Here is a 123,221-nt window from a genome sequence, read left to right as displayed (position 1 = left end):
ACCAAGCCCAACCCTAATGTCCTGGCTTCTTGGTCTGCCCCCTACTACCAGACAGTGGTCATTCCCTACTTCTGGATACAGCATCTTCTTGTGGTGTAGCCTGGCACCGCACTCCCTGGAGTAGCTCCTTTCAGTGTCTTCACACCTCCTAGAGTGACTCTGGTGCAGGGGCCACAACAGGTCCATCTGGGTTCCCAGTGCTCAGCACGAGGTTGAGCACTACCTGAGTGACAGTGACTGTGAGTGAGCGGTGGGAAAGGGAGGTCAGGATCTGGAGGACTTTAAACTGTTTGGAGAGTTTGGGGACCATCAAGAGTCCCCATGGATGTCCTGGCTCCAATGGTATATTTGAAGGACTGAGTGGGCACTTAGTCTGCAGACCCAAGAAGGAAAAGTCTTCGCAGCAGCCAGAACTTTCTGGGACTCAGGGTAGTGAGAGAGCTTCAGCCCCATTGTCACTCCCTTCCATCTCCAGGGCCACTTTTCCTGCAGGCAGGGGTGAGGTGGGTAGGGATGGGGGTTGGTGGAGTCGAGTGCAGGCCCAAGTCTTCAGCCTGCCCTGCTCTCACCTGCCCTCCATGGAAAACATCAGAGAGGGGCAGTGAAGGGTGTCCGAGGTCCAGGACCACTATCCTGCCTGTGCAGCCCCAGTGCCCACCTGCCAAAAGGGCAGGAGCCAAATGCCACAAAGCTTGTGGGAGGGACACTGGGCATGGAGTTCTCCCTCCTGCCCCCGTGGGTATCTTGTCTGAAGCATCAGCTCCTGCACTTCTAGTAACAAGGAACCACTCCTGGGGGTGTGATGTCCACAATGGGCCTCAAGCCTTGGGGAAGAGGCCCTGCAATGGGGGATCCAGCCCCTGATTCCCCCCTACCACCAGCAAGGCCTTGTCCTGCTCCACTGGTCCCCTGACCTCCAGTCCTGCCTCTGTCAGAGGTTTGGGAGGAATGGTGGATGTAATAGCTAGTCTCCAAGATGGTCCCCAATGACCTTGAACTCTTGGTTTCATACTCTTGTGTGGTCTTCTCCCCTGTCAAATCAGACCTGGGCTGTATGATGATGGAGTATGGTGGAGGCGATACTGCATGAATTCTGAGTCTAGGGGAAGTAAAACCATTTTGGTTTCTACCTTGGCCCTTGAATCCCTTGTTCTGTGGGGAGCCAGGCACCATACTGTGAGGACACTCAAGCAGCCCCATGGGGAGACCCATGTGGAGAGGAAGAGGCTTCCTGTCAAGAGCCAGCCCCAACTTGCCAGCCCTGTGAATAAACCACCTTGGAAGTAGATCCTCAGGTCCCAGCCAAGACTTCAGATGCCCGCAGCCTTGTGAGGGCGTCTGAGCCAGATCTGCTCCCACTGCTCACAGATTCCTAACCCACAGCAACCGCGACACGTGAATAATCATTTTAAGCCATTAAGTTTGGGGCAACTTGTTAGGCAGCATCATGTAACCAACACAGCCCCTGTCGCTCTGGGAGACGTGTCCTTTCTCAGATGCTGGGTATTGGACTGGAAGGATTGTTCTGCTTTCCTCCCAGCACCTGGCCCATGTTCTGCCAACCACAGACTGGAGAAGGAAAGAAATGAGATGTGACCCTGGATCAGCACAAAATCAGACACCCATCAGGCAGTATCATTTTTCCCCTCCATTTTAATTAGCACTTTACAAAGTAAAAAATATACTGTCTTTTCTGGGGAACAATAGGTACTTTTTTCTGTGTCATACAGTATATGAATCTCAAGGGTTTTGTGTTTCTTCAAGAAAGAAAGAAAGTGTGAGGGCACCCCCCAACTCCAGTTCTCGCCTCACCAGACCTTGGGACAGATGTAAGTGCTGCTGCTATTGCCGGTGACCTGGGGCATGCCAAGTGAGGGCCAGACCCCCCAAGACAAGGCCCTGGGCAGGGCAGAGGCCCCTCAGAGCCCCACTATGCATCCAGCATCCACTCACCCCCATAGAACAAGAGGGGGGCTTGGGATTTTGTGTGTTGTTCCCCCCCCACCAACCCCAGTTTTGGAGCAAAGCCTGCTCAGTTCTTTCTGGATTGTTTTCCAAATAGGTAAAGTGAGGCAGTGGACAGGGAAACACACTGGGCTTGACATGTGACTTGGGACCTGAATTTGGCCTTTTATTCATCCCCCTTCCCAAGTCCATCTCCAACTTTGCTGGATGTTCTTCACAGACAAGCCCCAGTAGGCAAAGGGGCACCAGCACCAAAAACTTCTCCCTGTGAACAATGTCCTCAGGACTAGGTGCTTCTGAAGAGCTTGCTCAGAGGTCTAGCCTTTTCAGGCCAGTTGCATGGACGGCTAGGCCTCTGCGGAGCACAGCAGAGCCCCTGCTGGGGACACCTCTTCCCTCTCCACAGAACAGTGTTACAAAGTCAAGTGGGGTGGGCAGTCCAGCCTTGGAGGCCTGCCACCCCCACCATCAACTCCACATGTGGCCCACAGGTAAGAATGCTACTGAGGCCTCAATATGCTGGATAAGCCAGTCCCTTAGCTCGGATTTGGGCTCTGCAAGCGTGTGCTCATGTTCACACTAATGTGTATGACACAGCACATGCTCACACTTACATGTGTATATATAAATACACGTGACTTTCCACAGAATACTGTCCTGACTCCCAGGGCAGGGGCCACCCTGCACTTCTGATTCTCACAGCCTCCCCCCTCCTTGAGCCAAGAGCCACAAACTCCCTCACCACTAGGCTTCCCACAGATGCCAGGGGCCAGGCCACAGGCTTCCACCTCTACTCCAGGCCACTCCTGGTGCTGTCAGCCTCAAGGACAGAGGCTACCTCAGCCACCAGCTCCCACTTTTACCTTCCCAAGAAAGCAGACTTCATAGGAGGGTGTGGATATTAAAGCTGAAGTTATGGAAAGGGGATGAGAGACAATTAAGCTTGTCCTTTTGCTGCCTCTGATTTGAAAATGAAAGAAAGAGAAAACTGGCTGAGCTCTGAGAGGTAGGAAAATGTATCCAGCTACACCAGGGCTCCACTGCCCTCAGGACAGCCCCGGCCACACTTCCCCAGTCTGCCCTTTGCGGGGCAGACACCGGCGACCAGCCTGGTTGGTTCCCCTCCCAGGTGGCCACTTTAGATGGAGGGCTCCTTCCCCTCCCTCAGCACAGCCTCTAGGAAACCTGGAAAACATGAGCCAAATCTCATGTCTTTCCACTGCTGGGAGACCCCATTACCCAACCACAACCTGCGCTCACTAAGCGAACCACCATCTGCATTTCTCCTTGGATGTGACAGCAGTGATTGGCTGCTCCCTGTCCTGGCTTACAGTGGGCACCAATATATTGGGGGTGTTTTCTTCCAACCCCCGCCCAGTGGTGGCATTAAAAATTCCTCAGTCACAGGGCTGGAGTGCTCTGCAATCATCTGGGAGATCTCCAAGTTCCCCCAACTTAGCTGGGGCTGGGAAGGACCCCAGGTGTTGCCATATCCAGATCCAGAGGCTCAGAAAGTGGCCCAGGTTGGTGGCCATGGGACTCCTAAAGGTTGGCCTGGGAAATGCTGCCATGAGGGACTGGTGGTAGGTGGGCAGGTTCCTCTTTGATGATATGGCAAATGGTGCCCTTGGCTTGGGGTGGGGGCCTGGCCCCTCCTATCTCCCCAGAGCCTTCTCTCCTGACATCTATGGCCTCCTTTGTCACCTCAGAGGGGGTAAGCCCCATCAGACCATGCATCTTCTGGACACCACTGGTCCCAGAGGTCATGCTGCCTGGTGGAGGAGGCCACAATGGGCAGCTCTGGGTTACCTGGCTCCCTCTCTTCCACCAGGGACCTGTGGCCTGGCGTTGGTGGGAGGGGGAGCATGCTGGTGTTTGGGGGGTTCTGGACCCCCTGAATCTTGGGGAGGAGAGGTCTGCAGGCCTCCCCAACTTGGATGTGCACCCTGGGCTGAGACAGTGGCATGGGCAGTACCTCTTGGGGGACTTGGGAGACCCCGTGGAGGAAGGAGGTACAGAGCTGGCCCTGCCCATTTCTCTGTGGGTGAGGACTGGGGCTGAGGGAGAAGGGGGTTCATAGGAACCAGGAGAGCCCATGCAAGGATGGAGCCAGAGCAGATTTTTCTAATTGCAGGTGAGGGAGAAGGGGAGGTCAGGGCTCCCCCTGTCCCTCACTCTCCCCTCCCTGAGCTCTCACCACTCTGGAGGATACAGGGATGGGGCAGGCGAGGGGCGAGGGGTGAGGGTAGTGTAGACGGTTTGACCTTTTCTCACCAGGGAGAGGCACAGAGGCAAAGACACACACTCGGAGCCCAGCTGGCACCCTGCGCTGCCTGCTCACCCTGCCTCTTGGCAGTCAGGCCCAGGAACCCCATTTCCCTTCTGTGCCCCCTGCCTCCCCAGCCAGAGCCCAGAGATCCTCAACACCGACAGGGTATATCCTCGGGCTGCCCCAAGCCACTGGCTGCCCTCAGCTCCTTTGCCTTCAGCCCGTAGTAAATGTGGTCACGGGCTCTTCCTCCAGGGCAAGAGGTCAAAGGTCATGCAAGATGGCAGCACCCGGGAGTAGCTGAGGCAGGAAGGGGAGAATGGCACTGGCTGCGCTGGCATGGGATTTCCAACCCTGTGCAGATGGCTGAGCTCGCCAGATTCAGGTCCCCATGTCAGCACTTGGGGCGAAGGAGCACAGCCTCAGAATCAGAGATGGTCCAGCTCAGGGCTGCCTGTCCTGGATCAAGCAGAGAGCAGGAGGCAGCAGGGACCTCCCTCCCACGACTGGGATGTGAAAGCTCCAGAAATAGCTCTGCCCTGAGCCCAGAACTCCCTAGTCCATGAATGGGGAGAATAGAGTTCACAGGGCTGTGGGGAGGACATGATAGTGGCTCAGAGTGAGGGCTTGTATTTGAGATAAGTGGGAAGGCCTGAATTTTATCACATTTTATCCTCAAGAGAGTCAGAGGAGCAGGGTGCAGTCGTGTCTCCGTGTTTGCCTTCTGTGTGTTGGTTCTTTGCTAGGCTGGGCTGCCTGCTCCATGTGCGTCGATTTCATTTAACTTCACAGAATCCCCGCCCTGGAAGTAGCATTGTCCCCATGTCATGTCTGGGTATTGGAGGTGCAGGAAGTGTCACCAATGGCTCCCCAGCTAGTAGGTACAGCTGGCGTGGAACTAAGGGTCAGGAAAAGTGTTCTGGGAGTTTCTACCTGCTGAGCTTGGCCAGGTTCTCACCCCTGCCTCACGGTGGTGCTGTCTCTCCAGGGCTTTGGGAAATGTGTGGAGGCACTTTGGGCTGTTCCAGTGCCTGGGGGAATTGGAGAGACCACTGTCATTTAAGGGGGGCAGTACATACCGCAGACTGAAGAATTGTCTCCACCCCCACCCCACACCCAGGGTGCCCAGGTGAGAATGACTGGGAGGCCTGAGGAAGGACATTCTAGCTCTGGCCTCACTTGGTCGCTGGGGGTAAAGAAGGTGCTCCTACCAGCACACGTGGCTGGCACCTGAGGGCATGAGTACTCTGCACTTGGAGCAAATTAATAAAAACATTGAAACAGTTAGAGCCCTGGAATGCTCTGGTCCTTTCACCTTCTCTAAGGATCCCAGTGGCCTTGGAACTGGGTTGAAGGTCACAGGGTCAGGGTCCCTGGCTAAGCTTGGAGGGAGACCCTCATCACAGTTAGCACCCAGCAGCTTCCCTGAGCCCCACTGACCCCTGTGGGCTTCTCAGCATCTCTCATACCCTGCCCACCCCTTGACACAATTTCTGCTGCAACCCCATCCCAGGCCCCCGTTCTGCTTAGCTCTAGGCCCTGGGCTGCACCTCTTGCAACGCTTGTCCAGACTCTCACCATCCCTCTCCAGCTGAGCCCCTGCCCCACCTAGGTCCTGCCCACCTGTGACTAAGATCACAAGCCAGGTCCTGCTAGTCAATCAGAGGCCACTGACCAGCTGTCCTTCACCCTGAGGGGGGCCACCTGCAGCAGGAGCTCTGTAGCCACACTGGCAGGGCTGGTGGGCACCTGGAGGGCTCTGGGGAAGGAGACCCTGGGCTAAGTAGGGTCAGTGCTGCCTGCACTGCCCAGTGTTCTCCGTCCAGCCCCCCTGGGGCTGATAAAGCTAGGGGTGCATTCTCTCATCTCTCCACCTTTTGTTGTTACTCACAGTTGCTTCTGGTTTTCTCCTGATGAAGTGAGTGTGCTTAAAAAAAAAGGTCAGAAATTGATAAAAGTATAAGGAGGAAATTAATAATCACTGCTAGTCCCTGCCAATAGGTAATGTTTTGGCAAATTTTCTCCTAGGCTTTTTAGCCCCTGCTGTATATGTGGTTTCACATCTTGTTTCCCTCGTTAACATTATTTCCTAACCATTTTCTGAAGTCACACAATGTTTTTTCCAGCTGTGTTGAGGTATGATTAACAAATAAAAATTGTATATATTGAAGGTGTACAATGGGATGATTTGATGTACATGTTCATTGTGAAATGGTTACCACAATCAAGCTCATGTAGTTACTAGCATTTCTTTTTGGGGGGAGAACACTTAATATCAATTCTCTTAGCAAATTTTAAAAATACAATACATTATTATTAACTATAGTCACCTTGTTGTATATTAAGTATCAAGAACTTATTTATCTTAAAACTGAGAATTTGTACCCTTTGACCAACATTCCCTCACCCTTCCCCTCCCTTGTCCCTGGTAACCACTATTCTACTCTCTGTTTCCATGGGTTTGACTTTTTAGATTCCACATATAAGTGAGATCATGCAGTAATTGTCTTTCTGTGTCTGGCTTATTTCGCTTAGCATAATGTCCTCCACGTTCATCCACATTGTTGGAAAAGGCAGAATTTCTTCATTTTTAGAGATGAATAATATTCAATGTATATATATATATATATATGTATATAGACACCACTTTTTTAATCCATTCATCTTTCAACAGACACTTAGCTTATTTCCACATCTTGGGTATTGGGACTGATGTCGCAGTGAACATGAGAGGGCGTACTACATCACTTCAAGACACTGATTTCACTTTCTTCAGATACTTACCCAGTAGTGGGATTGCTGCATCATACGAGAGTTCCATTTTTAATTTTTTGAGAGAACCCTACACTGTTTTCCATAATAGCTGCACAAACAAAAATCAATTACAGTGGATTTTAAATAGAAATGGGAGTTTTTACAACAGCTTCTCTAGTAGGTATCGTAGGAGAACATTTTTAAGATCTTAGGGCAGGCAAAGATTTCATAGAACAAAAAGTATACTAACCATAAGGAACAAAAACAAAAACTGGAAATTATTAAAAATAAGAACTTCTTTTTGTCAAAAGAAACTTTTAAGAGAGTAAAAATCTCAGGCACAAAGGAGATAAACATTTGCAGCTTATTTATCTGACAAAAGACTCTTATTTAGGATATGTAACTAACTGATAAATTTGTAAAAATATAGACAGACAATCAACCAGAGAAAAAGAGCAGAAGGTTTGACTAGGCACTTCACAAAACAAGATAACCAAATGGGAATAAGTAGATGCGTAGGTGCTGCACAGCATTACTCAAGAGGAAAATTCAAAGGAAAACCACAATGAGACATGACTACACAGATGCCACAATGGATAAAATCAAAGGCCTGACAACATCAAGTGTTGGTGAGGATGTGGAGCAATTGGAACTCTCATACACTGCGTTGGGGGTAAACTTTGAAAACTCTTTGGTAATATCTCCTAGAGATGGACATACACATACTCTATGACCCAAAATAGTTTTATACCTAACCTTAGGTTTATACTTGACATAGATATGTTCATATGTTCACCAAAAGACTTGTACAAGAATGTTGAGAGCAGCATTTTTTGGCATATCATCAAGTTGGAAACAACCCAAAGTGCATGAGTAGTGGAATGGGTAAATAAAATGAGTTGTATGTTTTCTAGTAGAATACTATACAGAAATAAAAATCAACCACAGTCACATTCAAGAATATTTATGTATCTTATAAGCATAATGAAAGAAGCCAGACATAAAAGAAGACACTCTGCGTGGTTTTATTTAAGTACACTTCAAAGACAAGAAAAACAAATTCAGAAGTTAAAATTTTGGTTCCCCTTGGGGGAGAGAGGCAGTGACCTGGGATGGGTGCATCAGTTAGTCACTGGAGGGTTAGTCATGTTCTATTTCTTGTGGGTACTGGTTAGTGGATGTGCTTTCTTTGGATAATTCATGGAGCTATGGAAGTACGATTTCCATACTTTCTGGTATGGATGCTATGCTCCAAATTGCAAGTCTGATCATGTGATTATACCCTTTTTACTGATTAGTCCCAAGGCATAGTGGTTAGTGCAAGACTCCAGAATTATGGGTATAGTTTTGTATCCTGGATCTAGTCTCTTCTTATCTCAGAGGGCCTGGCCAAGTGATTAACTCTCTGGGCTTCAGTTTCTTCATCTGTAAAATGGGTTACTTTTGGTACCTCTTTTGTACTTAGTGAGATAATTAACTCCTTGCTGGCACAGGGCAAGAACTCCATAAATAATGGCTCTTATAGTTGTTCTTGCTGTTCTTATCTCTTTGGGTGAGGGAGCTGGATGGTGTCCTGGGGCAGAGGGAGGAGCAGGATGGGGATCCAGTCAAGACACAGTCTCCAGGTGATGGTGAAGGGACACAGCAGAGCTGATGTTGAGGTGCAGGAGGAGGAGTCTGAGGCCTGGGGTCCCTCCTACCTTCCCTGTGTCAGCTCCTGCTCCTCTGTAAACATAGGAGGTAAACTAACCAGGTGATCTCTAGCTGGTTAGCCCGTCCAGCTATGACACTGGAGGGCGATGGAAATGCCATTGACAATCAAAAACAAATTTCCCAGGGCCCGGGCCAGTGGCGTAGCAGTTAAGTTTGGGTGCTCTGTTTCGGTGGACCGGGGTTCACAGGTTCAGATTCTGGATGCAGACCTATGCACCACTTATCAAGCCATGCTGTGGCAGGCCTCCCATATATAAAGTAGAGGAAGATGGCATGGATGTTAGCTCAGGGCCAATCTTCCTCAGCAAAAAGAGGAGGATTGATGGTGGATGTTAGCAAGGAGCTAATCTTCCTCAAAACAAAAACAGAAAACACAAATTTTCCAGTTTGATCCCCACTCAAACACAAAGGACCAGACCTGGGAGTTATGGGAGGTGGATATCAGTGGTGGGATTATGGGTCCTTTCTATATTCTTTTTGTATGTTTTTCTGTTTGGGACAGGAGCCACCTGAGCCAAGGAGCCCCCTGAGTGGCTGAGGTCCCTGGGGTGCTTCCCTTATCTGAAGACTCCCCTTGAGAGGGGGCCCCCTTTGCCCTGGAGAGTAGAGAGTCACATTCTGTGGATGGGATGGTGTAGAACTCCCTGGGCTCAGGGGTGCTTTGTCCACCCTGCCACAGTCCCTCCATGAGGGACATCCCTGCATTTGATGGCTTGTGGAGGGGACCACACCAAGAGGAGGGGGTTCAGGCTGTCAGTGCCCGGCTTCTAGGTGCCAGTGACCTTCCGCTCTCCTCCCTATCACCCTGAATCAACCACTAGCCCCTCCTGAGTGGAGCCCCATCTTCTCAGCCTGCCACTAGAGCCTGAACCCCCCTTCCCAAGACATCCATCCTGGAGAAGGGACCGTCTCTTTGTGTGGCCTTTGTCCCCTCCAGGGTATCTGCCCCTCTCAGCCTCCTGGGCCTGGCCTCTACCTGAGGGAATCTGGGTCTCTGAAGCTGTACCTCAGGCCCCTTGTAGCTGGCAATGTGCACATCCATCCACATCCTGCCCCACTGAGCCGTGTACACTCACAGCATCCACAATGCCTGCACTGAGCCTTTCTTGGGGTGAAGCTTTGTCCTGCACAGGGAAATGGGGTGGATGGTGAGGAGAGAAGGAACCTGTGAAATGCACCTGGAGTGGGGAGGAATGAGGTGATTGGGGACACTGGGGAGTGGAGTAGGGTGTGGGAAGCACTGAAGGTCCTTGTAGTCTGCGCTCATCATGTGAAGGTGGGACCAGCCCTCACTCTGCACCAGCTTCTGTCCCTTTCATGGCTGGGGCAGGTTCAAAGATGACAGAGAGTTGGGTTCCCAGGGTGGATTTCACCTGGCCAGGACCACGGAAGGAGTCAGGCAGAGCTGCAGGACAGGAGCGTGGGGCTGTCCTGGAGCTCAGTGTGTGCAGAGGAAGAAAGGACATGACGTAGGGCAAGGAAAGTGAACATGGAGCAAAGTTTGCAGATGGGGAGACCCAGTGGGCTGAGGATGAGTGAGGAGAGGCAACCCACAGTGACTGGGCTGCAAAGACACCAGCGGGTGCTGGCCAGAAGGGGATGGCCTGAGGTGGGGGTATCAGTCATAGTGGACAGGTTTAAATGTGTAGAGTGAGGCCAGGACAGTGGGTGGCGGGGGTCAAGTGAAGGAGGGAGCAGGACAGGGCCTTGAGGGTCCAGCATGTCAGAGGGTGGATGCAGAGTGACCAAGAGGGGTTGATTCACAGTGGTGGTGAGTAGATAGACAGTGTAGGCTTATACACACACCCGAACGCACACACACGTGACCATACACACACAGATCCTGGTCAGCGCACAGGGCACAGTTTGGCCTAAAGGCTGAGCACAGCTGCCAGAGGTGCCGGCCAACATGGGCAGCCCCCTCTGTGTGGCCATGCCACTGTCCCTAAGGACCCTTCTGCCCGTGGATACCCCCATTGAAGAGCTTCATCATCTGTATGTTCTGATGATTCATCTTGTCCTTGAAGGAGTTGTTGTCATTGTCTCTCTCCAGGATGAACCAGATGTTGAGGATGGGTCTTCACTCTGGAGGTGACATGGGTTAGAGCCGTGTTGGACTGCTTGTGGTCCCTGAGCTGGGAGGGTCCTAATGCCTGAAGGAGGAAGAGCAGAAGTGGGGGAACCTGTGATGCAGGGTGCTGCGAGGTCAGGAGGGATGCAGGCCCAGATTCCCAGCAGCGCAGAGTGGAGATGGCTGGTGGCCGGCAGGGAGGCTGTCCACCCTGGCTGGCTTCAGGATCGCTGCCATCAGCCAAGGCTCCTGGAGGCTTGTTTGCGTGAGTTCTCCCAAATGCTTCAGGGAACTTAGGAGCAGATGACCTGAGACCCAGACTTCCTGACCAGGTCTCTGAATGAAATAAGAGGAGATGATGGGCACTGTACCAGCAGGGTGTGTTATCCCCTGAGGGTGGGAAACTTGTGAGGTAGAGGAAGCATAATTGTCCTGTCCCGGGCATGAGGCCAGCTGCAGTGAGACAGGCTCACAGGTGGGGCGGTGGCCAGGGAAGGGCTTGCCCAGGCTCTGGAAAACTGGAGAAAGTTGGTTTATGGACACAGTGAGGAAAGAACATGAGCTGCTTGTTGGGACCAACCAGGATGATTGATGCCTCTGAGCAGTAGAGGAAAGACTGGCTCCTCAGGTAGAGCTCTGAGGTTTTCAGGGTACAGTAGGAGCTGAGTCTGTCACATGAAACTTTACCCAGATTCACAGGCTGGGTGGTCACCTGGCACATTCCAGCAGAAATGCTGCCCCCTGGAAGCCCAGGTCCTCCATGCAGCTGAGCCAGTGGCTACTTTCAGTCAGGTGATGAGTCCACAAAGGGCATTGTAAGTGGTTTGCATCCACTTGACTTCCTGGAAAACAGAAGCTGCCTTGGAGATCTGTTCTGGTGACGGAAGCATCCCAAGGTCTCCAGCAAGTGAGTCCCAACTTCTCCATCAAAGGGCATTCTCCTCATTCTCTCAATGCCCATCCTGTCTCCTCCAACCCAGGGATGTGCCACCATGTTATCCATTCAGCCCAGCCCCTGCCCTGTCGGTCCCACCCCAGGACACCAAGGACACTGGCTTGGGGTTCTGCAGCATCTTTGCTAAAATAAATAAATAAATAAATAAAAGGATAGTTTCAATCTCATATCCCTTGCTATCACCTCTCATCACATTATATTGCCATAATCTTCTGAAGCACATGGACCCCCGTGACCTCCTCCACCAATGTCCGCAGGCAGTGCTGACATGGCCACATAGAATGGATGGTCAGGAGATTGTCCAGTGAATGTTGCAAACTCCTCCTCCCCGAATCTCAGCCAGGAGCTCACTCCTGGGTGAAGTCCTCTCATCTCAAGCATGGTGAGGCTGTGGGCTGTAGGCAGCAGGACTGGCATCCCTCTTGGATCAATCTTGCCTGTCTGACACTCAAGGAGACTGTGAATATTTGAGTGGGGACCCCATCTTATTTATCTTTTTCTCCAGAGCCCAGGGTGGTGTAAACCAACACCAGGTACATGTAGTAGGCTGAATGGAATGAGCTAACGGAAGAGTCAATGCTCTGACTAGCTCCTCTTCCCCTTAAGGAATAGGACTTTTGGCCTCTCATTAAGTGACTTTCAGAATTGCCCCATCAGGCCTATTCTAAGGACTCATAATGCTCATCTTGCTGACAGTGCCCAACAGGATCCTGGAGAGGCTGTTGACCTGCTCTGGAGTATATCCCAACCCTCTTCCCCACCCATCCCACTTACAGCGTTGAACTGCGGGTGAGTCCGCCAGGGGGCCCAAATGAGTGCAGGAGGATGACATTGGCTGTGGTCTACCCCTCACCCATTTGCCCACCTGTCCTGTAGATAAGAGGCCTCTGTTCCTTGTCTCAGCAGAAGCCAGTTGAAGCTTGCACTCTGGGCTGAGAGATCTCCAGTGCCTATCAATATATTCAACTTCTAACTCATGTGAGGACTATGAAGCCTCCCCTTCCTCCAGTACCCACAGCACTGGGCTTTTGCAAGATATGAATGAGATAAGGCATGTAAAGCAGTATCCAGGGAACCACACCGTAATTAATTCTCAGTACATAATGTCGACTCACTCTTATTTCATTACCATGACCACCATCTTTATTGTGTGAAGTCTGCTAGAAGCACCAGCACATTAATAATGTAGAAGACACAGGTCCTATCTGGCAGGCTGCTACCAGCTCCAGAGCACAGGTGGGAGTTGAGGCCTGTTTCCAGTACCCCAGGGAGGGAAGGGAGGGACACCCCCATGATTCACATTCTGAATTCCAAATGACATTGAAGTTCATTGTGAAGCTTAAGAGCAGCAGGGGTGGCACCACTTTACCCTGGTGATATCGATGTTCCTGCTCAGAACTTTCTAACCATTTTCCTGAAAGCTGGGGAAAAAGGATGTCTATAATAAGGACTTTATGGAGAAAAATGTAAAAAGATTGAAAAGACTGAGCTCAGATGTCTTTAAAATGACTAATATCAGAGTTGATGTCCATAGCTCAAGGAAAGTGGGCTGTGAAGTTGGGTGAAATAGGGAAAGAGAGATCAGATTGTTGAGGGAGATATGGGAGGCAAACAGCAAGGTGTCCCTCCACTTGAGTCTGCCCTCCCATTGGGTCAGCAGAGGAAGCTGACATTGGTGGAAAATGTTCTGTGAGATTTCTGCAGGGGCTACCATGGCCCGAACATCCTGAAGGGGAGGGGCTCTTAATGGGCTCACTGAGAGGAGTACTGAGAAAGGGACCAGACCCTTGTCAGAATTGGACATGCCCCCAATCCAGAGCAAGAAAGGAATGATCAAGAAAGAGCAGAGAATGGAGCAATGTGCATGCAGATCACAGTGATGGTAAAGTGGATTTATACTCTCTTACCTTAGAGGTGTCCATGTGTGCTTTATCAATCCTTGCCTCATAGCTGTTCATCTATCCACCCATTCATCCATCCATCCTTCCATCCATTCATCCATCTATCCACTATCAATCATGCACACATACACAATCCATCCATCCACCATTCATTCGTCCATTCATCTATCCCTCATACATACATCCACCACCCACCCACCCACCCATCCATCCATCCATTAATCTACCATCCACCCATTATCCATCCATCCATCATCCATCCATCTATCCACTCACCCATTTATCCACCATCCATCCCTCATCTATTGATCCATCCATTCATCTACTCATCTGTCCACTATCCATCCATCCAGCCAGCCAGCCACCATCCATACAAAATCCTTTCATTTATCCCCTATCCATCCAACACGTATCCATCCTTCAATACATTTATCCATCCATCCATCACTCATCTATCCATTATCCATCTATCCATTCATCCATCATCCACCTAACCACCATTCATCCATCCACCCACCATCCTTCCATCCTTTCACCATACATCCACTATCTACCATCCATCCATCCACCCACCCACACACCCACCTACTATCCATTCATCCACCATCCATCCATCCATTTACTAGATAATTGTGGAACATGGGATAAAAATTATTATGATTGTGTGGCCAGACTTTCCTTTGTCCGGACACTATTGAGGGCTCCAGATCCTCTAAACCAATATCATTGCCAAGCTCTTTCCCCTGAAATCAATTGCAGTTTTGTTCTGATGATGAGCACACATATGCATGCTATTCCCCAGGTCTTGGGCATGACCACCTACCAGGATCTGGTTTACCAGCACTAGCTCTTGCCTCATCCCTGTGTCTTCTGGGGTTCAGTTTCCTTGAGAGGCTGAGGATAAATCTCAGGGTTGAATGAGACTAGTCTTTTCAGGCGTGAGGGAGAGGGAGGATCCAGACATGGGCATATAACTGGGAAAAGGCACAGAGAGGGGAACTTGGGTCCTCAGGCCCAGGTCGACAAGAGTGAGGCTGACAAGCTGCCCAGCACCTGCAGAGGAAAAGTGGACATGGGGAAACAAATGGGCAGAGAGGGGCCAGGAAACTTGGACTCTGCAATGGGAGCCCAGGTGTTGAGTATGCCTGGAGTCCAGGCCTGAGTGTCAGGGCTGTCTAGGTCACAAAAGTACCAACAAGAGGCACAGAGGGTTCCCAAGGAGGTGAGGCTGTGATGGTCCCTGTGTAGGGACCAGGAGTTTGGTGGCATCTAGACATTTGCAGACCTCAAATATTGTTTAAACAGCACCATGGATTTTTGAAGTTTATAACACATTTGGTAATAATGTGTTTGATTTTTAATATTGATCCCAGTGCAGTAGTCTTGCAAAATATAAACACATAATAAATGTTATTCACATTTATAGATGGACTTAAAATATGCAAAGTTCCTTCCGAACCATGACTTTGACATCTGAGGAAACTATGTCTTAGAAAGGCTACCTGACTTGCTCATAATTTCACTAGGAGTAAGGGGTTGTTAGGGACCCCTGATGGATGGAGATCTGTCTAAGGCCTCACCGAGCTCCACACCCCTGCAATGGGCAGGAAAATGCTCTGCTCTGCCTGGGAGACATCACCAAAGACATGAGAGGAAACTATGGCTCAAGTCCTCCTGAGGTTCAGAATAACAGGACTGAGACCCCAACACAGTGCAGGTGAGTACCCAGTTCTTGCTCTAAAGGGTGGATGATTTGACCTTTACCAGGTCCCAGTATCTTCTATGAACCCTCCAGCCCTGGCCATGCTGCTTCTCCGCTGCGGGTGCATCAACCTTGTGGTCAGGAAAAAGCTCAGGGCTCCCTTCTTTGGCAGGTCTTCCAGTTGCTCCCGAGGAGGGTCAGCTCTCCTTTTCTGTCCCCCTTTCATGGCTCCTCACAGCCAATGAGTCTGTCCATCACTGTTATGTGGCAGGAAGGAATATTTGCCTTGTGTGTGCACTGCCCCACCCAGGGGCTCTGAGAGTTACTCATCTCAGAGAGGTGGATCCTCGCTGATGCTCTAGCAACACTGCCTGAAATGCCCTTCCTGTCCAGTCAAGGGCCAGAACCTGTGAATATGTTTGCTTTCATGGCAAAGATATATGAAGTTGTAGGTGGATTAAGAGAGCCAGTCAGCTCACCTTGAGATGGGAGCCAATCCTGGATTATCCAGGTGGGCCCAGTGTAATCATAATTCTTATAAGTGGAAGAGGGAGGCAGGATGGTCACAGTAGAGAAGATGTGAGGATGGAGGCAGATTCAGAGTGACGTGACATTAGGAGGACTCCACTAGACAATAAGGGCCTTGAACATGGATGAAGAGTCCATGAGCCAAGAAACATGGTGACTTCTAGAGGCTGGAAAAGGTGAGAAAATGGATTCTCCCCAGAGCCTCCAGAGGGAACCAGCATGCATCAGAAAAACAACAGTGGTCTGTTGTAGCGATGGTTTGAGCAGCCCCATGTCGGCTCATTCAAGAGGACATCTGTTTGTCTACGAGATACGGAGGCAGAGTTGGTCTGCACAGAGAAGACATAGCAGGCGGTTCTACCTGAAGAGATCTGGTGCAATCCTCACAAAACCAAAGGGAGGAGCTATTCTCTGGTCTTCAGGTGGGCTTTTCAAGGGGTTATGATTCAGCCTGAGATGAAGAGCTCTGGCTCTGTGTACGAGAGTGGCCTCTGTGAGTGTGTGTGCGTGTGTGTGTCTATGTGTATGTGTTAGTTTCTTGGGACTGCTGTAACTAACCACCACCATGTTGGTGGTTTAAAATAACAGAAACTTGTTCTCTCACGGTTCTGAAATCAAGGTGTTGCCAGGGAGCTAATACAGTGCATATACCAATCAATGATCCCCATTCCACAGCCTAGTGTCTGAAGGCCCAGGCAGCCTACAGACTGGTCTCTTCCTAGGGTGAGGCTGGGGATGTCCCCAGCTGACCACTGCCCCCTGCTTACTGCACATTGTCCAGATGCCTGTGGATTCTGTGAGCCACAGGATCATCTTGAATTTTATTTCTGCTTAAATTAGCTAGATTTTCTTCTGGTGTTTGTAGTCAATAACCCTCATTGGTCCAGATGCTTATAAAGAAAAAAATAACCCCTGCAACTCTTGCCTCCAGAAGTCTGTGATAGAACCAGCTTCCCAGTGTCCTCAGACTGGGTCTATTAGACAGAAGGACAATGAGACGGTGAAGAGCCGGTGAAGGGGAAAAGAAAATCTGTGGGACGTGTGTTGATCGCATACAAGACTTGTCTGACCCAAAGGAATTGCTAACAGGGACCCAGAGAAGTCCATGAACAAGTGTGTTCATTGCAGCATTATTCACAATAGCCAAAGGATGGGAACAACCCCAATGTCTACCAACTGAAGAACGGATAACCAAATGTGGTCTATCCATGCAGTGGAATATCCTTCAGCCATAAAAAGGAATGAAGTTCTGACACATGCTACAACATGGATGAACCTTGAAAACATCATGCTGGGTGGAAGAAGGCAGACACCAAAGGCCACATGTTGTAGGATTCCATTTATAAGAAATGTCCAGAGTCAGCAAATCCAGGGAGATAGGAAGTAGATTAGTGATTGCCAGGGGTCAGGGAAGGGGGAGGCATGAGAAGTGACTGCTAATAGACACGAGGAACCTTTATAGGGTGATGAAAATATTCTGGAATTAGTTCCTGGAAGGGGTGAGGTTGGGCTGCACCTCTCAGAAGGGGAGGGGAGGAGTTGTGTGGAGTTTCTGAACTTGATGTGGGGCAAAAGTGCGGTGATCAGCGACCCTAGATGGCCAAGTGGCCTGGGCAACCCCCACCTGTGGGCAGGGTTCCCTCTAAGCTGACCCAGAAGGGGTGGGTTGAGGTCAGTGAGCCCCACTGTTGGGGGTCATTTCCTTCTGCTGAGTTAGATGGCAGGGCCTTTTAAGTGCTGGGCTAACCAGAACTGGGTCCCTCTGGAGGAGACAAGCATGACTCCTGCTCAAGATGGTTCTTCCCAACACCTTAACTAGAGGTCAGGGATTGGGCAGCTCATCCCTGCAGATACGGTGCCCCCATGCTTGTTGGCCATGAGTGGACACGCGCTGCCTCCTGATCAGCATGTGAACAGGAACATCTGGGTCATCCTTCTGGGCACCACTGAGATGGAGGGGGTTTCAGGGTGTGTGGCATAGAGAAGGAGCAACTGAGGGGAGGCTGTGAGAGGCAGTCTGGCCCTAGGACCAGCTGTAGTGGGTTGGGGGCTGTGGTTTGACTACTAACCTCCCTCTTCTGAGTGTCCTCTTGGAAGGAGCGTTCCTGGGACCTGGAGGAGCTGCTCCCCAAAGGTGAGCAGAGGTGTTTACATGCACCCAGGACATGACAGGTGGGCTATAGTGTCCACACAGGGTGACGCTCTGAGCCCCTTCAGGAGAGAGACTGCCACTGAGCTGAAAGGATGACAGCTGGCTGAAGGTCCCCAGTAGCAGCGCTCCCAGGACCGAGCACAAGAGGAGATTTGTGGAGGAGAGTGCTAGGCTGGCCTTCTTGCCCTGCAGGTTCCTCCATGGGCAGCCATGGCTCCCAACTCCCCCCTGAGCCAGCTAGGCTCCTTGGAGCATCTCCTGCCTCATTTGGCTTCGTCCCTCCTGATCTTTCTCAAGGATCAGCTCCCAGGACCCTCTCACTCTCTTGCCTGGCTCAGTGGCCACTTCTCAGAGGACCCAACTGAGCAAGAAAACAGGTAAACAAACCAGGAGGAGAAAGGAAGAAATAGAAGTGTCATGTCTCCGGGAAAGATGAACTTGATGTGGTTGAACCCAGTGGGGTCTACTTCATACCCTTCTTTCTGTGTTTCCCCCCATTGCTTTTGGGGACACCACAGCTAGGACCCTCAGACCTGGGACTGTGGGGCTGGTTTTGTTTTAGGGCCACTGCTTGGTCTCCACCCTAAAATGAGGTCCAGGTGGGGAGAAAAGCATGGTGGTTCGACAGTAGGGACTTGAACCCCCAGGACGCCAGCTGCCTCTCTGAGAAAGTCTGTGGTCTTCCTGGGGCCCCTCCAGGATCCTGTCCCATGGGAAGTGTGGTTTGCAGGATTCTTTTAAGATCTCACTTGTTCTGCCCCATTTGCCTGTGAAGGTCCTCCCTGGACACCAGGCCCTCTAGGGCCCAGGTCTTCCCTGAAGACCACTGCCCAGCACGGACCGGGCACCTGGACAGCCTTCAGGCAGGGCCAAGGTTGTTGGGGGACAGACGGCGCTGGGGCAGGTGCTGGGCTTGGATCCCCAGATAGAGGAAAGGACTCCATGTAGGAACTCTGTGGCCCCCCATCTAGGAAGACAGACCCTGAAAATAGGCTCTGTATGAGCCCAGGAGCTGGGCATGGGGATTCTTCAGCTCTGCCCACTTATTCTCCACTTGGAGGGACGTGTCCTGGGGCAGATCTGCTGAGGATTGTCACCTGTCAGATCTTAGCATCCCTACCCCAAGTCTTAACCTCTCGACCCTTGAGGAGCCTGCACTGTGACCCTGGCCAGCCCACAGCCCCTTCTCTGCACAGCCCCCTGGGACAGCCACATCAGAGGGACCCACTGCTTAGGTTCAGGTCAGCACCAGGTAGACAAATGGTACAAATTCCAGGGCCCTGGAATCCCAGGACAGGGGCCTGCAGGCAGCGGGGCTTCCACTGGCTCCCTCCTCCCAGGCTCCTGCCTTGATGGCCTCGTGCCATTGCAGGGACAGTGGTGTAAGGACTGTCATCCTTATGGAAAGCTGAAAATACAAAGACAAAGCCATTGTAACCTCTGATTGACTGGCCCCTGGGCACCCCCTCAACTAGTGGGGGGCTTGCACCATGCAGGAACTCCCTACTTGGTATCATTGTCAAAGAAGGAACAAACAAATGCCAGGGTCCCAGCAGTCAGCATTTGTGTCCAGGAGAGGCCCAGGGATGCTGGCCACCCTACTGGGGACCTTGGGCCTGGGACTTGGGAAGGTGCATTGACCCTACATGAAAGAAGCTCCCGGTGTCCCCCTGCCTCCAGGGAAGCTGGGCTGGGTTCACCTCTCCCACCACAAGCAAGGAGACCCTGACCTCAGTTGGCTGGCTGTCAGACCACTCACTGCAAAGCCCCAGGGTAATTTGGGAAACCATAGTGATGACATTAGAATTGTGAACAAGGTCGCTCTTGAAGTGGCTTCCTCCCCAGGGGCAGTGCCTGTGTCCAGTCAGGCCTAGGGGGAGGGAGCAGGAGCAGAGTCCCACTCAGGCTGGGATGCCGTGGTCCTGTTGTCCCTATCCTGGTGGCCTGGGGAAGCTTGGTCTCCTGCCTGAGCCCTCAAAGGCAGCTTCCCCTGTCATTCCTGCCACCACCTCCAGACATTCGGGAACCAGGTGATCCCCACCTGCACACATGTCCCCTCCTCAGGGCTGGATCAGACTCTGTTATCATCACACCCCCTCTTCCAAACCATGTGACCGCCCAGAACGTGAGCTTCTTGGGTGTCAGATCTGTCCCCCATTAGACCCTTGGTCAGAGCTGTAGCACCCACCCCTCGGCCTGGACCCAAATGCCCATTGGATTGGTCTAACTCTCAAGGAGAATCCAGACATAGATGGGTCCTCCTGTCCTGCCTCCCCTGGCTTGCCCACTTCCTCCCAGTTCCCAGCCCACGCGAGGGACCCCACAGACAGGCAGAGTCACCAGGAACTGCTGAAGCTCTTTATGTGGAACTAGGAAAGAGGATGCAGGGCTGGGGGAGGAAGCGGAGTCAGGGTAGCAGAGGGGCAGAGCAGGTCAGGCTCTAGAGGCAGGGGCTTCTTCCATGTCCTGCAGGACAGAGGGTCCTGGTGATGTCTCCCTGGGGCTGCTGTGGGGTCCTGGTGCCCCCTGCCCTAGAAAGAAGGGAGAGGGTCAATGAGTCCAGGACGGGGGGGGGGCAGGTGTGGGGTTCTCAGGGGTGGCAGTGTGGGAGGCACATGTAATGCTCTCAGGGCTGCGGCATGGAGGGCATGTTCCCACTTCCACCAGGTGCATGGGTGTGGTGGAGGACAGACCCTGGCCCATTGGTCCCAAGTTACAGAGACAGAGAAAAAAAGGAGTCCCTAAATGTCCCAGGAATGATGTTCGGGGACAGACATCCCAAGTAAGGATCGAATCCCAGAGGGGATCTCAGAGCAGACAAGGCTCTGCCTGGCTCACATGGAGTCCCTCTTGTCTCCACCTTGGGGGTGTCTTGGTGACTCTTGACTTCCTTTGAACCCAGGACTCTTGTTTGCTTCAAGGGTCACTTACCCTAGTCACTTTCAGGAATGCAGCTTTCTGTAGAAACCAAGGAGAATTCAGCAATGAGAAGAGACCCTGGGCAAGGGCCCAGACCCCATCAAGCTGCAGCTCTGACACCAATAACAAAGACCCGGCGTGGGGCCCTTGTGCCCCTGTGACACACCACAGCGCTGATGTCTCCCCCATGGAGGGGCAGGGGAAGGGGAGAGGAAGGTCATGGGGGACACAGAGGGACTTGAAGGGCACAGTGGGACATGAGGAACCTGTTGGGGACACAGGGAGGGACATAGGGGACAGAGGGGGATGCAGAGTGGACACAGGGAACCTGGGCAGAGTTGTCCTCTTACCCGTCTGGACGGGCATGATGATGTTGTCCTGTGGCAATCCCTTGCGCTCTGTGAATTTCTTAAATTCTTCCAGGGCTTCCAGGCTCATGTCGGGATTTCTACCTGTAGGCGAGGTGACCAGGTGAGCCCCAGGTTCAGGAAGCAGACCCCAAGAGGAGACAGTGCCTCCTAGCACTTGGGAGGCTTCGCCCTGTAATGGCTGAGGCTGAGATGGAGGGTTGCCCCTGAAAGTGGATACAGAGTAGGCACAGAGGAGGCAGGCCACCACCCAGCTGACAGGTCCCTGTGAAGGAGGATAGCCAGGGAGACACTCCGAGACACCGAGGGCCCCTTGGGTCCCAGGTCCACTCTCAAAACCGATCTGCAGGGTCACACCCCTGACCTGGAAGAAGCTGATGGCCTGGAGGAAGCTGATGGCCTGGAGGAATTGTGATGCTCTCTGGCCAGAGAATTCTTGGACTTCACCCCAATCTGGAGGGTCATTGCTCCAAGAAGACCTCTGTCAGCAGCAGTGCACTCCCCAATGCTGACCTGGCCTCATGCCCCAGACCCCAGGAGATGGGACTTTGCAGCCGCGTCCATATCCCCTTGGTGAGAAGTCGGGTCACTGAGGGAGTTTGGACTGGACACCCCAGGGCAGCAAATTGTGCCAGGCCCCCAAAGACAGAAGCAGGGTGTTCATATTCCCCAGAATCAGGACTGAAGCCAGTCCCACTGGCTTCTAGAAGCAGAGCAGGAGAGGCAGATCTCTGAGGACCTGGGGCAGCAGCCTCTTACCCACGAGTTTTGCCATGCGGATTGCTTTCCCTCCGAGCTGGCCCTCGCAGTAAAAGATGTGGTGGTCCTTCACTGGCAAGTCCAGGATGTACACGTGCCTTTTGCCCCCATCTGCAGACAGACATAGAGAAAACTGGTATTTAGTGTCTTCATTGCTGCAGAAAATATTTGAGACATTAGGGAACATTCTGGAACGTTTCAATTTCTCGGCTGCCTTAGCTCTACTGACTGCCCCGTAATCCAGGTGCCCAAGCTGGTCCTGTACCCAGGACACACTGCTGCTCAGAATCATGACCCCCACACTGAAGATGGAGACTCCTCATGAGGAAGGTTCCAACCCAAGCAGTGGAGTCACTAGAGGCCAGAAGACATCAGAGGCTGGGGCTCTGTCCTTTGTTCTCCCAGCACCTGTCCCGCCCTGCATCCTCATCCTCAACCCTTGGTTTCTCTGCAAGCTGAACTGCTAGGACCATCCAGAGGGAGGGTTTGGTACTGTCACCCCTGCTGTGGAGAAACCTGTCCAATGTCAGGACAAAGAGACTCCTGGGAAGGGAGTGGTTAGCTGCTCCTGGGAGGGGACAGGGCAGGGACTGCCAGGCAGCAGGCGGCCTCAGGGGAAGGGGAGGCCTGGGCTCTGGCGGGGAATGTGGCACAGCCTGGTCTGGGACTCACGGGCGCTGTATCTGCCAGGCTCCTCAGTTTGGTGCATCACAACTCTCTTCTCGTGGCACTGGCCCCCCTTCCTGGAAAACGGGAGGCAGGTGGAGAGGCTGTCGGGAAACACACTCGAGCCAACCTGAGCTCACCTGGCACATGGGCCTCTGCCCTGGTGTCCCCACAAGTTCCATTGTCATCCCCACAGTCTGGACTCTTTCCCTTCAAGGTCAGGGGGACATTCATTTTACCCACATCCCAAAGTGGGATGGAAAGAGGCATGAAGAGGGGCTGCTCTGGGCCACCTCGCAGCCTGGGGAGAGGGAGGAGGAGGGGAGAGCAGGACCCTTGGGAGGCAACACTCACATGAAGGTGACCATGGCCTCCAAGTCTCCACCATCCAGGGCAGTGACTGTCAAGGGGAACACCTTCTTGGGCCTTTTCTCCTTAGGCAGGTCCTTGTCAGCCACCACGGCCTTCACATACCATGTCCCTATGATCTGAGCAGGGTGGGGGCCGTGAGTCCAGCACGGACATGGCCCAGAATCTCCTCCTCACCCCACTACCCCCATCCCCGGTGCATGGGCTGCAGCCATCACCAGACATCCCCAGCACCCCGGCTGCTGTCCTCCAAAGGCTGGCTGGGTCCCACACATCCACACCACGGGCTCTGTTAGAACAAGCCCAGCACTCAGGGCTCCTGACCCTAAACAGAGGCAGGGGGTCTCCCACCCCATGAATCTCTTCTCTGCTGGGACTGGGCCCTGGCCCTGGATGAGTCTATACTCCACAGGGTCCTCAGTGCCTCTGGGTTCCCAAAGTGTCAGACCAACAGTCCCTATGCTGAACCGGCTCCCCTGTTTCAGCCTCTGGGCCCAATGAGGAGCCCTGTCAAGAGCAGAGCCTCCTGCTCCTCTGACCACACTCTGCAGGGAGCACAGGGTCAGAACTTCGACCTTGAATGACACCTCCTAAAACAATGCCACTGGTCACTGCTGGCCAACAGGTAGTCACCACCTTTCCCCCATACCTCTCTTCCTGCCCTTCCCTGGACTCACATTCTCGTTCTCTGAGGGGAAGAACAGAGGGTCCTGGGCCTGCAGGGCTGTGATCAGGCCAAGGGTGATGGTCAGGAACAGAACCTTCATCTCCAGGGGTCTGTGCTCACAGCCGCCGGCAGGTCACTGGGGTCTGGAGGAGGCTGTGCGAGGTCCTCACAGTGCTGCCCTTTATGCCCAGCTCGGCTCCTGCCCATGAACACTTGGCACTGGCCACACCCCTCCCACCTAGCAACCCGGCCAATTCTGCATCAGGGGAGGTGGACTGTCATTATTGTTGGTATCTAATGAGTGACAATTAAGTGCCACCCACAGAATAAAAGACATATAATACCATCCCTTTTTCCTGCCTCCCAGGGTGCTTACTCCAAGTGAGCCATCTGGATGAGGACATTATCAGAAGGGGCAGGGGTGCGTGTCTGCACTCCCAGTCATGGAGGGAAGGCCAAGGGCTTCCTTACCCTCCCGCCCATCCCCCTCCCCCAGGATCCCAGGGCTGGATCTTCAGCCAGTGCTCTGGTAAGTGGCCCCTCACTGCTAAGGGGAGAGGGACTGAGCTTTAGAACTGCAGAGACAGGGTGTGCGATCAGCTGATTCCCACAGGGTCCCCACAGTCTGAGCTCTCACCTGCCCTGGGGCCCCTGCATTTGCTCATCCTGGGCCTGGGACCCTCACGCCACATCTTCCTGGCATTGGGGGCACTATTTTATGTCTCAGGATCAGTTTAAATATCACCTCCTCAGAGGGGCCTCCCCAGGCCACAGGAGGGAGTGATATGGCTGTGCCACCCCTTCCATTCTGGACCCCGAGGCCAGGCTGTGTTTCCTGGAGAGCACTCATTACTCTCTGGATTGTCTGCTCATTTCTCCCCATGAGTGTTCACTGCCCATCTTCTGTGTTAGAATTAAGTTCCCCAAAGGGAAAGCCTTGATTCCTGGGTCTCACGAGTTCGATGTCCTGTAGGGAGGAGCTCCATCCACGTGCTAGGTGGTCTTGGTCGTTAGTTCACTCAAGAATAAACCAGTTACTGAATCTCTCTGAGCCTCAGAGAATTCCTCCCCCACAGGGGCACCCACAACTTCGATCACTTTGGATCTTTGTAAGACTCTGCTGAGTGGGCCTGCGAAGACTCGGCTCCCCTGACATGTACAAGGCTCAGTGAATGAGGGCTCCCCTCTCCTTCTGCCTGGAGTGGGACCAGGGACCAGGATCCATCAGAGCCTGTCCAAAACCACAATACTGAAAGTTGCTTACATTCATTCTTCTAGAACCCCGACTTTCCAAAATGCTTTCACCTTCCTCCTCAGCTTTGACTGCCTCATGTACCATAAGACAGGCCTCACATCTCCTTCCCTTTGGATAAATGGGCCAAGTGAGACACAAACAGGCCACGAGGGGCCTGTGCTCTGAGTTCATGGTTGAGCACACTTGGGCACGTGGCTCTGCTGGCCTCAGCCCTGGCTGCCTTCTGAGCAAGAATTTGGCCTTCTCCCTCCCTGACCCTGTACTTCCTGGGCTTGAATCATCTCCGCTGAGACCCACGGCTGACGTAGGCCCTGTACACAGGTGCTGCGGCCACACAAGGGCAGCTTTGTGCCTCTCTGGCAGAACATTGGACACCACTGTCGACTGCACACCCCCAAGTACTCACTAAATAACAATAATTATCCCTCTCTAATAACCCCTGGGGGATTGTACTGAGGGTGCTGGCACGATCCAGTAATCAACTGCCAGCTTGGAAGGTGCTGCTGAGCAGAAAGCCTTCCCTCCTGGGAGTAGGAAAGGGCGAGGCCAGTGCACTTTAGGACCAGAGATTAGTAAACATGCTGGAGTCTCTATGTCAATGGGAGAGATTTTCCTGTGTCCTGTTCTTGTTGACTTTACCCCAGAGACCTTGATTTCCCTCATTATATGGAGTCACTCATCTAAGCATATTATGACATTGACAAATTTAATTCCATCCTTGAAAAAGATGATGGAACACCATGTAGGGGTCATTGGGAGTACAGGGCTGCCCCCATGAACTCTATGCTTACTGCAATTGGAGGTTTCCAGGGGCTGCCCGTCGTCCACCATCTTGTGCTGTGCCCCAGCAGATGAACTCTACAGAGTTTTCCAATTGTGTGGGGGATTTTTTGGATACTGGATGTGTTCAACTGGTGGTAGACACCACTGGGAGAACAGTGGCAGGAGGGGAGACCTATCTCCGCCCCCCAGTACCCAATGGCCTGAGGCATTTCTTTGGATGGCTGCATCCCTTTATGATGGGAGACCCTCATACCATCCACACCATGATGACTGCCTCTACTCCACAGCTGTAGCTCTCATCACTTCTGTTGACACCTCTCGCAACCTCTCCATTGAATCTCAGAGTGGTCACAGCTCCTCACAGCTGCTACTTCCCAGATGTCTCACCAATGGGGACAATGTCTGGGCCTTCCTTGGCATACGGGAACAAGAAGGTTTTGATGGCACCACCAAAGAATCACCAAGACCAGAGGGCTTGCTGGCTGGGATAGGTGGGCATGGAGAAGGGGTAGGAGAGGAGGCAGGATGGCTGCAAATTAAAGCCCCCAGACCACCCGGAAAGCTGGGACTGCAGCTTGTTTCTACTAACCATCTCCTGTCATTGTTTTAGAGATTGTGGCTGGTTGCCAACCTAAAGCCCCAGTTCCAGAATTTGCCAGAACAGATTTGGTTTGGAGCGTGAGTGCATCAGTGCACTGCAAGGTGTGGACTATGGTTGACAGTGCTGATGGCCCACCCCCTCAGCCCACTGCACCTGTAGTTCCTGCACACTGAGAGGGTCACAGCTTCCCAACCCAATGCCTTCATCCTCTGTTCCCCTGTGCTTCCCATGACACACGTGGTGACACCAGAAGTGCAGGTGAATTCACCTACCAAGTCAGTAGAGATGGTAACTGATGGGCTAATAGTCCTCAGCTCCTTGTTCCCCATGGGACAGTCTTGAGATGGTTCCACCCTATTTCTCAGAGGATCTTCAGGAAGACTGAGTACCAGTTGCCCATAATAGTGACCATCTCATTAGCATACCCTTTATTGGATTGTCTACCTTTCCCATCTCTCTTGATCTCAGACTTCTCCTTCTGGAACTGTGAGAGAATGAATGTCTATGTTTTAGCCACCTGGCTTATAGCACTATTTACAGCAGCCTTAGGAAACGAATACAAGCCTTTACATATTAATGATTATATCAAATGTACATAGACTAACCATGCAAACTAAAAGCCATGGATTGGCAGAGTAGATTAAAAACCATGATACAACCATACGCTGTCTTCAAAAAACTTACTACGAATATAACAATAGAGGTAAGTTGGAAGTAAAAGCATGGAAAACATAAAATAAACAAAATAAATCAGTGAATTATGGTACCAGTTATCAATAGATTGCCTCTGTAATACAACATCAATGTGTTACCCTCCATTGTTTGCTCTGCAATAATGGAGGTGGACCCAGTAGGCATTTCTCTTTTGCACCTGGCAGGGGTTAAGCTTTGTTAGCAGAAGGCTTAGGGCAAAGGGGCTTCCTTCCTGGTTCCAGGGTGCTTCCAGGTTTTTTCATTTTCTTTCTCCTGGTGTACAACCAGCAGTGGCACAATTTGGGGATGTCCACAGGCACTCGCCCACAGTGGGTGATCAACAGTGGAATCAGTGGATCCCCTTGGATAGCTTCCTAGGGGGATTGAGTGGCACCCCCACAAGTGGAATCCCGGTGAGTCCTCTAGGTGTCCTATCTTCAGCCCACCTGGACCTGGGAGGGGACAGAACTTTGCCACTTGCCACTGTCCACCTACATTTCCCTACCCGCTGAATGCTGCTCTGACCATGGACCAGCTCTGGCCCTTGGCAACCGGCAAACTCCTCCACCATCCCTGAACTACAGCCACACCTTCTCCAACAAAGTCTGAACCCAGCCTTGCAGAAGTGGACCCCTCCCACATTTGTTTCTTTCTTAGCTACTCTACTGTAATTCTGGGCTATTCTCTATAGTTCTCTTTACACTTTTATACTTATTTTTTCATTGTATAAACTATTCCTGCTCAATCTTTTGTATAGTTTCTGTGTCCTGCTTGAACAGTTATTCACATAATTACATATTATTTTAAAAGATGATAAGTGCTATGGGGAGAAATCTAAGTGGAACAAGTTGTTTAAGGAGTGTCAGGACAAGGGGATAGTTTTACTTTAAATGGCATGGTTGTGACAAGCCTCACCAAGGTGACATTTGAACACAGAATTAAAGATAATGAAGGAAATGAACCATGAAATCATCAGGTGGAAGAGAATTCCAGGTGGAAGGAACATAGAGTTCAAGTCTTTGGGTAGAAGAGTGCCTGGCACGCACCAGGAACATAATGGAGGGCAGAGGGACTGGAGAGATTAATACAGGGGAAGAGTGGCCAGAGATGATGTCAGAGAGAGGGTGGGACCGATTCAGTTGGGCTTGTAGGCCATGATAAGGACCTTAACTTTTACTCTGAGAGTAATAGGAAGCCTCTGGTGAGATTTTACAACAAATTTGACTTCTGGTTTTAAAACATCACTCCAGTTGCTGCATTGAGGATAAATTTGTGGGGCAAAAACAGAGGCAGAGAAACTACTTTTAAAGATACTTCAATAATCCAGTCCAGAACGATGGTGCAATGAGGCCTACCAGCCATCAGGGAGTAACAGGGTGTGGAATTACATACCCACAGCAAACAAAGAGAAAACTGGTCAGAATAAATGAAATGATTTCTTCACTAATGGCCAGTCTACATATGTGTTGTTGGAAAGTCCACAAGGCCAGAAAAAAAAATCCTTTGTATAAAGAATGATTCCAAGGAACTGTAAGTCAAACCACACCCAACACACACAGATTCTAGAATTAGTTGACGTGCCAAGAAAATCGCACAGGAATAGTCTTTCAACAAGCAGTGTTGGGATAACTGGATATCCACATGTGAAATATTAAGTTGACCCCCTACCTCACACCATATGCAAAACTTAAGTCAAAATGGATCAGGAATGTAAATGTAGGATCTAAAACTACAAAACCCCTAGAAGAAAATGTACAACTAAACTTCATGGCCTTGGATTAGGCAATGGTTTCTTACATATGACACCCAAAGTACAAGCGACTAAAGGGAAAATAGGTCAATTGAACTTCATCAAAAGTAAAACTTTTGTGCACCAAAGGACATGATCAAGGAAGTAGAAAGACAATGCACAGAAGGGGAGAACATATTTGCACATCTTTACATATCTGATAAAGGTCTACTGTTGAGTATACATAATATACTCTGCAACTCATCAATAAAAATACAAATAGCTCAATTATAAATGGGCAATACATTTGGATAAGCATTTCTCCAGATTAATATACAAATGGCCAATAAGTACAGGTAAAGATGCTCCCCATTATCAGTTGTTAGGGAAATGCAAATCAAAACCAGAATGAGATATCACATTACACACACCAGGATGACTATAATAAAAAAGCCAAATAATACCAAGTGTTGGTGAGGATATGTAGAATTTGGAACCCTCACTCATTCACTGCTTGCCAGTGGGAATGTGAAAAGGTAGAGTTGCTCAGGAAAATAGTTTGGCAGTTTACACTGATGCATAGATCAACAAAAGTGATATATAAATACAATGAAATATTATTCAGCTGTAAAAAGGAATGAAGTATTGATACCTGGTACAACATGGATGAACCTTGAAAACATTATGCAAAATGAAAGAAGCCAGACCCAAAATACCACATGTTGTGTGATTGCGTTTACCGGAAATGTCCATAATAGGCAAATCCAGAGAGACAGAAAGTAGATTAATGAATACCGGTGGCTGGGGGGAAGGAAGTATGGGGTATGACTGCTAATGGGCATGAGGAACCTTTTTAAGGTAATGAACATATTCTGGAATTAGCATAGATGATTGCACAACCTTGTGAATATTTTAAAAACCACTGAATTATACGCTTTTTAAAAATTAAGATTATTTTTTAGAGCAGTCTTAGGTTCACAGCAAAATTAAGGGGAAAGCACAGAAATTATTCATATGCCCCCTGCCTCCACACATGCATGGCTTCCCCCATTTTCAAATCTCCCACCAGAGTGATAAATGTGTTATGATTGATAAGCTTACATTAGCACATCATAATCACCCCAAGTCCATAGTTTACCTTAGGGTTCACTCTTGGCCTTGTTCATTCTATAACCCTGGACAAGAGAATAAGATGTGTCCATCTTTAGGGTACCACACAGAGTATTTTCAATGCCTTAAAAATCCTCTGTGCTCTGCAGATTCACCCCTCTTCCTGCCCCCAACAATCTTCAGCAACCACTTAGGCGTTTGTTCACATCTTTCACTCATTGATTAATGAGGTTGTTTGTTTCATTATTATTGAGTTTCAAGTGTTCTCTATGCATTTCCTGTATCACTCCTTTATGAGATGTGTTTTTGCAAATATTTTACCGTAGTCTGTTACTTGTTTTCTCAATCTCTTGTTATCATCTTTCACAGAGCAGAAACTTTTTACTTTTAATGAAGTCCAATTTATCCATTTCTCATGGATTGTGCCTTGAGTTGTATCTAAAAAATCATCAACATACCCAAGGTCATCTTGGTTTTCTCCTACGTTATCTTCTAAGAGTTTTGGAGTATTGCGTTTTACATTTAGATGCATGATCTATATAGAGTTAATTTTTGAGAAGGGTGTAAGATCTGTGTCTAGATTCATATTTTTGCAGCTGGATGTCCATTGTTCCAGCAGCATTGATTGAAGAGCCGATGTTGGCTCCAGTGTATTGCCTTTGCTCCTTTGTCAAATCTCAGTTGACTATATTCCTGTGGGTTTATTTCTAGGCTCTCTATTCTGTTCTATTGATTGATTTGTCGTTTCTTTCACCAATATCACACTGTCTTGATTACTGTAGCTTTCTAGTAAGTCTTGAAGTCAAGTAGTTTCCAACTTTGTTCTCATTCAACATTGTGTTCTCTATTCAGAGTGAATTATACACTTTAAAATGTTGAATTTTTTGGTATGGAAATTAAGATCTAAATAAAAAATATTTAAATCACCTCCTCAGAGAAACCTCTCCAGGCCACACTATGGAAGATGCTACCCCACGGCACTCCCTGCACTTCTGTCTCTGTCACTCCCCTGGCAGTGTCTATTGAGGACACATCTCTCCCTAGGGTTACCCTGCTCCTTAACTGCAACCCTGGTGATGATCAATTTTCCCATGGAGTAGGTTTGGTAATGGCTGTCACCAAAGATGTCCACATCCTAGTCCCCAGAGCCTGTATATGTGTTACCTTCATGGTAAAAGTCGCTATCCCAGTGGGATTAAGGGTAGGATCTTCAAATGGAAAGTTACCAACCTCTGTGGGCATCTAGACCTTCCACGACCCCACACTCCCGAGTGTAGACAGGGGCTAGAGGAGTGAGGCCACAGTGTCTCCTGTATAAATTAGGGCGCTTGAAGTCAGTGATCCACATGACTGCAAAGTGTCTGTAGGCTTTGGCTCTCCATCAATGATCCACTATGCTCCAAGACCCTGGGATAATGCTTCCCAGACCTTGCAGGCCTGTGGATTAGGGAGAGGTTCAGGGGCTTTGGTGGATGATCGTCGGGCTAGAGAAGGACATGCTAGAGCATGATGCAGCAATGCCAAAGTAGAAGGAAAGATGGTTTTTGTTGGGGTGCTCTTTTGGAACTCGAGGGGAGTCGTCCTAGCTGAGGCAAGGATGCCTCGTGAGTGAAGATGACGCCGATGAATGAACACATGGGCGGGGGGAAGGAGGCTTCCAAAGCCCCTCATACTGTCCTTGGTGTTGTAGGTCCCACTGGGAACCTAGGGAGCCACCGTCTTGAGAAGCCCCAATAGAGATGAATGTGTGGTTTTGTGCTGTCCCTGGCGTGGCTGCAGTCAAGTACTGGCCACTGGGGGGAACCTCCAGTGTCAGGGGGGCCCACTGAGCTGTGCTGGAGCAACTGGACAAAGGAGGAGTCATGTGGAAGTCACGCTGGCCATCCCCCCGCCTCAGAACCTGCTTGTACCTCCTATTACTAGCGTTCGTCTCCACCATTGCAGCAGGTCAAAAGCAGGAAGGAGGGACCGAAGATCCCCCTGTTTCCTCATTCAGCAGCTGTATGCCAAGCCCTCACCCTGGGCCAGGAGCCCTGGTCGGCCCTGGGGTGGTGCTAAAAAGTGCCCAGTGGTCCCTGCCCCACAGGAGCTCAGTCTGGAGGGAGACGGGCAAAAGCACCACATCCGAGACATGTGAAAGAGAAGAGCATGAACTGGAACGACAAGAAAGAGTGTCCTGCAGGGAGGGCTGGGGTCTCACAGGGTAGGAGGGTCTGAAAGGCCTCCCCGGGGTGACATTGACTGTGAGCATAGTGACATGAGGAGCCAGCCCTGAGCATACCTGGAGCAGTGTGCCAGGGAGAGGGCACTGCTGGTGCAGAGGCACTCAGGCCAAAGCGAGTTTGACAGAGGAGGTTTGAAAGCCTGGCACTATGGCTGCAGAGAGTCTGGAGGAGAGCGGAGGGAGGAGGGCAGGCCAGACCCGGGGCCTGGGAGGCAGCGCGAGGGATCTGCTTCTCCTAGACTCCATTGCTCCCAACCCTGCACCTCTCAAATACAAATACTGATGATCTCGCCATATCTGTGGGCAGGAACGCTGGCACTGCTGAGCTGGAGCCTCTGCCTCCTGGCGTCTTGCAGGTTGGGGCTGTGGCCTCAACTGAGGCTGTGCTAGAGTGAGATTTGCTATGGAGGTCACTCCTGTGCATGTGGTCATGATCAGCTTGACTGAGAGCTGAGCTCCTTTCTCCCTGTTGTCCAGGGCATGCCCCTGGTTCATCCCTATGTGACCTCTACATAGGGGAGCTCAGGACATCCGTGCATGGTCCCTAGGTCCAGGGGCAAGAGACACTGAGAGAGAGAGAGAGAGAAACAAAGGGAGCGAGAGAAGGAGGGAACAGAAGAGCGGGAGGAAGTGGGAAGGACAGCCTGGGGAATGAGATCTGGAGGGCTGATCTATCGCTTGTGCTGTGCTCTGTCGGTCAGAGGCCAGTCCCTGCCCACTGAGCCGCTCCACAGGGGTGTGTCGGACAGGCAGTGACATGCATGCCTGCCAGGGCCACACTGACCGTGAGTGGAGTGTCCCACGGTGAAAGGCTCGCCTCCTCCCTGGGCTCGTCCTGGGCTGAGCTCCGATCCTCCTCCCTGGGAGTGTTACTCATCGGGACCAGCTCTGCTCTCCAGGTTTTCCTGGACTCCATCTCCTCAGAGGGAGGTGTACACGGAGGGGGACTGAGGGCCGAGAAAGCAGGGTCCCCCTCCCCACTCCCAGCTCCTTCTCTTCCTGTCCCAGGAGGGCTGAGGCCTCAGGAGTCTCTCCTCCCTGCTCCCCACCTTTTCTACCTTGAGAGCCCCTCGGCTCACCCTCTGAAGAAGACCAGGGAGAAGTTTCCAGGTGGGAAGGCCTTTCTGCATGCGAGCCCCAGAGAGGACAGGGAGCCCCCACAGGGCTGGACTTTGCCCCTCAGTCAGCTGGGACCCTCTTGGAGGCAGCAAGGCCTGGGGCCAGGGCCTGGGCTGGTGGCAGGTCTCTAACCCTCCCCACAATGCGCACCTGCCTGGTCTCGCCTGAGTGTGTACAGGCCTGCACGTGCGCACAACCGTCCAGACCACCAGGGATGCGTGGAGCCCGTCAAGTCCTTGCGTCTGTCTCACTGCCAGGTTCTCCCTCTCCCCTTTCTGGCTAGTTTGTGGCTCTGTTCTCGATCCAACCTCAGGCAGCTACAAAGTTGACCTTCCATGGCAGCTTGCCGCTGAGATGGCTACAGTTTCCAGAAATGCTCAGGGGCTGGGGTTTCCCCACCTGTGCAGAAACCAAGTAGGCAACTTCTGACAGGGAAGCAGCCGCCTTCAGGCTTGCCATTGTCACAGGGCCCTGACACTGAGGGTGTGGGGCAGGGAGCTGCCCTGGGTGAAAACACCACAGACTCTCATTGGTCTCCCTCAGCCTCAGATGCTCCTCGGTGGGTTGTGTGCCTTCGGTCTCTTGGCAGAGTGCTGACCTGGTGGTTTTCTGCCGGCTTCTCCAGTGTGGTCATTGCTGTGTGGGAGGTGGATTTGCTGAATTCCTCGCTCCACCATTCCGTGTGTCCTGCCAGCCCACCCTGAGGACGTTTGGAAGGCACATCCTTCCAGCAATCTGAGTACCCGAGATGGAGACTCTGGGGCCTGGAGGGATTTTGAGAAGAGCTGGTGGGAGGGCAGTACTGCAAAGCTTTTTGCTTCCAGAAAGCTCTCTGGGGTCCTCAGCATTTTCCTGTTTTGCATCAAAATCCTGAGATCTTGAAAATGCCAGCAAGGTTACAACGTGGGCCCCAAAAACCACTGTCTCTGGGCATCCAACACCAATCAAATATTCGGAATTGCTTGTCGCTTGAGATGAGTGGAAAGGAATTGGGCAGGTGGGGTGGAGGGGTGGTCTTGGACCCCACTTTGTGTTGGAAGGACAAATGCCATGCAAATGAGTCTTTCTCTGGGCAGAAGGGCGGGACCTGTATGGAGACCCCAGCTGCAGACACTGCTGTGGTCGCACTCCTGTTCCCTCAGCCCACCTGAGTGCCCCTGCAGCTGGGTGCCAGTGCCCAGGAGGCTGACAGCGGCCCCCTGAAGTGCCTGCATCCCTCCTCCCTGCCTGATGGCTCTCCTGCCCCATGGGCCCTTCCTCTCCTGCAAGGCTTTGCGGCCTTTTGCAGGAATGCCCTGGGGTGTTCCCTCCACCTGAGGGGACAGAGCCAGTCCAGGCAGGACCTGGTCTCCTGCTGGGACAGAGTGATGCTCACCACAGTGGTGCTGGTTCTTCAGGCCCCGCTAAGGCTTTAATCCTCCAGGCTCACTCCCCGCGTCCTCCCTCAGGCTTCCTGGGAAGACCTGCAAACAATTTCCCCTCCATCCTCCTCTGCATGGGTACCAAACTCTGCTGAGGTACCACACTGGCTGTGACTCTGGACAGGTTGTACAGCCTTCTGGACTTGAGCTTCCTCGCCTGGAAGATGCTGACAAATGGCCTCCCTCAGGGAGTCACCAGGGGGGACCCAGTGTATGACGATGCAAACCACTGCAAAGAAAGACGCCAAGTGATCCTAAGTGAAAGTGCCAGCCTTGCAAAAGAAGCAGGAGCTCATGAGGCCCAGGGAGGAATGCGGGCAGCCTGTCCCAATGACGCGGACAGTCCCGGATGGATGAGGGTGGCCTCGCAGGGCAGGCCCCCGAGCAGCAGAAGAGCCATTGGATGAGGAGGGGCCAGGACAGAGGCTTCCAAGGAGGAAGATTGAAGTGCTAGGGGATCAAAGAGGCCTTAGGAAAAGTGTGAGCCCTAGAAGATGTTTCCTCAAATGCCATTGTTGGTCAGAAAAATGGTGTCACCAAGCCCCAATCCACTGGATTTCTTCTTTGTTGGTTTTAGGAATCAGTGCACACGTGTAATCAGAGCCCATGTTTTGTTCAACATAGGGCGTATTTCTTTGTCCTAACTTTTCCTTCTTTTCTTGTTCTAGCAGAGGAGCCGTGCACGTGTTCTCTCCATTCTTTCCTGTGCATGACTGGCCTCTCTGTTCAGAAGCGGATTCCTGGTGCTCATCACTCCCCCTCACCCGAGGGATGGCCGTCTTCCATGTCACACAGCAGATGTGAACCGCAGGGACAAGGGTCACGCCCGGTCACACTCCCTGGTGAGGTCACATTGCTGGGTGCACAGCAGGGACCAGAGGATTTGGGCTGAATGAGTGAAAAGTATGAGTGAGAGTAGAAATGAATGAATGACTGAGTGAGTGAGTGAGTGAGTGAGTGAAGGAAGGAAGGAAGGAGGGAATGAAAGCCTCAGTGAATGAGTGCCTAAAGCCACAGCAGCTGGGATCCACCGAGGAGGAGACTTGATTTCTGGTGGGCTCCGAGGCTGTCACAGGGCAGGCCCTAGACAGCAGCATGGAACGTGTCCAGCTGTCCTTCCGGCTCTGAGCCCCTGTCACCTGCAACACAGAGTCGCCTGGATCTTCTTCAACTCCACCTCAAGGAATGCTGGCTATTCCTGGGGACAGGGCAGCAGTAGGGAAGCCGAGGAGGGACTCCCCGGACCCTGTACCCAGGAGGACCACTGTGACAGCCTGGCAGGTGGTTCCCAATGCGCTCCGGACACCAGGCAAGAGATCCGCAAGTCCTTCCTCAGCGGAGTCTCCCAAGAGCCCGTCACGAGGCCCAGTCATTTCCTCATTGCGCAGATGGGGAAGCTGAGGGTCAGGGCCTCCCCTGCAGTCGCCAGCTAGAGAGAGGCTGAGCATTGCCTAGGACCCCTGTCTCTCTGGCCCGGGGTTATTCTGCCCAGTGTCCCACATTGCAACCTCCTGGAGCTCAGGGCTCCTGTCTCTCCTGGAGCCTGCCCCATTCCGGCCTCCAGCCCTCACTAAACTCGAGGCCCAGGGCCATCCTGTTTGCCTGGGGCTGGGGTGGTGACCAGGTTGGCCAGCCACAGACACTGTGGGCTCTCCGAGGACCAGGACCAGCCTATCCCCCCGCAGGATGAGGTCTCTCTGGGCACCAGCACCAAAGATTGTCAGGACTTTAGGGAAAAGAGTTCCTTCCTGGTCAGGGGGGCCCATGGGGCCTAAGAGGCACTGGCTTCCAGTCCTGGCTCTGCTCCTCTGTTGGGCACAGAGGGACCCAGTCTCTTTAAGCCTCGGTTTCCTTATCAGTGAATTGAAGGCCAGAATCCCTCATGCCCCACTGGGCTGCCAGGAGGATTCGGAGAGACAGCTCATGTGGCGAACAGAGGCCTGGTCCGAGCTCGTGCCCAGGAGCCGATCCTGCTGACGTCACCCCCAGGAGAGCCCCTGGGGCCCTTGGCCTCTGCCCACTCTGTTCTCCCACCAGGCATGCCCGACTCGCTCTGACTCCTTTGTTCCTCTGGAATAACTTTCTCCACCCCATCTGGTGCCATGACGGTCTGCCAGCCCGGGTGGGATCCAGGCCCCCGGCCCAGTTCTCCTCCTGGGATTCCTCATCATGGGAGCTAGTAGCTGTGGAACTCTTCGAAGGAGCAGCCACTCCAAGTGCAGCCTCCGTGAACTTGTCTCACACCACCACGGAAGGTCGGCTGCCAGCCCAGTGCTCAGGGGAGGAAAGCGAGGCTCGAATGGCAGTCCCTTGCCAAGGTGCCCAGGGCTCTCTCCCTCATCCCTACTAAGCAGAGCCCCTCCCTCCCAGAAGCAGAGTCTGCTGGCTGTGTGGACCAGGGGCTGGCACAGAGCCTGAGGCAAGGGTCACTGCTAGAGGCCCCTAGCTCTGCTTTGGGCTCAATGACCTTCTCTAAAGCCCCCAGCCCCAGGCTTAGAGCTCTGGCACCTTCCACGAGGCCTCCGCCATACCTTGTCAAAGTCCCTTCTGCTCACACGAGGTCCAGCGGGTCCTGCGCATGCAGCTGAGCACGACCCCTGGACAGAGCATGTTCGAGGTGGTCCCCGTGACTCTGTGCACTGCCCTAGATGTTCTTTCCTGCCTCGAGGATGGGGTTTGGAGGGAGAGAGAGCAGGCAGGATTGTGCGGGCCCTCCTCATCCTCTGTCCTGGTCAGCAGGTCAGGCTGCTCAGCTCAGGAGAGTTAGAGACCGGGAGGGGCATTGGGAGGCCAAAGTGGGCTAGGGAGGTGGAGGGTGGGACCAGGGATGAGGCCAGCAGCAGGACCAGGAGGGCAGGAGGGGAGCCCTCCAGCTGGGCAGGTCACCCCTGGTGCCTTCCTCACCTGCATCCTAGCAGCCAGTCCTTGTCCATCCCTCCCTGAGTTCTCTGCCCCAGGCTCGCTGCATCCCCACGTTCCCAAAACAGGCTCAGAGCAGAGAAGGAGACCTCGAAGGTCAGAGAGTGACCAACCGCGGAACACCGTGTTGACGTCATGCGCCAGAATCTCCCCCTCTGGGGATATGTCCTCCAGGATCAGAGATTGAGGGAGGTTGATGTTCCCATCAGCGTGAGGAGGGGAGAGGAAAGTCAGAAAGGGGGCACGTTCCACATCGGGGCCATTTGGAAATTCGGATGCCGGGATATCCAAGAGGAAGAGTGTTGTCTGACCAGGGTCCGCCCATGAAGAAATCAGATCCAGAGGAGCACACGCCCTGCAGGCCTCCGCACTCAGCACCCACAGGATGCACGCACTCTCATGCACACACCGGCATATCCATGTGCACACACGCAGCACAGGTGTGAACATGCATCACCCCCCACACATGCACCCCCGCGCACGGGCACACGGGCACACGGGCACACACACACATGCCCGCGCGCACACACACGTGGACACCAAGGGAAAGGACTGGAAAGGTGAAGACCACCTGTGAAGGGCACTCCTGAGTTGCCACTTTCTTAATTCTTCAGTCTCTTAAAATTCATTCTTTTACTACAATAAACGTTCATTGTCTTGGAATAGAAATCTTCAAAAATAGAAACTAAAGAATGTACTTTATTCCAAAGATGAATCATCAATGGATTTCATTTGAGCTGTGATATTCACCTTTTTAGAATTAGGAAAGGAATACGCGCACATTCTAAGAACTTTCGACATCCCGCCAGGAGCAGATGAGAGACTGGAAAGTCGCGAGCCCCGTGAACAGTTTGGTGCATATCTCCCTGGCGCGGTTGCTCTCATTCTGTCTCCTTCTGTTTCTCTCTCTCTCACATGCACATTCATTTTCATAGATGTCTATCTCCCTGTTGATGTCACATATCCGTGTTCTGACGGATGGGCCACACGGGTCCCATTGCCTCTCCATGAACCTGAGTTGTGTTCCCAGCTCCCAGCTATTGCAACCAGTGCTGTCATGACTACTCTTGAAAAGAGATCTTGGAAACCTTGGGCAAGACCTCCTGTGGGCCACACTCCTGGCATTCGCACTGCCAGCAAAGGTGGGGTCCTGGGGAACTTGGAAGGGTCCTGCAGGCTATTCTCCCAGAGAGCAGTGTCCTTTCCCCCTGCTCTCCAGGGATCTGCGGGGGCCTCTGCTTCCCCAAATTCTCACCAGGGCTGGTCGCAACCAGACCAGAAACCTGCCAGTCTGCTGGTGACCAATGCCGTCTCCACGGTGTTTATGTTTGCAAGTGTCCTCACGGGGGAGGTCGAGCATCTCTGACATATGCCGTCCCTATGTATCACCTCTCGGGGAAATTGCATGTGTTTACTCTCTGTCCCTTGAAAACAATGACTTTCGGGAGTTCTTTGGTCCAGAGGGAGGTTGCACCTTTCTATCACCTTGATTTAGGAGGAATGCTTTCGAGGTTCTGGTTTGTCTTTCCAGCTGTCTCCCTTTTTCTTGTTTGTGTTTTGGCCACGGGAAGAACCAGGCACTTCCTGTGTGGCTTGTGGCTCTGGTGTACCCCTTCGAAGAGCGGTCTGTAGCCTGACATAATGCACATGTTTACTAAAAGGGCTTCATTTGAAGCATCTAATCCATAATCCATGGGGACTTTCCTGTCAGCTGGGAAAAATGCTATTCAAGTAGAAAGAGAAATGAAAAATCGATCAGTGCTTCTGAAAATATGGAAGCAGACTAGGATGGCCACCGATTGCATGACACCACTTATCGGATACATCCAGAAAAGATTGACCACAACCTGCCAGAACACACATTAGGGGTTGTCAGGCAGCAAGGGAGGAATGGGGGATGAGCGCTTTGGGAACAGGCTTCCCTTGTGGTGAAGGGAATGTTCAGCAACTGGACAGCGGCGATGGAGGCCCAGCGTTGGGACTGGACTTCATGCTCAGGAATCGTACCATTGAAAAGGAGAAAACACAGAGTTCTTCAAACAGAAATCAATTAATTTTAAAATTTATAGAAACACCAAACAAAGAGACAAACACGAAAATAAAAAAAGGCTAGACAGACATACAGGGGAAGCAGGGAGAGGAAGGGAGGTTGTGGTGAGGGAGAAGGTAGAAGAGATGGGTCAGGAGCTGGGGATGACGGGGGTTGGAGAGTGAGCTCTCCCGGGGACAATGCTGGGGCCTGAGTGGGCTCCAGGGCTCCAGGAGGATCTGGAGCAGGGGATGGCTCTCCCTGCTCCCTGGCGACCACTTCAGCCTGCCCCGGGGCACTGGCAGGAGCCAGAGCAGGGGATGGCTCTCCCTGCTCAGTTGGTTCCATGAGAGCCGGCTGCATGGCTCCTGCCCGAGCCTGAGGAGGGGCTGGCTATCCCTGTTCCCATCCTGGGGCGCCACTTGTCTCCTGCCCTTGTGCAGGAGCTGCTGGATGTGATTGTGCTCCCCTTACACGGGCTGGGGCCTGTGCTGGCTCTGATCCTTGTCCAACAGTCCCTGAGGACGACAGCCTTTTCCCCACGCCTGCCGCTACGCTGTTCCTGCCCAACTTCTCCTCCCTCAGGGAGCTGGACTCCGTGTCCTGGGTGGACCTCTGCAAAGACATTGACCAACAGTCAGCCCAGAAGCATCAGAGCCCTGCTCAGCTGCCCCTGCTCTTTCTTCTGCCCTCTGCGCCTAATGCTCCCACATCAGGCACCACCCTGTGTCTGCACAGAATTCTCCCCAGGATGAAACAGATAGACCTCAGGGGCTCGGGAGAAACCTTGGGCAGACGGTGCTGCCCAGCACTCCACGTCCCACCCGATCAGCCATGAGCTGGGGTGGGAATGGGCCCGGCCCACCAGGCTTCTAACCCCTCATCAGCCTGCTCCTCCTCGCGGTGGTCCACTCACACAAACCACCCTTCCAAATACACACACACACACGCACACACACACTAACACACAAACACACCCCCAGGGAGGGGACGTAGGGCTGTCCAAGTGGGACCACAGTGGTGGCCTGGCCTGGATGGGCCCACCCCGGGCGTCCCTGTGTTACCTTTGTGTCCCTCCGCATGAACGTCCAGAGACGTCTTGAGTGGGACAGGAGCCCGCCTTTGCGTCTTGGGCGCTCCTTGCGGGCTCTGCTGAGGCTGCGGCCCCGGCAGATAGGCAGACAGCAGAGAAACATGCTGCTCCTTCTAGACGAGTGCTAGACGAGTGAGCTGTTGGGGGCTGTCTCTAGGAGCTGCGTGCCTAGAGACCAGGGTTCCAAGTTCTCTTGGGCCCAGTGAGGTCACTGCCTGGGGTCCCCTTCCCTAGGCTTCCTGCTCACACGAGACCTCCCTAAGGGCCCCCTGGGCCGCTGACTGCTCACCCTCCATCCCAACACCACGGCCATCCACAGTTGCACCAACACAGCCCGTCCCACTGCCCCCGAGGAGGCCTGGCTCGAGTCAGAAGCCAGCGTTGGGGACGCAGAGCTGGTCAGACCTGGCTCCTCCTTCTTGCCAGTGATGTCCCCCTGGACAGCCATGTGCCTCTCAGGGCCTCCCCATGCCCCCATCTGTGCAGTGTGGGTCGTTCTAGTACCTACTTGCTAAGGGTGTCTTCCGGTGTCTAGACCTATCAATCCCTCTAGCGCCTGTCAACCCATGGGCCGCTACCCCCGTGGAGCTCCTGCCCAGACTTAGCATGGGAAGGGTTCCCCAAAGGGCTGGGCGGGACAGACAAGACAACTCCAACAGACCTGGGGCTGCTCCGGCATCTGGGAAAGGCACTGCCCCTCCTGCCTGTTTCCCAGTGTCCCCAGGGAGCGTTGACATGAAATGCTGTTCAGACATCATCTCCCTCTGGCTCACAACCTTCCGGGGCCTCCTGTTAGGATCAGACTCAGGTCCAATGGCCTCCTGTCCATGTCTGTGCGTGGGAGACCCCAGAATGGCTCCCAGGGTTCCCACCCCCAGCCACACATCTTATGTGATCCGGCCTCCTCGCGGAGAAGGAACTGGGTTCCAGCCAGTAGAATACGGCAAAGGGATGGGATGTCCCTTCCAAGAGGGAGTTCAGGACTTGTCTGTGACTTCTGCCTGCTGCCCTCTCTCCTGTGTTCATTCTCTCTCCATCTCTCTCTCTTCCTCTCTCTCTCTCTGTCTCTCTCTCTGTCTCTCTCTGCGTCTCTCTGGGCCTCTGTGTCTCTCTGTGGGGCTGTGTCATTTTCTGTCTCTCTCAGTCTCTCCCGGTCTCTGTTTCTCTGTCTCTTTCTCTCTCCATTTCCGTCTCTTCTTCTCTGTCTCTCTGTCTCTCCTCTCTGGCTTTCTGTCTGTGTCCCTCTCGGTCTTTCTCTCTGTCTCTCTGATCCGTTGTTCAGGAGAAGCAAGACGAGATAGTAGGAGCTGTGCTTAGTGGCCCTCGTGCAAAGAGCTAGCAGAGGGTCCCGGCTCCCAGACGGAAAAGACTCCCAAATCCATCCAAATTGCGTCCTGCCAATAGTCGGGCAGTGGTGTCTGAGACAGCCCCCGCCCCTCTAGCCTCCGTTGAGCCTGCAGCCTCAGCCTCCCGGGAGACCTGGAGGCAGAGGTTCCTAGCTGAGCTGAGCCTGGATCCTGGGAGAGAAACGAGGAGGTGGTGCCTGTTTGTTCTTACGAGTACTAAGTTAGGGTCATGCTCACACCCAGCTTAGACAGCTAGGAGCTCCTTCCAGGCCTGAGTCTGGCCCTGCCCTCCTCCCCTCCAGCCTCCTCTCCTCCCCAGCTCTCTCCAGCCACTCTAGCTCCTTTCTCACCTCCTCTTGGCCAGATTCCCTTGTGCCTCCGAGTGTCTGGCCCTCGGAGCTTCCCTTGGCACACTGCACCCGGCTGTGTGCAGGGCTGGCTCTTCGTGTCCTTCTGCTCGTGGCACCAATGTCCGCTCAGAGGACTTTCGACCCACCTCAGGGCTGCAGGCCCTCCCTCCAGCACCCTGCTTCCTTGCCCTCTAGCACCTGCGCGTCTTTTCCACATAGATTTGCTTCCCTCACTTGGTCCCTTCCCCTTGCAGGCGGTGAGGTCCTGGAGGACACGGGCCGCGTGAGGGCTTTCAGAACCGCCCCCAGGCTCACACCGCGCCTTCCCAGAGTGAGCGCAGGGCCCACAGCAGCTGAAAGAAGGGGGTGATCTCAGAGCCCCCTTCCGCCTCCGAGCACCTCCCATCGTGGCCATGGGCGCCAATCATGAAAGGTACCTGTTGCTTTGGCCAGGGGAACCCCCAGAAGGACCGCTGAGTGTGCCTTCCCTCTTCCAGTTACTCCTCTGAGCACGAGCACGAGTGGCCACCAAGCCCCTGGTGGTCAGGCCCAGCATTGCAGCAGCAGGCGGGAAAGCAGGCCATGAAAGACACACCTTGGTTCGGGGCCTGGAGGCAGCGGTTCCAGCAGGGCCCAGGGCGCAAAGGAGAAGGCCGTGCAGGCTCCGGGGGTGATGTGAGGGACCTGCGAAGCCTCTCTTGCTCCCTCTCTCCTTGCACTGGCCCCGGCGTGTGCACTTTCCCCACGAGGCCTCCTCACTGCAGCCAGGGCACTGACTCCACTCCACGTCCAAATGAGGGCCCCGAGGCTCCAACAAGGATGGCCTCGGTCGTGCTCTCCAGAGGAGGGGTCCTGTGCTCTGCCACGTTCTGCAGTAGCCAGGTGCCCAGCCCACCTACAGCTCAGGCTGCCCTGTGCCCAGGAAGGCCTCGAGGGTCTAGAAGGCCCTTTCCAAGGCCTCGGAGCACAGTGGGTCATGGACGGACAACTGAGATCGAGCAACTCTTCTACAAGCTTGTGGGGTCCTTGGAGTCACTCCTCTAGGCTCCCCAATTGACGGAGGAGTAACCTCAGGCCTTCTATCCACTAGCCCCTTCCACATTGGGGGCGGGGACATCCTCCAGGTGCCCAGAGTGGTGGACACAGGACCCCAGACCTTGTCAGGCTTCCTCCTCCTCATGCTACAGACCTGGGCATGTTGCTAGGGGACCGGAAACCTCTGGGCCATGGCAGAGCCACCTCCAACCTCTTTCTTCTTTGCGGCTGTCACCTCCCCAGTGTGCACTCTCCTCCTGACCCCCACCCTGGGCAGGCAGAGTTGTGTGAGAGTGAGTGTGCACCCAGGTGCGGATGCCCAAAGGAAAGGGCCCCCAATGGGAGGGCGTGGACAGAGGTCCCCCAGGATCTTAGGGGCTCTCCTTCCCAAGGCCAATCTCCTGGGATGCTAGAGCTGGCCCAGGGGCCTGGAAGCCTCGCTTCTCCTCTGGACTCTGCCCACCTCGCGGGCCCAGGGCCGGTCCCTGTTTCCCCTGGCCTCAGCTTCCCAACTGTCCCGTGAGGGTTGCGCAGGAACTGCATCAGCCCTGCTCGGCATGGACACAGCCCTGGCCTCCTGCCCCCCTGGGTGTGGCGGGGCCGCCCTCAGGGGCTCCCAGGCCTCTCTCCCTCGGGGCAGCCGGGCCTCCTGTCCCTGGCCAGGCACACAGAGCAGCCCTGCCGGCAGCACACGTGGGGGTCCCCGCCCCCAGCACGCATGTGGACCACAAGAGGCTCCTGACATGGCTGCTTTCGATCAGTGCTTCTGAAAATATGGAAGCAGCCTAGGATGGCCACCTATTGCATGACACCGCTTATCGGATACATCCAGAAAAGATTGACCACAACCTGCCAGAACACACATTAGGGGTTGTCAGGCAGCAAGGGAGGAATGGGGGATGAGCGCTTTGGGAACAGGCTTCCCTTGTGGTGAAGGGAATGTTCAGCTACTGGACAGTGGTGATGGAGGCCGAGCGTTGGGACTGTACTTAACGCTCAGGAATCGTACCATTGAAAAGGAGAAAACGCAGAGTTCTTCAAATAGAAAGAAATTTATTTTACAATTTACATAAACACCAAAAAAAGACAATAAAATGAGAAACATAAACGGCTACACAGACATACCGGTCAAGGGGCGAGAGGAAGGGAGGTTGTGGTGAGGGAGAAGGTGGAAGGGATGGGTCAGGACCTGGGGATGACAGGGGGTTGGAGAGTGAGCTCTCCTGGGGACAATCCTGGGGCCTGAGCGGGCTCCATGGCTCCAGGAGGATCTGGAGCATGGGATGGCTCTCCCTGGTGTGCTCCCACAGCTTCAGCTGTCTCTACAGCCCTGGCAGGAGCTGAAGCAGGGAATGGATCCCCCTGGTGTGCTGCCGCAGCTTCAGCCTGCCCCAGGGCCCTGGCAGGAGCTGGAGCAGGGGATTGCTCCCCCTGGGCTGTGGTCCAGGCTTCAGCCACCTCCACAATCCTGGCAGGAGCTGGAGATGGGGATGCCTCTCCCTGGTCCATGGCCCCGGCTTCAGCAGGCTCCTGGGGCCTGGCAGGATCTGGAGCAGGGGATGGCTCTCCCTGGTCCATGGCTGCGGCTTCAGCTGGCTCCTGGGCCCCTGCAGGAGCCAGAGCAGGGCATGGGTCTCCCTGCTCAGCTGTTTCGAGCACAGCAGGCAGCATGGCTCCTGCAGGAGCCTGAGTAGGGGCTGGCTCTCCCTGCTTCCGGCGTGGGGCCCCGCTTGTCTCCTGCTCTTCTGCAGGAGCTGCTCAAAAGGATTGTTCTCCCCACACATGTGCTGGGCCCTGTACTGGCTCTGACGCTGGCCTTTTCCCCACGCATGTCGCTCCAGTGTTCCTGCACAGCTTCTCCTCCCTCGGGGAGATGGACTCCGTGTCCCCTTCCACCAGCTCTGTGCCCACCTCCTGAGATGACCTCTGCAAAGACAGTGACCAACAGCCAGCCCAGAAGCATCAGAGTCTTGCTCAGCTGCCCTTCCTCTTTCTTCTGTCTTCTAGACCTAATGCTTCCAGATCAGGCACGACCCTGTGTCTGCGCAGAATTCTCCCCAGGATGAAACAGATAGACCTCAGGGGCTCGGGAGAAACCTCAGGCAGAGTGTCCTGCCCAGCACCCCATGTCCCACCCAATCAGGCATGAGCTGGGTTGGGAATGGGCCCGGCCCTCCAAGCTTCTAACCCCTCATCAGCCTGCTCCTCCTCGCAGTGGTCCACTCACACAAACCACCCTTCCACACACACACACACACACACACACACAGGGAGGGAACGTAGGGCTGTCCAAGTGGGACTACAGTGGTGGCCTGGCCTGGATTGGCCCACCCTGGGCGTCTCTGTATTACCTTTGTGTCCTTTCTCACAAACGTCCAGAGATGTCTCAAGTGGGACAGGAGCCAGCATCTGCATCTTGGGTGCTCGTGGCGGTCTCTGCTGAGTCTGCGGACCCGGCAGATGGGCAGACAACACGAAAACATGGTGCTCCTTCCAGACATGTGCTAGATGAGTGAGCTGTTGGGGGCTGTCTCTATGAGCTGGGAACTTAATACTCAGGAATTGTACAATTTAAAAGGAGAAAACACAGATTTCTTAAAATATAAATCAACAAATCTATTTCAAAACTGACACAAACACCACAACAAGACAAGAAATCAAAAAACATAAATGGCCACACAGACATACAGGTTAAGGGGGGAGACGAAGGGAGGTCGTGGTGAGGAAGAAGGTGGAAGGGATGGGTCAGGAGCTGGGGATGACGGGGGTTGGAGAGTGAGCTCTCCCGAGGACAGGGCTAGCGCCTGAGCAGGCTCCAGGTGCCCAGGAGGATCTAGACAAGGGGATGGCTGTCCGTGATCTGCAGCTGTGGTTTCAGCTGCCTCGCCAGCCCCAGCAGGAGGCAGAGAAGTGGATGGCTCTCTCTGGACCGTGGCTGAGGCTTCAGCAGTCTTCCAGGCACAGGCAGAATCTGGAGCAGCAGATGGCTTTCCCTCTTCCCTGGCCGTGACTTCAGCTTGCTCCTGGGCCCTGGCAGGAGCCGGAGCAGGGCATGGCTCTCCCTGTTCTGGGGCCACATGTTCAGCTGGCTCCACAGCCATGGTGGGAGCTGGAGCAGGGGATGGCTCTCCCTGCTCCATGGCCGCGTCTTCAGCCAGCTCAAGAGTCCCAGCAGGAGCTGGAGTGGGGGATGGCTATCCCAGCTCCTGGGCCCTGTCTTCAGCTGGCTCCACAGCCCTAGCAGGAGCTGAAAAGTCAAAGCCCGTGTCTTTCCACTACTGGCAGTCCCCATCATCCTCCCCCCAAGCTCCCCTTACTAAGCCAACCTGTGGCTGTGACAGCAGTGCCCGGCTGGCCCCTGCCCTGGCTTACAGTAGGCACAGATATATTGGGGGATTTCCTTCCAACCTCTGCCCAGTGTCCACTCACAGAGTGGCATCAAAACTTCCTCAGTCCCAGGGCTGGCGTGCTCTGCTCTCATCTGTGAGCTCCCCAAAGTCCCCTCTCTTAACCGGGGCTGGGAAGGGCCCTACATGTCCCCACATCCAGACCCAGTGGCTCAGAAATGTGGCCCAAGATGGCCATGGGGTCCTAAAGGTCAGCCTGGGAGATGCTGCCAGGAGGGTCCTGTGGTAGGTGGGCAAGTTTCTCTTTGCTGATCAGCAAATGGTGCCATCAGCTTGGGGTGGGGGCCACGACTTTCCTGTCTCCCCAGAGCCTTCTCTGCTGACCTCCATGGCCTCCTCTGTCACCTCAGAGGGGACGAGCCCCACCAGACCCTGCATTTTCTTCTGGACACCACACTGGTCCCTGAGGCCATGCTGCCCGGTGGGGAGGCCACAGTGGGCATCTCTGAGTTCCCCGGCTCCCTCTCTTCCACCAGGGGCCTGTGGCCTGCAGAGGGTGGGAGGGGAGCCTGCTGGTGCTTGGGGGGCTCTGGACCCCCTGAACCTTGAGAGTTGAGGTGTGCACAGCTCTCCAGCTCGGACGAGTGCCTGGGCTGAGGGCAGTGGCATGGGAAGCACCTCTTGGGGGACTTGGGAGACCCCTGTGGAGGATGGAGGTGCAGAGCCAGTCCCGCTCAACTCTCTGAGGGTGAGGACTGGGGCTCAGGGAGAAGGGGGTTCATGGGAACCAGGGGAACCGATGCTGAGGGTGGAACCAGAGCAGATATTTCTAATTGGAGTGAGGGGAAGTGGTGGCCAGGGCTCCCCCTGTCCCTGCCTCTCCCCTCCTTGGCTCTCACCACTCTGGACTGTACAGGGATGGGGTGGGCGAGGGGCGAGGGGTGGGGTTAGTGTAGACGGTTTGAGCTTTTCTCACCAGGGAGAGGCACAGAGGCAAAAACACAAGGTCAGAGCCCAGGTGGCGGCTCCCGGTGCCCACTTACCCCGCCTCTCGTTTCCCTCCCTGCGCCGCCTGCCTCCCCACCCTGAGCCCAGAGACCCTCAGCCCCTGCGGGGCATCTTCCTCAGGCCTCCCTGAGCCACAGCTGCCCTCAGGGTCCACCTTTGCCTGCAGCCTGCAGGAAACGTGGTAAGGGGCTCTTGTCCTGAACATGGGATCAAGGGTCACCCAAGATGGCAGCCCCCAGCATGGGATTCCTCTGACGTTTTCTTCGTGTCACACAAGGGACCTGAGCTCCACGTGGGCAGGAACCATATTGGGTTTTGCTCCCTGGTGAAGTTACAGTGCTGGGCACACAAGCAGGGAATAGAGGCTACTGGCTGAACGATTAAAAGAATGAATTCCTACCTGAACGAATGAACGGATGATGAATGAGTGAAAGCCTGAATGAATGAATGACTGGCTGAATGAGTGAGTGAGTGAGGCCATGAGTGAACGAGTGGATGAATAAGCCAGTGAATGGAAACACAGACGCCGCGATGCAAACGGGAGGAGCCTCTATTTCTTGTCCTCTGGCCTCTGCCCAGCTCAAGCGCCCAGCCAGTCCCTGCCGCTCCTGGCCTCCGTTTCCCCACTGTCCCCTGAGGGGCAGGTCCTGGGGCTACAGCAGCCCAGCTTGGCGTGGCCATGGCCGGGCTCTCCCCGCGGGCTGTGGCGGGGACGCGCTCGGAGCCGCACTGCCTCCCTCCAGCGGCGGACATGGGCGGACCCCGAGGTCGGCCGGGCTCCCTTCCTGGCCCTGTGCACAACGGCCAGAGAAAGCGCGTGCCCGTGACCGCCCGCCACGCGCACGCGCACGCGCACGCGCATCGCCAATGGCGCCCAAGAGCCGCTCCCGAGGGTCTTGGCCTGCCATCTGCTCCGTGGCCGGGTCGGGTGGGGCGTGCGGAGAGGTCCTGGGTTCCAGGGGTCAGGCTGTGGGCGCGGCGGGGGGAGCCGAGAGAGGGAGCCTGTCCCCCCAGAACCCTCGGCCCCGCGTCCTGGGCCAGCCGGCGCCCAGAGGCCGGCAGAAGAGGCTCCGGGGCCGCAGAGATGGCCTCTGAGCTCGGAGACCCGCCTGTGGTTCGCCCTGTGGGCCGGACGCAGGGGACGGGTGCCCTTTGTTCCGTGTCCCGCTCCTTTATCCCCGAGGGCTGTTCGTCGGCATCTGCAGGGACAGCAGGAGACCTCCGTCACCTCGGTGAAGGACACGGCCCTGGCCTGGTCAGCCTGCAGGTGAGAGAGCTGCTGCCCACCACCAAAGGCGGCGCCATCCCCCCACCCCTGTGCCAGGCCCTGTCTGGACCCCTGTGGGAGGGACGGGGACCTGGTGGCAGGAGCACACCTGTCTCGCAGGTGGATGCTACCTGGGCGAGGAGACCAATGTGTCTCTGCTCATTTATGATGAGTTGATGCGTTTACTGTGGGGGACTATAGGGATGAAGGGGTCAGGACTCTAGTCGTTTGGTTCAAATGTCCGTGGGGATAAACTGAAAATGGCAACTCGCCCTAGAGTTTTCTCCTGTCCAGTAGACTGTTTCGTTTCTGCGTTGGGGAAAGAACGAAAATGATCCTATGTTTTACCCTTTGGAAAAAAGAAAGCACCAACCTTTGTTTCTTTAAAATGATGTCAAAAGTTACTGGTATCCTTCAAGTTTTGTTTGGGGGTCACTTGATGGTAAACAGGCAGCTTTCTTGGAAAATGTCTTGTTCTAATGATCAGGCCACTCCTGGCACAGGGAGCAGAGATTTTTATGTCTCGCCAGGGAGAAAGGCCCTGGATCAGCTGTCAGAGAGACTCCCAGTGTGTCCTTGGTGCCTCCCTGCGTCTCAGTTTCCTCATCTGTAACATCGGGCTAGGCTGGAGGGCCTAAGTGGTTTCCAGAAGTTCCTGCAGTTCTGACAGCTGATGCCTTAAGTTACCAAATGTTCCTGAAGCCATAAAACAGGGGACACAAATAGTTTTTTCCCTTTGAGGGTCTAAACTGGTAAACAGACAAATGAGAGAGGCCGAGCTCTCAGATGAGTGGTTCCAGTGAAACTCGCTCACGGCCTGTGTGTCGTGGAAAGTTCCCCTTTCCGTGCTCACTGCACAGGTCCTGCTCCTTCCGTCTCACCAGAGTTCATCTATGCCCTTGGGCACTTTCATTCATCTTTCAGCAGGATCTGTGTTCACCCTGGTGGGTCCCTGACTGTCACACCAATGAGTCAATAATGTTCACTTGTTCCAAGTCCTGCTGTTTAAAATCCCATCTCCAGCTCTGTTCTGGTCAAGTTTCTAAGGAAACCTCCGTGTCTTGGTCTGATTGAATTAGAGAGAATGTTACAGCATACGCACTCACGTTTTCTCCCTTTGGATGTGTTTCCCACATGGAATAGCTGCTTTGAAAATCAAAAGATAAAATTTCCACTCTGTCCTCTGCCAGCTACCCTCTTACCGAGAGAGACACCTTAAGCTGCACCTGCTTTTCCTTGGGAAGATCGAGGCATAAATTCAAGGCAAAATTTCTTTAGTGTGAAGGGTCGGGTTAGGGCTGCTGCCGCCCATGCTGCTGGCTGGAGCAAGTCTGCACCCCTCTTCCTGTGGTCAGCATCCCCCATCCTTTCCTTCCGAGGATGTCTTGCCCTTTTCCCTGGGGGTGGGCTTTGAGGGGCTGTGACCCACATCCTTTGGATTGGTTGGGACTCGGCTGTAGCCAGTGCCTCGTCCTACTTATCGTGGGACAAAGGCACATCCCAAAGTTAAAAGAAAATTACTCTTCTTTTTTAAAACAGCTTTGTTGACATATAACTGCCATGCCATGTAATCCACCCATTTTCAGTGTACAATTCAGTGGTTTGTGGGATACTCACAGAGCTGCGCAACCATCCCCACAATAGTAGAACATGTTCATCCCCTCAAAATGCAACCCTGTACCCATGAGAAGTCACTCTCATTCCCCCATCCCCATGGCCCTAGGCAACCACTCATCCACTCTTTGTCTCTCTCTGTCTATTTTGGACATTTCATATAAACGGAATAACACAATACGGGTCCTTTGATGGCTCCTTTAATGTAGGATGTTTCAAAGTTCATCCGCATTTATAACACATGTCAGTAATTGATTCTCTTTTATGCCAAATAATATTCTGTTGTCTGGATATACCATGTTTTGTTTACCCACTAACCAGTGGAGGGATATTTGGGTTGTTTCCAACTTTTGGCTCTTGTGAATCCTGATGCTATGAACATTCATGTTCAAATTTTTCATATGTTTCCATTTCTCCTGGGTACATACCTGGGACTGGAATTGTGGCGTCGTATGGAAACTGCGTCTAGATTTTGAAGAGCTGCTGGGCTGTTTTCCAAAGGGCTGCGCCATGTTTTATTTCTGCCAGCAACGTATGAGGATTCCAAATTCTGCCCATCCTTGTCGACACTTCTTACTATCTACATTTTAAATTACCACAGTCCTAGTGGCTGGGCAGTGATATCTTGATTGTGGCTTTGATTTGCTTTTCCCTTCTGAGTAACGATGTTGAGCATTTTGCCTGTGCTTTTTGGCCTCTTGTGTATCTTCTTTGGAGAAATGTCTGTTTAGCTCCTTTCCCCATTTTTAAGTTGAGTTATTAGTTTCTTTATTATTTTATATTTATTTTTTTAATTCTTCATTTTATTTATTTATTTATTTATTTATTTATTGAGTTAATGATAGGTTACAATCTTGTGAAATTTCAGTTGTACATTATTGTCATTCGTGTTGTAGGTGCACCACTTCACCCTTTGTGCCCACCCCCCACCCCACCTTTCCCCTGGTATCCACTAATCTGTTCTCTTTGTCCATATTTTTAAATTCCTCATATGAGTGGAGTCATACAGAGATTATCCTCCTCTAACTGGCTTATTTCACTTAACATAATTCCCTCAAGATCCATCCATGTTATTGCAAATGCAATGATTTTGTTCTGCTTTGCAGCTGAGTAGTATTCCATTGTATATATGTACCACATCTTCTTTATCCATTCATCTGTTGATGGGCACTTAGGTTGCTTCCATGTCTTGGCTATTGTAAATAATGCTGCAATGAACATTGGGGTGCATAGGACTTTGGAATTGCTGACTTCAAGCTCTTTGGATAGATACCCAGTAGTGGGATGGCTGGATCGTATGGTAGTTCTACTTTTAATTTTTTCAGGAATCTCCATACTGTTTTCCACAGTGGCTGCACCAGTTTGCATTCCCACCAGCAGTGTATGAGGGTTCCTTTTTCTCCACAACCTCTCCAACATTTGTTACTATTAGACTTAGATATTTTTGTCATTCTAATGGGTGTAAGGTGATATCTTAGTGTAGGTTTGATTTGCAGTTCCCTGATGATCAGCGATAATGAGCATCTTTTCATGTGCCTATTGGCCATCCGTATATCTTCTTTGGAGAAATGTCTGTTCATGTCTCCAGCCCATTTTTTGATCGGGTTGTTTGATTTTTTGTTGTTGAGTTGTGAGAGTTCTTTATATATTATGGATATTAAGCTTCTGTCAGATATATGACTTGCAAATGTTTTTTCCCAGTTAGTGGGTTGTTTTTTTGTTTCAATCCTGTTTTCATTTGCCTTGAAGAAGCTCTTTAATCTGAGGAAATCCCATTTGTTTATTCTTTCTGTTGTTTCCCTTCTCTGAGAAGACATGGTATCCGAAAAGATCCTTTTAATACTGATGTCAAAGAGTGTACTGCCTGTGTTTTCTTCTAGAAGCCTTATGGTTTCAGGTCTCACCTTTAGGTCTTTGATCCATTTTGAGTTTATTTTGGTGAATGGTGAAAAAGAATGGTCAATTTTCATTCTTTTACATATGGCTTTCCAGTTTTCCCAGCACCATTTATTGAAAAGAGTTTCTTTTCTCCATTGTATGCTCTCAGCTCCTTTGTCGAAGATAAGCTGTACACAGAAATGTGGTTTTATTTCTGGGCTTTCAATTCTGTTCCATTGATCTGTGCACCTGTTCTTGTACCAGTACCATGCTGTTTTGATTACTGTAGCTTTGTAGTATGTTTTGAAGTCAGGGATTGTGATGCCTCCCGTTTTGTTCTTTTTTCTCAGGATTGCTTTAGCAGTTCGGGGTCTTTTGTTGCCCCATATAAATTTTAGGATTCTTTGTTCTAATTCTGTAAAGAATGTCATTGGGATTCTGATTGGGATAGCGTTGAATCTGTAGATTGCTTTAGGTAGAATGGACATGTTAAGTATGTTTATTCTTCCAATCCATGTACATGGAATGTCTTTCCATCTCCTTACATCGTCATCCAATTCTCTCAGAAAGGCCTTGTAATTTTTATTATATAGGTCCTTCACTTCCTTAGTTAAATTCACCCCGAGGTATTTTATTATTTTTGTTCAGATTGTGAATGGTATTGTGTTCTTGAGTTCTTTTTCTGTTAGTTCGTCATTAGAATATAGAAATGCTACTGATTTATGCAAATTGATTTTATACCCTGCAACTTTGCTGTAGTTGTTGATTACTTCTAAGAATTTTCCAATGGATTCTTTGGGGTTTTCTATATATAAGATCATGTCGTCTGCAAACCGTGAGACTTTCACTTCTTCCCTCCCTATTTGGATTCCTTTTATTCCTTTTGCTTGCCTGATTGCTCTGGCCAGGACCTCCAGTACTATGTTAAATAAGAGTGGTGACAGAGGGCATCTCATTCCTGTTTTCAGGGGTATGGCGTTCAGTTTTTGCCCATTGAGTATGATGTTGCCTGTGGGTTTGTCATATATGGCCTTTATTATGTTGAGGTGGTTCCCTTCTATGCCCAATTTGTTCAGAGTTTTTATCATAAATGGCTGTTGGCTCTTGTCAAATGCTTTCCCTGCATCTATTGAGATGATCATGTGGTTTTCATTCCTCAGTTTGTTGATGTGGTGTATCATGTTGATTGATTTGCGGATGTTGCACCATCCCTGTGTCGCTGGTATGAATCCCACCTGATCATGATGTATGATCCTTTTGATGAATTGCTGAATTCTGGTTGCCAAAATTTTGTTTAGAAGTTTTGCATCTATGTTCATCAGTGATATTGGTCTGTAGTTCTCTTTTTTCGTGCTGTCCTTGTCAGGCTTTGGTAGCAGCATGATGTTGGCCTCATAGAATGTGTTAGGAAGTGTTCCATCCTCCCTAATTTTTTGGAATAGCTTGGAAAGGATAGGTATTAAATCCTCTCTGAAAGTTTGGTAGACTTCCCCAGGAAAGCCATCTGGTCCTGGGGTTTTATTCTTTGGGATGTTTTTGATTGCTGTTTCAATCTCTTTCCTTGTGATTGGTCTGTTCAAATTGTCTGCTTCTTCTTGAGTGAGCTTTGTGAGATTGTAGGAGTCCAAGAATTTATCCATTTCCTCTAGGTTATCCATTCTGTTAGCATAGAGTTTTTCGTAGTATTCTCTTATAATCTGTTTTATTTCTGCAGAGTCTGTTGTTATTTCTCCTCTTTCATTTCCGATTTTGTTTATTTGAGGTTTCTCCCTTTTTTCATTGTAAGTCTGGCTAGGGGTTTGCCAATTTTATTTATCTTCTCAAAGAACCAGCTCTTTGTTTCATTGATCCTTCCTACCGCCTTTTTCGTTTCAATAGTATTTATTTCTGCTCTGATTTTTATTATTTCTCTCCTTCTGTTGACTTTGGGCTTTATTTGTTCTTCTTTCTCTAGTTCAGTTAGGTGTAGTTTAAGATTCCTTATTTGGGATATTTCTTGTTTGTTAAGATGTTCCTGTATTGCGATGAATTTTCCTCTTAATACAGCTTTTGCTGTATCCCATATGAGTTGGTATGGCATGTTATCATTTTCATTTGTTTCCAGGTATTTTTTTATTTCTTCTTTAATTTCTTCAAGGATCCATTGCTTGTTCAGTAGTGTATTGTTTAGTCTCCACATCTTTGTGCCTTTCACAGCTTTTTTTCTTGTAATTAACTTCTAGCCTTATAGCATTATGATCAGAGAAGATGCTTGTTATTATTTCAATTTTTTTTTAAATTTGTAGAGGCTTGCCTTGTTTCCCAACATATGGTCTATCCTTGAGAATGTTCCATGTGCACTTGAGAAGAATGTGTATTCTGCTCTTTTAGGATGAAATGATCTATATATGTCTACTAAGTCCAATTGTTTTAGTTTTTCGTTTACCTCCACTATTTCCTTGTTGATTTTCTGTCTGGATGATCTGTCCATTGATGTGAGTGGGATGTTGAGGTCCCCTACTATTATTGTGTTGTTTTTACCATCTTCCTTTAGGTGTGTTAATAGTTGCTTTATGAACCTTGGTGCTCCTATCTTGGGTGCATAGATATTTATAAGCATTATTTCTTCTTGATGAAGTGTCCCTTTGGTCATTATATATTGTCCCTCTGTGTCTCTCTTTACCTGTCTTATTTTAAAATCTGCTTTGTCTGATATAAGAATTGCAACACCTTCTTCTTTTTTGCTTGCTATTAGGTCGAAGTATTGCCCTCCACCCCTTCACCCTGAGCCTGTGTTTGTCCTTGGGGCTGAGGTGTGTTTCCTGGAGGCAACAAATTGTTGGATCTTGTTCTTTAATCCATTTTGTCAATCTGTGTCTTTTTATTGGAGAGTTCAATCCATTTACATTGAGAGTGATTATTGATGCATGTGGACTTAATGCTGTCAATCTGTTGCTCGTTATCTGGCTTTCCTGCGTTTCTCTTCCTGTGTTCTTTAGCCTACCCATTTAATACTGTAATTTCTTATGCTGAGTTTCTTAGATTTTTCTTTATTTATGTTTTGTGGCTCTGTTCTGTTTTTTAGTTTAGTGGCTACCCTGAGGTTTGTATTTAGAATCTTGTGTATAATATAGTTTATTCTCTGGTGGCCTCTTATTTTCTTGGCCTAGACTGATTTAGTCCCTTTGCTCTTCCCCTCCTAAATTATTATTTTAATTTCTTATTCCAACTCATGTTATGAGTTTGTAGTTAGAGTGATAAGATCCTCTTTGCTTTGGTAGTTTCCTTACCTTTATCCTAATGCTATAGTTGAGTATTTGCTTCCTATTCTGGTTCTATTCATCTGTCTCCCTACTCTGTGGTTTGTGACCCCTTTCTCCCTTTTTTCTTTTTTCTGGTATGAGAGCCTTCTTGAGGATTTCTTGTAGTGGAGGACTTTTGGTTACAAATTCCCTTAACTTTTGTTTGTCTGGAAAAGATTTAATTTCTTCCTCATATCTGAAGGATATTCTTGCTCGGTAGAGTATTCTTGGCTGAAGATTTTTATCTTTTAAAGTTTTGAATATGCCACGCCATTCTCTCCTAGCTTGTAAGGTTTCTGTAGAGAAATCCACTGGAAGTCTGATAGGAGTTCCTTTGTAGGTTATTTTCTTCTGTCTTGCTGCCCTGAGTATTCTTTCTTTGTCTTTCATTTTTGCCATTTGTACTACTATATGCCTTGCAGTAGGTCTTTTTACATTGACAAATCGAGGATATCTGAAAACTTCCTCTACACACATTTCTCCCTCAATCCCTAGATTTGGGAAGTTCTCTTCTATAATTTCATTAAGCATGCTTTCTGCTCCATTTTCCTTTTCCACATTCTCGGGAATTCCTATGATCCTTAAATTTTTTCTCCTCATTGAGTCCGCTATCTCTCGGAGATTTTCCTCATTATTTTAAATTCTTAGTTCTCTTTCTTCCTCTGTCTGAAGCCATTCAACCTGTCTATCTTCGATTAAGCTAATTTTCTCTTCTATGGAGTCTACCCAGGCATTCAGGGAATCCGTATTCTGTTTTATTTGGTCCATTGTGTTTTTCATCTCTAGTAATTCTGTTTGATTCTTCTTTATAATTTCAATCTCTTTTGTGAAGTAACTCCAGAACTCAGCTTGTTTCTCTATCTTTCTGTCTACCTCATTGAGTTTTTTTATTATAGCTGCTCTGAACTCATTTTCACTTAGTTTACCTATTTCCAGTCCTCAGGACTTAATTCTGTGTTTTTATTGTTTTCCTTCTGGTCTGGAGCTTTTATAAATTGCTGGATGGTAGAGGAGCGGTTTTTTCGCATGGTGGTAGAATTCGGTTGCAGTTACAGCCTGTTGCCACTAGATGGGGGTCGAGAGCCGCGCATTCTGAGCTCTGCGCCTTCGGGCAAGATGGCTGCACCCAGCGTGGTTCGCCAGGGGAAGGGGCGGTTTTTCTTACCTGCCAGTCTGGATTCAGGTAATTTCTGTTCTCTGGTCTCCTGGGGCCCTGGGTTTATGGGGTCCCTGCGCACAGAAGCTTTCCCCCGTCAGCGAGTTTCCACTGTACCGGCAGCGGGAGTCCTGGATGATACCCCAGTTGTGTGGCCCCTCCCCCGCTCCTTCCCTCACTCGCGGCAGCAATCCCCGACTCTAGGGGAGGGAGCGAAGTTCTCTCCTACTGCCTTCCAGCTCCTCCAAGGCCGGCAGCAGGGTTTCCGTCCTCCGTATTTTTGATGCTGTAGGTCTCTGACGTCCTGGCATTAGGTTTATTTGCTGAAATTCAGTTTTTTTCCAGTCTTTTGTTGTAGTTTGGTGGGGAGAGAGTCCCGGGTCAGCTCACCCTGCCATTTTGCTCCGCCCACACCTGTAGTTTCTTTATTATTGACCATTAAGTGTTCAGTATGTTTTCTACATGCAGGTCTCTTATTATACTTGTGATTCGCTTGGGTATTGTCCCATTCAGCAGGTTGTCTTCTCTCCTTCTTGATACTCTCGTTTGAGACACATGTGTTTTTAATTTTGATGAGGTCCAATAAATTTCTTTTATATTTTATACTAGTGCTTTCGGTGTCATCCCTGGGAAACGATTGCCTGACTCCAGGTGAGAAGTTGTGATCCCATGTGTTTTCCTGTAGGAGTTGTGTAGTGCTGCCTCCTATGTGGTGTTGGATCTCTGTGAGGTCATTTCTGGAGGTGCTGTGAGGAAGGAGTCTGACTTCCTCCTGTGCATGTGAATATCCAGTTGTCTCAATCCCATTTGTTGAAAAATTATTCTTTCCCTTTTGAACTGTCTCGTCTCTCATCAAAATTCAACTGACTGTAAACGTGAACATTTATTTCTGGGCTTTCAATTCTGTTCCACAATCTGCGTGTTTATTTTTCTGTCGGTACCAAACTGTTTTCATTATTGCAGCTTCACAATGAGTTTTAAAGTCAGGAAGTGTGAGCCCTCCATCCTCTTCTTCTTCTTCGAGGTTGCTGTGGCTCCTCTGGCTCCCTTGCATTTCTCTATGAATTTCGGGATTGGCTGGTCAGTTACTGCAAAAGAGGCTGCTGAGATTTTGCTCGAGATTGCATTGACTCTTCAGTGCTCTCCGTGCAGTATCGCCATCTTCATAGTATAAAGTCTTCTGATCCATGAATATGGGCAGTCTTTTCATGTATTTTGGCCCTCTTTAATTGCTTTCAATAATGTTTTGGAGCCTTTGTTGTACAACTTTTGTACTTCCTAAGCCAAATTTATTACTAAGGATTTTATTGTTTTGGATGCTATTGTAAATTAACCTATTTTCTTACTTTCATTGTCAGTTTTTCATTGCTAGCATGGAGAAATAAAATTGACTTTCTTTTTTTTTAAAGATTTTATTTTTTCCTTTTTCTCCCCAAAGCCCCCCAGTACATAGTTGTATATTCTTTGTTGTGGGTCCTTCTAGTTGTGGCATGTGGGACGCTGCCTCAGCATGGTTTGATGAGCAGTGTCATGTCCGTGCCCAGGATTCGAACCAACGAAACACTGGGCCGCCTGCAGCAGAGCGCGCAAACTTAACTGCTTGGCTACGGGGCCAGCCCCTAAAATTGACTTTTTAATTGAGATATTATATTAGTTTCAGGTGTAAAATATAATGATTCCACATATGTGTATATTCCCAAATCTTACTGCCGTAAGTCTAGTTCAAGTCCATCACCTTGTTACTGAGCAAGGGCTTGCTGCCTGATGCACATAGAAGCCTGGACTATGACCTTGGCTTTTGAGAAAAGAAGAGCTTCATTGCAAGCTCGGTTCGCAAGGTGACAGGGGGCAAATCTCTCCAATCTGTCTCCCAAATGCAGATTTGGGGTGACATTTCAGCACTTATGGACCACTAAGCTGCTGCTGGGCCCACGTGGGCTGCCTGGCTAGCCTGCAGCCAGTAGTCAAGCTACTTGGGCTGCTGGAAGCCAGATTGTGCTTATTGAAGGACCACTTGCTTCCGGTGGCAGCATTTCTGAAGATTCTTGTCTCCGGGTCCTCCTGGGGCCATGGGTTCCTGCCTGGCGCATGCACAGTGCTATCTCTCCTGTTGAGCACCAGGATTGATTAATCAACAACCTGTGTTAAGGGAGAAAAACTAGTTTAAGATGGGCAATGTTTTCTGTGCTGTTTCAACCTCATACAGTTACAAAATTTTTTTCATGTCTTGAGAATTTTTAACATTGACTCTCTTAGCAACTTTCTAATAGACACTATAATATTGCTAACTCTAGTCACCATGATACACATTAGGTCCTCAGGACTTCTTCATTTTAGAACAGGGAATTTGTATCTTTTGACTCCCTTCCCCCTTTGCCCGCCCACCACCCCTTCCCCCTGGCAGCTGACAGCCTGTTCTCTGCATCTATAGCTCAGACACTCGGGTTGCTTCTGTGTCTGGGCTCCTGTGAATCATGCTGCAGTGAACATGGGGGGCAGATGTCTCTGCAGGAGTGTCTCTGTTTGCTTTGGGTAAATACCCAGAAGTGGAATTACTGGATCATATGGTGGTTCTATTTTTAATCTTTGGGGGAACCTCCATACTGTTTTCCATGGTGGCTGCACCAACTTGTAGTTCCATAGAGAGGTGGTTGTTTTGTTTTGTTTTACTGATCTTGTATCCTGCCACCTTGCTGAAGTCATTTATTCATTCCAATACTTTTTCCTTGTTTTCTCTGATTTCCTGTATACATGGTCATGTCATTTGCAAATAGAGTTTTACTTCACTCTGTCCAATCTGGATGCCTTTTATTTCATTTTCTTGCCTATGTGACATGGCTAAAGCCTCTGGTAAATGTAAAATAGAATTGATGAGAGTGGCCCTTGCTCACCCTGTCCTGACATCAGGGATGAGGCTTCCAGTCTCTCCCCATGAAGTATGATGTCTGTGAGCTCTGTCTTGTTCACAGATGCCCTTTCCCAGGCTCAGGGAGTTGCCTTGTGTTTCTAGTGTCCTGAGTCTTTTTATCAAAAGGGCGTTGGATTTTGTCCAATGGCTTTTCTGCACTTAGTGGGAATCAGCTTTCCCAGCAGCTTTCAAACCATGAAATCACCTTCCCTGCCCTCTTCCTCCATCTCTCTCCCTCACACAAACACACAGACCTCTCTGGAAGCAAATCAGAATCCACGCAGCAAATCCTTGCAGAAAGCTGTCGAAGGAGTCATCTAGATCTCTTGCCCCCAGTTATCCTTGCCCTGGCTGCTGTGTAGCTGGGCGTGGCCCCCGCTCCAAACAAGTGATGGCAGAAATTCACATGCTCATGGTGATTTCCGGCGGTGCTGGCTCCCTCTGGCATGCACAGGCCATCATTTTTCTTCTCTTGACTGACTATAGAATGGAAACATTTAGCACGAAAGGAGAGGACCGTGCAGGAAGGAGCATGTATCAAGTGCAAGTGCTAAAGGGTCACAACAGATAGGCAAAAGCTTGACTTCCCAAAGAAGTGTGTTAAAGGAAACGTGACATATTCTCGACAGCCCTTTTGTTACCGAACCTGAAGTGAGGTCACTCACCCGTTGCCCAGCAAGCCAATCTCTGACACCGGGTGTGGTGGAAGAAAGTAGGAATTTTATTTCTGCATGGCGCTGAGCAAGGAGAGAGGGCAGCTAACGCTGAAATCCCAAACTCCCTGCAAAGCTGAAAGGAAGGGTTTTTATTTGGTGTTTTGGGTAGGGGAGGGGGAGCATATGGCCTTGCTGGTCGGAGCTTTCCCACCAGCCGGTCTTTGGCCTTGAGACTACTTGCAGAGAGGAGGGAGCTCATGACCTTGCTGGTCAGCAGCTTTCCCACCATCCCGTATCTCTTTGCGGGAGGAGATTATCCAGGTGCTTGTCCTTGACGGTGTCTGTCTCCATGGAGGATAGTAGATTCTGGAGCCAGGAAGCCAGAGAGTAGCAGGGAATGAGTGTTTTGGTTTCAACCCAATATATATTGGGTTTAATGTGGGGAAACTGATATCAAGGTCGATATCACTTTCTGGCATGGAAGTCCGCATTCTGAAAATCCCGTTTTGGGTTTATTTTCTGAGGCCTCATATATCGCTTTTCTCTTGCAGGAGTCTGGGTGCTGACCATCTTGTCGGCTGGCCCTCAGGAGGGTGAGCTTTCTGTTCCTCGTTTCGGCCTGTTGCAGGTAAGGGGCCTTTGGGGTCCTTTGTGTGTCTTCATCCAGGAAAGGCTCAGCCGGGCTTTTCTCAGAATTCCCCGGCGGTGCTGGGAGTGCCCGCCATGCAGTACAAGGTCTGGAGTGGACAGACACTTCGTCTGCAAACTGCCTATGGCGCTGAGTTTCTAAGGCCCTCGAATGACAGGGATTCTGAAGTGGAAAAGGGAAGGACAGAGGGACTTCAGCGTTGCGTTTTTCAGGGTTCTCCTGAAAACAGGCAGCAGGATACACACCCACATGCACGTGCGCACATACACAGATGTGTGTATAGGCACGTGGAGAGAGACGGACTTTAATATACTGGCCTGTGTGAGCATGTGGGCTGGCGAGTCCACAGTCTGCAGGCCAGGCTTGCAGACTAGAAGCACCTCTGGTGTCTAGACGCTGAGGTCTAGAGGCAGATTTTCTTCTTTGGGAAATGTCAGGTTTTGCTCTGAAGGCCCTCAACTGACGAGGCCCACCCGCACTGTTGACAGTCATCTCCTTTCCTTAAAGTCAACTAATTGCACCTGTTAACCATGTCGGCAAAACACCTTTGCAGCAACACGTGACTAAATGTCCAGCTTGATTAAACAGCTGTGCACCATGGCCTGGACAGGTGGACACATGAGACTGACCATCACAGCCCACGCTCCCTCAATGTGGCACCCACTCACATCTCCTTTAGCTGTATTAATCTCCCAGTAAAGACAGGAAGAAGGTCATTCTTCCTCCTGCCGTGGTCCACCTCTCCTGCGTACAACCCAAAACACACAAATATTGTCCCCAAGGCAGATGCAAAGTCCTTGGGTGAGTTCACTCTTTTCCTTGCTGTTCAACCACTTGAATACTATTATGTGAAGTTAACTATTATTGATAATTATTTTGTTACATGTCATGTTACATGCTAAGAAGATAAGGAAGAGAAGAACAGAATAGTATTTGATACACACACACAGTCTACGGTCCTGGAAGATTTCCTGCAGTGGGGTTCTAGGGGTGGGGCTTCTCTGGAGGCAGTAAGATGTTTTGTGGTTTTGGAAAGGCAGTCATCTTGGAGAACTTTTGTCCTCTTGCAGCACCACTGCCAGCTCTGAAACAAGCTCCAGAGCTAGTGCCAGCTCCTGAACCAGCACGACCACCAGCTCCAAAGCTAGCACCACCGTGAGTGCCAGATCTCGCACCAGCTCTAGTGCCAAATCTGGACTTAGAGTCGCTTCTGGCACAAGCCGAACAGTTAGGCAGACACACAGCAAACTCTAGCACCAGCTCTTGCAGTAGTTCCCGAGCTGGAGCTCCAGTGCCACTCCCAGATTTAGTGCCAGCGCTATCACCAAATCTAGTATGAGCTCAGAGCTAGAACTACTTCCAACATGAGATGCTCATGTCAAAGCCCTGGAACTACAACCAGCTCCAGAACTAGCTCTAGCACCAGCTCCAAAGCTAGAACCAGCTTCATCACTGACTCTGTCACCAACTGCAGAGAGAGAGGAACTCTATTATCAACCTATGAGTCAGCTCCAGCACCAACCCTAACACCAGCTCTAGAGTTTGAATCAGACCCAACACAAATTCCAGAGGAACAGATCATGACAGGCACTGAACTGGAGCCTACTCCAGCACCAGCTCTGGTGACACACTAGGACTCCAGGTAGCTGTAGCGTGAGAGCCTTCTCTAGAGCTAGTTTCAGCACCAGAACTAGCTCCAGCACCCAATTCTAAGCTGGAGCAAGCCCCAGTGCCAGCTCCAGAGCTGGAGCCTACTCCAGCACGAGGTCCAAAACCAGAGCCAAATTTCACATGAGCTCCAGCAGAAGCTCGAGTACTTCAGTGGTCTCCAGAGTCAGCTCCAACCAAAGCTCCAGACTCACGGCCAATTGGAGCACCAGTTTCAGCACTCAATCCTCTGCTAGAGCCGGTTCTATTACTAGCTCCAGAATTAGAGGAAGCACCAGCTCCACAGCCAGAGGTGCCTCCAACATGAGCTCTACCAATAGCTTCAGCACCAGTGTTTGACCCAAATCCACAGCTGGAGCCAACTCCAGATCCAACACTTATATCAACTCCTGAGATAGAGCCAGCTCCACCTTTAGCTCCAGTGCTAGTTGCTGGGTCAGAGCTGGTGTTCTCCCATGAGCTAGAGCGTGCTTGAACAGTAGCTATAGCACCACTCCTCAGATAGAGGAAGCTCTGTCCCCACGTCCTGGGTCAGCCATGGGAATAGTCCCAGTGCTCCCTTTAGAGTGAGAACCAGCTTGATCCAGCTTCGAGCCAGTTCCAGGTTGCAAGGAAGAGCCAGCTCCAGCACCAGCTCTAGCATTGGCTCCAGAATTAGAGCCATTCCTGCCACCCACTCCAGAGCTAGAGTCAGCACTAAATACAGAGCTAGAGGCTGCTTCATCAACAGTTCTAGACCCAGCTTCAGAGCTAGAGCCCCCACAAGTGCCGGCTCTTGCCCCAGCTCCAGAGTGGGAGCAGGTTTGTCTCCCAGTAGCAGACTTAGAGCCAGTCCCAGCTCCAGATAAAGAACCAGCTCCAGCAACAGCTCTAGCCCCAACATCAGTGCTAGAGCATGCTGTGGTAGCAGCTCTAAAACCAATTTCATAGAGACAGAGGCAGCTCTATCCTCAACTGCTATACCAAAGCCTGTATATGTCCCAGTGCCAGAATCTGCCCTGATTCCAATTCCAGGGCCAGAGCTACAAACAGCTCCACCACCAGTTTTAGTCCCAGCTACAAAGCTAGAACTGGGACGGGCATTACAGCTAAACCACAAGAACCAGATGTAGGACCAGAACAAGAGTCAGTGCCAACTCCAAAGCCAGAGCCAGCTCAAGCGCCAGCTGAAAAGATCAAGCCAGATTCAGAATGAGAACCAGCAGCCTCTACAGCCAGAGCCAACTCCAGCACCAGCTATCACACCAGCAACAAGTCCACCACCTGTTTCACAGCTAGATCCATCACTAACTCTAGCACCAGCTGTAACACTAGCGCTCTAGCTACATCGAGATCCGGTAGCAGATCCACAGCTCAAGCCACTGCAGCACCCCCTCAGGAGTCAGCACAAGCTTCAGTGTCAGCTTCAGAACTAGATCCACAGCCAGCCCCAGAGTCAGAGCCAAAAACAGCAAGAGCTCCAGCAGGAGCTGCAGTGCCAGAGTTACAGCCAGCTCAAGACCTATATCGCCCTGCACAACCAGGACTACACTATGTCTGGAGGTATGTTGAGTATAACACCTTCTCCAGAGCTAGAGCCAGTGCCAGCTATGGATCTAGAGCCAACTCCAGCACCGGCTCTTGCATCCACCCAAGAGGTTGAGCCAGCTCCAGCTTCAGCTCAGGTGCCAGTTCTGGGATCAGAGGAATCTTTTGGACTAAAGCCAGCTGCAGCACCAGCTCTAGCACAAGCTCTAGAACTAGCCCATGACACCCGCATCCTGGGTGGGGCCAGGTGTGGGGCTGTGGGAAAGGACAATTTCCACCAGGGAGATCACTCTCAGGCACCTTGCTCACCCCCACTCCCAGCTCCTCCTCCTCCCTCCATCCATAAGGTTTCAGCCCCAGGGTGTCTGTGCCCCTACTTTCCCAAACAAGGCTCAAAGAGGCCTCTGATGTTGGAAACTGTGGCCAATACCTTAGAAACTAAATACATTTTGACGCATAAATTCCACATCGTGGATTCTGTCCTAAATAGAGCTTCATGGAGGCAGATGTTCCCTTCAGCAGGATTCAGAGTGAAAAATTGGGGACGGCCCATATTCCATGCTGGGGCTCTGCAAAAGCTCTGATGCTGTGCCCCAGACAGTACCAAGAGGAAGAGGATTCACTGGCAGTGTCACCGCTGGGCAGATCAGGCTCTGGAAGAGCACACGCCGTGGAATCCTCCCTGCCTGACACCCACAAGTGCACACACGCATGTGCGCACATGCACACACACTCTACAAGACTTCCCGTGGGCCACACTCCTGGCATTCACACTTCCAGCAAAGGCGGGCTCTTGGGGAACTTGGATGGGTCCTGCAGGCTATTCTCCTAGAGAGCAGTGTCCTTTCCCCCTGCTCTCCAGGGATCTGCGGGGGCCTCTGCTTGCCCACATTCTCACCAGAGCTGGTCGCCACCAGATCATAAACCTGCCAGTCTGGTGGTGACCAATGCCGTCTCCACGGTGTTTCCGTTTGTACGTGTCCTCATGGGGTAGGTCGAGGATCTCTGACATATGCTGTCCCTATGTCTCGCCTCTTGGGAGTTGCGTGTATTTGCTCTCTGTCCCTTTTAAAAGAACGACTTTCGAGAGTTTTTTGGTGCAGTGAGAGGTTTCACCTTTCTCTCACCTTGGTTGAAGAGGAATGCTTTCCAGTTTGTGGTTTGTCTTTCCAGCTGTCTCCCTTTTTCTTGTTTTTGTTTTGGCCACGGGAAGAACCAGGCATTTCCTGTGTGGCTTGTGGCTCTGGTGTCCCCCTTAGAAGAGTGGTCTGTAGCCTGAGTTAATGCACATGTTTACCAAAAGGGCTTCATTTGAAGCATCTACTCCATAATCCATTGGGACTTTCCTATTAGCCGGCAAAAATGCTATTCAAGTAGAAAGAGAAATGAAAATTCAATCAGTGCTTCTGAAAATATGGAAGCAGACCAGTATGGCCACCTATTGCATGATTCCACTGATAGGAAACATCCAGAAAAGAGTTACAAAAACCTGCCAGAACACAGAATAGGGGTTGTCAGGGAGCGAGGGAGGCACGGGGGATGAGCGCTTTTGGAACAGGTTTCCCTTGTGGTGAAGGGAATGTTCAGGAACTGGACAGTGGTGATGGAGGCCGAACGTTGTGACTGTACTTAACGCTTAGGAATTGTACAATTGAAAGGGAGAAAACGCAGAGTTCTTCAAATAGAAATCAATTTATTTCAAAATTTATACAAACACCAAAAAACCCCAGAAAAAACGAAAATAAAAAAATGCTAAACATACATACAGGATAACCAGGGAGAGGAAGGGAGTTTGTGGTGAGGGAGAAGGTGGAAGGGATGGGTTAGGAGCTGGGGATGACGGGGGTTGGAGAGTGAGCTCTCCCGGGGCCAATGCTGGGGCCTGAGCCCCCTGCAGGGGTCCAGCAGGAGCTGGAGCAGGGGTTGGCTCTCCCTGCTCCCTGGTGACAACTTCAGCCTGCCACAGGGCCCTAGCAGGAGCTGGAGCATGGGATGGCTTTCCCTGATTCATGGCCCCATCTTCAGCGGGCTCCACAGACCAAGAAGGAGTCATAGCAGGGGATGGCTCTCCCTGGTCTGAGGCCTCATCTTCATCCAGCTCCACAGCCAGGGCAGCAGCAGGATCAGGGGATGGCTCTCCCTGCTCAGCTGGTTCGATGACAGCCGGCTGCATGGCTCCTGCACCAGCCTGAGTAGGGCCTGGCTCTCCCTGCTCCCGTCATGGGGCCCACTTGTCTCCTGCTCTTCTGCAGGAGCTGCTGAAAAGGATTGTTGTCCCTGCACATGTGCTGGGTCCTGTGCTGTCTCTGAGGTTGGACAAGAGTCACTGAAGACGCTGGCCTTTTCCCCACGCCTGCCGCTCCACTCTTCCTGCACAGCTTCTCCTCTCTCGGGGAGATGGACTCCGTGTCCCCTTCCACCAGCTCAGCGCCAATCTCCCGAGTGGACCTCTGCAAAGACAGTGACCAACAGCCAGCCCAGAAGCATCAGAGCCCTGCTCAGCTGCTCTTGCTCTGTCTTCTGCCCTCTGCACCTAATGCTCCCAGATCAGGCACCAACCTGTGTCTGCGCAGAATTCTCCCCAGGATGATACAAAGAGACCTCAGCGGCTCGGGATAAACCTCGGGCACACGGTGCTGCCTGGCACTCCATGTCCCACCTGACAAGCCATGAGCTGGGTTGGGAATGGGACCGGCCCACCAGGTTTCTAACCCCTCATTAGCCTGCTCCTCCTCGCAGTTGTCCACTCACACAAACCACCCTTTCCCATACACACACACACATGCACACACATGCACACGGGGAGGGGACGTAGGGCTGTCCAAGTGGGACCACAGTGGTGGCCTGGCCTGGATTGCCCCACCCTGGGCGTCCCTGTGTTACCTTTGTGTCCCTCTCCACAAACGTCCAGAGACATCTCAAGTGGGACAGGAGCCTGCATCTACATCCTGGGTGCTCCTTGTGGGCTCTGCTGAGGCTGTGGCCCCGGCAGATGGGCAGACAACATGAAAACATGGTGCTCCTGATGCGGGGTCGGTTAGCCGAGGAGTCGAAAGAAAGATTTATTGGACTCTCAAAGTCTGGTAGTGGTGCTCTTTTATTTAGAGAACAGTACAGAGTAGCATGGGGACAGGACCCATGGGCAGTGAAGAGCTGTTGCTGCTGCTGCATGGGGACAAGACCCATGGGCAGTCAGAGCTCCTGCTGCTGCCCTGAGTTGAGAGTTAGTGCTAAATTTCTAAGGCATGGGTGTGTGACTTATATTTACTGGAAAAAGAAAAGATAATGTAAAAAGTCATTAAATGATTTCAGTGCAGATGGGGTCTGGTTATTGTGTGGTCATATAACTTTAGACACGAATCTGGTCATATAGATTGGCATGTAGGTGAGGATGCCCTGGGCTTCTCTCCCTGAGGCAGCCCTAATTCATACCATAAAAATCCACCGGGTCATATAGTTTGGCATGTAGGCCAGGTCACCTTCGGCTTCTCTAGCTGGGGCGGCCTTAATCCACATCATAAACCCCCCCTTAACCCATTTGGGCCCAAATTCTTTTGGGGATATGGACTATGATCTGTCTTCTGTAACTACTTCCGGCTGTACAAGGTCGTAGAGCTGTCCCTAAATGGGGCCATAGGTATAGGTAGGAGCTTCAGTGGACTGGATGGCTGCACCCATGGAGTCCAAGGCTGACAAGGCATACAGAGCCTCTGGAGTTGAGAGAATCATTTGACAAGAAGTGGTCCAGGAGGTGAAACTTTGTTGACGTGCGGAAGACAATGAAACAGACAACAAATTATAATAAAAAATACAAGCAGTATGATTAACCTAATGAATAAGGTTTTGATAGTAGTCCAGAAACCTGGTCCTGACGAGGAGTTCAACCAATCATTTAGAGATAGGGCAGGGTCAGACATGGACTTAATTTGGTTGCTCATATCAGATAGGAAGCCAGAGATATTTTGATGGTAGTCAGGAATATAGACACAACATTCAGTTTTTATAATGCCACCAGTGCCTCCCTGTGCTGCTGTCAAGACATCCTGTGCCATTCGGTTTTGGAGGACTGCCTTACGCATTTGGGATACTTCTAAATTGAGCAGCAAAAAGCTATGCTGTGTATCATTTAATGCCTTCATACTAAATTTGTTTAGGACTTCCATGTGCAAGATGACACTTTCGATTCCTAATTGGGGAAGGAAAATTGAGGAAAGATGGTCATACCAGTGGAAGACAGAGCAGGTCCAGCGCTGTTCCAGGTTGAGAAGGTTAGCAGGAGGAGATACAGTAAATGTAGTTCTACCTTGCATCCAGACGAAGTCTAAAGTGCATCGTCAAATCCATCCATGTGGCAGCCAAGGCCATAAGTTGGAGCCACATAGCCACTGAGTGCCATTAGGGGCTAATCAACGCATGCTGGGCCGTCTATCCCAGTCAGTCCCAAACCAATCAGTATTTTTTTAAGGCTATGATATGAGAACACATGTAATGGGGAATTTTCCCCATAGGTTGGGTGCTGTTAGGGCATGTATCACAGTTGTAATTGGTTTGTTCCCAACATAGAGTGGCCTTTTGACTGAGTTGACCACTAGTAGGAATGAGCCAAATATACTCGTCCCAAATTTGATATAGTCCATCCTGTGTGTATCGATAAGTTGGGGACTTTACCTTTGGAACTTGTTGTTTATGATCCACCTGTGACAAGGCAAATCTAGTTAGTATTTGGGCAGTAGTATTGAAGGAAAAGGTTTGATTGTGGCCAGGGAACTCCCAGGTATCAGAGACAGATGGCCACAAGGAGACATTATGATTAGTAATAGATGAATCTTGTGGAAGAAAAGAGCTAGAATCTAATATCCATGAATGCCTACTATAGCTTCTACTGAAACATAATTTTTTCTCTCTAAAATCACCCTCATTTTTACCAAAGATAGCCAAATTAAGATTAACTGGTTTGCAAATAAAGCGTAGTTTCAATACAACTTGGTCCAATTATTTACATAAGAGCAGCAAGAATAGTAATTGATTATACAGGCTTTTTAAAATCTGCTTTGCTGGAATTTTTTTATGAGGAATCTCGGATTGAACTGTGAAGGCCTCTTGAGGCCAGAAAAGCCAAGCCAAGGACTTGCCGTCAGATTTTGCCTGTGGTACCTACAGATTTGGGTGGATTTCTCTCTTCTCGAGGTCCCCCCAAATATTCTGAGGTTCCTTGCACCTGCCAGATAAGTAAGCTTCCTTACTTACTGGGTAAGATTGCCAGAATCTCTGTAAAGAAGGTACCAGGCCCATATTTCCAAGTGGCTTTATTTCCAGAAAGTCCAATCTTTGTTCCTGAAAAGCTGTCTTGTCATATCCGAACCTGTATGTTTCTCTCAAATATGACATTCCAGTCAGAGCCTGGGTAATATAACCAATGTGTCCTGTTATAAGAAGACCAAATTCTTAGTGAACTTATGCAAATAACTATATTGCCATGAAATAACCATACTCACAAAGAGTTTCCAAATTCTGGAGGGATCAGGTAGGGAGAAAAAGATAAATGCTTCACTTTTGCTCATAAAGGTATATTTCACTAAATTGCTGTAAGTCATAGCATAAGAGAAAAGAGAAAAATATTTCCTTAAATATGAGAAAACAAAACAAAACATCAAAGCTCAACAATATTCCAAACAGAAGTCACAAAAAATTATAATCATCCTCATCAGTTCACACAGTCCTGTATAATCAGTTCTTGAGCTTAATCTTCTGTTAGCAGATCTATGAGCTCAGTTTCTCCGTTAGAATTCTATAATTTCTTACCCAGTTGAGTTTTACAATCTGAAAGTTTATCAGAAACCTGTAGCTTAGAATCATGTGTCAGAATCCTTTCCAGGAATTTCTCTGAAGATGAAACATATTTGCAAAAGCAAAAAGCATCAGAGTAAAACAGCAACTATCTGCAAATAGACAAGACTCAAAAGGGCAATGAGCAAAGAAACTTGACTACTTCTGTGACATACAACACTTCAAGATAACAATTGGCATTATGACCGAGATAACCAGGACAGATCAAAATTTTAGGAATGCTATATAATTTTAAGACATCTATATCAATAGCATTTACCCACATAATACCACCTAAGGAAGTTTATCATCACTTATTTGACAATGCTTCCCATGTAGCTTAATAGACCAAATAAGCCTAATTAGTTTTTTCCTCCTTAAAGGAAGATAGAGCAAATTTCTTTGAGAAGTCTCAGGGGCCCTCTGAAAATCCTCAGAGAAATTTTTCTACCATCTACCAGGTCAAAAGAAAGCCTTCATTCAGGATTTGAATATTTTTGAGGGAGAAGCTTGTCAAAAATATCAAAATTTTTGAAAATACTTGTTCAAATAGGAAACAACACTCACTGTTAAACAATGCTCAGGTATCCATTCAAAGTGACAACAGAGACAGTCAAGAGCAAACAACACAGTCAAAAAATTTTAGAAGAGACCTCTTTCTTTCTGAATATAGGAAATTGTTTTAACAAAACATAGATTTTTGTCTTTTAGGTAGAGTTAGAGCAGGCCAAAAGTTCAAGAAAATTATCCGTTGAGAGAAAACCAAATTTTAATTTCTGTACCAGCTTATTTTTAACATTAAAACTCATTCACTTAATTGGATTTACTTTAATCTTAGTCTACTTGACCAGACATAAAACTCCTTTCAGAATTTCTCCTTCATAAACCTTCTACAACTTTCTTTTTGCCTTCAGAATTTGTCCCAAAGTCTTTCTTTTTTTCCTTTCTAGTACCTTAGGACAAATTTATCTTTCTTAACCCATCAAGCAAAAATACTTCCATTCTTTATACCCTCTTTACTGAAAACATACATTTTAACTTTCCTTGAATACAGAGCTGTTTTCCTTATTAATTTCCAGTAGCTTTAATTATATATGTTAATTAGAACTTTTAACCATTAACAGACCCTAGTAAACACTAAAAGGTAAGCAATTACAAATTGTCTTTTACATCAGCATTCTAAACACTTCATAATTTCTAGAAACACGTCGCTTTACAGTAACAGACCCAAAGACTTTTAGCCTCTCTGCAATAAGAAGCCAAAAGTAGATAACTTCGATAAGTTTAGCCATAATGCTTGTGTGATATCCAACCCAAAAATGACCCAGATGATCAGATTTTTATCATTTAACTTAAGTTGGCAAAACTCAAGATTGTTATCAAAAAGAATTTGGAAGCTGTTTTTTTTTCAAGTATACAGACCATAAAACAGTTATTGTACCCACAAAAACTTCATGAGACATTAGACAAAACTGGTCATCATTTAAAGGTATTGTTTTGCTGACGAATTTAACAGACAATGTGAACTTATTTGACTAGTAAACCCAGGCTGCATGCCTGCATCATATGCAAATACTGACAACTCTGACAAGAAGACTATTTTCAATCAAACCAACAAACTTAAACAAGCTTTCATTTACCAAAGGTTAATTCACATCATTAACTTGAAAGACATTGGATTAATTTCTACTACATTTAGAATTTATGTAAGTGCTTACTTTAAGCCAATTAAACTGAGCTCTTAATTTTGGCCATACCATCCGGAGGTAAAAATATCACACATATAACATACATAAGACATACGTACACAGAGACTGCACAGCTATTTTTTTTTTTTTACCAATATTTGTGCTGAAGACACTCAAGATGCTAGATTTTTTGCAAGGGCACGCTTATGGCCATTTTTCCTCTCCCCTCCTCTTTTTTTTTTTTCCTCTTCAGTCTTATGAATTAGTGATAGGCTAGATAGTAGTTCCTGGAGAGGGGAGATGATAATCCCTTTCGTGATAAAGGAACTAGGTGGAATCTGAACTGCCTGTAGAGCTGTATTTCCAGTCTTGCAAGGATTTTCTAAGGACAGTTGCTCTTGATTTCCCAGAAACTGGATTGTAACTCAAATTGCATTCCAGGTTGATCTACTTGTCCAACTGCATCACAAAGCCACAGAGAAACCCCTCAAGTTTTCTCCCAGCTGGAATTTCTGGGGCATAACCCATCCAATTGAAAGTGTTTCTAATTAGTTAGAATGCACCCGAGCAGTGAGTCTCTGGGGATGCTTAGGGCGTTCCCCATGGCGGTAAAGCCAGTGTCCGACTGACAGTGGACTGGAGAAGGGTGCAGAGTCCGATTGTGGGTGTTGACATAGTTATAAGATTTAGTCAAGTCTCGCTCAGCCTGGGCACTTTGTCTCCGAGCCAGCATGGTTGAGGCAGGGAAGCAGGAGGAAAAGGTATGGAACTGGCTGGAGGCTGGGGCTCCCAGCACCAGGGTTGAGAGTTAAGTCCCCGGCAAAAGGCTTAAGTTTTGATTTTACAGAAAGTCCAGGTTCTGCTCAGGTCCAGCATAAACTTAAACTTGACCTGGTGACAACAAAGGAGGTGATGAACGAAACAGACAAAGAAAGGAAAAGAAGAGATCAGACCTCGCCCTCTTGGCCTCTTCCAGAGGGTTATCAAGATAAGAGTCACACAACAGTTACTGTGCTGGGGCACACAACTCCAGCAGGACAGTTCACAGAATGAATCACAGGTCTCCTACCCTCACAGCAGACTCAGTAGGTGACTAAAATACTCAATGAGTCAACCGCCAAGAGAAGGCACCCCACTTGGAGTCACCAGGGTGATCAGGCCCAGAAACCAGAGTGGGGGCTCCCACGGGTGGAGCCTTTGATTCTTTAAAGATTTCTTTGTTTCCTGGTTGCAAAGCTCAAAAGGAGACGAAAGTGGCCATTGTAACTCCAAGAGAGACAAAAGAAATGGGTCCATTACCTTGAAAATCCCCCCGAACCTAGGTCAGCGTCCTACCCGTTGTTCCTATGGTGGGGTTCCTATAGCAAGGGGTGATGGGGGCATCCCCCGGCACTGCATCCCTTGTATACCTTCCCTGTTATGCCTGGCAGTAACAGGTGCCTGGTGAACATCTTTCCTATTCTGCCTGGCAGCATAGGCCTGGTGAATGGTCCCTGAGAGAAAAGGAGAAAGAAAAGGAGCCATTACCTTGAAAATCCCCCCAATGGGGTTCCTGTAGCAAGGGATGATGGGGGCATCCCTTGAACATCTTCCCTATTATGCCTGGCAGTAATAGGTGCCTGGTGAATGGTCCCCAGGATAAGAGGATAGAGAAAAACAGTGAGGAATTTTCCGCCAGTCTGGGGAACATTCTACCCAATTGCAGCCTGGAGCCATTCTCCCAAGAAGGGGTTCCCATACTCAACCAAAGGTTAGAGTTTGGTATTTCCCTTGAACTGGAGTCCCGATTGGGACTTTCCCGCAGTTTAGAGCGTGGTCAGGTGCCATGAGAGGGACAGCAATCCAGCCTTAGGAAAAGAAACCTTCCACCGGAGTCTTGGAGATTGGCGACCGTCCTAATGACTTAAGTGGCTGACCCGTGCCCATGTAAAATTTGTCTATTAGAGATAGAGTCAGGAAGGAATGGATTAATTCATTCTTCATCACCCCGAGGCTTAAGGTACTGATTCTCTTCAAGCTGAATGCCACAGTTTGCCCCATAGAGTAGCCATGGGCAGCAAATGTGGATTCATGCAGCCATCCAAGAAAGTTCCCGATGGAGAAGTGAATTTAGATCCATCCTCAAAAAAGAGAAAGGCACAAGGATAAAGGGCACTTACCAGAACTCGAGCTCACAAGCCGATGAAGCAAGCTCCCCGTACGGGCCACCAGAAATGATGCGGGGTCGGTGAGCCGAGGAGTCAAAAGAAAAATTTCTTAGACTCTTAAGATCTGGCAGTAGTGCTCTTTTATTTAAAGAATAGTATAGAATAGCATGGGGACAGGACCCACGGGCAGTCAGAGCTTCTGCTGCTGCCCTGAGTTGAGGGTTAGGGCTAATTTTATAAAGCATGGGTACATGACTTATTTTTACTGGAAAAAGAAAAGATCATGTAAAAAGTCATTAAATGATTTCAGTGCAGATGGGGTCTGGTTACTGTGCGGTCATATAATTTTAGATACGAATCTGGCCATATAGATCGGCATGTAGGTGAGGATGCCCTGGGCTTCTCTCCCTGGGGCAGCCCTAATTCATACCATAAAAAACATCCACCGGCTCATATAGTTTGGCATGTAGGCCAGGCCACCTTGGGCATCTCTACCTGGGGTAGCCTTAATCCACATCAGAGGTAAGCTGGGGAGGAACATGCGTTGCGATGACAGCAGGGAAGCACGGCAGGGGTTTGGGCAGCAAGGACAACAGTAGGAGCTACCCTCTAGCTCACTGGGGCTGGAGCACGGACTGAGCGGCCTGGTAGCAGATGGCAGTCGGGAAAGGCCCCGACAAAATCAGGTAAGAAACGACAAGGGACAGTGGCAAACGGAGGAAACAGGACAGGGGATGGCACTGCCCTGGAGTTTTGCAGGATAAGCTACCCTCGACTGTTCTCCCCGCTGATGCCCAGAAGCAAAGGGCCTCGCAAAAGAAAAGCGTCCTGCACCCAACGAGCCGGGCAGATGCTCGGGAAACGTGCGCTGCGCTCCGGCTGAGCTCAGGAGGAGCTGGAACTCCGAGGATGATCGCGCACTAGTTGGCAGGTCCAAGACCGGAACCCCTTGGTCCACTCGGCAGAATCCGAGTCCCCGGCTCCGCCCAGCCCAGCCCAGCCCTCCCGCCTCCCTGAACCATTGGCTGTCCTCAGCGCCTTGCCTTCAGCCAGTAGGAAACAGGCCGCCGGCGCATATGCCGGGGCGTGGGGTCAAGGGTCACGCAAGATGGCGGCGCCCAGAAGGCGCTGAGACGTGAAGCGGAGAATGGCGCTGACGGTGCTGGCGGCGGGGGCTCGGCTGGGCCGCCGGCTGAGCTGCCCGGGCCCTGGGCGAGGGCACTGGACGGCGGCCGGGCGCTCGCGGAGCCGGCGCGAGGCGGCGGAGGCCGAGGCGGCCGCTCCCGTGGTCCAGTACGTGGGCGAGCGCGCGGCCCGCGCCGACCGCATCTTCGTGTGGGGCTTCAGCTTCTCGGGGGCGCTCGGCGTGCCCACCTTCGTGCTGCCCGGCTCCGGGCCTACGCCCCGCGCCGGCTCGCGTCCGCGCCGTAGGATCCAGCCGGTGCCCTACCGCCTGGAGCTGGACCAGAAGGTGCGGACGGCCCCTCCCTCCCTGCGTTCCTCCCTCCGCCGCTCTTTCCTGGCCCCTCGGCCTCTTAGAGAAGCTGTGACGCTGGGGGGGTCAGACTCCGGGAGGACGCCCCTCGAGCGGCTGCAGGAGCCAAACGGGAAGGCTGTAGGGGCGCAGCCCACAATGATGGAGCGACTGGTCCATCTGCACGTCACTCGGGGGTCAGGGTTGTCACCACAGTTGAGAGAGGAGAGGGAGGCTCAGAGAGGTCGAGGAACAGGTCCCAGGCCCCACAGCTGGTGGGAGGACATACAGTGGGATCCGCGCTCGGGCCCCCTTGACTTGGAAGTTGTGATGTTAGGAAAGGCGAATGCAAAAGGCGAGGGACGTTGCCGGCCGCCTGGAGTCGGTGAAGAAGTGGGAAAGTTAAGTATTAAGTGGAGCAAATACAGGGATGAGAGAGGAGGGAGGAAGGGTCTAGACACGCTAGAGTGGTTGCGCAGGAGGCCTCTGAGTTGCCTTAGCTTTGAAAAGATGGCAGCAAAGTACAGCTACCAGAGGGCAGCTTATCTCCAAAGGCAACGCTCAGAAGAGCAAAACTACGCTTAGCGCAGCTTTGTTAGTGAACCAGGTTCATTTCCCCCGCCACACGATGATCAGACTCTCCGAGATGATCGGTTTGCAAAGAGAAGGGATTTAATCACAAGGCGGCCAAGAGAGGAGGCAGGAGAATCACTTTCAGCCCTGCCTGCTTGAAAGTGGGGTCTCAGGGACATGGAATAAGGGGGCGGGGCGGTCTGAAGGACAGGAATAGATGATTGGAGTTAAGGAGAAGTGCGGTAGTTGATGATCTGCTCAAGGGTAGTCAAGCATCAGGCCTCTTCATAGGATGCATGTCACAAAATGGCCACATTACCGTGATCTGAGGGTGGAGTCTTTAGCTTCTTGATGTCAAAACAGGTCAGTTGTTTAGCATTTGCACAGGCCCAGTTGATGGGTTGTTGGTCTGAACTGGCCTGAAATGGACAAGGGGGTCTTAATTCCTGAACAACAACAGCTCAGACATCTGTTGCCATGATGACCCAGGCACTGGGGAGGTGTTATCTTTAGGAACCTAGTGGGAGTTCCATAGTGTATTGCCAAAACAGCACAGTTAACAATGGGTGGGTAACCAACTAAAAGCTATAATTAGTAATTAAAAAAACCGAGCTACCAGCTACCTAATCATCAATGGCTGTTCACTGGTTTCAGGTTCTTGCTTGGGGATGGTTGTGGAAATCTTGGTGGTTGATGGCAGAGGAGCAGTTGTAACCAGTTTAGCTTCCGGCGTTTCTGTCAAGAGTAAGAAGTGATCTTTAACTGAAAAGGGGAGATCAATAGAAACGGAATTTATGTTCTGGATGTAAGAGAGGTTGGGTTGTTTGACTTCTTAATATCGAGTTGTAAGGGTTATTATGTATTCTGGATAGAGGTCCTTTATCACATGTATGATATCTGCAAATATTTTCTGTTGGTAGGGCTTTTCTTTTTATTTTCTTGACAGGGGTCTTTGAAGAGCAAAAGTTTTTAATTTTAATGAAATTCAGTTGATGTGTTTTCCTTCTAAATTTCTATATGGTTGTTAGTGATATCCCCTCTTTCATTCCTGATTTTGGTAATTTGTACTTTCTCTCTTTTCCTTGGTCGGTCTAGCTAAAGATTTGTCAACTTTGTTAATCTCTTGAAAGAACCAAATTTTGGTTTAATACATCTTCTCTGCTGACTTTCTGTTTTCTGTTTCATGGTTTTCTGCTTGAATTTTTACTATTCCCTTTCTTTGCTTTGGGTTTAGTCGCTCTTTCTAGTTTCTTAAGTTGGAAGGCTAGGCTATTGTTGAGGTCTTTTCTCTTTTGTAATGTAAGTGTTTAAAGCTACATTTAAAGCTTTAAAGTTTAGAGCTAAAGTTATAATTTTCTCTTTAAGCACTATTTAGCTGCAGCCCATGAGTTCTGATCCATTGTATTTCCTCTGTCTCCATTCACCTTCAAGTATTTTTTTCTGTTTTCTTTCTGATTTCTCCTTTGACCCATGAATTATTTAGAAGTGTTTAATTTCCAAATATTTATGGTTTTCCTGATTTCTTTATTTGTTGATTTCCAGTTTAACTGTGTTGTGGTTAGAGAACATGCTTTAATTTCAGTCCTTTTAAATGCATTGAGACTTTGTTTTATAGCCTAGCATATGGTCTGTCCTGGAGAATGTTCCATGTGTGCTTGAGAAGTATGTCTATTCTGCTGTTGTTTAGGTGGAGTGTTCTATAGGTATCAGGTCGAGTTAGTTGATAGTTTTTTGGTTAACCTATTGTTTCCTCCAATTGTTATCCACCACCTCAGGTAACTTCAGTGTTCATCATTAGCCTCTGATTGTTTTCAACAAACGTCCCTAGGGCTGTTTGCACTGGGGGACAACTGGGTCAAGTCCAGTAAATAGAGCCTTGTGAATGGAGTCTTGCAGGGAACCACCAGAGAGATCAAAGAGAATTCTCTGGGAATGGGGCTTTGAAGTTGCTCCAGTCCCATCCTGCCTCATCCAGTGGCTGCCAGACTGCTGGTTTTCACTGTAATTGTGAGCTGTTGGTTTTCAGGGTTGCCGCAGAGCTGAGAAGAGGTGGATGGGAATAGGTCAATTTAACATGCAGCAAAGCTTCCTGTTCTTACTGTGATTTAGCTGCTTTCTTGAGTAGACATTCCCCAGATTGCTTCACATCTTTGGTTCATTGCCAGAGTTTTGAAAAAGTTGATTTTGACAATGTTTGCCAGCATTCTTGTTGCTCCACCATTTTCACTGATGTCACTCAATCCATGTCCTTTTACTGTAATTACCGATGTGATTGGATCACATCTACCATTTTAATCTTTGTTTCTGTATGTCTTTTTTGTTTCTCGGTTCTTCCTTTGCTGCCTTCTTTTGTGTTAAATAGGTATTTTTCTAGTGGACCCTTTTAATTCCTTTGTTGTATGTTTTACTATATTTCTTGAGTTTTTTTTTTTTCTTTTTTTTAGTAGTTGCTGTTGGGATTACAATGTGTGTTAGTTTATCACAATCTACTTTAGGTCAATAGTGACCTAATCTTGAGGAAGCTATAGCAACTGTTTTCCAACATAGCTCCATTTCCTCCTCTCTCCCTTGTGTGGTTATTGTGATATATGTTGCATCTTTATATATTTTAAGCCCAACAATTTATAATTATTATTTTATGCAGTTGTCTTTTAAATCTCTTAAGGGATTAAGGAAGAAAAATATATTTATGCAGTGTTTTATATTTACCTTTGTAATTACTTTCACTTTCTTCTTGTGATTTTTGGTTACCGTCTGCTGTCATTTCCTTTCAGCCTGAAGAATGTCTTTAGTTCTTGTTAAGACAGGTCTGCTAGCAGTGAATTCTCTCAGTCTTTATTGGGGAATGAATTAATGCTCTGTTGACAGTTTTTGCCTTTCATTGCTTTGAATATGTCATTCTACTGGTTTCTGGCCTCCATAGTTTCTGATGAGAATTTAGCTGTTAATCTTATTGTTGTTGCCTTGTACTTGATGAGTCCATTTTCTTTTGATGCTTTTAAGATTTTGTCTTTCAACAGTTTTAACAGTGATTTGTTGAGCAGCTTTGATCTGTAGATTTATGTTTTTCATAAAATTTGGTAAATTTTCTGCCAATATTTCTGTAAGTATTTTTTTCTACCTCTTTCTCTCTTGCCCTTCTGTGACTCCCATTTCATAAATGTTAATAAGCTTGATACTGTGTCACAGGTCTCTGAGGCACTGTTTATTTTCTTTTTCAATTTTTTTTTTTCCTGTTCTTCAGAGTGAATAATTTCTGGAGATAGTTCTTCAAGTTAACTGATTCTTCTTTCTGCCATCTCAAATCTGCTGTTGATTCTATAAGTGAATTCTTCATCTTGTTATTGTACTTTACAACTCTATAATTTCTATTTAGGTTTTTTTTTGTTTGTTTGGTGAGGAAGATTGTCCCTGGGCAAACATCTGTTCCAATCTTCCTCTATTTTGTATGTGAGATGCCTCCACATCATGGCTTGATGAGCGGTGTGTAGGTCTGTGCCCAGGATCTGACCCCCTGAACCCTGGGACCCCAAAGCAGAGTGCAGGAACTTAAGCACTATGCCACTGGGCCAGCCCGTCCATTTCGGTTTTTGATGTTTTTATTTGTGAATTCAGTGTCCATATTTGTAAAGTCATTGTCATGATGTTTTCATTTAGTTTTTTGAACATGGTTTTAAAATATTCCTTAAACAATAGTTCATTAAAGTCTGATAAATCCAACATCTGGGTCTACTTCTTGTCAGTTTCTGTTAGCTGCTTTTTCCCCTCAGTATAGGTCATGTTTTTATTTCTTTTCATGTCTTGTACTTTTTTGTTAAAAACTGGAACTTTAGATGATATTTTATAAAACTTTGGATTCTGATATCTTTCCCTCTGAGTTTCTTCTTTAGTAACATTTGTAGACTTAATCTATGGAGAATCTGTCTCCCCTTCTGTGCATGGTCACTGATGTCTTTGCTCAGATTTCTGTTTTGTCCTCCTCCCTCTTTTGTTTTTTTCAGCCTGGCTTCTTGATGGTTGCCTGCTATCTGCATACCTTTGTGGTCAGCCGATGATTTGGGCAGAGGTTGTGCTCAAACACCTTGAGCTTGTAGGGTTTCTACCCTTTGCCTTTGATTCTGTGTGTAGGTTGGAACCACATCAAAGTTTTGCCTGTTCTCAAGTCTTGGCTTAGCTTCCCACTGGGTGCTCAGGGCTCCTCTGTTCATTTGTGCAGTTTCCCAGTCAGCCATGGATGTGTGCAGAGCCTTCGATGGCTCTCTCATTTCTAGTATCCTCCCATTAAATTTCTGGCTGTCCTCTTGCCCCAATCAGGATTGCAACCTGAGTTGTGGATTTTCCTTGTTTGTTTCCTACTGTGTTTGCTGCTGGGCCTGAGCTTTTCACCCTCCACCCCAAATTAACTCAGTTCTTTCTGGCAACGAAGCTGATGGTTTTCACGGCCAGCCAGACCCTTTTCAACCTTCTGTGCTACCTGAACTGGGGTGGACGGAACAGCACAAGACAAGAAGTCTGTAGACTCCTGCTATTCTTACCTGTAATTCTAGCAGCCTTCATGAATAATTTATCAGTTTATTTCCCTTGATTGGTTTTTTGAGCCCTGGAATGCTTGTTTTTTTTTTTTTTTCTTTCAGTTTTGTCCATTTTTTTACTTACTTTTTGGTGAGAGGTTCACTAACATCTTCATTCCACTGTAGTTAGAAGTCCTCTCCTGGTGCATTATTATAACAAACATTACTTAATGCTGACTCTGTGTCTGGTATTCTTCAAAGCCTTTTCACCTACTAGTAGATTTATTAATACAGCAGGTCCACACCAAATATTTGGTGAATGTTGAATAGACAGCTACCACAAACAATGAAAATAATCGTAGTGTGCTGTGCCTCACCTCTGAAGTCATTTCTTTTCTGTGTTTCCTGTCCTGTGGTCAGGGGCTGGCTCTTGCCTCCCCAGTGGGCCATTTCTTTGGAGCTGGAGCCATTCCAGAAGGCCATAGAACTGAGGCTTTTTGATGAACACAAGGGTGCATGTGTATATGTGCCCTGTGAATGTTAGGAGAGAAAATACCACAAGGCAAAAGGTGGGATATATCACTTTGGGGTGACTTAATTAAACAAGTCATCATCAAATCAAGTTTAAAGGAAATATTTAGCTAGCTTTCTTCAAGAAATGCTGAAACTAAAAGAGATTTCCTCATGTTTGTTCATTATCAGTGATAAGCTGGCGTTTTCCTTGGGATAAGGTTAGATCTACGTGTAGTCTCTGAGATCAGCTGCAGAGGCCTGTGATAAACTGTTTACAGCCAAGAGAGAGTGGGGGCTCTTTAGAGTGACTGTATATTTTGTCATCCAGTTTGTTTGAGAGCAAAGGTCAAGACATCAAGTGTAAACCAGGACTATCCCAGGAGGTGGTCACTGGGTTCATGGGAACAGGGTTGACTCTAAAGCCTGCTGCCTTTGGTTTGCTTCAGCCCCACTTGAAGCCTGAGTTTCCTCATGTGGTCAGTGAAGGTGAGATTGATAACAGTGCGGGTGAAACACCCAACAAAGTCACTGGGCTGTTAATGTGTTATGTTCACTGTAGCTGTAGTATGAATTCTTCTTCATGGCAGGGTTGAGAGTGTCACAGTGCAGCATCAGGGTCCAGAGCGTGCACTCTGGAATCAGACAGCCCCTACTTATTAGCTGTGTGACTGTATTAGGTGAGTTACTTAGTCTCTAGGAGCCTCAGTTTTCTCCTCTACCGGATACTTCTCCAACTACCGCCTATAATAATAGTGAGTATGTGACATCGCTCTTAAGTGAGGTGCTATTTACTGTAGGGGCTTTGGCTCTGTTAATTCATTTAGTCCTCACAACAACCCCCTAAGAGAGACACTATTATGAGCTCCATTTCACATAGAGGGGAACAGACACAGAGAGGTTAAGCAGTCTATCTCAGGTCACACTGCTGGTATCACAAATCAGTTAATGCTTCATGGCAACTCTTTTTCAGATTTCATCAGCTGCCTGTGGCTATGGATTCACACTGTTGTCCTCTAAAACCAAGGATGTGACGAAAGTTTGGGGAATGGGCCTCAACAAAGATTCTCAGCTTGGATTTCACAGGAGCCGGAAAGATCACAGTGAGTGCTCTCCCCTTGGCTTCATCCGTTGTTACTGGGCTGAGAAAACTCCCTCTGACTTTTGAGAGTAGGATGACATGAGCCAAACCATAACAACAACATAGATGGAGTCTTTAAAGACATATTTGACACCATCTGGAACAGATTATTTTTCAGCCTGTTTGGTGACAACATCGAACCTTTAGGCAAAAGGGCATTTGCTGGTAAGTAAAGATGTTGTTTTTTGGCCCCAAAGAGGTGACCTTTCTTTCCTAGCTTGGAGATACCTTGAAACACTCTACAGTGCCTAGAATTAGTCTGGGGAAAAAATTCAACTAAATCCTTAAGATGGAACTTTACTCCAAATATTTAGAACTTGGATTGTAAAAATGTTAGAAATGATTTGTGATGGCATTTTAAAAAGTAGTCATTAGTCAAGCAGTATTATAAGTACAATAGGGAACATTTTTTAGAATAAAGGAGAAATTACCCAGAAGTACATACTGGACAAACCTTTCTTTTCATTTTTTTTGGTTCTCTCATTTGTATGCAAATTTATTTTTAAATATAATTTTGATCATAGCATATATTTTGTTTTCTGCCATTTTTGAATAATTTCATCAGGATTCTTGTTTAGTTACTATTGAAGTCATTATTAGCTATAAGAAGCCACATTACATTTCTTTATACCTTTTTCTTTTGCTGAGGATGATTTGCCCTGAGCTAACATCTGTTGCCAAGCTTCTTTTTTTGCTTGAGAAAGGTTCACCCTGAGCTAACATCTGTGCTAGTTCTCCTCTACTTTGTATGTGGGTCACCACCATAGCATGGCTGATGAGTGGTGTAGGTCTGCACCTGGGATCCAAATGTGTGAACCCAGGCTGCCGAAGTGCAGTGCGCCAGACTTAACCCCTTTGCTAATGGGCCAGCCCCCTCTTTATACCTTTTAATGCAAGCAATTGGAAGCATGTACAGAAATGGACAGAGTCTGGTAATGCATCCCGCGGACCGTCACCAGCTTCAGCTATCATCAGCTCATGATGGTCTTGTTTTACACATTTCACCCGCCTTCGCCCTTGAGAAATTTGGAGCAAATCCTAACATTATTGATTTGGTTTGTAAATATTTCAGTACATATCTAAAAAAATAAGGACTCTAAAAAAACCATGAATACAACATCATTATCACACTTAAAAATAATTAATATAATCCCTTAATATCATCAAACAGCCAGTTAGTGTCCAAGTTGCCAGTTATCTCATAAACGTCATTAGATTTTTATTTTACTTTTAAAATTTGTTTGAATTAACATCCATGTAAGGTCCAGACATTGCAATGGGTTGATAAGACTTTTAAAAGTCTTTTAAGTCTATTTTAATCTTTTTTCCTTGAAATTTATTGAAGAAATCACATTGTTTATTCTATAGAATTTTCCAGTCTGGAGTTTGCATCTCTGTGGTGCCAGTTGACATGATCCTCTGTTCTCTGTATTTTCTGTCAATTGCTAGTTGGACCTACAGCCAGATTCCCTTTCAATGTTATGTGTTTACTACTTTCTAGGCTCTTAGGGGTCTATGCAGGTAGTAATGAGGGATGTGAGTGACTTTTCAGTATTTTAAGGTATTACCTAGTTTCACCTAATGAGGCTCTGTAAGCTAACATCATTGTCTAGTTTCTTTGATTTTGCCTAGAATCACATCATCTCATTGTGAAAAGGCAGTTATTCTATGCTTATCGAAAGCTCTGTCTGAAAATCATATCAGTCACTGATGAATACTAGTAGGTGAGTGTATTATTAAAACGGTGATAATGCCATTTATTTGGTAGACAAAATCTTTTTAAACATGGGGATCATGGGAGAAAATAGGGGATCAATAGTGGGGAGTAGGTTGAGAACCAGTGTATTTGCAGATCTTCTCAACTCCAGCCTCCATTGTAACTATTTGAAAGCTCGTTGATTAAAACCTGCAAGAGGAATTCCCTACATACACCAATCTGGCCTCTCCAGTAGGACTGTAAAGAACAATAAGCTTCTTCTTTAGAGTGACTTCTACAAAACCTTCCCCCTTACTTGCTTATTTAAATATTAAAATTTTCTGTTTTGAATGGATAACATATTTGTATAACATTTCATTTCAGAATCCTGATGGCAGAGCAGAGCATATAATGAAAAGTCTGCTTCCCATCTCTGTGCTCCCAGCATCATGGTTTTTCCTCCCTGTAGACAACCTGTACTAACAGTTTCCAGTTTATTCTTCTAGAGAGATTTAATGCATTTACAAGCGAATGTGTCTATGTATTCTTTTTGCTTCCTTTTAATATAAGTGGTATCATATGAGAGATGCTGTTTTCATCTTCCCGAGAAATCTTAGTATTGCAAAAAGAAAATGCTTTTACTTTCCTGAAAAATTCAAATTGTATTAAATGACATTTGAAGAGCTTTCTTTAATAAGACTAAGGATGCTTTTCAATAACCCAGTGTGTATTGGAGGCAGTGTGGTACAGTGGGCTGAGAGTTGGGGACCGGGTTTCTAGTCTTCGCTCTGCTCTAACTTTTGTGCCTTGGGTAAGTCATTCTGATCTCTGACTGCGTAACAATGTGGAGGTTGGACAGTATGACCTTTAATGTTACAAATGCAATGACCCTCCATCAGTGCACTGACCCTGGTTGTGTTTGTTTCAGTGAGGGGATACGAGTATGTTTTGGAGCCCTCGCCCATCCCACTGCCTCTGGACAGACCTCAGGAGACACGGGTGCTACAAGTCTCCTGCGGCAGAGCCCACTCTCTCATCCTGACAGACAGCGAAGGAGGTGAATTGACCTGTTCAAGACTGAGAGAGGGTCGGGGAACCGCTTTCTTGCCATTGGGCCTGAAGTGGCTTGTTTTATTGAGCCCCATCTGATTTGTGGAGCTGTTGGCATTTCCCGAGCAAACCAGTAGGATGGCTCCAGAGAGCTGTAGGGGCAGACCTTCCTCTTATGTTTGCTGCTCTCTGTGGCTCTTGGGAAATCTCAGGTATTCATAAACGTGACAGCGCACACCAGGCAGCCTCATCAAGGCCTCCCGCTCCCTTTGTCGTCAAGTCGCTGAGCCAAGCTGCGTGTGTAGACAGCTTTTCTCTTGTACATTTGCTAACACTCCTTCCGCATGGCAGGGCTTTCAGAGTCCAGGCTCATGGGTAACCCCGAGGCTCTCCAGAGGAGTGGTTGTTTCCAGGGAAGGGCAAGTTGGCTAAATTTTTCAAATTTCATTTTCTGTCTGAGTGTGCTTTGTAGGAAAATGCGAAGGTGGTGTTTACGAACTCTTTCAAGAGGGGACTTGGCATCGAGGGCAGCCTGGTGACAGGTCCAGGGAGTGGGACTGCTAAGGCCTTTCACAAGAGGTGCTCATCTCATCACATGGAATTCCTGAGAGGCGGAACTAGGGCCCTGAGATGAGACAGAGGGACAGAAGAGGGGGCCAGGCTGTTGCAGCAGACCCCAACTTGCCTGGGAGTATGCCTGTGCTGGTGGGGAATGTTGGAGAAAGAAACCCAGTGGCAGTTGGGTGAGCAGTAGGACTAGGATCACTTTATAGATGCCCTTCCAGTCCTGACTTTCTAGCATATCCTGAACCTGCAGGATTGATTTCATTGGTGGTGTTATTCTTTAGTCTTCAGCCTGGGAAACAACTCTTATGGACAATGTGGAAGGAAGGTGGTTGAAAATGAAATTTACAGGTGAGTTCCCACAAGGACTACCCCTCCCCCAAATTGTGTTGAGCAGTAAACATTTCTGGGGTGATTACTATGTGATAGACCCACAAAGCAGTAAAAGGCAAGGTTCCTCTTGCCTGCGAGGAGCACTGAGTGCTCCCTGGAGAGCTATGGAGAGTGCTGTTCCATTGCAGGGTGAGCTCCGTACTTCAGCCTGGTGGGAGGGAGGGCGCCTGAGTGTTGGTGCCTGGAACTTCTTTGAACTTTTTACTCTTAAGCAAATTGATTAACTTTAAGAATTCCTCTGTTTCAGTCCTATTTATTTTAGTCTTTGGAAACATTTTCCTCTGCTTCCTCGCATTGTTCTGCTGGGTCTAAACACCGGTCTCAACTCTGGCACCGTAGTAAAATCACCACAGGATTTTGTTTGTTTTACTTTCACACCTGGGTCTAACTCTGCCTTTTATTTGACCTCGAGGGTTTCCCTAGCAGTTCCTGTGTGCGTAGGGGTGATAGGGAGGGGCCAGAAGCCCACAGTGCTCACCGTGACCATATCTCTTGCTTTTCCCCAAATTGCTCCTGGCTGTAGCGAAAGTCACAAAGTCCACAGAATGCGGGACTTCGATGGACAGGTGGTCCAGGTAAGTGGCGTGGGCTGAGAGACACCAGTTCTGCCCCCTGGGGCACTTTTTAAAGGGTGAAAGTTGGGTGGCCTGATGGCAGATTTGTTAGGGTGACTTTCTGAATTAATAAATTATTTTAGTAAAAATTATTGCCTGCTTTCTATAGGCCAGGATGTACAGTAGATAATGGGGTACAAAATTTAATAAGGTTTAGGGAATGACACCTAGTGGGAGAGACAGGTTAAAGTTAGCTGTACCGCACCACACCGTGTGTTCTAGGCTGGCTTTATCTTGCTCACCATTTTATTCCCATTCCTGGGGCAGTGCCTGGCACATGGTAGGTACCTATAGTCAGTACTTAAAGACACAAATGAATGCATAAAGAAAGTGCTATAAGAGTACAAAAAGGGGAATTGTTAAGTCCCAAGGGTGGAATGGAAGGGAGAGAAGCCATCATGGAGGAGGTGGCAGCAGAATTTACCAGATAGACCTGGGATGGGTGGTAGGAAAGGGACAGACCAGGGATGGGTGGTAGGAAAGGTTCCATGGCAGAGGGGAGGGGTAGGGGGAGGCTTTAACTGCTGAGAGCCTGAGGGGCGGCTGGAGTTTGCTGTGCTTCCAGGGGAGCGGTGTACACGGGAGAGGCTGGAGGACAGGTGGAAAGTGAGCGATGCAGGGTTTTGGAGAGTTGGAGGAGGTGATGAAGGCCACTTGGAAAGCCATGGGGAGACATAAGGAGAATTGACTGGATTGGGGGCTTGATTAGATGGACAAGCAGTGAGCTAGAAGGAGTGGAGCATGACCCCACAGGCAAATGAGTGGCTGCTGATGTTTTCAACCCAGATTAGGGAGAACCAGAGGAGGAGCAGGTTTGGGTTGGGGGTGGGGGAGGCGTGGAGGAGGTAGAGAGTGACTTTGCTTTTAAAGTTGCAGTAGAGTGTAGTGCTCCTTGCACAGGCTTCAAAGTCACCAGGATGTGAGTTCAAGTTGCTGCTTCTCTGCATATAAACTAGATGACTTTGAGCAAGTTACCAACCTTCTCTGACATTCAGTTTCTTATTAGGTGATCTTGGTTATTAACTTAGCACAGGACATGGCATAACAAGTGTTCGGTAAAGGGTATTTTTCATTAGGCTGTTGGAAAAGTAGGTTTGGAACTCAGTAGAGTTCTTGGGACTGGAGATAAAAGTGTAAAAGTGACAGCAAAAGGCTCGGGAATGAATGCAGCCTCCCAGGGGAGTTTGAAGAGTGGGAAGAGAAGAGGGCAGAAGACAGATCTTGGAGAAGGATTCCAGCACTGAAGGATATGAACCAGAGGCTCAGCTAATGACAAAGATTAAAAGCTATTAGAGGGGCCGGCCCCATGGCCGAGTGATTAAGTTCTCGTGCTCTGCTTCGGCGGCCCAGGGTTTACTGTTCAGATCCTGGGCACGGGCATGGCACTGGTCATCGGGCCATGCTGAGGTGGCATCCCACATAGCATAACTAGAAGGACCGACAACTAGAATATACAACCATATACTGGGGGGCTTCGGGGAGAAGACGAAGAATAAAGAAGAAAAAATTGGCAACAGATGTTAGCTCAGGTGCCTAAAAAAAAAAAATGCAGGGCGGGGATAAAATCCACATAAGTCTTGTTTAAAAAAAAAGCTATTAGAGAAGCAGAAGAAAGGGATGGGAAAGAGAAAGGCTTATGGAGGAGGGAGTGGTTCCTCAGGGATGGAGTGGGATGGAGGAGATCTTGGGTTTGCTCCTTAGTGTATCTGGCACTTTCCTTTAGCAAGAGCACTTTCTGTGCAGTGGGACAGAAGCCAGGCTGCAGTGGATTGAGAAAGAATCCGATGTGGAGGCTGTGTGGGGCAGCCTGCCTGAACCCAGCCCCCTCGGGGTTCAGGAGCAGTAGGGAATGCTACTGTGCTTTGAGTCCATTGACGAGGACACTGGGCTTCCAAGGATTTCTTCTCATCAACCTCCCATCTGTTTGTCTGATAGGTCGCCTGTGGTCAGGACCATAGTCTGTTCCTAACGGATAAAGGAGAAGTCTATTCTTGTGGATGGGGCGCAGATGGACAAACAGGTAGTGGACCTTTCATCCCTTGGGATGGTGCTGTATACAGCTGTGAGCTGCAGAGCTCTCGGGATAGAACCTCCTGCCTTGCTTTGACTCTTGCCTCTCTTATCACTTCCTCGGGGCAGTGTTCTGTTTGTCCCTTCCCCATCCCCTCACTCTGACTCCCCTGAACAAACTGATTGGATGGAGGAACAAGTGAGGGAGTGGATGGAGGATTAGAGCTGCCCCTCAACAAAGGGGTTCTGTCTTTCTCTCTGGAGAGACAGGAAACTGTGAGGCTTTTAAAGAAGAAACAAGGGCCGCCTAAAAGGAGCTCGATTTTAGCTGATTTGAGAAGAACATGATTAAGGGAGGGAGGAATAAGGGAAAGGCTTTATCAACCTTGTGTATTTATAATCTTTTTGTTTCTGATATTTATCTGAAGGGAAGGCCTTTGAATTTAAGATTTCAATCTTATATAAATCCTCAGTAATCCTACCACCACCTCAAATCATCTTGGTTCATTGTCTCATGTTTTCTTCTATCCTTGTTCATGTGTACATCGTTTATATTGTAACATAGTATAGGTATGACTTTATATGCCTGTTTTATCATTTAAATTTACATAAAACATTTTTCCATGTTGATACAATCAATTTTCACAGTTACCGTTGTTAATATTTGTATGGTATAGCATCAAATTAATTTACCATAAGGCAATTAAGCACTTAATCATTTTATCAAATAATTACTTATCATTAGCCTGTTGGCAGAGGGCATCCTTTTTTGGGGTGGGGTGCAGTGGCAATTGGAGATGTTGAGACATTTATCATATGTACATATATAGCTTTTTCTTCCTTTTGGGTTATTGCCCTAGAATAAATCCCAGGAGTGGATCAGAGGATTGGGGTATTTTTATTGTTGTCAGAACTCCTTGTTAAATTGCTTTCCAGAAGTTTTACCAGTTTATACTGCCAGCAGCAATGGGTAGAAGTACCACTTTAATCATATCCTTACGTGCAATGAATATTGTCAATTTAAGTGTGCTACATTTCATTACTGTGCTAGTTTTTTATATGGGCTTTTCTTTAGTAACTATAAAGTTGAAGCTTCTCTTTATTTTTAAAATGTTGTTGAATAAGTAATAAAATTGTTGATATATTCTCACAGCAGAGACAGAAATGAGGTAAAAAGTAGAAGTCCCACTAGCTGGAGATAACCATGCTAAACACTTGCCTAGTGCCGTTCCAGAAACTTGCCGTCACATGCTACCCCTCCTTCCTGCCCTTTCTTGCCAGGCTCTGACTCCAGCCCTGCGGCCCTGCACTCAGTTCCTGGAGTGAGCCCTCCTCTTGGCTGCCATAGGGCCTTTGCACATGCCATCCCCTTAGCCTGGAACGCTCTTCTTTGCCCCCCTTATCATCTTCTAGGCCTCAGCTCAGGTGTCATCTCTTCAGTGAAGGCTTCCCTGACCATTCTCTCTAACCCAGTGTTTCTCCTCCTTGTGGTTTCTGTCTCAGCATCCTGTTCCTTTCTTTCATCATCCTTCAACAAGTTGAATCGCTTTTTTTCAAAATCTTTTTGATCATATAAACATTGTGGGGGTATATAAAAGATGATGTGTATCCCCAAATTGATCTTCAGTGCAATCCCTATCCAAATTCCAACTGCCTTATTTGCAGAAATGGGCAAATTGATCCTAAAGTTCCTATTGAATTGCAAGGAACCACACATAGCCAAAAAAAGTTTGAAAAAGAACAAAGTTGGAGGACTCACTTTCTGATTTCAAATCTTACTACAGAGCTACAATAACCAAAACAGTGTGGTACTGGTGTGAGAATAGACATAGATCAATAGAATAGAATTGAGAGTGCAGATGTAAACCCATACATCTGTGATCCATTATTTTTTTTTATTGAGGTATAATTGATGTTTAACATTCTATTAGTTTCAGTTATATGGCATAATGATTTGGTGTTTGCATATAATTCTGAAGTGATCACCACAGTAACTCTGGTCAACATTGTCACCATACCTAGTTGTAGAATTTTTTTTTCTCATGATGATAACTTTTTCAGATTTACTCTTTTAGTACCTTTTTTTTTAAGATTGGCACCTGAGCTAGCATCTGTTGCCAGTCTTCTTTTGTCTTCCTTCTTCTTCTCCCCAAAGTCCCCCAGTACATAGTTGTATATTCTAGTTGTCGGTCCTTCTAGTTATGCTATGTGGGACGCCACCTCAGCATGGCCTGATGAGTGGTGCCACATCCACACCCAGGATCTGAACTGGCGAAACCCTGGGCTGCTGAAGCAGAGCGCACCAACTTAAGCACTAGGCCATGGGACCAGCCCCCTTAATAACTATTGAATATGTAATACAGTATTATTAACTCTAGTCACCATGCTGTACATTACATCCTCATGACTTACTTATTGTATAACTGGAAGTTTGTACCTTTTGGCTCCCCATTTCATTTCACCCATTTCACCTACCCCTTACTCCCCACCTTTGGCAACCACCAATCTGTTCTCAGAATCTATGAGATTTCTTTTTTTTTTTTAAGATTCCTCATATAAGTGAGATCATACAGTATTTATCTTTCTCTGTCTGACTTATTTCACTTAGCCAAATGCCCTAAAGGTATATATCCATGTTGTTGCAAATGGCAAGATTTCATTCTTTTTTGACTGAATAGTATTCCCTTGTATATATGGGCCACTTTTCTTTTTATATGATCCATTATTTTTGACAAGAGTAGTAACACCATTCAGTAAGGAAAGAATCGTTTTTTCCACAAATGGGGCTGGGACAACTGGATGTCCACCTGCAAAAGAGTGAATTTGAACCCCTACCTCACACCATCTATGAAAATTAACTCAAAATGGATCAAAGTCATAAATGTAAGAGCTAAAACTATAAAACTCTTAGAAGAAAACTTAGGTGTAAATCTTTGTCACCTTGGAATAGGTTGTAGTTTCTTCATGTGATACTCAAAGCACAAGCAATGAAAGAAAAAAATAAATAAATTGGTCTTCATGAAGATTAAAAACTTTTGTTCATCAAAAGACGCTATCAAGAAAGTGAAAAGGCAACTCATAGAATAGGAGAAAATATTTGTAAATCATATATCTGATAAAGCTCTAGTATCCAGAATGTATAACACTTAGCACTCAATAACAAGACAACAGCCCAATTATAAAATGGGAAAAATCTTTGTGAAGTCATTTCTCCAAAGAAGATACACAAATGGCCAATAAGCACATGGAAAGAGACACACATAATTAGTCATTAGGGAAATGCAAACCAATACCATGGTGAGATATCACTACCACTTTACATTCATTAGGATGGTTACTATCAAAAAACCTCCAGCTAATAACAAGTGGTGGTGAGAAGGTGAAGAAATTGAAACCCTCATACATTGCTGGTGGGAATTTAAAATGGCGCAGCCACTGTGGAAAATAGTTTAGCTATTCCTCAAAAAGTTAAGTGTAGAATTACCATATGACCCAGCAATTTCACTCCTAGGTATGTAGCCAAGAGAAATGAAAACATTTATCTACCTAAAAACTTGTTCACATATGTTCATAGTAGCATTCCCCATAATATCTCAAAAGTAGAAACAACCCAAATGTCCATTAACTGACAAAATGCGTTCATTTTGTTTGAAGGGGGTCCAAAGGTTAAAAACAAAGAAACAAAAAAAAACCAGACAAAATTACCAGGTGGAGGAAGAGGCAAGCGCAGTTCCAGTCATCTCGAGCCATTGCTCATCCACTAACACCTGCTGTCCTTTCCTCAAAGAGGCCTAGATGGCTATTTCATAGCAGGTGTCATTTACACAGGTACATTTTCCCAGTTCTGTGCTACGCACACTGTGTGATCCTCTGTGGAAACATTTCCAAGGCACGTGAACCTGGAATCCCACACAACTTCAGGTCCCTGTAAACTTGGGTTGGCACACACTGCTCACTGACTCAGCTGCACAGTTGAATCCCTTGGATGTTGCAACAAAGGATTGGAGATGAATTGTTCTGCCTCTTGTTTAAACAAAGCAAAAACCAAAACATGGTATATCCACACAGTGGAATATTATTCAGCCATGAAAAGGAGTGGAGTTCTGATACTTGCCATAACATGGATGAACCTTGAAAACATTGTGCTGAGTGAAAGAAGCCAGACACACAAGAACATGTTTTGTCTGATTCCATTTGTAGAAAATGTCCAGAATAGGCAAATCCATAGAGACAGCAAGTAGCTTAGAGGTTGCCAGGGCTGGGGGTGAGGTCGAAAATGGGGAATGACTGCTGAGTGGGTATGGAGTTTATTTCTTAGTGATGAAAATGTTCTGAAATTAGTTAGAGGGGATGGTTGCACAACATCCTGACTATTACTACAAACTACTGAATTGTACACTTTAAAATTATTGAAATGGTGAATTTGTTATGCTAATTTTATCTCAATAAAAAATATGTAACATAAATGTAAACTGTAAAACATGATAGTAAAGTCAACTTTTGTGAAACGACTACCCAGTTGAAGACCTAGACATTTAAGACCTGCCCAGTTAAGAACATTCCCGATGCTGCAGAGTCTGTCCCTATACTCCTCTCCTGTTCCCTCCACTTGCCTTCCCCCAGGGGGATCTGCTGTCTAAATTTTATTTCTATTATTCCTTTCTTTGAGGGGGTAAAATGTATACATACACACACATTCCTAAATAATGTCTTGACCAGTTTTGCTCATTTTAGGGGTCATACTGTATGTAGTCTTCTGTGACTTGGCTTGAACTCACAAGCCAAGCTTTTGTTCATAGCAGCACTATTCCAATAGCTCACAAGCCAAGTGAGTTCTTGTGTCTTAAGAACTTGTGTTTCTTAAGATTCAGCCATGTTGTTTTATGTATGTGTCTGCATACGAACGTATGTGTTTGGGTTTTGTTTTGCTTTTTTTTCCCTACAGCCAGGGAGGCCAGTTCCAGCCTGTAAATTGTTTTTTGTTTTTCTTCAATTTTTTTTATTGTGGTAAAATACACACAATATAAAACTTACCATCTTAACCGTTTTTAAATGGACAGTTCAGTGGTATTAAGGACATCCATGTTATTGTGCAAATATCCCCACCATCCATCTCTAGAACTCTTTCATCTTACAAAACTGAAACTTCATACCCATTAAACAGTAACTCCCATTCTCCCCTCCCCCTAGCCCGTGCATCCATCATTCTGCTTCCTGCCTCTATGAATTTGACTAGACTAGGTGCCTCTTTTAAGTGGAATCATACAGTATTTGTCTTTTTGTTACAGGCTCATTTCAATTAGCATAATGTCCTCAAAGTGCATCCATGTTGTATCATACGCCAGAATTTCCTTCCTTTTTAAGACTGAATAATATTCCATTCTGTGTATAGAACACATTTTGCTTATCCATTCATCCATTGATGGACACTTGGGTTGCTTCTCCTTTTAGCTATTGGAATATTGCTGCTACGAACATGAGTGTACAAATACCTCTTTGAGACCCTGCTGTCAGTTCTTTTGGGTATATACCCAGAAGTGGAATTGCTGAATCATATGGGAATTCTACCTTTAAATTTTTGAGGAACTGCCGTACTGTTTTCCACAGCGACTTCACCATTTTACATTGTCACCAGTGGTGTTTGAAGTTCTAATTTCTTCACATCCTCGCCAACACTTATTATTTTCTGGGTTTTTTTGTTTCTGGTAGGAGCCATCCTAATGGATGTAAAGTGGTATCTCATCATGTATTTTTTTTTTTTAAGCAAATGACTTTTTTTTTAAAGATTGGCACGTGAGCTAACAACTGTTGCAACTCTTCTTTTTTTCTTCTTCCTTCTTCTTCTCGCCAAAGCCCCCCAATACATAGTTGTATATTCTAGTTATGAGGGCCTCTGGTTGTGCTATGTGGGACGCCGCCTCAGCATGGCCTGATGAATGGTGCCATGTCTGCACCCAGAATCTGAACTGCCGAAACCCTGGGCCCTCGAAGCGGAACACATGAACTTAACCACTCAGCCACAGGGCCGGACCCTCGTTGTGGTTTTGATTTGCGTTTCCTTAATGATTAGTGATGTTGAGCATCTTTTCATGTGCTTATTGGCCATCTGTATGTCTTCTTTGGAGAAATGTCTGTTCAAGTCATTTGTGTGGTTTTTAATTGAGTTTTTTGTTGTTGTAGAGTTTTAGGAGTGCTCTATATATTCTGGTTATTAATCCCTTATCAGATTTATAGTTTCCAAATATTTTCTCCCATTCTATGGGTTGCCTTTTTTACTTTGTTGATAGTGTCTTTTGATGCATAACAGGTTTTTATTTTCCTAAGTCCCATTTGTCTGTTTTTTCTTTTGTGCCTGTGCCTTTGGGGTCATATTCAAGAAGTCATTGTTAAATCCTGTGTCATTAAGCTTTTGCTCTCTTTTCTTCTAAGAACTTTAGAGTTTTAGCTCTTATGTTTAGGTCTTTGATTCATTTGGAGTTGATTTTGTACGTGCTGTTAGCTAAGGGTCTACCTTTATTCTTTTGCATGTGGATATCCAGTTTTCCCAGCATCATTCTCTGAAAAGCCTGTCCTTTCTGCATTGAATGGTCTTGGGACTCCTGTGAGAAATTATTTGACTATACATGGGATGGTTTATCTCTGACTATTCTGTTCCAGTTGTTTACATGTCTCTTTAAGCCACACTGTACCACACTGTTTTGGTTACTGTAGCTCTGTAGTAAGTTTTGAAATCAGGAACTGTGAGTCCTCCAACTTTGTTCTTTTTCAAGATCAATTGGCTTTTAGGGTCCTTTGAAATTCCATATGAATTTCAGGATGAATATTTCTATTTCTGTGAAAAACACTGTTGGCATTTCGATAGGAATTACATTGAATCCGTAGATGACTTTGAATAGTGTTGTCTTAGCAATATTAAATCTTGCAGTCCACGACCATAAGATGTCTTTCCACCTATTTCTGTTTTCTTTAGTTTCTTTCAGCAATGTTTTGTGGTTTTCATTGTAGAAATCTTTCACCTCTTTGGTTAAGTTAGTTCCTGAGTATTTTATTCTGCTGGCTGCTGCTGTAATAGGATTGTTTTCTTAATTTCCTTTTGTGGAATGTTCGTTGTTAGTATATAGAAATGCACTTGAGTTTTTTGTGTTGATTCTGTATCTTCTTTGCTGAAGGCAGTTCATTCATTTTTATAGCTGCATGATATTCTACCATAGGGATATACCTCAATTCATTCACTTTCCTTTTGAGAGATATTTGGATGGTTTATAGTTTTGTTTTGTTTTTTTTAAACTTTTTTTTTCAAAGATTTTATTTTTTCCTTTTTCTCCCCAAAGCCCCCCGGTATATAGTTGTATATTCTTTGTTGTGGGTCCTTCTAGTTGTGGCATGTGGGACGCTGCCTCAGCGTGGTTTGATGAGCAGTGCCATGTCCGCGTCCAGGATTCGAACCAACGAAACACTGGGCTGCCTGCAGCGGAGTGTGCGAACTTAACCACTCGGCCACGGGGCCAGCCCCGGTTTACAGTTTTTTGTTATATAACAAGCAGTGCTTCTGGAACCATCTGTTAGTCTCCTTGTGCACATGGTCTAGGATTTCTAGTGACGAGTCTGTGAGTAGAAGTGAGCTACAGGGTATGCATATGTAATTCAAATGATTCTTTTCCAAAATAGTTAACAAGTGACCCCCCACAGCAGCACAGTGTTGTTCCACAGCGTGTCCGAGGCTTGGTATTTTTCCTTTATAAGTTTTTGCCTGTCTGGTGGATGTGAAATAGTCTCTCACTGAGGTTTGAATTTGCATTTTCCTAATTGCTACCTGAGAGTGCCCATCTTTTTATATGTTTATTGGCCAGTCTTGTTTGTTTTCTCTGAAATGTACATGGTGTCTTTGCCCATTTGTGTTGACTTGTCTTTTTCTTACTGATTTTTTTAGGAGTTGTTTATATACACTCTATCTTTATTCTTTATCAGTTATTAGAGGGTTGTGCGGATCTTCTCTCAGATTGTGGCTTGTCTTTTTGTCCATCCATTTGAGTTTTTAATTTTAAGTATATTTTTTCATTTCTAATTTCTTCATTTTCTGATTTGCCTGGCCATTTTCAATAGTCTCTTATTCCTAATGTTATTCCTTTAAACCTTGCACACACAGGTATTTTTTATTTCATGCGTCATAATTCCAGTGTCTGAAGTCTGGAGGGGATTATAGGTTGTGGGTTCTGTTGACTCTCATTCGTAGTGGCATCTTTCCTTATGCGTTTAGTGGGTTTTGACTGTGAGCTCATATTTTATTGAGTTTAATTTGCGGAAACTCTAAGGGCCTAAATTGGAGGTGCGTTCCCCCGAGAGGAAGTGGATTTGCTTTTGCGGTTGCTGAGGGTGCTGCGGTCTCACAGTGCTTTGAGGCCTGGTGTGAGCAGGAGTCTGTGGTCAATGTCCTGCCTCGCTCTGCTGCCCAGGGGTCACCCTCCATTTCAGTGCTGATGGTGACATTTGTCCTTCGGGGAAGCCCTGTGTTTTCCTCTCTTTACTGGTTACCACACCACTTTCCCTATCTTGGTTTCCTGGGTTTTGGGGGTGGCCTGGGGGGTCGGGATGGGATGGATTTTTAGAAATTTCCTTTACTTTTTAGCAAGCCCAACAATATATTAGAAATTGCTCATTGTAATATATGTACGCTCTTTTTGGTTCATTGTATAGTGGTGTTTCATCTGGAAAAGTTTTCTCACTTGAATCAGACCTAGAAAATTCCAAGGGTTTTAAAATAATACCCATTACAATTATGTCTTTTTCCTCCTCTGAGAACCTGGAGAAGGAAGTTGTAGATAATGCAGAGGACCAGGTTAGGATTTCTGAGTTGATATTTGTAAAGTGTTCAAAACTGTGTTTTGCACATAGGAAGTCTATGTCAGTGTTTGCTAAGAGAATAAATAATTAAAAGTAAGTGTTTTCCGTTGTGTTAGGTCTGGGTCACTACAGTATCACCAGCACACCCACCATGCTGGGTGGAGACCTTGCTGGAGTGAATGTTGTCCAGGTCGCCACCTACGGTGACTGTTGCCTGGCCGTGTCTGCTGACGGAGGCCTCTTTGGTTGGGGAAACTCTGAGTACCTGCAGCTGGCTTCTGTTACTGACTCCACACAGGTATGAAGTCACTTACAACACGGGGCTGGGAGGTTTGGAAATATAAAGTGCGAAGGACAATTATAAGAGATTCTTCACCAAAGTGTGATGTATAAAGTGTTGTTTAGGCCTCACATGCTGTAAGAAGGGCTCTTCCAGGTACCGAGTTCTTGGTGATCTCGTTGGAGCCTGGAAAGAAAGCTTAGATTCAGAAGCCATCATCATTAATACTTTGATGAGGTAATCCTGATGTAGAACAGTATTTTAGGTGTGTCTTTACCCTGTCTTGTTCTAAAAGGGATATGAGGCTGTTTACATACGTTCCTGTGATGTCACAGTGTGCTTTCTGTTGCGTTGTCACATATATGCCCCAAAGCACACATGTCCTAAGTGTGCAGCTCAGTGAGGACACCTGTGCAACCCCACCCAGATCAGGCAGGAGAACACTGGCAGCCCTACAGACCCCACCTGTGGCCTTTCCTTGTCACTGCCTCCTCCTTCTCACCAAAGTGAGCCACCATCAGTATAATATAGTAGGATTTTGAAAGTTTTATTGAGGAAAATTTCAAATATAGACAAAAAGAGCTCATTGCATAATTAATCTCTATGTACCCATTACCCATGTTCCACAATTTCCAACTAATGGCCCAATATTAAAAATAGAGAGATAATTCACCATTTTTGAGTGTATAATTTAGTGGCTTTTAGTCTAGTCACAGGGTTGTGCAACCATCACCACACTCTAATTCTGAACATTTTCATCCGCCGCCACCCCCCAAAACCCATACCTCTAATAGCCAATTCTCTTGCATCTATAATTCCGTCTATTTCTCTGCCCTGGATTATTTTGAAGCAAATCCTAGATAGTATATTTCATCCGTTAAAATTTCAGTATCTCTAAAAGATAAGGACTATTTAAAAAACATACTACATTCTTTAATTTCATCAAACTTTGAGAACATCCGGAAGGGTTTTAAATATATATGAACAGATGAAGAGATTTGCACAGAGGGAAACTAAAGGTCAGCTAATAAGATGAAAGACTGCATTCTCTCTGGTCTGGTCCAGTGGCTAGAAGTGGATGCAGATTTGGCTCTGAGCTTCCTTGTAGCCAAAGCAAAGAAGAAAATATGATCATATAAATGGTTCGTTGTTCCTACAAGATAAACAGTAATTAAAGGGTTCAGGAGAAGTACTGCTTTTCCTGATACCAAGGCTGCAAAACTGTCTCCCATGGCCTTTCTGTGGGGGCAGATCAGTGTCGTTTCATTGTTATCTGTTGCTGCATAACAAATGCCCCCAAAGATTAGTAGCTTAAAAGAACACACATTTATCATCTCGTTTTCTGTGGATCAGGAATCTAGGTGGGGGTCTTAGCTGGGTCTTTGGCTCTGAGGGTCTCAAAGGCTGCAGTCATCTTAGGATTCCGCTGGGGAAGGCTCTGCTTCCAAGACGACACCGGTGGTTGTTGGGAGGATGCAGGTCCGCGTGGTCTGTTGCACTGGGGCCCCAGGTCCTTGCTGGCAGTTGGCCAGCTAATGGTTGTTGGCCAAGCTTTCCTTGGTTCCTTGCCATGTAGCCTTCTCTATATGACAGCTCACAACGTGTCAGCTGGCTTCATCAGAGCGAGCAAATAAGAGGGCAACAAAGAATGCCAGCAAGACAGGAGTCCGTGTTCTATCGTTTATTCTTAGCAGTGACCTCCCCTCACTTTTGCTGGCCTTCTGCTCATTAGGAGCAAGTCACTAGGTCCAGCCCCCACGCAAGGGTAGGGATTACACATGGGTGTGACTAGCAGGAGACGGGGATCGTGAGGGGCCATCTTAGAAGTAGCCCACCACAATCGTGATTCTTTACTGTGGCGTGAGCCTCACCCTGTCCGTGACAACAGGGGTGCGTTTCCAATGGCTCTTTGCCAGAGCACAGTTAGGTAAAACAGCTGTCTGAGAGCCAGGCAGCAGAGGCCAGACCCCAGCTCTGACAGCTTTGCTCATCTAGGCATACATTTTCTGGCTCAATAAAGACTTTTCATTCCTTTTGAGTCAATTAGGGGCTATTATTGTCCAGCTGTCTTCATTTGAGAGTGACTCTAAAGATTCATGGCTGTCACTGAAGCGTTTAAAATCTGTCTTTCCAAAGTTATTCCTCAGCAGAGATACCAGGATCACATCCTGCTGGAAAGCTAAGTTGGTCACACTTGCTCCCATCTCTCACTGTCAGCAGAAGAACTCGCCTCCTGTTTCATAGAGGAAACAGATGCCGTCAGCTGAGAAAGCCCTCAGTTTCCCTCTCAGACTCCCACACACTCGTCTGTACCTGTCCCACCCTGGGCCCCTTCCCTTTGTAGTAGAGGGGAGGTGTTTCTCTTCCTGCTGAAGCTGATGCTTCTCTCTGTGCCCTGGGTCCCTCTCCCCCCTCCTCCTCGGAAGCCTTACTCCATCTGCTGGGCCTTCTTTCCCACAGCCCCAGCCTCCCTCTCTGCTGGTCACTCCCCATCAGTCTTTACTCCTGACTCAGGTGTCTTCCATCTTAAGAGGCCCTGTGTGGACCCCTCCGTCTCCTCCCAATCCCCCTTGGCTTCACCTCCTGCTTCCCCTTCTAGGCTAAACTCAGGAGCTGCGTTGAGTTACTATCTGCATTTCCTCATCTCCTTCTCCTTCCTCTGTCAGTTGCACTCAGCTTCCACCGTATCAGTTTGCTGAGTGGCTCTTGCTAGGGTTCTAGTGACCTCCATGTTGCTAAAAACAATAATAAAGAAGCTGGAGAACATTTTCCAATCTTTACCTTTCTTGACCTCTCAGCTGCATTTGACGTTGGCCGTGACATGCTCACCATCTTTGTGAAGAACACTCTTCTTTTTGCCCCTGTGGCTAGACTCTTGGAGGGCTCTTTCCCTTTCTGGTTCCTTCTTGGTCTCATTTCCTGGCTCTCCTCCTGGACCAGGCCTTCCCATGTCGAAGGTCCTTGTGGTGGGGACTGTGCTCTCCTTTCCTCTGTGTTCTTCAGAAGCACTCACCCTCACCATGGCTGCATCGCCGTCGTGAGCTCAGGACTCTCCAGCTGGCAGGTCAGGCCCAGACTGCTCTTTGGGGGTGCAAACCTCTCTCAGTGCCACTTGACATTTGCGCTTGGCCATCTCTAGGCACTTGCGAGTTCATTGTGTCCAAAACTGAGCTCCCGCTTGTCCCCTACCTGCTCCTTCTCTACTGTTTCCCACGCCCACCTGCGGTCCCCTCTAGAAATCAGTTCCTCCCCTACTTAAAGCCCATACTGGCTCCTCGTTGTGCTTAGAATAAAGACCAAATTCTTCCTGTGGTCTACAGCATCCTGATGATTTGCCCTCCCTGCTCCCTACCAGCATCTTGCAAATACTCCCCCTTGTCCCCTGGCTCCATCTACTCGTCCTTTGTTTAAACTCCCTCAGTGGGCGGTGTGCCCTGCCCCCCTTTGCAGGTGCCATCTACCCTACTTGGAATACCCTTCTCTCCCCTCCCCTCCTTGCTACTCCTCATCCCTCGGACCACAGGGTAGAGTGGAGCCTCCCGACTGCCCCCCAAGCTCCATCAGGCTCCCTGGCGGTCTCTCCCGGAGAGCCCTCTCCGCCCTCAGTGCGGTCAGCACGGAGGAATTTGATGTCAGTTTCGGGTGACCTCTGCTTTGCTTGTTTGTCTTCCTAACAGTGTGGACCCTTCCTTTGATTCAGGTCAATGTCCCCCGGTGCCTGCCCTTCTCAGGAGTGGGGAAGGTGAAGCAAGCTGCGTGTGGAGGCACAGGCTGTGCTGTATTAAATGGTGAGACCCTCCTGCAGGCACTTCATTGGGAAGCCTGTAGGTGGTGGGGTGGGGAAGGGTCGGTGTCCGTTGGATTCACAGGCAGCTGCCCTCAGCCTGAGGGAGGAAACATGGCTGTGGGAAGACCTAGTCAGGTTGAGTTCAGTTAACAGAGGGTGAGGGTGACATTGCTGACAGAGAGGTAATAGCCACAGTTTATATGTAGACAAATAGCCAGCCCAGAGCTTAGTAATTCTGTAGCAAGCCTCTGGAGTGGAGAAGGAAATACTTTCTCCCTCTCCCTTAGCCTGGGCCACAGATGCCAGCCCTGCCTTCTCCAGAGAGAAGCGCCAAGAAGCAGGCAGATGGAGAAGAGCCTTGGGGTTTGGATACTGAGATCCACGCCCCCGGGATTAGACGTCTGGCAGCACTGATGAGTATTCAACTTTTTGTAACCAAAAAATTGTTTCTAAGGGTTTTAGGTATCTGGCCAGTTGTTGTTTGGTACTTGGCTTGCTCTTCTGATCAGTGTGAAACTTAAAGCTCTTGGTAGGGGATAAACTGTCCTAAGGCTCTCCTGTGTTCACAGGGGGTTTCTGGGTGATTTATGGCCTGGTCCCATCCAGGTTACCCTCAAGATGTGGGAAGTTTCTTATTCTGAGATTGGTTAGCTGGCTAGACATAACACCACAAGCAAGCATTTGAAAGAGGGGAAAAGAAACTTATTATTTTAAGTATCTGTCAGCATGTTCTTGCCAAGCAAGGAGAAAAAAAATCCACGTGGATCTAATGTATCTCAGTGGTGCAGTTTGAATCCCTAGTGAGGGACGTGGCACTTTGGTTTGACTTACTGATTGTTGTTTTTACTGTAATGTAGAAGAAGGGCGTGTTTTTGTCTGGGGCTACGGAATTCTTGGGAAAGGACCAAACCTAGTGGAAACTGCCCTGCCAGAAATGATTCCTCCCACTCTCTTCGGCTTGACTGAGTTCAACCCAGAAGTCCAGGTTTCCCGCATTCGCTGTGGACTCAGCCACTTTGCTGCCCTTACCAGTAAGTGACCAAGCCCCAAAGTACGGCCCTGAAGACAGGCAGAGCTCCACTCTCTCAGGTTCACCCCCAGAACGTGGGTAGTTCTCAGTTTCCATCCATCCAGTAGGGGGCGCCCCATGCGGATAGTAATAGAGCAGGTAATCCAGAAGCTGTTTGGCTTGAGGTTGTATAAAGTGTGTGTTTTTTCATCCTGGAGTTTTGTTTTTAATTCATTTGGTTTGTGGTTAGGCTAATATGAAAGTGAATTTTCTCAAGAGGATTCCAGTCGGTGGTAGGAGAGGGACCCTTGAGAATGTCGAGGTGCTGGGGGGAACCAGCAGAGGTTGGGCGAATCCCCTAGAAGTTCATTAGGAAATGAATGTGTGGGGCTCACCTTGTTCCTGGTCAAGCCCAAACCCTGACCTGATCCAGGAACGTGGGATGGCGGGAGGCAGGCTTGTCAGACCCTCCTCTGGTTTTCGGGAGGGAAACCTGCCTGATTTCTGCAAAGTGCTGGGAAGAGAATGATCAAAGAGAAGACTGACATGGAGCTTTTCTCAAAGGTTTGCCCAATTACAAAGCCATCAGATACGCAGGTACACACTGACCTCTCGAGTGTGCGCTTTTCTGGATGGTATCTCCTATTCCACCACAGTGGCTCTTGGTTCAGTTCACTGCTCTTTAGTTGAGTGGACTAGAAAGACTGAACTAAATTAATTTCATTTTGTTATCCTCAAGTAAGTTTGATATTTCCTTGCAATTAAAACATCTTTTCATCTCCTGGTAGAAAATTGTTTTCTTTTAAACATCTGGGCAGGGACAGCCAGTTTGGGTCATTCTCCTTTGTGTTCTCTGGCCCCACACTACTGTGAGAACTGTTCCAGATGCCCGCCCTCTGCCCCAAAGTCCTGACTGCTGTTCAGTTGTTGTCTGAGGTTCAGATCTTGGGCCCTGAAAACACCCAGGCTGTGGCGTGGACTGTGGGCGTGTGATTGTGTATGCAGCCCCAGTGGTCACCATGATCACCCGGGAGAAGCCAAAAGCACTGTCACAGTTAGTACTTCCATTTGGTAATGACTCCAGAGCATGAGAGTCGTCTAAAGCTATTTTGATTTAAAAAATGAGTCATTATGGACTCATTCCGGAGATATCAGTGATCTATTTTCCAGAATGTTCTAAGGCTTAAATTCTGCAGAGTCACATCCTTGGAAATCCATATGAAGTGTGCAACTAGAGTAGACTGTTTTCTGTTTGCTGTCATGCCGTATGTCCATGTTGGGTCACACTGAAATGAAATCCCTGTCTAGATTTCCCAAAGCCACCCTCCCAGTGCCGGTGACCATCCCTCAGTAGAGGGAGCATCAGAGCTTGCGTTTCTCCCCTGTCTTTGTGTCCAGCGTTTGCATATGTTCGGCTAGGAGCTGGAGTTGGTTGATTTACCCTGAGGTCTGCTGGCATTTTGGGGGCGAGACTGAATTGTTCTGTTAAACACGTATAATCTGAGAGTAGAAGACTCAGGGTGGGTCAGACCCGAGGGGTTCTGACGGCTCGTAACCAAAGGATTCCTTCTTAATCAGCCCAGATGGTTCTAGTCCTGGCTTCTCCATGTCTTGTCTTCTAATTCTACTTCCCTGACGGGGGTGGCGAAATGGAGCCTCAGTGCCGCGGAGTGCCCAAAGCTGATGCTGAAGTCGGGACTGAAGGCTGGGTAGTGGGGGCTGCCCCACCAGGTCTGGGGGCCTGTCCTGAAGGCTGGCGGTTCCGGGAGCCCTCATCTAGGTTCAGTCTCCTGGGTGTCCTCTGTAGCACTCTGTCTGTTCTTGTCCCTCATGGCACTTTTTACACTTTGTAAACATGTGTATGTTGGTTTGATCGTTTATTTCTAGCTGTTCACCAACTACAGCTCCATGAGGATAGGAACCGTGCGTGTTCCTTCACTGTCCTATCCCAGCTCCCGGCACACAGACACAGACCCGGCCCAAAGAGGCGCACAGTGACCAGGTGTCACCTGAGCGAATGCTCCTGAGATGTGGACACCCAGACAAGGAATGGCAGATGGGCCTACTTCTCCCCCTGTCAGGGCGTGAGCAGGATGGGAGGGTCTCCGATTTCAGGAGGTGTGGAGGGCATGGTTTGGTTCGACATGATTGTGGGTGAGGGGGTGCATAAGGGGCGAGCAGAGTGGACCGTGTGCAGGAGCCTCCTGGGCCCACAGCTCTGAGCAGGAGCTCATCTCCCATGTGGCGGACAGTGTCAGTCTGGGCTTGACATGTCTTTGGTTTGGGGACAGTATATTTTTCCCTTCAAAAGGAAGCGTTAATGCCTGGTAGAAATTGAAGTTGAACACTGGACTCTGTACATGGTTCTAGAAAGCCTGTTCTCATGACCCTTCCTCTTGCTGACTTGCCCCTGGCCTAGCCCCAACCAAGAAACTTTTTTCATTTCTTTGCAGACAAAGGAGAGCTGTTTGTGTGGGGCAAGAACATCCGAGGGTGCCTGGGAATTGGTCGCCTGGAAGACCAGTATTTCCCGTGGAGGGTAAGGCCAGACTGGGCGGGTGTAAGGGCGTGCCCACAGGGCAGACTCAGCTGATTAGGCAGCAGCACCCAGTGTGCAGCTGGGCCGGGACCGGGTCCCCAGGAACTGCTCCCCGTCCTGGTCCCGGCTGCCCTCCTCCTGCCCCATGGCATCCTCTGCCAGGGCCCCAGGAGAGAGTGCATAGTGGTGAGCAGCTCACTGCTCTGAGCTCCTTCCTGGGCCTGTTGAGGGAGCAGCCTGCCCAAGAGGGGAACAGCCTGCCCAAGAGGGGAACAGCCTGCCCAAGGAGGGAACAGCCTGACCACAGGTTCCAGTGCCCAGTGAGAAACCTCATCAGAGGCTGTCCGCTGGCATGTGGAGCAGAGAGAGAAAACCCTGCTGTGGCCTCAGAGAGGAGCCAGCTGCAGGCGGGGCACCCTGAGGCCCCAGAGAGGCTCCCAAGAGGCACATATTTGAAATGGAAAAACTGGCATGCCAGCAGCTGTTTAGAGGGGCTGGTGTAGAGGATTGCTTTAGAGCGCATTTAAGAGAAAGCAGGATGTTCACTGTTTAGAGGGTCTGACCACAGCCATGAAAGTGAAAAAAATAAGCCTTTTCATAGGCAGACGATGCAATTAGACAAAAAGTCTTGTTTCAGAATTAAAGGGGAAAAAGTTTCTTTCTTAAATTATAGTTTATCACAGTGTTGTTTTCTGAGTAAGCTCTTTAAGTTTCTTCTTAAGAAAAGCTATTTATTTTTTTGAATACAGAACATATGTATTTGGTACAAAGTGTATCATGGAAACTAAGTCTCCTGTCTCCTGTCCCAGAGGCACCACTGGTCCTGCTTCTCGTGTTCCCTCCAGAGACAGGCTCTGCAGAGAGAGCACGTGCGTGTGTGTGCCTGTATGCACGCAGAGGCCTAAGTGCTTCCTTTGAAGGCTTGATCTTAATAACGTGTTTTGAAATTGTGGAGAGCCTTTTTAAAAAACACTTGCAAAATGCAAAAGAAATGTCTAACTTAAATAAAAGGAGGATCTGTCTGTCAAAATCGCACTGCAGAATGTTTTGAGGCACTTTGGTAGTTTAGGGGCCGTTTCCATTGGCCCTTCCCTCAGCTGCTGCCTTTCCTGGTTCCTGTGACCTCGGCAGGCCCTGCATCCCTTGTAAAAACTGCAGGTGCAGTATCTAAGAGAACAGGTCAAAATGGAGACTTTAAACTTGGTAGAAAAAACATGGTTGTGCCCCAGAGTTGCTCCCAAGCTGGTTGGCGCTAGCTCACTTGTTTTCTGAGACTGGAAATACTGTGGTGTGTGAGGGATGGAGAGTCATTGAGTGGACAGCGGACTGCAGCTCAGGTGACAATGAACATCAATAATGTCGATATCCCACTTGTTTTCTTAATAGTTCCTCACTGCCCTGTCTTCACCCACCAAGAAGGACTTCTTTCTGAGGGGAAGCTAGGCAAGCAGTAAAGCCACTGGGTTTTGGGTAATGACCACTGTGACTAGAGCTCCCCACCTGCCTTCATTTCCTCCAAATTAGAGCAAAGATCAGCCTTGAGATAAGATTTGAAATCCAAGAGCATTTTCCCTGTAGAAATGGCTGGGCCAAGCTGGGGCCTCTGGTGGAGCTGGAGGCAGCAGGCTGCTGGGGGCCTGGCACCGCTTGCCCTTCCGACCACAGTCCCCTTCACTGACTCCTTCCACTCCTGTAGAAGCGTCCTTCCTCCATCATGCCATCAAGGATACTTCGCTCTGCCCCTGTGACGCCTGCTTTCTGGCCACACTGGCGTCCTCCCTTGCATGTTTGTTGAGTGCTAAATTTTGTGGAGCTCCTTTATTCCCTTGTCACTTTGTGATTGGTGTTGGGAGGATTGGGTGCAGGACAGGGCCTGAAAGGGTGGTGCTGAGGGCCGAGGGCCTGGCGTTTCCACTCTGTACAAGCTCGAAGGTGGGAGGCCGGGGCTCTGGGAGAGGTGGTGGCGGGAACCAGGTTTGGGCACAGCTCAGTTGGGTTCCTTAAAGATGAGATGAGTCTGTTCTTGGGTAGTTGGACCTCACTTCAGTCTGTTGTTATACTCACTTTTTTTTTTTAATTACAGGTGATTTTTATTCTTTAAAAAACTGTGTTTTCTTACTAATCTTCAGTGGGGAATATGTAACTTTAGAAGCATTCCAAGAAAGAATGCTACAATGGTACTAACTGGTTATTCTTAGACTCACAGAGCTTTTCTGCGAGTGTGTAGGCCCAGGAAGTGACATCTGAATCACCTGATTCGCGCCTCTTTCCAGATGCTTTCTGGAATGTTTTCCTGCCACGCATTGATACTCAGAGCTCAGAGAGGTTCAGTGATTTCTTCAAGGTAACACATCCAGTAAGAAGAAGAGCCAAGATTCAGATTCAGAGGGTGAGAAACTGCTCGTCAGGGGCAGCCACCCACTGCTCCCCAGAGAGGGCTCTCAGAGGCCAGGCCTGCACATCAGAGGCCAGCCTCAGCTGAGACCATCATCCTGGTGAGGAAACCAAGGCCGAGTGGTTTGCTCTGACTTGGGCTCTAATGGCCAGAGCACTGAGGGGGCAAGGACATCAGTGCTCAAGTGCAGCAGCTTGACCACAGATGAGTGCAGAGTGGCTGTGTCCCTGGAAGGTAATGTGCACTCTGATGGCCTGGGGAGGTTGCTAAGGTGCACCTGTGCCCAGTCACCTCAGAGGCAACGTTTTCTTTGCTTCCACAGCCGGACTGGAACATTTTCTGTGCCTGCATTCCTTTGTGATGAACTGGAGGCACCACTTCTTGTTTGTTGAGTGATTTCTGTGATTGGTTTTGCTAAAGACGTATTTTTAGACAAGGAGGGGCAGGTGGCACAAATTGGTTGCTAGCATCCATTTGCCTTGTGGCCAGGAGTCCTTAATGGCCTCATCTCCCCATATCAAAGGCGCCAGGCTCTGGGGTTGGTGCCTGCTGCCTCCAGGCTTTTAGGCCGGGCTGTCTGGATTAGGCATTTTCCCCTCTTAACGTCAGTCAACTCCACAGGCTGTTACAGGTCCCCTTTCCAGCTGTCACACTGCCTGGCTGAGCACTGCCACCGGGAAGGATGGCAGAATTTGCATCTGGTCAGAATGGCAGCCTCAGCATCCAGGCAAACGTCTGAGGGGTAGTGGTGCAGGTGCAGTGTCTTAAAAATTGCCACCTGAGACAACGCTGTACAGTCCTGTGCTGTATAGTGACATTTCGGTCAATGACAGCCCACACATAGGGCGGTGGTCCCATACGATTAGTACCATATAGCCTGGCTGTGTAGTAGGCTGTACCTTCAGGCTTGTGTAAAGTGCACTCTGTCGTGTTCGCACAGCAACGAAATTGCCTAACGATGCATTTCTCAGGACTCATCCCCGTGGTAAAGCGACTCATGACTGTATCACATTTGCTGCTTTTGCATCAAGAACCTCTAGAAGGATAAAAGAAACCATTAAAAGTAGTTTCCAGTTCAGAGGGAAGGTGGGGAATGGGGCAGATGATGACAGGGGTGATAGTAAAGGCATTTAAAACTTTTTTATTCTATTTCACTGAATGTCACTTAGCCACATGAATGTATTACCTATTTAAAATAACAATAACAACAACAACACTAACAACAATAATAGTAAAGCCACAAGAGAAGGAAAGCGCCCCTTTTCTGGAGAACTGGTGTGGCTCTGTGGATGTGGAGATCCTTGAGTCGTGGGCACACCTGGAGCTGGTGGGGGTGTCCATTTCGAAGGCTCACTGTGCAACAAGGCAAGTCAGTTTAAAGGCAAACAGCTGGAGCCTCAACACCTGCCTGAGGGTTGTCTGCTCATTACCCTGAGGGCTGGGCTTCGTGAGATGTAATGTCAGCGTAGATGGGCAGTGTTGTGAAGACGGGTCAGCAGGCCTTTGACACCTTCTGAGACACAGTAAACATCCCTCCTCAAGGGTGCAGGTGACTTGGGAAACAGCCTGCCTGTCTGGAACTGGACATAGTGGGAAAGTGGGTGAAGACACTGGGCCACGGGGGCCTTGTTCCCAATGTGGACCCTGAAGACACGAGAAAGGGTTTCTTGAGTTGCTCCAGTGAACCATGGTGGTGACCCCTAGGAAGGTCACTGATCATTTGGCTGGAGAGCAAGTGTTGACTCTGGTGGTGCCCCACTCAGAGGGGAGTACTCTCTGTGGGATGTGCACATTCCAGGACGGTGCACTCAGGGTCTGTGCTTGTGCCCAGAGCGGCCCCTCAGAGGGCTGCGTGTGAACAGTCCCGTCTGCTGTTGATGGGGTGGGAGTTGGGATGGCCTTTCCCACCGTGATGGCATTTACTCCTCCCAATAGACCTGCTGGGTAGGTGTAAGCATCCCCATTTCGGGGGGGGGGGGTGGCTAAGTCTCGGAGGATAAGTCACTTACCAAGAGGCATAGCCACGATCAGGCCCAGTTGGGCTGTCTCCAAGCCTGTCTGCCTCCTAGCCAGCCATTTCCCCTCATGGTTTACTGGGTCTTGTTTTTCAGGTAACGATGCCTGGGGAGCCTGTGGATGTGGCATGTGGTGTGGATCACATGGTGACTCTGGCAAAGTCATTCATCTGAATCTCCTGCCTGACCCACTCGAGCCCGGCCCTGGCCTCAGAACCACTTGGACTGCTTAGTAGTGGCAGCCAGCTGGGTTTCTTGATTAGGGTCAGAGAGGATTAGGCCCTTTGTGAAGTGTGACGCTGTCGCCTCAAGCCCTCAGCAGGAACATACTGGAAGTCCCGGGATGTGGTCCCTTCTCCAGCTAAGGATGAGACCTGCTAAATTCAGCACAGGACGGCTGCCTCTAGCGGGCCGAGCTCCAGTGAGACGAGTCCCATGGCTGTGTGATCCCGGCAGGGCAAGGCTGATTCACACGTCTTGGTTCTTTCCAGGGAACCTGTGATGGCTTCTGGTGTCACATCTGGCCCCAGAAACTGGTCTTAGGAAAGGTTAGCTCACAGTGTATCATTTTACTTGAACTTCAAAGGTGGCCTGACAGAGTTCAGTGCTCGGGAGGGCTTCTGTGGCCCCTCTGCCCACAGAAAGGTCTTGGTTGGTGTCTGGGCAGGCTTTGCTTGGGCATCAGGGGAAACCCCAGTCCCACTGAGGGAGCAGGCTAGCTTTGGCCTGGGGTTTTCATTCAGGTCCCCCTCCCCACTCAGCCATTTCCTGCCAGCTGTCCCCAGCCAGCTCACTGCCGGGACCCACTCTGAAATCCCTTGGATTGGGGTTCTCCCTGGGGATACCAGTGGGCGCCATCCTCGTACCCAGTGGGCCCAGTGCTGTCACCTGCCTTGTATCCATTCTCACTGCCTGGCTTGGAAAAGAGAAGCCTCCACAGAAGAAGATCGAGGCCAAATTCCTGTGGGCTGAGGACTCTGAACACATCCCGCAAAAGCTTGGCTGGAGAGCCAGCCTTGGAGAAGAAGAAATTGTGAGAAATATTTGAGTTAGTAACATAACTTTTCTTTAAGCATACCTTTTAAAAATATCTTTTGGAATAAAGTCTATTTTCTGCCTTTTTATTTTTAAGAGCTAAAGAGGTCTTTTTATTTTACCTGATCATCTAGAGATTAGCTTTCAAAAACAAGGCTGTTTGATAAAGAAGCAACTAGAAGCCAGTGAAAAGTACTTGAGAAGATAGCCATACTTGGAAACTCTTCTCTGTCTGAGTCTACTCCCACGGTTCAGTTGGGAGGAAACAAGGACGTACAAACATCACTGGTAATCATGCCACAGACTGGGGTCTCCCTCCCTGCCTGCCCGTGCCCCCTTCCTTCTGTTCATTCACTCACCAGATCCCCCCTGTGGCCCCTCACGAGCCGGATCCTGTTCATCACACTGGGTCACGTGGTGACAAAACTCCCTGTAAATAGGTCTCATGAAGCTTAAGTTCTAGAGGACGAAACAGACTAAACAAGCAAAATGCAAAGTCTGCTGGATGGTTGTGTGGACTGTGAAGAAAAATAAAGCAGGCAAAGGGATGGATGAGGTTAGGCTAGTTGCAATTTATACGGGAATGGTCCCTGGGTAGATGTCCTTGCTGAGACTGAGGAGTGGGCACTAGCCAGCTGGTGTCCAGGGTAGCAGCCCTGGGACCCCTCATCTGGGCTCATGTTGCCTCCACTTCTCTGTGGGAGACCATTCTTATGTTCATTACAGCCCAGCTTTTCCATAAACTTTAAAGTGAAAACAATTTGTCATTTTCCTTCCTGAAACTCCTGGTTGGGCCAGGTACCCTGTCGCCCCAGGGTGACAAACAGTAATCTGTCCTCAGTGAACTGCACCCCTTAAAGCATGTCCTGATTTATGGAAGGGGGGCCCCTCCAGAGGTCAGGCCCAGGGTCCCACAGTGGTGTCCAGGGCCACTAGGTGATGGTGGTGATGGAGTACCCTGATGGTGATGGAAGGTGGGCGTGGTTTTTAAGTCTCCCACCCCAGTGACCACCAAGATTCAGTTCCAATGAGAACCTCCACCTTGGACGTGGCCACCAGGGTATAATACGGGGCATCCTTGGATTTGTCTTAAAACCCAGTGTCTTCCCTTTGGGCTTAGTCAGCCTGGCCCGGCAGTGTGGCTGTGATCCTTCTGGGTGATGGGGGTTCCTGGTTGGAACTCATCTGCCACACACCAGCCCCTTTCCAGTTGTCCTCTGTGTTCATGTCCTTTCCCAGGTTTTGTCCCCTTGTTCCCAGCCCCTCCCAGCATTTAACACACAGGGAAAGAAACCTTCTCTGCCATTAGCTTGGTCACTATGATTTATCCTTTTGTTCTTGTGAACAGTCCATGTTTGCACGCTCCAGGCTCCTCTCACCTCAGCGAGCGTGTGAATGACACCCTGAATGAAGTGACCACGGACTGACTCTGACGTGTCCTCTGGCCATTCCATCTTCTTACCCTCAGACTGTCCGTTCACATATATCGGGGTCACTAGCCACGGCCAGAGCAGAGCCTGAGTGGCAGGCGTGGTCTGAGAAAGTGTAGGGACTCGTCACTTGGTGGCCACCACTGTCTCCTCCAGTGGACAGTTGTTACTAATGTGCTTGGGTCTCTGTCTTCCATTCCCTGAGCCTGCCAGATGCATATGCTGCCGCTCTATAATGATTTCTGCAGGAGGGATGGCCCTTACTGCCATGCAGAACCTTAAGTCAGTGAATAAGGGCACTTAGCCTTCCCTTCTTGTCAGGTCAACCTCAGACACGTGCAGTAGAATCCTGTCCTGACCATTCTTGTTTCTTGAATGTATGGCTGGCTCATATTTTCATGAGTTCAGGAAATAATTATGCACTTACTGTGTTGCACATGACAAAGTCGGATGCTGAGAACCAAACAGTAGTGACGGTGCTCTGACTTGGCACAGCAGGTGGCAGTCGGGCTGAGTGTGTGGTGCAGGATAGACACTCGGACTGCATTTGCAAAGATGCACAACATTCTCTTTTCTTGCATTATGCCCTGGTCCCAGCACCTGAAGGGGCCTGGCCCCTCCTGACCACCAAAAGAGTTACTCAAACTGCTCTAAGGCCCTTCTCCCTGCAGTGGCTGCAGCAAAACTGATCACATGCTTTGGCCTAAATCTTAACAAATGCTCCATATGTACTTGAAAGATGTGTAGTATTTGTCGAGTGGAGTGTTCTGTAAGCATCAATTAGATCTAATTACTTAATAATGTTCTATTACTTCTTCAAATATTTTTTGTCTCTCCTGTTTCCACTCTTTAAGGACTCCAGTTATATGTATATTAGGCTGATTGAGGTTGTCCTAAAGCTCACAGATTCTCTGTTCATCATTTTTCAGATTTTTTTCCTATCTTGTTGCATTTTGGATAATTTCCATTGCTATGTCTTCGTACACTCATATTTTCTTTGCAGTGCCCAATCTGCTGCTTATTCCTCCAGTGTGTGTTTCATTTCAGACATTGTGGTTTTCAACTCTAGAAACTCGTGTATTTGTTCTATCTTCCTTGTCTCTGCTAACATGTTTACTCTTTCCTCTAGCATTTTAACATGTGGACTACAGTTGTAATAAGTGTTCTAATGTCCTTGTTTGCCAATTCTGTCTGATCTAACCAATATGATGAGTAAGATACCCCAAATTGGTCTATTGAGTCTCAGTTCTGGGTTGGTTTCAAGTTGCTGATTTTTCTATTATGGGTAATATTTTCCTGTTTCTCTGCATGCCTGATAATTTTTTATTGAATGCTAGATGTTGTGAATTTTACCTTGTTATGTGCTGAATGTTTTCGTATTCCTACAAATGTTCTTGAGCTTTGTTCAGTTACATTATTGGGAGTCTGATCATTTTGCCTCTTGCTTTTAGGATTTGTTACGCAGAACCATAAGATGGTTTAGTCTAGGTCTAATTATTCCTCACTACTGAGGCAAGAACCTTCTAGTATTGCACCCAGTACTCCAAAACGGGTTTTCCAGTTTGGCTGGTAGGAACAGGCACTGTTCCTGGCCTGCCCCATGTGTACGTAGTGTTCCCCCAATATTTTCAGGTAGTTCTTTTTCCCAACCCTGAGTAGTGTCATCAAGCACGTGAGCTGATCAGTACTCTGCTCAGTACCTGAGGGAGAGCTCCTCCACATCTCTAGGTTTCTCTCAGTCTGCAGCTTTCTTCTCTCCAGTACTCTGCCCTGCTAATTCCAGTAGGCTTGGGATTCGCAGACTCTCAACTCATCTCCTCAACTCAGGGAGGTACTTTGCTTCCACCTGCCTTATTCCTCCATCACTGCAGACTGGCAACTGTCAAGGCAGGGATTACTGTCCTTTTTGGTCTAATGTCCAGTGCCTTAAACTCTTGTTTTATACATTTTGTGCAATTTTTTAGATGTTTCAGGCAGAAGGGAAAATCCCACCCATGTTACTGCATCTTGGTCAGAAGCAGAAATCGCTACAAGTACGTTTTAAGCAATTAGAAAAGCGTTCTTTTCTCACACTCAAACAGTCTCTTTCCCTCTTTTTCTATTTTAACTAGACAACGTTTTATTTACTTGGAATTCTTGAGCACATTAATACTTGTCATATTCTAATTAAATTAAATAACTCTCATGTGTAATATACATTATTATAAAGTGAATTCTAATGTGGGTGTGTATAATCAGAGAAATTCAAGGACGTGTTAAATTCCTGGTTTATTTTCTAACCAATCTTGGTAATGTGGTTATATGAAATTGCTTGTGGTCAGAAAATTCCAATCCTGTTTTAGATACCGGGAGTGCATCATTCTTCAAAAGAGGAAATAAGCACTCATTGTTGAAGTAACTTGTCTGAGATCGCATAGCCAGTAAGTATTGGAAATGGGATTTGAACTCAGTGTCTTTGGCCCCATAATTCGGTGCTTAATCACCATACCACCCAGATTCTCTCAGTGGACCACTGAGAGCTCTCTTAACTCATGAGGTTGGTTAGGTATCTCTCTTTTTAGCTTTTCTTCACTCTTTACTTATATTTTTGTACACTTAATCTTTCTTAGACCGAGAGAGGTAGATTAATGTTTTCCTCCTGCAGTTTGTTTCCCCTTGTAGTTCCTATAGTTTGGCTTTATTAACTGTTGCTGCTGTGTGAGTGCTTACATTTTTGTAACTACTGTATCTTCATATAGATTGCACCTATTTTTACAATCTTTTACAGATTTTAGTTTCAATGTTATATACACTTAAAATAATACCCTTTATCATTACAATATTTTCTTTTTGTCTTCCATGCCTTTGGAATTGAATTCTAATTTTTCAGATGATAAGATCATAGTCCTTATTTTTTACAGTTTTCATTTAGCTCTGCCCATTCTTTCATTTTTTAGCTTTGTGAACTATTTTTTATAGAGATATGTTCTTTTATACTGCATAGAGTTCGACTTTGCTTTGTGATCTAATTCGAAAATTCTTTTCTGTGTATAACAGGGTTAAGTCCATTTGCATTCATTAATAGCCCAGGTGTCTTTGTTTTGAATCCTGTCACATTGTATTCAGATGTCACCTGCTCTTACTTTTTATTTTTTAAACTTTATTTTTAGTTAGGTAACATTGATTTATAAAATTATATAAATTTCAGGTGTACATCATTATATTTCAATTTCTGTGTAAACTACATGTTCATCACCCAAAGACTAATTACCATTGTCACCATACACATGTGTCCTTTTACTCCTTTTGCCCACCCCCTTCCTCCTTCCCCTCTGGTAAACATCAAACTAATCTCTATATCTATGTGTTTATTGTTGTTGTTGTTTTTATCTTCTATTTATGAGTGAAATCATATAGTATTTGGCTCTCTCCATAATAACTTGGAAATTAACTTCTTTTCAGATAGATGACTTATTTCGCTTGGCATAATAACCTCAAGATCCATCCATATTGTTGCAAATGGCGAAATTTCATCTTTTTTATGGCTGAGTACTATTTGATTGTGTATATGTATACACATCTTCTTCACCTGTTCATCCATCGTTCGACCCTTAGGTTGTTTCCAGGTCTTAGCTGTTGTGAATAATTCTGCAATGAACATAGGGGTGCAAATATCTTTTTGGATTAGTGTTTTCATGTTCTTTGGATAACTATCCAGAAGAGGAATAGCTGGATCATATGGTAGTTATATTCTTAATTTTTTGAGGAATCTCCATGCTGTTTTCTATAGTGGCTGCACCAGTTACATTCCCACCAGCAGTAGATGAGGGCTTCTTTTTGTCTACATCCTCTCCGACACTCGTTACTTCTTGTCTTGTTAATTATAGCCATTCTGATGGGTGTGAGGTGATATCTCATTGTAGTTTTGATTTGCATTTCCCTAATAATTAGTGATGTTGAACATCTTTTCATGTGCCCATTGGCCATCTGTATATCTTCTTTGTAAAAATATCTGTTCATATCCTCTGCCCATTGTTTGATTGGGTTGTTCATTATTTTTTGCTGTTGTTGAGTTGTATGAGTTCTTTGTATATTTTGGAAATTAACTTCTTTTAAGACATATGATATGCAAATATTTTCTCCCAGTTAGTGGGCTGTTTTTCGTTTTGCTGATGTTTTCCTTTGCTTTGCAAATGCTTTTTAGTCTGATGTAGTCCCATTTGTTTAGTTTTTCTTTTGTTTCCCTTGCCTGAGTAGACATGGTTTTTGAAAAGATACTGCTGACACTGATGTCAAAGAGTGTACTGCCTATATTTTCTTCTAAGAGTTTTATGGTTTCAGGTCTTACATTCAAGTCTTTAATCCATTTTGAGCTATTTTTTGTGTATTGTGTAAGACAATGGTCTGCTTTCATTCTTTTGCATGTGGCTGTCTACTTTTCCTAACACAATTTGTTGAAGAGACTTTACTTTCCTCATTATATGTTCTTGGCTCCTTCGTCAATGATTAGCTGTCCATAGATGTGCGGTTGTATTTCTGGTCTCTCAACTCTGTTCCATTGACCTGTGAGTCCTTTTTTTTACTACTACCATCCTGTTTTGATGAGTATAGCTTTGTAGTATAATTTGAAATCGGGGAATGTGATACCTCTCTTAATTCTTCCAATCCAAGAGCACAGAACGTCTTTCCATTTCTTTGTGTCTTCTTCAATTTCTTTCAACAATGTTTTATAGTTTTCAGTGTACAGGTTTTTCACCTCCTTGGTGAAGTTTATTCCTAGTTATTTTATTCTTTTTCTTGTGATTGTAAATGGGATTGTATTGGTAATTTCTCTTTCTGCTACTTTGTTGTTAGTGTATAGGACTGCAACTGATTTTTCTATGTGGATTTTTTATCCTGCATCTTTACCATATTCATTTATCATTTCTAAAATGTTTTTCGTGGATTGTTTACGGTTTCCTATATGTAAAATCATGTCATCTGCAAATAGTGAGATTTTCACTTCTTCTTTTCCAATTTGGATCCCTTTTCTTTCTTTTTCTTGCCTGATTGCTTTGGCTAGGACTTCCAATAGTATGTTAAATAGGAGTGGTGAAAGTGGTCATCCTTGCCTGGTTCCTATTCTTAGAGGGAGAGCTTTCAGTATTTTCTCCATTGAGAATGATATCAGCTGTAGGTTTGTCATATATGGTCTTTATTATGTTGAGGTATTTTCCTTCTATACCCATTTTATTTAGAGTTTTTATCATAAATGGATGCTGTATCTTGTCAAATGCTTTCTCTGCATCTATTGAGATGGTCATGTGATTTTTATTCTGCATTTTGTTAATGTGGTGTGTCACTTTGATAGATTTGTGGATGTTGAACCATCCCTCATCCCTGGAATAAATCCCACTTGATCATGGTGTGTGATGTTTTTAATGTATTATTGTATTTGATTTGCTGGTATTTTCTTGAGGTTTTTTACATTTATGTTCACCAGTGATATTGGCCTGTAATTTTATTTTTTTATATTGTCCGTGTCTGGTTTTGGTATCAGGGTAATGTTGGCTTCATAGAATGTGTTAGGAAGCTTTCCCTTCTCTTCCATTTTTTGGACAAGTTTGAGAAGGATAGATATTAAGTCTTCTGTGAATGTTTGGTAGAATTCACCAGGAAAACTGTCTGGTCGGGGATGTTTATTTTGGGGAGGTTTTTGATTACTGTTTTGATCTCCTTACTGGTGATGGATCTATTCAAATTTTCTATTTCTTCTTGATTCAGTTTTGGAAAGTTGTATGATTCTAGGAATTTAGCTATTTCTTATAGATTATCCAATTTGTTGGTATGTAACTTTTCATAGTATTCTCTTACAATCTTTTGTATTTCTGATGTGTCTGTTTAATTTCTCCCTTTTTGTTTCTGATTTTATTTATTTGAGGCTTCTCTCTTTTTTTCTTGGTGCGTGTAGCTATAGGTTTGTTAATTCTGTTTGTCTTTTCAAAGAAGCAACTCTTGGTTTCATTGATTTTTTCTATTCTTTTTTTAGACTCTATTTCTTTGAAATCTGCTCTCTTTCTACTGATTTTGTTCTTCTTTTTTCACTTCCTTTAGGTGCACTGTTAGATTGTTTATTTGAGGTTTCTCTTGTTTGTTGAGGTAGGTCTGTATTACTATAAACTTCCCTTTACAAGAGCTTTTGCTGTTTCCCGTAAATTTTGGCGTGTCATATTTTTATTTTCATTTGTCTCCAGATATTTTTGGATTTGTCCTTTGATTTCTTCATTGAGCCAGTCACTGTTCAGTAGCATTTTCTTTAATCTCCAGATATTTGTCTCTTTTCTGATTTTACTTCTGTATTTGACTTCTAGTTTCATAGTATTGTGGTCAGAAAAGATGCTTGATATCACTTCAATCTTTTTTTTTTTTTTAAGATTTAAAAAATTTTTTTTCCTTGTTCTCCCCAAAGCCCCCCAGTACATAGTTGTATATTCGTCGTTGTGGGTCCTTCTAGTTGTGGCATGTGGGACGCTGCCTCAGCGTGGTTTGATGTGCAGTGCCATGTCTGCACACAGGATTCGAACCAACAAAACACTGGGCTGCCTGCAGCGGAGTGTGTGAACTTAACCACTCGGCCACAGGGCCAGCCCCCAACGCTTCAATCTTCTTAAATTTATTGAGATTTGTTTTGTGGCCTAATATGTGATTAACCTTGGAGAATGTTCCATGTGAATTGAAAAGAATGTGAATTCTACAGTTTTTGGAGGGAATGTCCTGTATATATCTACTAAGTCCATCTGGTCCAACGTGTCATTTAAGGCCAATGTTTATTTATTGATCTTCTGTTTGGATGATCTATCCATTGGTGTAAGTGTAGTGTTAAAGTCCCCTGCTATTATTGTGTTACTTTCTATTTTTCCTTTTATATCTGTTACTAATTACTTCATATATTTATGTGTTCCTCTGTTGGGTGCATAGATATTTACAAGTGTTATATGCTATTGTTGGATTGTTCCCTCTATCATTATGTAGTGCCCTTCTTTGTCTCTTGTTAAAGTTTGTGCTTTAAAATCTATTTTTTGGGGGCTGGCCCCGTGGCCGAGTGGTTAAGTTCGCGTGCTCCGCTGCAGGCGGCCCAGTGTTTCGTTGGTTTGAATCCTGGGCGTGGACATGGCGCTGCTCATCAAACCACACTGAGGCAGCGTCCCACATACCACAACTAGAAGAACCCACAATGAAGAATATACAACTATGTACGGGGGGCTTTGGGGAGGAAAAAGGAAAAAGTGAAAAAAATCTTAAAAAAAAAATGTTAAAATCTATTTTTTGTCTGATATAAATATTGCTACCCCAGGTTTATTTTCATTGCCATTTGCATGGAGTATCTTTCCCATCCCTTCACTTTCAGTTTGTTGGTGTCTTTAGATCTGACATGTGTCTTTTGTAGGCAGCATATATATGGGCCTTGTTATTTTATCCAATCAGCCAGCCTATGCCTTTTGTTTGGAACATCTAGTCCATTGACATTTAAAGTAGCTATTGATAAGTATGTACTTATTTCCATTTTGTTATTTTTTTCTGGGTGTTTTAGTAGTTCTTCTCTGTCCCTTCTTCTCTTGCTCTCTTCCCTTATTGTTTAATGGCTTTCTTTAAGAGTATTATGTTTGGGTTCCTTTCTCTTAATTTTTTTTTTTTGAGGCAGATTAGCCCTGAGCTAACATCTGCCATCAATCCTCCTCTTTTTGCTGAGGAAGATTGGCCCTGAGTTAACATCTGTGCCCATCTTCCTCTATTTTTTTTTTATATGTGAGACACCTGCCACAGCATGGCTTGCCAAATGGTGCCATGTCCGCACCCAGGATCCGAACCAGTGAACCCCGGGCCACCAAAGTGGAATGTGTACACTTAAAAGCTGAGCCACTGGGCAGCTCTACTCTTTTACTCCCCTCCTCCCACATTTTGTGTTTTTGGTATCACATATAACCTCTTTTTTTGTGTGTGTGAGCATGTCCATTACCCATCTTATCATGGAAATAGGTAAGTTTAGTACTTTTGTCTTTTGACCTTCATATTATATTCATGAGTGGCTGAACTGCTACCTTTACTGTATCTATGCCTTTCCCAGTGATTTAATGCTTTTTTGGGGGGGATAATTTTCTTATTCCTATTTGTGGTCTTCTCTTTCCACCTAAATAAGTCCTTTTACCATTTCTTGTAAAACCGGTTGCTTGGTGATAACTCCTTTATTTTTTGCTTGTCTGGGAAACTCTCTATCTCTCTTTCCATTCTGAATGATAACCTTGCTGGGTAGAGTATTCTTGGCTGTAGGTATTTTCCTTTCAGTGCTTTAAATATATTGTGCCACTTCCTTCTAGCCTGTAAGATTTCTGGTGAGATGTCAGCTGATAACCGTATGGTATTTCCTTTGTATGTAACTAGTTGCCTTTCTCTTGTAGCTTTTAGGGTTCTCTCTTTATCTTTAATTCATGACATTTTAATTATAATGTGTCTTGGTGTGGGCCTCTTTGGGTTCACCTTGTTTAGTGGTCTCTGTGCTTCCTGTACCTGGAAAGTTTTCAGCTATTATTTCTTCAAATAGATTCTCTGCCCCTTTGTCTCTTGCTTCTGGGATACCTATCATATGGATGTTAGTGCACTTGCTGTTGTCCCAGAGGTCCCTTAGACTATCCTCATTCTTTTTAAATTTTTTTTTTATCTGTTTAGCTTGGTTGATTTCCTCTAGTTTTTTGTCCAACTTGCTGCTCCATTTTTCTGTATCATCTACTCTCCTATTGAGTCCCTCTAGTGAATTTTTCATTTCCAGTATTGTATTCTTCATTTCTAATTGGTTCCTTTTAATATTTTCCAATTGTTTGTTGATGTTCTCACTGAGTTCTCCATTCTTCTCCCAAGATCAGTGAGCATCCTTATGACTTTTTGATTGAACTCTTTGTCACGTAGATTGTTTATTTCTGTTTCACTTAGTTTTTTTCCTGGGGTTTTGTCCTGTTCCCTTACTTGGAATGTATTCCTTTGTCTCCTGACTTTGCCTCTTTCTCTGTGCTTATATCTGTGTACTAGGTAGGTCAGCTACATCTCCTGATCTTGGAGAGAGGGCCTTATGTAAGAGATGCCTTATGAAGCCCAGCTGTATGCTTTCCTCTTGTCACCAGTTCCAAATGTCCCAGGAGTGAGCTCTGTGGGGGCTACATGTGTCCTTCTGTTGTGACAGCATTGCTCTTGCTGCAGGTGCCTGGGGAGGATAGGCTGTCCCATGGCCAGTTATTTGTCATGCTCAGCTGTGTGTGGCTGTGATGGTCACTTCAGTCACTTTATCAGGCATGGGGAGCCCTAGCACAGTTGGCTGCAAGGTTTAATAGGACATTCGTGTTGCAGTTCTTCTATTAAGTGAGTAGGTCCTCAGCATGGCTGGTTGCTAGGCTCAGGAGCTTACAATTGCTATAGGCCTCCAGCCTGCAAAGCTGTTGTTAGCTCTCTCAGGGTTGCAGCTGAGTGGTGCCAGCTCCATGCATGGGAGCACCCAATTGTTTCTGGCTTTGGAGAGTGGGGCCAATCCTCTTTGTGGCTGTTTGAGAAGCACAAGTCTGCTGCAGCTGAGAAGCCCCAGTGCTAACAGGGCCACACACCACGTTAACATAGTCCTGCCCCATGTGCACACCCTGACCCACTGAAGCAGACCCAGTCCCCCTTCTGCAGAGGCCCCACACACTCCACCAATGCAGGCCCACCCCTGCCTCACAGATGTGGACCCACTTGTCCAGCTAGAGAGGCTCCAGGCACCCCACCTATTCAGGTCCGCAAGTTCCCTGAGAGCTTGCTGTTGGGTGGGCCCAGCCCCTATGGCAGGCTTCCTGCCCTGGCTGAACTGGATTAAATTAGTTCTCTAGTTGGTGGGGCAGACCCTGGGCTAACAGGCTAGGGGAAGAACTCCAATGGGGTTTGCCAGCATCTGTGTCAGCACCCTGAACTAGGTCACAGTGATGGCTGCTACCAATGTCTCAGTCCCTTGGGAGGTGGTCCCAGCCTGGGGAGATCTCACCTCTCACTGAGATGTGATGAGAGCCTATCAAGTGAGTCTCTTTTCACCAAAGGACTGTGCACCTTTCATTCTGGTGCTTTATGTTGCTTTTCAAAATGGATGAATTTGTGTGTGGGGCCTTAAAGAGCAGGCTTTTTCACCCTATGTCTGATAGCTTTTCTGAGTGTATCCCCTGTTGCTGTTAATAGCCAGGAAAGCCAGACATTATGACGCTTGTTTCAGATGTGCTGAGTCCAAAAGCTGCTTATTGTGATAATGCTCCCCCGCTCAGATCCCCCACTCCTCCAGGGAAGGTTTCATACCCTAAGATTTCTCCCAGCTGGCCATGAAGCACTGAAGCTAGAAGGTGGCATTTTCCTCTCCAGAAAGGAATTTCTGCCTCTTCCACCTCAGTCAGCACTGTACCTTGTTGTGGGGGATCCTTTTATCCAGGTTTTCAGTTCTTGCTCAAGGATAATTGTTCCAAGAGAAATTGTTATGTCTGTGTAAGGAGGTGATTTTAGAGTCCTTCTATGCCACCATCTTGACATTAAATGAGTTGATTGGTTATTTTTTAAAGTTTCAATCTCATTGGTACAGTTCTCCTTCTGCTCATTGATTTTATTCCTGAGCTCATTAAATTACCTGTATGAATTTTCTTGTAGTTCATTGAGTTTCTTTATGATAGTTGTTTTGAATTTTTGTTAGATCATAATCTTTGATGACTTTATGTTTTGTTTCTGGAGAATTGATTTCTGTAGCAGACATATCTTTCATTTAGGTACAGTTTTGTTTTGAGTCAAACTTTTCAACTGCTTGGAGTTTAGAAGCCTTTCTGTTTTTTTCTCAGTAGGTGGCGCTATAGTGCTAGTTTTTGGTTTCTGTTACGTAACTGCCTCTCTCTATATTTGAGGATCTCCATCTTCTAAACTCCACCACCTGTATTTTGGGTATTGTTGATATTGTTGTGGTTGCTGCTTGCACTTCTGGGGGGGGGGGTCACTGATGCCTTGCTGTTGCTGGTGTCACTGTGGTTGCTGGTTTTGCTGCTGAGGCACAGCAATGGCTCATGCCTCACCCATGTCTGAGGTCACCTGGGTCAGAAGTTCCACTGGAGTGGTGGGGGGATGGGTAGGATGTGGAGGGAGCCTGGTACTTGGGGCACTATCTCAGCTGTTGCCTGTTACCTTGTGGTCCCAGGTGCCACTGAGTTTGAGATGTAGGAGTTTTGTGCACACCTCTGCCACTGCTGCTAACCTCTGAGTTGAGGGC

At 47.9% G+C, this 123,221-nt stretch overlaps 2 protein-coding genes and 1 long non-coding RNA gene across 6 annotated transcripts; 1 reads left to right on the top strand and 2 right to left on the bottom strand.

Moving 5' to 3' along the window:
• Positions 1-20,354: 20,354 nt before the first annotated feature.
• On the bottom strand, positions 20,355-23,979 carry LOC106834879 (odorant-binding protein 2b-like). Its single transcript, XM_044747529.2, has 7 exons — positions 23,769-23,979; positions 23,077-23,210; positions 22,729-22,799; positions 22,057-22,167; positions 21,280-21,381; positions 20,942-20,968; positions 20,355-20,541 (listed from the first exon to the last, which is right to left on the bottom strand). Exons 1-6 carry the CDS (start codon positions 23,856-23,858, stop codon positions 20,943-20,945), a joined length of 534 nt encoding a protein of 177 aa, XP_044603464.1. The 5' UTR covers positions 23,859-23,979; the 3' UTR covers positions 20,355-20,541; position 20,942.
• Positions 23,980-44,503: 20,524 nt separating this feature from the next.
• Positions 44,504-48,635, bottom strand: LOC139040153 (uncharacterized). The gene is made up of 3 exons (XR_011494130.1): positions 48,221-48,635; positions 45,817-46,712; positions 44,504-45,391 (listed from the first exon to the last, which is right to left on the bottom strand). It is a non-coding gene; the product is annotated as an uncharacterized lncRNA (long non-coding RNA).
• A 21-nt stretch (positions 48,636-48,656) lies between these two features.
• RCC1L (RCC1 like) lies at positions 48,657-110,626 on the top strand. Of its 4 annotated transcripts, XM_044746757.2 has the most exons (12): positions 48,657-49,087; positions 61,132-61,208; positions 82,127-82,256; positions 84,919-85,047; positions 85,889-85,955; positions 86,521-86,572; positions 88,547-88,631; positions 97,579-97,760; positions 101,443-101,530; positions 102,387-102,560; positions 104,992-105,077; positions 109,584-110,626. In XM_044746757.2, the coding sequence occupies exons 3-12, from the start codon at positions 82,202-82,204 to the stop codon at positions 109,659-109,661; spliced, it is 996 nt and encodes a 331-aa protein (XP_044602692.1). In that variant the 5' UTR covers positions 48,657-49,087; positions 61,132-61,208; positions 82,127-82,201; the 3' UTR covers positions 109,662-110,626. The 4 variants fall into 4 exon arrangements, with proteins under 4 accessions (XP_044602692.1, XP_044602691.1, XP_044602690.1 ...); XM_014831808.3 differs by lacking the exons at positions 48,657-49,087; positions 61,132-61,208 and adding an exon at positions 75,158-75,556; XM_044746755.2 differs by lacking the exons at positions 48,657-49,087; positions 61,132-61,208; positions 104,992-105,077 and adding an exon at positions 75,157-75,556.
• The last annotated feature ends 12,595 nt before the right edge of the window (positions 110,627-123,221 follow it).

Source organism: Equus asinus, chromosome 14 (genome assembly GCF_041296235.1).
Source record: "Equus asinus isolate D_3611 breed Donkey chromosome 14, EquAss-T2T_v2, whole genome shotgun sequence".
Classification (NCBI taxonomy): Eukaryota; Metazoa; Chordata; class Mammalia; order Perissodactyla; family Equidae; genus Equus; species Equus asinus.
Note: the sequence above shows the minus strand (reverse complement) of the source record. Positions and strands in the feature narration are given on the sequence as shown.

Coding starts and splice junctions, on each gene's coding strand:
- RCC1L (XM_014831808.3), top strand. CDS start 75,233: ATGGCGCTGACGGTGCTGGCGGCGGGGGCTCGGCTGGGCCGCCGGCTG. Junction 82,257..84,918: donor CAGGAGCCGGAAAGATCACA/GTGAGTGCTCTC, acceptor TGTTTGTTTCAG/TGAGGGGATACGAGTATGTT. Junction 88,632..97,578: donor GGGCGCAGATGGACAAACAG/GTAGTGGACCTT, acceptor CCGTTGTGTTAG/GTCTGGGTCACTACAGTATC.
- LOC106834879 (XM_044747529.2), bottom strand. CDS start 23,858: ATGAAGGTTCTGTTCCTGACCATCACCCTTGGCCTGATCACAGCCCTG. Junction 22,800..23,076: donor GAGGCCATGGTCACCTTCAT/GTGAGTGTTGCC, acceptor CCCGTTTTCCAG/GAAGGGGGGCCAGTGCCACG. Junction 21,382..22,056: donor CCGCATGGCAAAACTCGTGG/GTAAGAGGCTGC, acceptor CCTCGCCTACAG/GTAGAAATCCCGACATGAGC.